The sequence below is a fragment of the Oculina patagonica genome, chromosome 7, assembly GCF_052425735.1.
Source record: "Oculina patagonica isolate OP01 chromosome 7, crgOcupat, whole genome shotgun sequence".
NCBI classification, from domain to species: Eukaryota; Metazoa; Cnidaria; class Anthozoa; order Scleractinia; family Oculinidae; genus Oculina; species Oculina patagonica.
Genome location: NC_135764.1, coordinates 8,977,161 through 9,121,339, shown reverse-complemented (window position 1 = coordinate 9,121,339; position 144,179 = coordinate 8,977,161). Strand labels below are relative to the sequence as shown.

The window sequence follows — 144,179 nt, the reverse complement described above, 5'->3', positions numbered from 1 at the left end:
AACATGTCAAGTGCAAGGTCTTATGTGATTACATTCAGCTTTACAGATTAGTTCGGAGGTTCGTAAATATTAAGTTCTATCACCTTAATGATAAATCAATAACTGCGTTTACCTCAGTCCTTTCAATGAAGAGCTCGGAGTTCTCCATGCGTTCAATGGTAGCTTGGAGGGATTTTTCGACACAGTCGGCGTCAGTGTTATCAACAATAATTTCCCACGTACATGGGATTACTGCACCTCCACCTTTTTTACTATGCATCACCCATTTCTGGGATTTTGGGGGCTTTTTGCTGGCTGTAGGGTTTCCTTCGATGATTCTGTAAACAAATTGATGTTAGGCATGCAGGTAAACAGCGATTGCAAATTGCTTATTAATGCATGTACAGTAAGAGCTACGTAGTAATATCAGTCAGATATCTGTATATTTGCACAAAAACCGGGATAATAACAGTCACATATAAACATAAAATGCATCGTAATTACCCTTTTACTGACTGCACCATGCCATTCTTCATCAGTTCCACAAATGCTTCGTTGAGAAAATACTGAACGCGTCCGATCGGTTTCCCAACCACATCTCGCACCATGTAACTCTTTTTAGATGATCGGCTGTACATGGTTTGATTGTCAAATGAGGTGCCCAGATCATCTGGAACAAAGCAAAGTATTCCATTCGGGTCTTTTCCTCCAAGTTCTATTTCTGTGCGGACGTATGCACCCACGGGCAGTTTAATTCCATATTCGTGGTATCTATCGATAGCGAACAAAAACATTTCTTAATTGGAAAATACTACCGGGAACTATCTGTAGTCTTTAGAAAACAGCTTACCCTTTAATGCAGCCATTTCTGACCAAGATCGTTGTATGTTGGTTGTCCCCTGAACCTTGAAGACAATGACAGCATGTTTTTATTATCTGGTCCGAAACACAATTTACGACGATCAACCCTGGCGATCAACGCTTCGTAAATCAACACTATTGGACAAAGTTAGTGGACCTATTCCAGCATCTGAAGTCTTACCTCGTTTTGCCATTATCAGAATTGATAACATCGATCAGTGTATTTCACTCTCAAGAAAGATCACCTTTTTATGACTCGCTTTTCAAAGTGACAAGGAACCATGTAGCGCAAATTCTTCTTACGATTGTGTACTATAAGTGTTGTTATGGATCTGGAAGTGTTTTAATTGGCGCGGGATACCGCCAAAAATTGTCAACATTATGCATCTTGCGCGTGCCACATATTATTTCACCAATGTGCATATTATGTCTGTCCTTGAATTACATCCAGCGTCTGGATCGTAACGCGGTTGAAAGTGGATGATAGAGTTTTCACAAAAAAAGAAACAGCGCTTTATGATGGAAAGACACGCTGCGAGGTGACAAGAAACCATGCAGCGCAAATTCTTCCTTTTACCAGTTAATGTGGATCCGGAAGTGCATTAATTGGCGCGGGATACCGCCAAAAACACATACATCACGTTCCACCAAAAAGCAAATACATCTTATAAACATTTTTCTTCCCTAAATAGCATGTGCACTTCAACGCAACTCAGTTGTACGCCGATAGCAGTAGAGTTACGCCCGTTTTGAAAAACAGAATAGCAATTTTTAATGAAAGGTGCAAACAAAGGAAAAAGGGTTGCCCAAAACGCGCTCACGTTGCAGATAGCTGTCAAAATTTGGCAGGGTGATAAGATTGCCTAACCCATGTTACTTTCGAAATACATTTGTCATTAGAAAACCTTTTGAGAGTCTGAATGGCCTCTACTTCAGAAAATATGCTATCTTCAACAGAAGATGTGCGAGAAATTGAAATTGATGTTCTCTCAGAACAGACACCCCAAGAAGGTAGTTCCCTCGCGACTGCTGAAACAAGGTTAGTTTTCTACGAAAGATCGTTAATATTTTGATTCTAAGATATCAACAATTAAATTCACTTCGATATATCGTTTTAAAAACGTCAGAAAGCCTACTTAAGGTTCGAAATTTTTATTAAGAAAACTTATTTATTTTGATAGTGCTAGTGGTGTTCACATTGAGGCCAAAAAGAAAAGGGTTACCAAGCCAAGACCTAAAGAGTCTTTAAAATACATCGAAAATCAAGCGAGACGCAGTAGCACCCTATGCAAACGTAAAAATACACTTCTTGCCAATGCCTTCAAGCTTCACGTTATGACTGGGGTGGAAGTGCTAGTAATAGTACAATCAAAAAGAGAAAGAAAAATCTGGGCATCTGAACTGTTAAAGAAGGAGTACGAAGATGGAAGGTTGGCTCTTAAAGGGAAGGGTGAATTTGCTGATGTTGCAAGTACGGTTCAAGCTGAAGAGGATGAAAGTTTGGGAGTGGCGCCCCTCGAAAGCACTCCTGATAAACTTCCGTTAGACAAAAACCTATCGGAATTATTTGGGCACGACATTCAAGGTGCAGGAGTTAGTCCGAATATCCCACCGAGTTTGCGTGAAGTTCTTGTCAGGAGGCCTTTACCACATCTGACAACACAAGAACAAGCCCTTCGCTTACCACAGCCGGGACCACAGCAAACAGGACCACAGCACCCAGGAATCAGCTTTATTTCAGATGATTCAATCACTTTGTTGGTAAATGCACGTAAATTGTAACGAAAAATCTTGAATTTCTATCAGAAACGATAAAGGACGTGGACTGCATCAATGTTTGCCTACTTCAATCCACGCTCGACCAACGCCTAGTGATATTGACACTAAAAACTATTGTTTCGTTTCAGAGCCATGCTTTAACAAGATAATTACATGTAGCCTTGTGGCAGTGACACTCAAAGTACATGTTTTCGTTCAGTTTTTCCGACAGACCTAATTAACATATAATTTGAATAGATATGCAGCTGTTATATATATTGCATTGCAATGTTAAGTTATAATATTAGCCGTCTTTAAATTCCATTGACCTTTGCATAGAACATGAACAGATAGATTAAACATGATTAGAAACATGCAACTTGAAACAGTAAAAAATTATAACACCTTTGCTTGCGACTCCACAAAACATCCACACTCCCCCTCCCCTCCTCTCTCCAGAAGGAAGAGAAGGGGGGGGGGGGGGGAGAGGGGGTTCTTTAGACCGAAATGTTACATCATTGTTCTTTAGTGAATTATAATAAAGTTTTTTAATTGACAATACTGGGCATCAAACTTCCCATATGATTAGTTTCGGTTGGAGTTATTGTAATGATATTCAATATTTCTGTGAAAAATATTTTTTGTTAAAACCTGACGGAGCAAAGCAATTTCTGAAAATTTTAATAACACCTTAGTGAAATGATGAGATGTTCCTTAAAATTTAGTAAAGCATTTAAAAGGACCTCAACTAATGTTATATGTCACTGTTTCCTGGTCTTCTTCACATTCAATCACAAATGCTTCCATTTCCTGGTCTTCCTGGAGAGCTATTTCAGAACAAATTTCCTGATAGAACTCAATTAAATGTTCCTTTTTAACTTTGCTGTCATTCTTCATGGGTGACCACTTCACTTGCAGAAGTTCTCTTGCCTCACCGTTACACAAAGACGACAACTTTTCTTCTATTCGCACAACGATTTCTGCTTTGGTTGCATTGTTGATGTCTTCATCCTTCTTTCGGTCTTCTGGGGTTATGTACACATTTTCAATTTTGACTTCACTTCTGCTCTTTCCTTCTATCACAATGTTGTGAAGACACTTCTGCCTATTAGCTGACAACTTGGTGTGGAATTCTGCAAGTTTGTGGTCCAGCGGTTTTCCCTCTACAGACACATGTGGCCGTTCGTCCATTGGGCTGCTTAAATACCTATTAATAAAACAATACAAGTTTATGAAAAATATTTTTAGTCGAGAATTCTATGAACAATGATGTCTCAGTAAAAGTAAAGTGAACTCAGTACTTTTTCAACTAATCAAATGGAATTCTTATAATGTAAATTTGATTAATAATTATTTTGTTATTGTGGTTCAAACTATAACAAACATTCACATTGGTAGGAAACTTCAATAAGGGAAGGGGCATCAAGAAAAATACTGGAAATGGCTTTGCTTGAATTAAATAAATTAATAATTGTTAACAGTTGCCTCTGGTGTTGTGGATTTTAAAGTATTGTTATGTACATACCGTTCTTTTCTAATCTTTATCCTCCACGCCAAAATTTCAGATTCAAGATTGTACTTCCTCCTTGAAACTACTGCATCTTCTTTTGGGTCTTTTAGTCCAGCAATTTCAAACAACCATGCTCGCAACTAAAAGGAAAAAAATACAATTTGTAAGTTTTCAGAGTCATGTGACTTTCTTAATGTACATAAATACTGCATCAAAATCATAATCATTATGCAAAATCAATTAAAATGCCATCATTATTATACCAGCACTGATTGCAACCACTATTATATGTTTGTTGAGGTTCAGTTTTACCCTTGATATAATCTGGTATTGTCCTTTGTATTATATTCATTTTCATATATCTACATACCATAGCAAAAAGGGCTTATTGTATGTATCAATGGTAAAGTTAAACCTTGTTCATTAGCCTTCGTCTGTCGGGGAAGGTGAGAGTCATGCGCTCTTGGGTTTTTTCATTGACAACTCATCCTCTCCCTCTGGAAATAGTGATTCCCAGTTTATGCCTCCCCTCCTCAATTCCCCCTCCAGTTGAGGAGGGAAGACATAAAAACTGAAAAAGGCAACTTCTTGCCCTTTTGAATTTGCGAGATGCTTTTTTGTAAATATAAATAAAAATTATACAGCCCACTGGGGTAATTGAACATTAATACTTAGAAAGAGGCCATGAGGCATAGTGTGCCCTCTACAAGGCCACCCTTATAGATGCAGGTGATTTGTTTATCTGCAGCCAACCTTCACTTTCTCTTTCAATTTGAGGTCTGTCCTGGACTTCATTTAGTTCAAAAATACTTCTTTACTTCATAAACTGAAGTAAAAAGCACCACAAGAAAATGTGTTTACTTTGTAAAGGTCAGTCGATTTGTGACTCTAATCACATCAGAGACATTTTGTAAAGAAAGGTTGTAGCAGTAAGTTTTAGTATATATTCAATGGGAAGTAACCTTCCCTGGTACATGTAGGATCTTGCAAAGATCTTTCATGTCCATGCAAAAATCTTTCAAAAGTACCTTTGATCCGTTCAAGAATGATATTTTTAATTAAAATATCGATTTTTCACCAACCTTTGCCTGCTGCATTGATGAAGGGTCCAGAATTAAGCCAAGTTCCATTTTCTTTTGATTCAGTTCTCTAATGTTTGCCTGCCGCATTTTTTCATAGTCACAGAGTTTACCAGTTTGTACCTGTACTAATTAGTTAAGAAAATTTTAAATACATCACATCTACATCAATTAGTGAAATTTGACAAAAAGAGAGAAAATATATTCTAGAACTTCAAAGGAAATAAGTATATTAACAGAAATATATATTTTTCTATAGATAGTACAGTGGAACCTCGATTATTTATTTTATTATTAGTAAAGTATTGATGCATGTTTAGATCTTAGTATAAAAAAGTGATAGGTGTACCTTGAAAATAACAACAGGACACCTCATTACTGTGAGAGTAATTGAGGTAAAACATTTCACACTTTCCGCAGGAATTTCTAACAACTTTGAAGAATTTTGGATTTGTACATGTATGTTCATAGGTTAACGTAAAGTCAGGGTTGGAGATTCCTTGTCTCAACATGTCGATGTTTCCATCTTTCCAAAAGGCATACATCTTTTCCAGAGTATTGCAAAAGGGTTGGACGTCTACATTGTTGTACCAGAGAAGGAAATCTCTGAATGTTTGCATGCTGTTTTTTAGACCACACTTGCTGGAAATACTGGTACTCTAGCCCTGTGATGTTCTCGTTTTTTCAGAGTAGAGAAGAGAGATTCGTGAGGAGCAAGAGATTAATCCCCTATCTTGTCGAGAAAATCCATCCATTTGTACAGAAAGAAACCCTTGGTTTGATGACATTCGTAAGCTTTTAGAAACATATCATAACTAAAGCTAGGAGCAAGGAAGTTTGTGACATCAAGGAAACGGAGATGGTCAATCTTAAAGAAATAGTAGACTGAACTTCCTCATTCTGGACCAGGAGTGGGAAAAGGAATTCTTTTACTGCATTCAAGTGGTATATTCCCGAGTTGAATCCTAGGACAGGTAGCTCTTCCAGGTATTTATGGAATCTCTTTCTTAGTGTCTTTAAGGGTGGTATTTTTTCTTCTGAAGTTCAGGGCTGTTAACGTTTGTTTTACCATCTACATCCTGACCTTTTTAAAGCACAGCAAAACAAGGCATCTTCCTCAGTTTCCACTTTATCATCTACGAAAGCACAATCTTCTTCTGTCTCAGATTCTATGTCTCCTTCCTCTTTATCTGTTTCTATAAGATCTCCTGCCTCATCATCGACGTCTTCTTGGACGTGAACGTTTTAATCACTTTCGTTGCAAGGTTGTTCTCGACTTCTGTTCTATTTCTTTTAGCTTTTGGTCTATAATTAGTCTCTCTTCTTTCCTTACAACGTTCTCATGGCATTGCACATCTCCGACTTCCATTCCACTGGAGGGTTAGTTTTGATACCATTTGGTCCATAGTAAGTGGCATACAAAATGCGATCTTGCAGCTTTTTTGCTTGAATGATCTCGGCGAATGTATCCAGTTCAAGAGAAGTGTTAGATACATGCTTGTCCAAAGAACTTGGGCTGCCAGTGAAGAGATCGATTTACTAAATATGTTCATTTAATTTATCTCATCAGGTTACTTATATACCCTTAGATATTTTGTCAATGTCATTAACAAACATAAAAACTGAAGATGGCAACTGATTGCCATCTTGAATTTGCAAGATGCGTTTTTTGTAAGTATAAATAAACAAACAGTTCCAATCTATTTTATCAACAGATTTTGAAAGCTCATCTGCTTTAATGGCAGCACGTGAACCTTAAGCTTAATGTGCTTTTAGTAACAGGGAATACTTCCTTTTAAATTAAGTTTCCATTGCCCTTTTGAGCTCTTCCTCTGTAACGTTCTACTATTTCAACTACATTAGCCGCAAGCTTGTTGAGGGTATTATTTTCATCAAACACTGACTTCTTGACACATCCATCCTCTCCACTTACTTCCTTCTCCTTTACTTGAATGGGGCCAACCTTTTTTACAGCCCCTTCGAATTTTGCCCTAGGGCAAAACTCATCAATATTTCTTTCCTTTTCTGGAGTATCTGAAAACAGATCTGGGTTTGTATAATGAAACCCAGGCCTGTCTCCTTCATAACTAGTTGCATCCAAGGGTAGACAGATGAACATCAAAGCATCCATAACGAATTCCTTCAATGGCACCATCATGTACAATATAATGGTCTTTTACAAACTGCACCTTCTTAAAGGGGCTAGGTCACGATATTTTAGGTAATTCTATTTATTTTAAATCGTCAGAGCAAAAAAGTCTTTTATTTTGCTTTAAAGAAACTAACAATTGCCTCTCATAGCTCATAACTGACCCATGCATATATAGATATCACGACTTGATAGAAATTACTTAAATAGAGATTTGACTGTAGTAAGCCAAAAATACTACTATAAGTTGTGCATTTACTTAAGTAGTAATGTACTACACTCTGAGGCAAAAATTTTTGCCACAGAGATTTAGTACATACTACTTCCAGTGCTGAATTTTTGCGCTTGATCTAAAACTGAATTTTTGCGCTGGATTACAAGCGGGGCGTTTCATAGTATTTTATTTATAAAATGCATGAAACTTGTGATCAAATATAATAAAATATTATATTTGCTCCTTATCTTAACAACTGACACAAGCCTGAAAAACCAACCCTAACTCAACCCTAGGTTCAAAATAAAAAAAACTTCTTATACTCTTTTTCAAACTTTTTTTATACTGAGCGGGGCGTTTCATAGTATTTTATTTATAAAATGCATGAAACTTATGATCAAATATAATAAAATATTATATTTGCTCCTTATCTTAACAACTGACACAAGCCTGTAAAACCAAGCCTAACTCAACCCTAGGTTCAAAATAAAAAAAACTTCTTATACTATTTTTTAAAAATCTTGCATCTTAGTGCGTTTAATTATTCCTTTTATCAAGTTGGATTCTAGTGCGTTTAAAATGAACGTCTTATATTACATTTTCAATATAATATTTTTGTATTTTTATCAGATTTTTGAACATGTTTTTATGTAGGATCATATTTGATATAATACCGAGATCAGTACAAATGTTAACTAATCTATTTGATTGTTCCTTTTCACTTAATTGTAAGAAAAGTGTATTGTCTTTAATGCAATGTTTTTCTATGATATTCATCATCTCAACGAATTTTTCTTTGATGTAATTTGATGTCATTATAATATTTATTATACATTATTTTTTATATCTCTTTTATAGTGCGTTTAAACTTGCTTTGATTTCATTACTGAATTTTCCGTTTTTTTCAACCTTCTTTTTCATCTCTTTCTTCATCCTCTTTTTCTCGCTTCTTAATACGTTCCATTAGCTCGTAATATTCTTTATAAATCTGTTCTCTTTCTCTTATTTCAGCTAGTGTTGTGTGAAAAATACATTTTCGCCATCTCTCCTTTTTTTCTGTTTCTGTTTCTAAATCCATACTTATATATATACATTATATAATTTACAGTTCCATCAGCCAAAGAGTGTAGTTGTTATGGATGGTGGTGCTAACCCATGGGCTGATTATATTGAAGCATATTTTGATAATTATAAAGATACTAATTACGTAATATCAAATTTGTTTAATTTAGATATTGTCGAAATGCTTTTTGATAACGGCTGTAGTATTATAAATATTGATACCTTTTTTTATAATGAAGATCAATTGGATGAAAAATTAGTTGTTGATAAATTCAATGTTTTTTTAAAATGAATGTATGTCCTAAAATATTTTTTGTAATCAAATACTGATTTATAAAAATATTATACTTAATATTTTTATTTGCATGTGTAATACTTGATAATTGATTTTAAGGCACTCTTAACATATACTCCATAAATAAAATTAAAAATTGTTTAAATATGTTGTAAATCCTTGATTGGTATCCAACTATTAAATTCATCACTATAACCTTTCCACTTCACTAAAGCTTGTTTCTTCTTATAGTTCCGCCGAATTACTTTATCAATACGAAATACTTCTTGTTTTGCTTTCAATAGTTCGGACTCGTAAAAGCTACCTTGTATTTCTTCATTATTCAAATCTTTTAATTTATAAGTTATTGGATTAGTGTATTGGATCTTATCAACGATGAATATCTCTTCTGACCAATTAGGAGTATAGCCTTTGTCGAACACCTTTCGTTTATATTTAGATATTCGGACCTTATCACCAACCTTAAATTTGGGTTTTGCTGATAATGGCTCCATATCACCGTATAGGTTAAGATATACAATTCCTTGATTCTTTTCCTTTGAAGCTTCTGTTGGTGTCATCTTTATTGAACTGTGTTTTGTATTATTGTATTCTTTTACCAGTATGGGTAGCATTTCAAGATACTGTGTGTTACCTTGAATAGTAAACTGTTTGTACATTTTATTTTTCAAAGTTCTATTAAATCTCTCAATAACAACAGCTTTACCTTCATTAAAAGTGGAATACATCTTGATATCATTCTGCTTTAGCCATTCCTTGAATGTTTTGTTATAAAATTCAGATCCCTTATCAACCCAGAGATATTCAGGTTTACGCTTGTCATTAATGATAATATTGTTGAAAGCGCTAGTTATTGATGCACCTTTCTTATCTTTCAATTGTATAGCCCAAGCGAATTTACTGAATACGTCAATTATAGTCAATAGATATTTATAACCTTTATTCCATTTTGAAAGTTTATCCATAAAAACTAAATCAGCAGACCATATCTCGTCAATTCCATTTGATATTACTCTTCTAGTTTTAAATTTTCGTCTGATTGGTTTATGTAACTCATCGGCTAATTGTTGAGACCAATCATTTTTACTCAACGCCGTTTTCCGTTTTTTGGCTTCTTTTTTTTTATACCCAATCCGATTTTTCTTTTACTAGCGATTAAAGCTTGTACCCCTGTTGTTCCCCACGGACGGTCTTTAAATGGTATTTTTGATATTCTCTTAAGCATAAGATCATCTGCCTTATGTTTATCAGCTAGTGATTTTGAATTACTATATGCGATGTCGTGCATTTGACATATGCTATCAAGATTGTTTATTGGATCTCTATATTTAGGATCGTTAGAAGCTAATCTTTCTTCTAATTTAGTACCGGGTCCACAATAATTGTACTTTTTTCCTGTAGGTGTTCTCATATGTAATTCTCCAAGTTTTGATAAGTGTTTTTGAATATCAATGCCAGAACCTCTCATGTCATATTCAATAGCAGAAGGGGGCTTACGCTTTGAAATAGCACCTCCTTTAATAAATTTACTCTTATTCTTCCTGCATATTTGACAAACTGATTTTTCCATAAGCCGACCATTTTTAGCTTTTACCTTTTTAGAGTTTAATGATTTGGTTTGTTTTTTACATGATAGACAATACGATTGGCACATTATATATATATTGATTAGATATTTAATCGCAATAATGATTTATCCATTTTCCATTTTTATACTCACTGAAATTGCATTTTGGGTCGAGATTTTCATTTTTATATGCTCCAGCGGGCTTCCAAAAATTAGATGTCTGAATCCCGCTTTTTTTATTAAATATACCTTTAGCAAAGTCACCGCGCCAATATTTTTTAAATAGATCTTTATCAGCCCCCGTAACTGCCATGATAGCCGACGCCATGTCTTGAGCCTGTTGAAACCCTGGAATTTTATCACCAATCTTTTTGTTAATGGTTTGTCCAACTCCTCGTCCTTTTTTCTCACTGACAAATTTGGTTTTAATGATTTTGCATTCTAAGCAAACGCAACGCAACATAAGTCTTCCGTTCTTTGATCTTACATATTGTTCAGAATTAGGTACGCAATTTGTTATTTTTCTTTGTTTCACACAATACGATTTCATATATAATATGATTACATATTTTTGAAATAATTGCTTATAAAACGTTCATTGTACATTGTGTCAGTCATTGATAATTGCATTAATATATCATGATACTCTCTATCATAAACCAATGCTTGATGCAAGAAATAAATACAATAATAGCCACAAAGTACTGATTTGATATTCTGATATTGTGTGTTATTATACAAAACTTGTTTTATCCCATCTTTCTCAGCTCTCATTTTAAATTCATTTGGGTATGGCATTCCGAAGCTATCAAAGTACCACAATATGTCTTTTTTAACACTAGAAACACAGGCAACCCAGTGGCTACCAACACCTTCATAGCTGTCTAAATTAATGATACATGGGCTATGTTTTTTAGGCATGTGTTCATCTCTGCTGTATATCCCTGTGATATTAATATTTAAATACTTACACCATCTCATTAGATCATTGTTACTTAGAGCTTTTTTGATAAATGTAGGTTTTTTTACTTTTTTTTTGGTTTCAAGATCTTTTTTTTTGGAAGCACCAATCCACCTGTTCTAAGAAATTTATCATATTCACCCCAAGAACCGATGAATGGTGGCGGTCTGTAAGATAATGCATTTCTCTTATTTGGTAGTTTAATTTTGCCACCGTTTTTTGATCTTTGTTTCCTAATGATTTGTGGTGAATAATATGGGTATTCTATTTGCATACCGGACCCTCCTTTATCAGGAGTGACTTGTATTCCTTTTCCAATTACCTTTCGAATTTTACTTATTTGTGTTTTAGATAAAATCAATGTAATGCCTTTACCCTCACTTTTTACTTTATTATGCCGTGTTATTTGTCTTTTTGTAAGGTATAACTCAGTATTACCCTTCTTTTTGATCTGATGCTTATCAATCAATAAACTCACTTCACTTGAATTTTTGATTGCTCTGGCTAGCTTTTTCATTTGGCCTTCTGTTAAAGGAATATATGTTGAAATATATTTTGTGCTCATAGTCTTGCTCTATATATAATAGTGTTAGATTAAATATTACATAAAAATAAGTTCATTTCCAATTTTGTCAATTACAATTTTTTCTTCATAAAGAACTACAGCGTATATCATATAATCGTCAGTAGCTTGTACATTCAATCTGTAATGAAACAATAACTGTTTTGGATCATCAGTAACCGATTCCTTATGATTTCGTAAATCAAAATATATTATCGGAAATAATTCAGAGTAATTCTGTAAATTTAACTGCACTCCTGTATTATAGTCAGAGGTTCTGTATGCATATTCAAGAATGTCATTATACAATCTTGGTTTGTAATCACAATCATACTCTAGTTCTGGAGTAAAAAACGAAGTACCAAGTTGCAAACGGCAAGTGGAAAGTTTACATGCATCATCACCCGCATTTATTTTAAAAGTATCAAAAATAAAGGGATTTTGTAATTCATTATTTGACTTGTTTCTTTGCAGATAAACAAAAACATGCTTTGGATTTTTAATAGCAGGAGTAATTTGATATATTCCGGATATTGCTGTTGTTGGTGATGAATGCTTAATAAACTCTCTTAAATATGTCCATTTTGTTGCTGTTAAAAAACTACTATTCACTAATTTTTGTCCTGCTGATGTAAAATTCAAACGTGGTAACCATAACTGAAAATCTAAAACAACATATCGTGTTTCATCACCCCCAACTCTGTAAATAAACTCTCTATCATCATTTAGTGTTATGTTTAGTTCGATTTGCATAGGTGGTATCATTTTATCTCGTAGTTCTTGAAAAATGGAAAACCTATTCAACGGAATACAAGCATATACGTCTTTTGATTCTGCGCACAATTCAGCTCTTTTAATTGCTCCTACTTTTGGGGCTGTTGTCAAATTGCCCACTAATGCAGCTCTATCGTCAAGATACCAATTAAAATTGCTAGCTACTGTACGACTATAGTCATCAGAAAATTCAAGCAATCCTTTTATGAAACAGATTTTATGCAGGTCATTACCATCGTAAGGTTTTTTACCTCCTGAAGTTATCATAATGTGATTTATAATACTGGAACTATCATTTATCGTTGAGGTTAAAATAGGGGTAGCTAAAACATTGGCGATAATATTTGCTCCATCTTCTTTTTTCTGAAGTTTGTATTTGACGATAAAGTATCCGTTATACCAATCGAACCATGAAGAGCGATCGGTCATATTGAATATATACCCTGTTTTTTCCTGATATAAGCCATTTGCCGGCTGAATAATAGGTGTTTGCAGATTGAATCTGAGATAATCAACTTTTTCAACATTTTCTATGCTTCTGAAACTCATTTATATTATTAGATTATATAATTTACTTCAATTGTGCTAATCGTTTCAAAATAAGATCCCCAGCTTTTTCACTTCTATTTAACACGGTTTTTAAACTTTTCTTTTGTGCTTTGATTATTGGTGATTTATTGATATCTTTTATCATTTTTTTAGAATATTGTCCGATATTTGATAAATCATTAGTTATTAAACCTGATCCTTTATGGCGATATTGATATAAACCTTTTTTAGGGTTATAAAATTTTGACCATTCGTATACTCGATTCATTTTATATTATTAGTTTAGATTAATTCACCTCTTTGATAACGATATGAAACGCCGTATCGATTTCATTTAAATCAATGGGACGATTATACGAATCGGTTATATATAGTCTGATTGAATCAATACTATTTTTATTAATTGGTGAAAATTTCAGTCGTCTTGGTTCAAGAGTGAAAGGGAATGATCTACGGATTCCTTGTGCTATTATACTAAAACAAAATAATACATCTCTTGATTCATCTGTTAAGGATCTACTGGTTAAATCAGTATGGATGCATATCATATCAACGCTCCTCGTCAAATCGGGTATATGGTCACTGATGTTGCTTCCAGCTGATAAAATTTTCTTATCAAAACCCAGTATCAAATTAAAGTCTGAAACAGATAGATCCAACTCATAATTTGGTGCTATGGTTATTATTGCTTTGAATAATGATAAATCAAACTTGACTTCAAATATATAATTATCATCATCGTATTTACCCACTGCATTTTTTAAAAAAGTATCGATGTCACTATATGAATACATACCATCTCGAAAAACGATATCTTTAAAGCTTGTATCACTACCTGTTGTTTTTCGATATCTTATTTTATTGTTACCGAATGATGCTGTCACGTTATACCAACTATACGTCATACTGATTATTTCGTCCAACGCCATTTCATAATTTTTGTTTGGATCAAGGAATAAAGGCTGGTCAAGATAAATTGTAAAATCATGTGCTTTCTGATTATAATTATTGGCTTGTCTTTTCGCCCTGAATGAACTAAGTATTAAATGCTTCTCCATTATATATATTTAAATTAGATAAAATAGTTGTTATAAATTTTTTCATATAGACGCTTTGTAATTCTTTTCACTCTTAACAGTTCATCCAATATTGTAATACCTTGGTTTTTTAATTCATAACTCGTATTCCCAGCGTTAATGCTTCCGCAAATTACATCCAGTTTTTCAATAAGTTTTTCAGGGTCTCTGTAATAAATAGCCTTATAATTATTGGCTAGACCACCACCTTCCCATTCATCGTCTTCTCTATCAGAATCAGGCGCTGTGTCCCTTCTCATAGCATCTATCTTATCAAATAATGATTCCTCTATAGTTGGTTTTTTTTTATATTTAGTTTTTTTGGGGGTCTTTTTCAATTTTTTTGATTTTTCCTGTAAATCCGAAGCTGAGAAAGGAACCCGTTTGTACTCCATACGTTGTATTTTATGCTTAGTTAATAACAACTGGTTTTCAATTCTATCAATTTGGTTTGTAAAATCTTCATCTATTTCCAACAGGTCATTATATGATTTTCCTTTGTATTTACCAGATTTGATCATATTTTTACCACTTTTCTTCAGTTTGCCTAATAAAACACTAACCTGACGCCTTTCTTCGGCGAGAGATTCCCTTTGACGATCTAACTCCTTTTGATTAGCACTTGTGTCCCATTTTTTTCTCTTCTGTTCTATTGAGGGTGGTGGATCAAAATCGGGCATTTCATCTTCATCTTCTGTTTGAGCTTCATCAATGGGTGGCGGTGGATCAAAATCGGGCATTTCATATTCATCTTCTGTTTGAGCTTCATCAATGGGTGTCGGGGGTGGATAATTTGGCATTTCATCTTCATCCTCATCTTCATCAATTGGAAATTCTGGAAGAGGGTCAAGCTCTTTTAACCCTTTATTATTCAACTTTTTAGTTGCTTCAATTTGTGTATCGAGACGAGATGTTACTGGTTTAAACATTTTTGTGAATTTGATTTGGCCTAATTCATCTGCCAATTTTGAAGACATTATTTGATTATTAATATTCTTGATTTGATTTTCAACTTCTTCTTTTTGATCAGCAATTTTTTGCCAAGCTAATAGACTCATTTATATATATTAGTGTAGATTATTATCAGTCTTTCATCAGTCTTCCAGAAGTCTTTCATCAGTCTTTCATCGGTCTTCCAGAAGTCTTTCATCGGTCTTTCATCAGTCTTTCAGGCGTCTTTCATATTATATAACTGATATATATAATATGAAAATACCAAATTATGACACTGAAGACGATATAGTCTCGAACTTTAAACAAGTATACGATTTCATGCCAAATCAATGTTTTCGTATGCTACTTTGTGCTCCGAGTAATATGGGAAAGACTAATACTTTAATGCATATGATTTACAATTTATTATATTTCGATAAAATATATTTATATGCAAAAAATTTAGATCAGTCTAAATACCAGAATCTTATCAATGTGTTCCAACCAATAAGCGATGAAGCTGGTTATAACATTATTGAAGCTAGTAACGACCAAATAATTCCTGTTTCTAAACTAAATGATGATAATCAAAAGCTCGTGATATTTGACGATTATGTTTGTGATAAAAATCAAAAACCATTAATCGATTATTTTATACAAGGGAGACATAAAAACTGTAGCGTGATATATTTGTCTCAAAGCTATTTTAAAACGAAAAAAGACATAAGACTTAACTGTTCGCATTTCTGTATTTACGAATTCCCAAGTGCTAATGAGAGGGCACTGATATGCCGTGAAAACAGTATTCCAAAAGAGCTATACGAGCAAGCAACTAAAGACCCATTCAGCTTTTTATATATTGATAAACCACGTAAATTCATAACAAAAAATTTCGATGAGAAGATTTAATCTAACATATTAACATAAAATGGGTTACATTAATGACGAAAATGATTTTATGCATACCAAATATTCTCAAAGTGCAAAACCTGCAATTGGTTTTAAACAACTGGGAGCTGATTTCGATATGGATAACAAAAAGATATTCAGGTTAAAGACTCAATCCGATGTAGCCATCGACGCCGATTACGATTCGTATGCTCTTGATTTGTCTTCAGGTGTCAACAAAGGATATCTTAAATTGAATTGTTTGACAAAAGATGTTGCTGGAAACGATTTCGATGCCAACCAAGCAACGATAAACAACAGTGCACCGTACTATGACGGATTGTACCAAAAAACAAGTCTAGTATCGAAAGAATACGTTGATTTAATGGACACCAACCTTGAACAAAAAATAGATAGTAAAATACAAAATAAAGCCGATCTTAGTATCAATAACGAACAAACGTTTAACAGCATAATAAATGTTCCGAATTTTGATCAAGGATACAGCAATATGTCAAACGTAATGAATAAAGAATATATTGACTCTAGAGACGCGCTTAAAGCCGATAAAACATATGCCGACAATACTTTTCTAACGAAGAAAACAGGTGCTATTTTAGCTAATACCCTTCAGAGCAAGGCTTCCAAAATATATGCCGACAGTACTTTTTTAACGAAGGTTGTTGGTAATGGTTTAGCTCAAAACATACAAAATAGGCTCAATATTCACGGTAGTAACATGATGCAGGCAAATCTCGATATGGGTGGGTATAATATAACACATCTAAAAGACCCAAGCAATGATACAGACGCTGTAAACAAAAAATACATGCTTGATTATGTTGGTGAAAGTCATGTTCAATCAGCTAATGGTGAAAATAAATTCAAATATATAATGGATGATCCCAATGCACAAGTGAGTCAAGAAGATGATGTCGAATTGGGGAATGTTGTAACCTTTCAAAATTCACCACATAAGGTAAATAAAAAGGTTGTTGACATGAAATTATTGCTTGACAATTCTAAAGGCTATTACAGTTCAAGAATTGGACTAAATCTGTATTTATTGACCAATGATCAATATACTGCTGTTCTTGAGATTATGTGGGTTAGTGATGATATTGACCCTGACAGTTTGGAAATATATGGCACATCATCCATAGAAACTATTCATAACGTTAGCAGAAAAACGTTTAAAACACAAAAGTATATCAGGTTAATAAGTCAATTCACAAAAAGTCAAAACATTGGGAATAATTACCTATATATTGATATAGTCATGAAAAATATGCCTGGAAGCTCTTATGATCAAAAACTACAAACATATTTTACTGTTTATGGTATATCTGGCCATCAATCCAATGTCGAACCAAGTATTTATGATCAAATATATTATATAGCTAATGACCAAATTAATTTCAACACAGCCATCAATATGGATAATAAAGCTATTTATGGCGTTTTAGAGGGAAATAGTGATAGCCAAGCCGTCAATTATAAACAACTGAATAGCTTCAATGATAATCTTAAGGCCTATCTTGAAACAAAAATATTATCACTCCAACCCAAAAGTTATTATAATGAGGTGTTTGAATACTTTTTTGATTTATTAGATCCATCAAATTTCATCATGTCAGATAGCAACGGAGCTGTATTGTCTGGATTAAATGATAATCTTGTCTTTAATCCCACAAAATTGTTAGCAGATTTTGATCCGAAGAATGGTTTTTTTGGTGTTTTTAAAATTAATTTAAATACAAATATCACTCACGCTGATAACTGGACTTTTTATATGGGATTTAAATATGACTATAAGCCCAGTGATAATAAAAGGATTAAAATTGAATTTATCGATGGTGATAGCTTTAGTTTTCCGTGGGTTAAAGTGGAGCATAATAAGCTATTCCTCGATTATGATCTAGATTCATATACAGAGCAAATTAGAGATGGTTATATAGGTAAATATATGAATCTCTGGTATACAAAGATACAGGATCAATTTAGAATCGCTGTTTGCAATAATGTTATGAGTATTGATCAAACATTTTCTGGGTTTAATATCAATACATCTAGCATTAAAATTTCTTCAGATTACTTTGTACAAAGAATCGGTTTTAGTAAAAATATATACCCGATAAATGGGCCCATCTATCATAAAATTCAATTTTCAGATAAAACATACGATGTATTCTTTGAATAAATCGATTTAATCTAATTCACTTATATGAAAACAGTGAAATTGGTTAGCAATATTATTGATTCTATTGAGAGATTAATTCAAAACATTAGGAAGCTGTATTACACAATAAAGAACAAGCGCAATGCTAAAATGACAAAATGATAAAACAAAAAAATCATATATAACTAATATATATGACTAAACATCGAAAATGCATATTTACATGGAACCATATATCAAGCGAACTGACTGAAGACCAAATTATAGAATTGAAAGCTTATTATCAAACATATCATCGAAAATGTTGGGCTTACAAGCAGGCTGTTAAACGTTTCAAAAAATGGAAATTATTAGGGAATTCATTGTCTATCATATTTGCATCAAGCGGATTCGCCTCCTCTATAGCGACTGGTGGTATTGCTTTGATCACAATATCAACAATTTCATTATTGATTCAGGCTTTGATGATACATAAGAATCTCGAACTAAAAATTCATAACTCCATATATGCTTACCAAAGCTATCAACACCTTTTGAACTCTATTAAAGGCGCTATGAGAAGTGGCGATTATAATCCGTCTAGCATCCTAAATACAATGAAAAGCATTGACGATTATATATGCGATACCGGTCCAATAATCGATCGGTATCTGCTCAAGTATGATGATAAATTTACCAAATAATCCGTGCGATCTGGGACGATTTTAATGCTAAAATATTTGCCCAATATCGATTATAAAATTCAAGCGTTTTTATCGATTTTGAAACCTTTATAAACTCAAAAGGAAGATCAAGCAATTTAAATAACTGCCTGAGGATATATTTAGTGCTTATCATTCGTCTTCGGAGTTTATTTATAGATGGAAGAATACTATCAATCTCATGAAATATTTTATAAATTTTATCGCGATTATCATGAGACAATTGAACTCCATTTTTAATACATAAATCGTTTAAAACATTCTCAATGTGGTATTTACGATTATAGATGCTTTTACGCCATATCTTATTTCTGTTCTTGTAAAAATCAATGAACTCATTGTAATAAATAGAACCATGAACCAAACCGCAATTAATACAAACATTTATACCGTTTTGATTTGACATATCCTGCTTACTACAGCATGGCTCAGCATCCTTGTTACCTTCTATCAATAGTTGATCGCATAAATGGCATATAGGTTCTTTTAAAATTTTTAAATCATAGTGGATTTCAGAATTACAAACCATTATATATATAACACACATAACTTCACGGCACAGCTGTTTTTGGCAGTAAATTTCAGAATAAACTTTTTGAGTAAACTTTTGAGTAAACTTTTGTGTAACCTTTTTGAGTAAAATTTGTTGAAATATGATTGGTCAATAGAAATCACACCAGATTAAAATACCTGCTGACGCGTCAGCAGGTATTTTCGGTCAATGGTTTAGTCATTAATCATTTATAACTTATGGCTAAAACCGTAAACTGAATAATTATTTATTTAATGTTGATCTTTACGAGGTCTTCCACGTCGTCTTTTCTGGTCTTCATTTGATATTTCAGATCTGCTATTCAGGTCTGAAGATAGCATTTTAATAATACAAATATTTGTTTTAAGGATGCTCTGAATACAATACATTTTATTAATGAAGGCTATATCATTCGAGCTTTGATCAGCTTCTAGTAGGTGTTTGATATTTAATGTTATATCAGTCATTCTATATATATTAATAAAGAAAATAATTATCTGTTTATATCTAAACGCACTATAAAAAACATATAAAGAAATATATATATAGTATATAATAAATGGGACGAAATAAAAAATACGATAATGAAGAAGACAGACAAAACGCTATTAAGGAAAGCAAGACCAGATATATGCTAAACAAATCATGGATATGTGATGCATGTCAACATGACTACACGCTCGCTGGAAAGCACTCGCACATGAGGACAAAGAAGCATATTAAAAATACTGTTATCAAGGCTATTGAAGACCAATACAACATAATACCAGTTGAAAACATATAAAGCAATATTATATAATTATATATTGTATAGCACAGTATATATGAATTGCTGTTATCTGTCGCCTTAGGTGACCAAAAATATATTTATTTCTGGTTATCTTTTAAACGCACCAAAAAAATCTCAAAAATAATTTTTACTATAAAAGGACTTAAAGGTTTGGTGATTTTATATAGTACACAAAAATGGATAAAAATATCTCATATATTAATATGAATGAATTAGATCTAGAAAAATTATCTAAAACTGAACTCATAAAACTTGTATTATCACTAAAAGCAAACCAACCAAGAGTTTACAAGCCGAGACCCCCAATCCCAACTCCTCGTAAGAGTGTAAAACAGAGGGTTCAGGATTATGAAGACAACATAATTCTTCCACCATTAGAATTTAGGGATGATTACAAGCCTGTGCCATTGCCAAGAAGTAAAAAGCCTGTTCCATTGCCTAGAACTAAGGTCTCAAATGAATTTAATTTCGATGACAGCATTTTTGATTCAACATCCAATGACCAACCTCTATTCAAAATAACTGAAATCGGAAATACGGTAAATAAAAAGTACAATGCTTACACAAATGAATTTAAAATAATTGTACGCAAAAATTTCATAGGTAATAAAAATGACGTTTTCAGTGTCTTTGAAAAAATGGTTAAAATGACAATAAAGAAAAGACAGTTAAAACCAAATGATAGGTTCAGATTGGTAATTTCAAATAATGAATTAACACATCCGATTTCAACAAAATTGTTAAAAGTTTCTGATTTCAAGTTAAATCAACTTTTAGATGTAATCAATACGTTGGAGTATAAAGAAATAAATTTAGAAAATTGCAAAATAATTATTCAATCTGTTAAAATACCTTCAGGTAAAGGGCGGTTATATTTATCAAAACAAACAGTGAATAGAAAACAATGTATTATTACGATAAAAAATAATGATACATTATGCTTAGCAAGAGCCATTGTAACAGCTTATGCTAATTTACACCCTGAGAATTACACCACAACTCAGTTGAAAGATGGATTCAATAAAAGTCGAAAACTACAACAAATTCAAGCCAAAGAACTTCATAATAATGCTAATGTTGAAATTAATGATTATGGAAATTCTTTAGAAGATGTAAATAGCTTTGCATCACATTTAGATATTGAGATTAACATTATCGATTCTGAGCAGTTCAATGAAATCATATATACATCCAATAATGGTAAAACAGACAAAATTTATTTATACAAAACACGGAATCATTTTGATGTCATAAAATCAATGACAGCTTTTTTAGATGTAGCATATTACTGCCATTCTTGTAAAAAAGCTTATACGAGACGTGATAAACACAAATGCCCCCAAAAATGTCTATCTTGTTTCAAATATTTTCCAGATGGAAATAAATGTAATGGTAAAGACGTTACATGTAATCAATGCAATCGTGTTTTTCATGGTAATACTTGCTTCAAAAACCATACTAGTAACCGATCGAAAAAAGATAGTGATGATTCAGTATGTAGCAGTGTAGCAAAATGTTTAAAATGCAATCAAATCATACTAAAACCATATATTAAAATACATAAATGCGGTTTCAAAATGTGTAATAATTGTAATAAATATTGTGAAAGCAAACATGAATGTTTCATGAAAAAGATAAAAGTTATGGGTGGAAATTGCATCAAAAATAGCAAAAAACCATGCCGATTAAATAAAAACATTCTCAAAAAAGATTATTGCTACTCATGTAAAACGTATAATGAAAAATATTTATTTTTTGATTTCGAATGTACACAAAACACTGGAATACACGACGTCAATTTAGCTATCTGTCATGATTTCAATGGTAATGAATCAATCTTCAATGATATTAATAGTTTTTGTAGTGGTATTCTTAATGAAAAATATAAAGAATACACACTTCTGGCTCACAATTCCAAAGGGTACGACTCCCATTTTATTCTTAAATGGTGTATTGATAATGGTTTTAAACCTTACTGTATTTACAATGGTGCAAAAATTATGATGATGGAAATTTCACAATTAAGAATCAAAATAATCGACAGTTTAAATTTTATTCAACAACCCTTATCATCGTTTCCAAAAACGTTTGGCTTAGATGAGCTGAAAAAAGGATATTTCCCACATTATTTCAACAAAATTTGTAATCAAAACTATATAGGAGAAATACCTTCTAAAAAGCATTATGGGTATAATCAAATGAAAACCCACGATAGACAAAAATTTTTACAATGGTATGATGAACGTGTAAAGGAAAATTATGTTTTCGATTTCAAAAAAGAAATAATTGAATACTGTAGGTCAGATGTTGATATATTAAGAAGGTGTATGTTAAAATTCAGACAAGATTTCATGATCCAAGAAAATATCGATCCACTAAAATACATCACAATTGCTGGGGTGTGCATGGCTATTTACAGAGGTAATTATATGCCAAAAGATACTATAGCTGTGGTTGATAATGTTGTTCAAACAGAAAACCATAGTGCAGTCAGTATTGCATGGCTTGATTACATAAGCAAGAAAAATAATATTAAGATCCAGCATGCTTTGGCAGGAGGTGAAAAACTCATCAATAACAAATTAAAAGTTGATGGTTTTTGTAAGGAAACAAATACTGTTTATGAATTTCAAGGTTGTTTCTGGCATGGTTGTCCAGATTGTTACAAACCTGATGTTATCAATAATAAGAATCAATGCGATATGGGCACTTTGTATAATAAAACACAAGCTAAAAATAACAAAATAACATCTGCTGGTTACAATCTTATTGAAATGTGGGAATGTAAATTAAAAAATGATAAATGTTTCCAAAAATATTATAAAAATGATTGGAATAGAGAAGTGATTGCCCCACTAAACCCGAGAGATGCTTTCTATGGTGGACGAACAAATGCTGTAAAACTGCTGTATAAATTCAAAGAAGGTGAATGTGGTAAATATGTTGATTTTTGTTCCCTGTATCCATCAGTTCAGTTCTACAAAAAATATCCCATAGGTCATCCTGAAAAAATTATATCGCCAGAAAAATACGATAAGAAATGGTATGGATTCATAAAATGCAAAATTTTACCCCCAAGAGAATTATACCATCCTGTTTTACCTCAGAGAATCAAATGTGAAAAGGCTGAAAAGCTAATGTTCCCTCTGTGTATATCATGTGCTAAATCAAAACAACAAGAAAGATGCCAACATAGTGAAAATGAACGAGCATTTGTAGGCACATGGACAACAGATGAGGTCAATAAGGCCATTGAAAAAGGCTATAAAATTATAAAAATATATGAGGTTTGGCATTTTGAGAAGTCATCCGATGATCTATTCAAAGGTTATATAAAAAAATTCCTGAAGTTAAAACTCGAATCAACAAAATACAATTTTAAAAATGACAAAGAAGAAATGATATTCAGAAATAAAGTCAAAACGAATTTAGACATTGAATTAGGTAAATTAAATGAAAATTCAGGTTTACGAGCTATTGCAAAAATGTGTTTAAACTCACTTTGGGGTAAATTTGGACAGAGAACCAACATGAATCAATGTAAATATGTAACTGATATAAATGAATTTTATCAAGTAGTTCTCGACGATACCATTGATAATTTAAACATGAATTTCATAAATGAAGAAATGGTACAGATGAGTTATACTTATAAAGATCAGTTTGTTGATAATAGCTATAATACAAATATCTATGTAGCATGTTTTACGACTAGCAGTGCACGGCTAATGTTGTATGAAAAACTAGACTATTTAGATAAACAGGTATTATATTTTGATACAGATAGTATTGTGTATATCGAATCCAAAAATGGTAAGACAATAGAAACAGGTGATATGTTAGGTGATTTAACAGATGAGTTAGACAGTGAGGTTATAAAAGGTACCTTTGTAAGCGGTGGCCCTAAAAACTACAGTTTCATATATGGCGATAATAAACAGAAATGTGTTATTAAAGGTTTTTCCCTTAATCATGAAAATTCACAAATACTAAATCACACAAATATGATTAAGATGGTTAAGGGCGATATCAAAGAACTCACATTAGTAAATGAAAATAAGATAACCAGACAGAGTAAACAAATTTTTAACAAATATGAGGAAAAAGTATACAGCTTTGGATATGACAAACGCACAATAAAATACATATCGGATAGCTGTATAGAAACATATCCTTATGGATATTAAAGACAAACTCATCTGTTTATCCTAGGTTTTGATTTTCATTATGTCAACGAGGTTTGTTTTAAACGCACTAAGATGCAAGATTTTTAAAAAATAGTATAAGAAGTTTTTTTTATTTTGAACCTAGGGTTGAGTTAGGCTTGGTTTTACAGGCTTGTGTCAGTTGTTAAGATAAGGAGCAAATATAATATTTTATTATATTTGATCATAAGTTTCATGCATTTTATAAATAAAATACTATGAAACGCCCCGCTCAGTATAAAAAAAGTTTGAAAAAGAGTATAAGAAGTTTTTTTTATTTTGAACCTAGGGTTGAGTTAGGGTTGGTTTTTCAGGCTTGTGTCAGTTGTTAAGATAAGGAGCAAATATAATATTTTATTATATTTGATCACAAGTTTCATGCATTTTATAAATAAAATACTATGAAACGCCCCGCTTGTAATCCAGCGCAAAAATTCAGTTTTAGATCAAGCGCAAAAATTCAGCACTGGAAGTAGTATGTACTAAATCTCTGTGGCAAAAATTTTTGCCTCAGAGTGTAGTACATTACTACTTACTTACTACTAACTTAAGTATTTTTTCTGGGGTCACAGAACTACTAAACTGAGCTTTGACCTCCTCCCATGTTGTGGCTTTGAAGAAACTGACGATCGCCTCTTGGACAGGCTTTAGTGATTGGATCTCTCCTGCAGCAGATTTGAGTTCCTACAGACTCATCTCACATTTTGCCACCAAAAAACTAAAAAAATATTTAACATCAATTTCAAGCGTTAATGCCTTTGTAAGTTTTTGCTATTTAAATAACGATAATGATGGTGATGATGATGTTCATGATGATGATTACACATGAAACCAGAAAAACAATATATTATTTTATTATCTTTTTTTAACAGGGAGAGTAAGTACAAGTCCAGATATTTGGTTTGTGTATCAGACTGTGTTCTTTAATATAGTATGTACTTTTTATACAGTCTGGAGACATTGGGTAATGGAAACACACCTTCAGAAGCTTTCACTGTTGATTTATTGCCAATGAAGGTGACACCTGCACCTGCTGTGCCATAAACGTTAAGGCTATTACCATCACCGTGCCTATTTTTCATGATGATGATGACATCACAGTTGTGCCTCACATTTAGGATATCTGCCTGATGTGAAATTTAAATTTGTATAAAAAGCCATTTTGCCCAGTATCAAGGGCTCATGCACGTAACTAAAATATACTGACATGTAAAACATAATTCAGTTCCTTCTTAATAGAGATAAGGGGGTGTGGATCTCCCCCATCTGAGTTTAACTCATTTGTTTAACAACAAAACAATCACAATTGAATAAAACAAAAATTTAAATGCGTGAAGCAGCTGCACACGATCACTAATGCTTCAAAAGTAACAGCGACAGTAATCTTATGGCCTAGTATAGAGCTTTGATGGACGGCCGAAGTGACCTAGTTTGCATAAATGGAAGTGAAAAAAAAAAAAACAGAAATACCGGTAGAATGTCCGAAATCATTTTATTTTCAAATCCTAAATGTAGACAATGCAGGACGTGTGCCTCTGGTCCTAATGACCGGTGTCTGACTTAAGGAAAAAAAATTGAATAGAGTGTGTTTTGTAACGGGATTACAAGTGGTACAAGATTTGTAACATCTCTTCATCTTTGGGATCCCGTTCAAGGAAACCGTACGGGTGCGTGTTCACTGTTTGTATCAATCATGCATTTGCTTAAGACCATCTGATACTTTTTGGTCTGTGGCACTGTTTCGATGGCGTACTGCTTGGCATTGCGTGCTATGTGATACGGTTTCATGACATCAGTTTGACTGAATCCGCTCTCCAGGGGGTGTAGGATGTCGCTGCGCACCTTCTGACGCAACGCGTGGTAAATGAGCTGTTTGACGCCTTCACTGTTGAGGGAGATGCCTCTCACCTTACATTCTTCCTTTCCATTCTTGCTCAAGTACCCGTAGTTCTTGGGTCCACCGGAGGCAAACTCGACCATGTGGTGATCCACACTGAGTTCATCTTTGAAGTCTCCCAGATAATCTACGAGGCTTGGATTCCCTTCTCCTGGTCGACTGAGGAAAATGACACTGTAGGCGTCGAAGTACAACACCCGGTCTTGCAGGAGGTCGAGGTTTTCGTACAAACGTTAGTGAGCCCAACTAGTGGTGAAACGTGCCACAAAGATGTTGAGATTGGGAAAACAGGATCATCTTCGAGTTTGTGTCTGAAGTGGATCTCCAATCGCTTTTCTGTCAACACGCTCACATAGCGAATATCCTACTTGTCGCTCTCGTAGAACTCACTGAAGGCTACTGGATCATCAAACTCTCGTACTTGGGTCTTGCTGGGTTTCTGCCCGAATTTTACCCACATAGAGCTCAACATCATTTTGGCTAGGACTCTTAGACCGGGATTCTTTTTGACGTTGGCTGGGTAGAGACGAATTTCCTCTCTGGTGTAGTAGTCCTCCACGTACTGGCGCTGCAGTACAGTTATTGGTTCTTTCTTTGGTTGGCGTATGGCTTGACTCGTTCTGTGGCTCATCATCAGGCTGGTGGCCAGGGTCATCCGGAACTCTCTTGTCATTAACTTTTGTGTATTAGTTGGAATAGCTTTGTATAACTGGAAGGCATTATTGATGGATGTATCCATCCATGGGGGCCAACACTTGCAATTCCTACTAGAACTGTAGTACCGGTTGTTCTGGTCTGCCCAGTCAATACCACACATGTACTTGTTATAGTCCTTGAGCACAGTTAGGCATGGAACCAGGACTACTCCTTAATTGCTTCTCCTTATGTCTTCCTTGGTAACCTGTGGTGTACTGGGGAATGCAAAGGCTTATGAATGGTACTCAAGAAATACATTGGTTTGTGGTCATACCAGGAAACATCAAGAAGTCTACCACAGGTTCTCCAGGAACTAGATCCCGACATTGCTTTAGGTTTTTTAGGAAAACAGGTTCCTTTGGTAAACCTTTGTGGTTGCTTTAACAGTGCCAAGGCTGTTAATTCCTTTTTGAAGTAACTTCTGGGTTAGGGTGGGGCTGGTATAGAAATTATCGGTCACAATTATATATCCTTGATTATCATATCCTTGGGTAAAGTCAAAAACAGCTCTGGTGCCTAAGCCAACTTCTGGCATTCTTTGCTCAACATTCTTTCCAGTGTAGATTTGTTGCTACCAAATGTAACCATTGGTTGCATCAGGCATTGCCCACACCTTTATTCCAAACCTCTTGGGCATGTAAGCAACAAAAAATTCGGGAACTTTGTGAATGTAGGTTAAAAACGTTCAATCTCATTGTCAACTACAAAGGTATAGATGAAAAAACAACACCTTACAAAGCGGACTTAATTGTATTCTTACATATCCCTAGAGATTCTTTGTGAAAATCTGGCTCAAAAGTTCACGACCCTCACCCTCCCCAAAATGCATTTTAAAAATTAATGGCCTCCCCAAAACAGCGCCCAAAAAATCATGGCCCTAACAAGGAGAGGCCTTACGTGCCACATTAGGCATAACAAGGATGAGCGTTTCAATAATCCTTTGAATGCAAATAATGGACTCAAGGCTAGTATACACTGTTACCAATCAATGAAGCTTGCATTTCCATTTTCTCCTTCTCAATGGACGGAATAATACCATCTTTGTAAAAAGAAATGAATGAATTCATCTCTCTCTTGATCAGCGGTAGCTCCTCTTTCAATCTATTTATTTCCATTTGTTTTTCCACCGCTGCTCTCTTGGTACTCATGGAAACTACAAAGTAAGGTGATAATATCACATCATTTATTGTACCAAACCATACAAAAACAACTAAACTGACGGACACCGAATAAAAGCAATTTGAGTCAATAAAAAAATGAACATCTTGTTACCATTAATCCGGCTACTGCTACCAATAAAAATTTATCATCATTTTTATACAGTTCTCTTGAAATATTGCAACATACCAATAGGCATCTATCAGCAATAGCTATAGCTTAACGACTACTCTAGACACAATAAATAGGCACTTTAAAACAATGTGACAAACAATATTACTTGTACCACTGTCATTCAAAGAACCATCAGTTACATGCCATGGGAACTCTCCATTCTCAATGTTTTCTAGGACAACTTTGCTACTTTCTCCAACAAGTTCATTGTAATTTGATACGGCCTTTTTTAAGGAATCTTTCTCAAGAGACACCTTTCTCCGAATCCTTTTCCTCTGCTTACTGGAGTCTTAAATATACAAACAAAGATGATAAGTACAGTTGTAATGGCTTAACTGAAACATACAGTAGAATGCACAGGCTTTGTACGTGTTAAGTCTGTTAACTGTAAAAATGTAATGGATAGTATTTAACACTCTTGCCCGATGTACCAAGATAATCAAACATAAACATCCTATTTGGACAAAATCAACAACCAAAGACTCGACAAAGTATTTAAAGACTGACTAATGAGAAGAGTTCACCAACATGGCAACATTTTCCACAAGGAAAAATGTCAGACATTACAACAGCAGAAGTTGCTAACATTATTAATCAGGTATAACCTCCTAGCTTTCCCATGTTGTAGACCATCTGAGAAATGGAGAAGTAGCACCGTTCCATCTGTTTTTGGAAATGGGAAATGGCCTTTTCCAGCAAAAGTTTTTCGCCATCACCAACATCCACTTCAGAATTTGAAACAGCAGATGTTGAAACTACTTGACCAGACAACTGCTTGGCGGCTTCAAACAGCACTTTATCCTTTGTTGTCATATGTTCGCGTTGTGTAGTTTTCAGCAAAAACTCTTTCTCTTTCTGTCAAATGGCAACTTTTTTGGTGGTTTGAGAGTTCTGCTCCTCTGAAATATAGCAGTGGAAAGAAATGAACTATTTGCAATAATGAAGAATTCTAGAATACCAGGTCATGTCATTATGATAACAAGAAAATACATGTGGACAACTATACTAGGCATTTGAGCGATGCTCATTTAGCACCGCCAAAAATCTTACTCTGAGCAGCATGATATAAATCTTCCTTCCAGCAAGTCAACACATCAGCTGAAACATGAAGCCCTTCTAGCTGTTCTGAAAGATCCTTTTCTGCATTTGAAAGTTGCATCTTTGTCTGTGTAAGCAAAATTGATGTTTTGAGTTGACACTGAATAAACTGTCATTTTCTCAACAAAAAGAAAAGTCCATTGATTTTCCTTCCTCTGTATTGTTTTGACAGACCGGTAATGTTAAAAGCAAGGCTGACATTAGTGGCATCAATGCATAAAAACATCAACAAACAACAAATTTACAAAAGGAGCTATCCTCAAAAACGTAATACATGACAAAGTACCAGACTGAGTGCACATGTTAAAACATATTTATTTGTAACATTCGACTACCATATTTTAGGTTAAGAACAACTTCTAGACCATGTCATTTTTCCAATCACCTGAAAACGACACCTACCTTTGAATACCTTTTTGCTAGAATCTGAGGCAACCTCTCTACCTTTTTACGATTCCACTGAAGAGCATTCTCTGTAAGCAATTCTTCACGTCCTGTTTATTAAAAATGCAAATTCAAATTAATATCTATTTTAACCAAGCCACTTCCATATACTATAACTGTGGCACAAAACAAGGTATTGATCATAACAGCTATTATAATTAAGTCCCCAGGGGACTTATTTAATTTCAGGCCCCAAGAAGCTTACCTAGGGTAAAATTCACTGTTAATTTTTTCACTTTTAATTCTTAAAACTTTACTATTACACCACTAACTTAATCAGAACCGACAAACATTTAGAGATCAGTTAGTGAAAGGCCTAAAGTTCCAAGGTGAAGAGGAACTCAATGGCGCAGCTAGTCAGCTGTCTACCACAGTTTAACAAAGGGGCATTGACAGAGTTGTTATTTATCACTATAACAGTAGATGCTTTAACTGCAAGAATTTTAATGTTTCTCGTTAAACATGAAGAAAACCAATACATTAAAAGACTTTAAATTCAGTGTATTACATGTACCTTCAGGAAGCATATGCTTAGTACTGATACCAAGCCGAGAGAAATGGCTATTGATTTGTTCCACTTCCTCTCCAGTAGTTGCAGAAGCACCATTCTGCCACCTTCCACCCCAGATAACCTGCAAAATAAATATAACATAAGTTTTATCACAAATAAAAAATATATTGATCATAGATGTTATGTAACTACTATCCTGCTGTTTGTGCAGGATGATTGTAATTTTTTTTATGGCCTGAGTGCCTCCCATTCACACAATACTGTACAATACTGTTGCTGCTCATGATGTTCTTGCCATTTATATCCCTGTGCCTGTCATGTATGAAAACAAGTGCAAGGGCTCCTTCTCCTACTCTTTTACTGGCGACGAGTGAAATTAAGAATTAATTATTGCAACCATGATAGAATAGGTATAACAAATATCAACAGCCACCTCTCATAAGCAACAGTTACTATGGAGTGTCCAATTTTTCATAACTTAATTATTCCTTTTTTCTAGACAGTGCAATTATCACATCTGAGCTGAGAGAACCAATTCAAATAGACTAACACTTTTTCAGAATTTGAGGTAAATGGAAGCTTTTCATGAGAAACCTACCTGACAAGACCACGAATGAGCTTTGGCATGCATTACAGATAATGCTGGCTTCATATTCTTTGCTGATTCACTGTTACATGTGGGGCAGACCAAACTTGCATGTGATGATGGTAACAAGCGATCTAAAAGAATATGTCTTTAATGTATAATGCCCCAATATATACACCAAAGTATTTGACACAATTTAGACACAGCAACACAGTATATAACTTAGCACAATGATAATACAATACAAACACTTAATACAAACACAACAGGCTCTTCTTATGTTTTAGTTGAGGCTAATGTCAAAATTAGGTTTATAGCGAGTTAAAAAAGTGAGAACGCTTCGATTTCATTTTGACATATAAATTGTGTAGCAACAAATCAGATGCGAGATGGAACCGCAAGGAAAGCAAACAAATGGTACGTCTCCATCAGTCACAAAACCATATCAAGCATAAAGACTGTTATTAGATCAGAAACAAGTGTGTCTTCTACACCAGCGAGCCACAACCCAATATACTTTCTAAACAACAAGCGAGCTTGTATGTAAACGTTTGCTTTGTTGGTTTTCCTCAGTTGCCCTGAGGAAGGTTTGTTAATAAAGCCGAAATTTGACACGTCTAAAATCCAGTTTTTTAAATATAATTACGGTTTCTCTAGAAGGAGACATGTCCAATGATGTTTTTTGTATTCTTCTAAACAACAAGCAATACACTTAAGAGTATACATGGGAGCATACATTACATACCAACAGAAATCCATTGTCCATCACAGTCCAATGAAACTATTGGTGGGATAGGCTTCCAAAATCCACCAGTTGAACCATCACGATCGTGAAATGGTTGCATTTCATGGATCAACTGATGACAATGCCCACACAATCTTGTGTGTATGTGACAGTCATAACAGCGGACAACAGCCACATGCTCTGAGCATTTCATGCAGCTTGTCTCATTCACTGCATATCCAGATACAGTGGTGTTCATCAGCGTTTCACGTAGAGATACCCAGCTTTCATTCAAGATGGTACTCCGCTGCCCCCAGTTCTGCTTTGGTGCCTTGGATGCCCGCCACTCTAATAAGAGTTCATTGGCTGCTTCCAAAACACTAGCCAAATCAGCTGGAATAAAAATATGAATAATATTTTTAAAATAATAATAACTATAATAAAAATAGATATTATTTGTGCTATTACACAAAATTATTTTGGAGCATTTATGAGATTTTTTCTGTATACACAACTGTTTGCTGCTTTATAATCTGCCTCTTCATCAGTTTTTGAAATATATATATAAAAAATACCTACATGTAAAACTAATTAAAAGTTTTCAGCAGTTTATTAACAGTTAAGATCGACTTGGCATGGTGTATAATCTCCGTGGGCAGCTCATTCCATAGCATGGGGCTGGCGATCCAATATCACACATATATAAATATATCAGTACCGTACTGTCAAACCTTGTAACTAATTATATATAAATTACCATTATGATAGAAACTTTGTGGCTGTAGTATGTTATCCGTAATGGAAAAATAAAAATGTTGACAGTCATAATTTATGAGTGCCATGTTTATTTTTCTTAATCCTTGTGAATGCATTATTACATAAGCAATGAAAACCGGTACACGGTATAATCATGGTATACAGTAGAATTAGTGAAAAAAAAGTTCATACTTGTTTCAGCTGAGGATGATGGTTGGTCCAAACCAGTAGCAGTAGCTAGCAGTGCAGTAATCAATATCTAAATGTAAAACAGCTTGTTAGCTTTTGCAATTAAATTACCACATTAAATCAAATAATTGTTTTGAAGTGATGGGTTTACGTGTATATAAACTCCCTCAGGAAGTCTGTAACATTGCATAGAAGAGGAATAAAAGTTTACCACCAAAAGTTATTGCAGTGCTGCTTCCTAGCATGAGCCTTTTAAAATTATCAATTATCCAATATTATTGGATTCAAATGATTGAACATATGAATATTTAGGCGTGGGTGGGGGTGTGCCGCTGGGCTATAAAAACCCTTACCCTGTACCAGAGCATAAATATGGAAAAAGATACCCTATTCCAGAGTAAATATGAAAAAACGATACCCTGCTGGTGGGGAAATAAATGTTCCACTGAAGATCAAAGTGCAAATGAAGAGTATGAAAGCCAAGGAATTAATGCGAACATTAAATCAACTTGGCGTACACAACGCATTAAAAGAAGCCAGTTAAGTAATTTCCTGCCCGGGTTTCCGGTCGTCTGCAACGTTGTATTTTTTTTAGCGGAGCTCCTCAGCGCGCGCCAGCGCGCGGAGCGGAGCACCATGGGTAATGCGGGTACGAGAGAATTGATGTAAACCCAGGAGGCCGAAAAAATTTGGTGCGTACGCCCGCCGCGCCTACAGACTCTCGGGGAGGGGGAGGGGAGTCCCAAGGCAACCCAAGCAGAGGGGGGAGGGGAGACAATCTTCTGCCTCCTTCGTTAACCAGAAATGAGTGAGGTAATCGACTAAGATCTTTGATATTGGACATCCATTTTATGGTCAATTGACAGCTGTCAAAACAACGTATCCGCTGACCAGTATCACATGACCATATCGCGGGCTCAGGTTTAGCACTGGTCAAGGTCGCGTGTTTTTGTGAAGTTGACCGCTGACCAAGTGATAGCATTGCTATTGGTCCGCGGGCGCAAGTACTTTTCCATGGTCAGTCCATTTAGATTTACATGAAGGACAAAGTGAACAACCCGGTCAGTTTGAAAGCTGAACGAAGCACAAGGAGAAACCGAGCAGGAAAAAGAAATGTCTACGTAAATATTTCTCGGTCTACCCCGTCTAAAGGCTTTACACATCATGTTAGTTATGGCAAACGATAAGGGCTTACGGGGAGATCCGAAAAAATGGCACAGGTGGAGAGCGAGCGAGTTTCTACCGTTTCGGCGGCTGACCAGCTCTAGTAATTGAGCTAAACGCAATTAACTGAAGTGAAGGAAAAAAGAAGTGTCAATAGATACACGGATGGAAAAGGCTGAAATAGACCTTCGCAGATAATTAAAAGGTCGGTGGTGCTGGAGTAAGTTATAATTTATAGCTTACACATGTACTACGCGGTTGGATAATAATACGAAAAACTGCGGCCGCTTCGCCTCCGATTAATTCATGAGCTGGTTGAAAGCTTTGCCCTGCTGAATTGCTGTGAATTGACAAGCATTCTCCGACTTCAAATATGAGGTAACAAACTTTGACTTTACTGAATACACTAAGTCCATGTTTTTTGTGAAAATCTGTAATTATATGCTTACACATGTACTACGCGGTTGGATAATAATACGAAAAACTGCGGCCGCTTTGCCTCCGATTAATTCATGAGCTGTTAAAGTGCTACTACGATCAAATTTTCGTTTTCCATTTTTTTACATTTTCGTGTACAATTTGACTTTCTTACTTACCTTGCCAATTTTTAATCCATTACGAACATCAGAAGTCGTTTTATTTTAACGTTTATTTCTGATAATTTACGGCCGCCATTAAAAAACCTTGTTCCAAGGCTTGGTTGCGAATAGGGAGAAAATGACGTCAAAGACTCCAAATACCTCACGGGTTGAAATTATAATAACAATCAGCATAGAACATTGCACGAAAAATAAGCCCAAACTTTTTGTTGCTTTTCGCGTGATTTTCACTACATATTGTTATTATAATTTCAACCCGTGAGGTATTTGGAGCCTTGACGTCATTTTCTCCCTATTCGCAACCAAGCCTTGGAACAAGGTTTTTTAATGGCGGCCGTAAATTATCGGAAATAAACATTAAAATAAAACGACTTCTGATGTTCGTAATGGATTGAAAATTGGCAAGGTGAGTAAGAAAGTCTTCTTGTACACGAAAATGTAAAAAAATGGAAATCGAAAATTTGATCGTAGTAGCACTTTAATGACTTAATGTTTTTATTTAAACTCCCAGCTAAACTTAGTGTTTTAGTTTTTTAATTCATCTATTTATTCTTATTTACTCGCTGTTGGAATTCGTTTGAACGAACTATTTTAGGGTCGTGGACGAATACGCTAAGAGATCGTTACGTTGCGAATTTCTTGCGTTGACACGTTTTTACCACACCTTAGCAGAAACAAAAAAAAACTCAGTTTATTTCCACATAAAACTATCTTAGTTAATTATTTTGAGTAATTTTATAAAACACAATTGTTCGCTCTACTAGTAATTCATGCCATTTTAGACACTGTATGCAGCTGTGTATGCAAACTTACATTGACTATCACTATGACAGTGTTTAATGTGTATCTTTGCAATGGCAATGTTTTTTCTATACTTGTAAGTAAGTTAACAAGAAATCTCCAAGTAGAAAAGCTAAATATCCCATTGTAGGAAGGAAGGGTCACTACACTGAGTGTATAAACGAAAGAGGCTAATATTATTATATTTGATGAGATCCATTATTAAAATAAGACAGAATTTTTAATAAATTCTTTTTATAAACAGGGCCATTAATTAGAGCTAGTGTGGTGTTTTTTAATAGATTATTATGTCAATCCTTCTTTTAGGTAGTGTTATATTCTGCCATTAAGCCGCAATGAATGAAGAATACCTACTGGCTACAGTCAAGTTTTGTTGAACTTGGTATAGAATGCTCTGTGCAAAGTGGACAACAGCAAAGTAAATCAGGTATCTAGTTTATATTAGTTATAATTGAAATATGTTTTTATTCAGTTTCGTTCTTTTTTTACCCAGCTGCTTTAATCTGCATTTGGTTGTTGCTGATCTTCTTACTTTGTGAAATATTTGCATTCATTATTCAACTCCTCAATGGATGTTGCCTATTCACCGAGTTAGGATTTTGAGTTGGATTTCGAGTTAGGATTTTGAGTTGGATTTACGAGTTCGATTTTCCAGTTGGATTTCGAGTTGGATTTCGAGTTAAAATTTCGAGTTGGATTTCAAGTTAGGATTTCGAGTTGGATTTTCGAGTTGGATTTTGGAGTTGGATTTCGAGTTAGATTTCGAGTTGGATTTTCAAGTTGCTTACCGTACTAAGCACTCCGGTTAGCCTACTATACACGCCAGTTAGCTTACTATGCACTCCGGTTAGCCTACTACACACTCCTGTTAGCCTACTATTCACTTTGGTTAGCCTACTATGCACTCCAGTTAGCCTGTTTATGGTTAGCTTTCAATAATTGTAATGGGTTTTGCTTTGTCAAAAAAAATCCAACTCGAAATCCTAACTCGAAAATCCAACTCGAAAATCCAACTCGAAATCCAACACGAAATCCTTACTCGAAATCCAACTCGAAAATCCAACTCGTAATCCTAACTCAAAAATCCAACTCGAAAATCCAACCCGAAAATCCAACTTGTAATCCTAACTCAGAAATCCAACTCGAAAATCCAACTCAAAAATCCAACTCGAAATCCTAACTCGAAATCCTAACTCGGGAGTTAGTTTGTCTCTCTTCAATGACATTCAAAACAACTACAATCTATTAGTAGACAATTTAAATAATTAATATTTCACTAAAAGTATGTTTTCATGAAATGCCTAGATCTTGTACCAGAAAATATCTATACCCTATCCTCACTGTGGAAGGTTAAATGGTTTGAATGTCACCTCCCCTCACAAACTCCTCACAAATTCCAATGTGTGGTTATGGCAGAAATCCATGGCCAGCTCATCCTCAGTGTATGAACCAGTGAAACAAGGCATCAAAGAGCCTCAAAACAACATGGAGCAGGAAAACAATAGCTTCAAAACAGACATTTTTCACAGGTTCTTATACCAAGGAAAACCCAAATATTCAGATCCATCCCATGTAAGGTCAATGGAAGTTCTAAAAGGGCTAGCGGGAGGGAGAGGGGGAGGGGGTTGATTAAAGTCCAAACCTTTTAATTACCGGTAAGAGGGGGTGTTAGGGTTTGCAGTGATGCTTTGAGTTTATTAAAATATTTAGTTGACTTTGCAGTTATCAGTAAAAAAAATAGTCTGTGCTGATCCATCTCTGTTAAATATCTAATGGATCCTTTTGCATCCAGTGGTTTGGCTTCAGTTAAACAAGCTCAAGTTAAGTGTTTTGTTTTATAAACTATTGATATTGATGACAATTAATCAATTTTAATTTAATCTGTGGCATTTGACTTTTTCAGGGTTAACATGAGTTGCAGAGTTTGCAGTGCCACAGACACAAAAACAGACAAGGACAAGGACATAAATAGAAAACAGGAAAGATTAAATCCAGCTCGATGTTTGGGTGTCGTCATGATGCTATTTTTAAGAGACTAGTAAATTACATGTAAATTAAAATCAAGAAAAGCTGCAAATAAGCAAAATTTAGATTTTAAATGTTAACCTATTTAGATTTTAAATGTTAACCTATATAACTTATTTTTAAAATAAGTGAAATATTCTAAAGCCAGATAAAATTTGCAGTATCCATAAGGTACCATGTAGCAACCAAATTGTGACTCACTTGCTTACTTTGTGAACTCCATGACAAATGGGCAACATGACTCCATAAAGATGTGGACAATAATACAAACAAATTTTTAAAAGAGTAGTCAAAGTATTGATGTTATATTTTTTCTTGCATAGTTTTATACACAAGCAGACATGATTCTGTTTTTTTCTGGGTAATCAAATAACAAAACTGAGTTTGAGACTCACAAACAATATTCTAGCTTCCCAGAATTTTTGCTTTTTTCTGTAAGTGAAGTGAAACCCCTTAAGAGGAAGGGGAGTCAAAAGACATGTAAAAGTGAACAAGGTGCTATCTTCTTCTTCTTTTTTTTTTTTTTTTTTTTTTGGGGGGGGGGGGGGTTGGGGATGGGGTGACCCTGTTCGGTGGAATGACAGAATGTCACTTCTTTGTTTCCGGAGTTAGGTTCACCCCTGTTTGCTCGCAGTTAGCTTTATTCATCTGGTTTGCTTGCGGTTAGCTTTCACTCTAGTTTGCTTGTGGTTAGCTTTCACTCCGGTTTGCTTGGAGTTAGCTTGGTTTGGGCAACATGCTCAACGGCACACCCCCATAGTAAATTTTAGGGAGTACCCCCCCCCCCCCACCCCGGACACGGTAAAAAAGAAATAAGGAAAAATATTAATTATTATTTATTAAAAAAATAAAACGAATATAAAATTCTTAGCCTTAAAGTTTTACAATGGCCAGAATTCAGAGTTCAATAAAGTGCAAAATAATTAACTGGGGAGCTCCGCTTTTAGGCTTGCCTAAATTTATATATTATGTCTCAGTTCGCATTTTTGTAAACCACAAGTTGTCAAGAAGTATTAAAAGTAATTTCCATATTACTTAGTGACCTATTATTTCTGTAAATGTATACCCTATTCCAGAGTAAAATAACTGATCTTCGCGCCAACTTCCAGAAAACGATACCCTGTTCCAGACCGAAAGAGGCCTTTTGTTATCCAAAGTAAAATGCTCAAAAACCATATCCTGTCCAGCGGCACGTACCTATATAGCGTATATAAGGGAGTGCAGGCACATATCTTACTTTATGCATGTACGAAGTTATGGGGACCACTAGTTTAAAACTGTGGTACCCAAAATAGTAATAGAGGACATTACAAGGTACAGGTGAGGGTGTCAATGGGGTTAACTGCTTAGCGTATAAAGGACTTTTTTCGCTATCGTAAGCGTATAAATTATATAGAAAATATTAACTGACAAGCGTATAAAATCATGTGATTTTTAAGCGTATATGGAGCAAAGCCGACCAATAAAAGTTAGAAATTGATAAAAAGAAATAAGATTTTTTGAGAATAACAAGACTGTTGTGAAATAAAAAAGAAAGAAATGTTTCTTGTCAAGCTTGTAACCCCTTTGGACTGTACGGTTGAATTCCATACCTTGTATTGTTTGTTTGTTGTTTGTTATATTGTTTGTCACAATATATACATAATGATGTACCGGCATATCAAACATTCGCTCAAAATCACTCCAAATCGCTCAAAACCCCTTCTAAATAACATAGGCAGCGACCACACACAAACACAATTAACAAATAAAACTTTATTTTCAGTTTATTTATTTTTGTCAACTGTTTATTGAATTTTCAGCTTTATAATATAGACTCATATAGCGCTTGGGTCACCTGTGTTGGTACCTCACAAAGTAGACATATCAGTCGAGATTATGTATATAAGTTAATTTGGTGTCAAATACCAATTATCGATATCAGATAATTTCCTCTCGAGGACATGTTGGATCGAAGACAAGATAGCCTGTTCCAGGCTCTCGCCCGCTTATTTTTCTCACTCCCTAGACCGAGAGCCTGGAACAGGCTAGAGATGAGAAAGCTGTCCAACTGGAGTCACATTACTTTCGTATTGTCGTCACGCACTTCTTAAAGCGTCTTGAACAGAATGGCGTTGTTTGGAATACAAGGGGCTCTGCTTACTTTTGTTGTTCTGAAAATAGTATTTTCTATATCGGAGGAAACTTGCAAGAAGATCGATACATGTTCCTGTATGCTGAGGAATGGTTCAGTGGTCAGTTTAAAGGCCGTGGATGGAGGCTCGAAACCAAGGTAACAAAACCTTCCGACGTTTCTTCCATTTGTATCTTTGTATGGTTACTTGACGTTTTATTTTTACTGGGAGATGAAATGTCGCTTAATTTCTTAGTGGAAAACCTTGCCTTTTGAGGGATCTTTAGAAGAGGCCTTGGCAAACGTGGACACATTGTTGGGACACAAATGTTTCCCTGTTTACCCCAACCTCGTCCCCAGGGCGCAATGAGGTTGTGTTTACCCCCGCGCGCAACATCTGTGGTGGACACACAAATTTGTGTCCGAGACAAAAAGATGCTCCTGTTTTTTCTAGAAACAGTTTGCGTCCGCAAGAAATGTTTCCTGGTTTGCGCAGCAACAATATGTCCTCGTTTGTCACGGAATTAAATTGTAAAACTTCGGTGTACGTGATCATGACGAACGGTAAGCTGATACCTCACAGGTTAAATAAAAATACTCAAAAACGTTAAATAAAAATAATTGTTTCATACGAATTCGAACACTCCATTGTTCGAGTGCTAGTTTTGGCGGGCTTTTAACTAAATACAGACCGGAGAGGATCTGTTTCATTCGCGTGAGCGAAACCTCAAAGATGAGAATTTTCACTTTCCATTACTTAGCAAAACAAGGCAGAAGGTGAAAGGTTATGATTATCAGAACATCAATCGATATGAGATAGACTTGAGTTTTTTTTCTAGCATCTTCAAACTATCACGGGACTTAGATTATTCTATTTATCAACCACACTTTTATCCACATGGCCATATTTCTTTACTGAATGAATAGCTCGCGAAAAGTCTGAATCTTGGAGTTCACTTAGAGAGAATTTTACCGGTGATTAGCTGTCAAGTCTGAATCTTGGAGTTCACTTAGAGAGAATTTTACCGGTGATTAGCTATCAAGGGAGCTTTTAAGCGTGGACTCGCAATTTTAAATTCTGTTGTATTGTACTGCGTGAATTGTTGACAATGGCTTTAGACCCAACAAATGCAGTTTGAGCTCTCATCTAGAAAAAATGCCAGACAACGCGTTCTGAACTCAGTCTTGACTTTGAAATAACTTTCTACGGCCTTTCTGGCTTGCTTGTGCGAAGCACATAGGATTATCTTCACGGAAAAAAATAGGATTACAATCAGTAGTATGATGAAACCGAGTTAAAAATGGATGTTTTTTTTGGTTTCCCTTGGCATTATAGTTCGTACTAAGCGATTCCGTTTTACATATTTAAGAATAACCAGGTTTTTTTTTTTAAAGTGCTCATACCGACCGGTTTTCCACAATTAGTTTCGGTCTAATACAGTATTGTTGTATTATGATAGGAAACATCTTGACAAATCTATCGAAATCATCAATGCATCAATCCAAAATAGAACAGGCAACAAACTGATTCTGCAAATAGCAATAACGCAAACAGGCAAAACGCTAAAAGGCATCACGCAAAGAGGAATAACGCGAACAGGCATAACGCAAATAAGCATAACGCAAACAGGCCTAACGCAAAGAGGCATAACGCAAGTACGCAAATTTTATTTTAAATACTCAGTATGAAATTTTGTCATAGATGTAGCTCCATACAGATGGCCAAGAAGAAAAGAGTATCTCCATTGAACTGGAGTGAGACTATATCACAGATGTTTTTAAGTGGCGCTGTTTGTATAGGTAATCACATGATTTCGAGTGCAATTTGGGATAAATAAGCACAAGTAAATTTTTCAAAGGCGTTCAAAACAAGGTCAAAGCCCAAACAACGTACAGGTTCTTCGATGTTTTAAAAGTTTTTTAGTCGAATAATCTGGCTAAACAGTCAAACGAATTGTCTGAATAAAAGATTCTGGGTTTTACCTCTTCCAGATCGAGATTTTCTTCTGCTCATTCTACTTGTCGAGCTTTGCTTGAGCACTTTCAATTCGACGGCCAGCCAAGTGAAGCTGTTTCGCTTTTCATTTCAACACTTCCTTGGCTAAAACAATCCTCTGTCTCGTACAGTAGAAAGCCTATAAGTTCTGTTCTCTAAGTACAGTGTCTTTCAAGCGATGTTAGCATATTTTTGAGGCTATCTGGTCCATAATCTTCGAAAATGTGTTGTTGTTTTTGAATTCGGCGAATTCGGCGTTGTGAAGCTTAGTCAGCTTGTACTTTCGATTTCGTCGGCAATTTCCTTCTTAGGAAACCAGTTATTCCAAAACGAGAATGAAAAACCAGTGCTTTTCAGTGCTATGGTATTGACAGCTATCTTCTGGTCCTCTACTGTGCTCAAAACGCCAGCCATTTTTTTCACTCGCATCTCGAATTAGATCCAAACTTCGCGCCATTCAAATCGCGTGGACGCGTTTGATTGGTTCCCTGTGGCTGCCTTTGTCTATTAACCAATCAGGATGTCGCGTTTGTGTTTTGTTTTTTGTTTTTTGCACTGAATTTCGTCATTTCTGCATCGAATTTCCTAAAAACTGCAATTCTCTAAGCCAATCAGATTCGAGAAATGTTTTGATGTATATTATTAAATATATCAATATATGTAACCTCCCAAAAGTAAACATCTGTTTATCAGTCTCTCGTGTAATTTAATGCGGATGGATCCGGCCAGGCTTAAACAGCATTACCCTTAAATAAGGGAATAAAATGACTTTTTGAGGGAATATTGTTTATTTGCGCCCGCGTAGTGTCATTTGTGGCCCGAGCGCGAAGCGCAAGGGCCACAAATGACACTACAAGGGAGCAAATAAACAATATTCTCGAAAAAAAAGTCATTTTATTATCATTATTATCAATAAACAAGGCCAAATGACATCCAGATAGGTAACACATTCAGTTTAATGAAGTTAGCATCATGATTTTCAATTCAAATATAAACACAAGTACTTCGTCGCCATGAAAATTATACGCGATGCTACTGAGGCTTATGTCTTGTTGTGTAGTTGTAGTATAAAAGAGCTACTGCAGTGTCTCTGAAAATAATGAGGAATGGAATGATTCATGGATAATAATACTTTGCAAACTTACATTTTCCGATTGAACTTCGGCGTAAAATTCCTGCAACTGTTTTCGCTAAATTAGGTCGACCGGAGATACACAATTCAAGTAAGCGAAGTTTCGTTTCTCGCAAGACAACAAGGAGTTGCTCTCTTTGTCTCTTCGCCTTGTGCATTTGCTTCTAAAATCGGATTTCTTGGCTGTATTTTGTCTCATTTACAACAAATGGACTACCGAACACAATTGGCTTGTCGAAAAACTGTTCGAGACTCTTGCTGTACGCGTACGCACCTGAATGGTTTTCCCGCGTCAGCGACGCTGATTGGTTAAAGTTAATCGGATGATGAACTGAGAACCAATCAGCTGCAGGGCCGTTAATGCATTAACAGCCCGCTAGGAGTCATTTGCGGCCCGCAAAGCGCGTGTTTTCAATAGGGCGGTTTTCAATTTGGCCGCGTGTATTGATAATAATAACCAATAGAGCCCCAGCTAAAAAATACTCTTCATAATTCACATTTGTAGCTTTACTGGCATACAAGGATCTAATGGATCGGGACGCACATTTTACTGGAACCCATGTACACCTTTCAGTACGGTATCTGGGTGTGACAATGTAATGGTGAGTTGAAAATAATGTCAACTGATTTATTCGATTTCTGAACCTCACTTAAAACTTGTTTAAAGGACCTACGTCACGGGGATTTCGCAGATTATTGGTCCAAACTGTTCTGAAATTAGTGGTATACAACTTAACCCATAAATAACACTACCTTTGAACATCTTAAGGAAGGTATAACCTTAATTTGCGGATAGAAATCAAGCTACGACTATAAATATCGTTTTTTTAAGACGCGCGGAAACAACTTGAAAAAGTGAGCCTTACTTTTTCCAGTTGCAATCCGTTTTCATCCGAACCATTCGCAGCTCAAGATGCTCGTTAACAGTTTCAATGATTTTTAATAAAAATGGACTATTATTTTTAGATTTCCTGCGTCACAAATTTACAATTAGGCTGTTCAAAAATTTGGTAAAATCCGTGACAAACTGAAAGTTCTTTAATCTAAAAGACAAGCATAAAGTTGGCATGAATTATGTAAACATTTTGTAAATCGTACCTATGTTTTATCTTTGTTCAGGTTTGTCAAGTTCTTACTTATGGATTTAACCCTGCTGGATCACAGAGCACCAGTTTTAGTGTGGACAGTGATGGCAATGTTGTCATTGCATATGGAAGTATAACAGGTGGTTCACCTTCTTATTCAAGGTATTCAGTTGTAGCGTTACAGTGTGCTGCTTTTTGGTTTTATTTTAATTTTGTACAACAAAACCATCCTACATCTCTGAGGCAGTTCTTTCACAACATCATTTCGATTTCTTTATCTTTAAACTCTAGCATGCCAGGTAGCACATAGGTCTCCCAAACCTCTTAAATTTCATTCAGCTCTGTCCTTGGATGAGCCACATCTAAGCAGCATCCTTAAATGCCGTTTCCAGGCTTCTTTGACAGGTGTTTCTTTTCCTCCCTCGTTTTCTTCTTCCCTGAGGGTTTCTTTTGAGCACTTTATTGTATTAGCCCTAATTAATCAGTCCAAAATGTCACTTGTGAAAGTGGCTCATGGCATTTTGCAAATTTAGTGCTTGTACTCATCAACAATTTTCACTTAAGTTATACTTACACCCCTTCTACCAGAACTGAATAGAGGATAAATGTAAGATCGTTATTGACATTGATATTGAAAGAACTTAATTTCACCACGGTTGAAACATTAGTAAAAAATAATAAAATATCTATAATTATACTGTTTTATGGTTTTTGTCGTGTGGATGCCCGTTGAGGAGTAAAAGTCATTGATTCCCTTTCTAAAGCTTGCGAGGGTTAATGGCTTACGTAATGGCAGTCCATTCCAATGAAAGAACAGCCCCAGAATAACCAAAACTGAGCTTACCTTACGTGAAATTATTGTGACAATCCACAAATGAGTGGTGAAAAAATGGTGTTACAAAAAAATTATAGTTCCTTATAATTATATTCGAAAAAAAATCGGTTGAACAAATTCTCAAAATACACTGTTACTTATTCTTTTTTGTGTGAATGGAACGCAATTTGGTGTCCAGGTTTTAAGCCACAATCTTGGGCAAAACGTTTTGAAACAAACGACGCACTTTTCACAAATTTATGTCCTGACTTGCAAGCGGGTAAAAAACTTTTTATCCCCCTCTCCCCTCCCCCTACTCAATGCTGTTTCTTGGGGTTTGCGGTTCGCCAGGCTTTGTTTTCACAACACCACAGTATTGACAACATTGAAATGGGAGTGGGGGGGGGGGGGGGGTGGGGGTAAAACTGAACTGTGATACCTAAATTAGTGGAAATTTGCCAAGTGTTTCAACAGTTTTGTCCTAAGACTAAAGGCTGGTAGTTGAAAGCTTGTTTTCATCAAACTTCTAACCAGAGATCGCTTTTGAATTTTTTACCAAATGTGTTACCGTGGTTTCTCGTCTATTTCAAAAGATTGTCTAAATGACATTTTGGCTAATAAGTAGAAAACGCGTTAAAGTTTTGCCATAAAACGCTTTGACCTTTTTTGTACTCTTTAAGTTGTTTAAGTTGTTTCTTCTCCTTTGCCGCAACAAACCTCTATTAATCTTTGGAATCATCAATTACAATGGTTTTCGGACGCTCGTTACCAATCGAGGCGGCTCAACTGTCATAGATTCTACTGAGACAAAGTCTGTCTAGGAATCGAATAGGAAATAACTTTAATGAAGGCAGTTGAAATATGAATTATTTCATATACTACACGTCATTCTATCCTTTCACTGGAAAATAAGAACTCACAATTGACATTGCTCCCAAAGTGTGGCTTAATAGCTCAGTTGGTAGACAATCGCACCGGTATCGCAAAAGGTGACCGGTTCGACTCCCGTTGAAGCCCTATATTTTTTTCAGTTTTTTTTTTTCTGTCGTGGCACAATAGAGTACACTAACTTCGCTTCTCGAGAATCAATTCCTGATACCAGGCGGCGAATACTTTTGACACTTAATTGCAGGTTTTGCCGCTTCCAAAGACAATCTGATTCGACAACAACGTATGCAATTCAAAACTGTGTATCTATAGTAGTGCGCGGGTGCTGTGCGAGCCTAAAGCTTTTTTGCTATTTATTCGCTTTTGCTTTTTCCATTTTCATTTACAATCGACTGATGCATGTTTGCTTGTTTCTTTCTTAGGGGATCAAAGATTACTCTAAAGTGTGATCCAAAAGCATCAGGAAAAGGATCTGTATCACGCTTTACAGAGACACAACAATCCGTCACAAGTTCAATATATGTAAATACCTACACTTTGCAATAAATGTTTGGAACAGGTGTTGATCCTCATCCCTTCTACAATGAAATGTTTTCCAAGACCTAAAAAGACATGTTTGTTTCAACGTCCTTTACTTTTACTTTAAGGAACTTAAGCAACAGAAGTTTTGTACGAGGCGACGGCAACCGGAATACATATAATCGGCTGTTGATACTTGAGTCTTTTGTTGGCATCATAAACTGATACGTTCCAAACGATGGAGGGAGGTAGAGCGGGAGGGGGGGGGGGGGGGGGGGAGCATCGGGGGAGGGTGTGAGACCCACCCCAGGTGGCGGATAATTACCAATAGATCGTTTTCACGTGATATCATCAAGTCCTAAAATCGAAAACTTACAGACACCAAAGTTTGTATCCACGTCAGGCAGAAGAGGTACTCAACGTATGTCTGTTACAACGTTTCAGCTCAATAGCGTCCTTCATTTGGAAACATAAAAACAAGCGCTTTTTGAATTTCAGAAAAATAACGGTGCATGACATAAAGTTACAATCATGTTTGTCAAAAGTATATATTTATCTCGTGATTTTAAGCCATATGAGAAGTTAAAGTAGCAGGAAAAGTGTTCATGTAAATGTTTGCCTGTCGAGTACTGATAATCAGTGGCCTAGTTGACCAAAGTAGTTTCCAGATGTTTTGTACCACGGAGGTACACCAATATGGCGGCTCCATAATGGACTCTGTAAATTTGTGCAAAACGTTTCGGCGAATATCTTAAGTTTTTGGGGTAACGCACAGTGCTAAAACTTGGAGAAACGACTTCTTTTTTTTATCTTCAATAATATCCCGTTTTCTTGACTTCATCCACTGAATGGTTTTTCGATTTTTTCATTGCGTGACAGTGAAAACGATCTATCCCTAAGTGATTTTTGTTTGTAATTAGGGGTTGTGTTTAGTAATTTTCAACCCACTATCCGTCAGGCACTATTGAGCCATGAGTAAGGTCAGTAAGGGGTTTATCACATTGTTTACAACCGCCACTTTTCCACTGGCCCAGTTTACCAGTCATAAATGTAACTGGAATTCTTCACGAATATAACCAATAATTAAAACGCTAATTTCGCGTATATTTCTCTTTCAGAGTGCAACATTTGCTTCACAGTACGCCTGTGCAAAAGGAGGTGTACAAATAGTGCTCAATTTGAGGAGTGCTTCAGTTCTCGCCGTCATCATTTTTGCAACGTATTTCAACATTCCCACATAATTGTTTTCAGTAAAATTTATCGAATTTTGAAATGATCACTTGTTCTAAAGTTAAGAATTAGTTACGTGCACTTGCGCTGTGATGCGATGCCAAGTTGCCTTAAATGGGAATTCCATTTTGCTCTTTTAATAGGTTACTCAATAATGTATCTAGTGCATATCGTTTCGACTTTTCTTGGACAAGCATTTCTTGGGTAGGAAATAGTAAAAATGAATTTAATGCCAGGCTTGCATTAATTAGGTTGATACAGAGCTCTGTATAAAGGAAAAGCTCTGCATAAAAGGAATATGCTTTAAAACTAAGTATTGGAATAAATTGTTAATAAAGACGATATTTGTTTCTATTCAGCTGAGTGAGGTTATTATATTTGAGTTCGTTTATCTGCTGAAACTATTTTTATCCTGACTGTCACTTCATAACTTTTTATAATTTTCTGCTGTGTGATGTATTGAAAGTCTGAGAGGATTTTTAATTAAAATTAACGTATTCACAAAGCAACCCCCTTTAGAAACTTTAACTTATGCCCTCTCTGTACTGTTTATTGACTCTACGTCTAACATGAGGTTTTATCGAAGTGTTATGTTCCTTTTTGTAAAGAGACACGGGCTCTCGCCCGTTTATTTTGCCGACCCCAAAAACCGAGAGCCTGGAGCAGACTAGAGACGAGAAAATGTCCAACTGGAGTCGCATTACTGACTTCCGTATTGTCGTCACGCACTTCTTTAAGTGTCTTGAACAAGATGGCTTTGTTTGGAATACGAGGGGCTCTGCTAACTTTTGTTATTCTGAAAATAGTGTTTTCTATCTCGGAGGAAACATGCGAGAAGATCGATACATGTTCGTGTAAGCTGAGGAATGGTTTGGTGGTCAGTTTAAAGGCCGTGGATGGAGGCTCGAAACCAAGGTAACTTAACCTTCCGACGTTTCTTCCATTTGTATCTTCGTATGGTTACTTGACGTTTTACTCTTACTGGGAGATGAATGTCGCTTAATTTCTTAGTCGAAAACCTTGCCTTTTGAGGGATCTTTTAGAAGAGGGTTTGGCAAACGAGAAAGCATTGTTGGGACACAAGTGTTTCTCTGTTTACCCCAACCTCGTTCCCAGGGCGCAAAGAGGTTGTGTTTACCCCTGCGTGCAACATCTGAGGCGGACACAAAAATTTGTGTCCGAGACAAAAAGAGGCTCCTGTTTTTTTCCAGAAGCATTTTGTGTGCGTAACCAATGTTTCCTGGTTTGCGCAGCAACAATGTGTCCTCGTTTGCCACGGAATTAAATTGTAAAACTTTGGTGTACGTGATCTTGACGAACGGTAAGCTGATACCTCTCAGGTTTTATAAAAAGACTCAGAAACGTTAAATAAAAATAATTGTTTCCTACGAATTCGAACACTCCAGGCTGGCAGGCCTTCAACTAAATACAGACCAGAGAGCGATCTGTTTTATTCGCGTGAGCGAAACCTCAAAGATGAAAATTTGCACTTTCCATTACGTAGCAAAACAAGGCAGAAGGTGAAAGGTTATGATTATCACAACATCAATCAATATCAGATAGTCTTGAGTATTTTCAAATTTTCTAGATGCAGCCATCTTCAAACTTTCACGACTTTCATACTCCTTGGTGAACGAGTTGCCTACAAACAAGTCTTAGAGTAAGCAAAGAGAGAATTTTACCGGTGATTAGCTCTCAAGCAAGGTTTCAAGCGTAGACTTCGCAATTCTAAATACTGCGTCATTTTTTTACAATGGCTTTAGACCCCCCAAAAATGCAGTTTGAGTAACTCATCTAGAAGAAATGTCAGACAACGTATTCACCATTTGAACTTGATCTCGACTTTCAAATCCCTTTCTTTAGTTGTGCCAAGCACTTAAGATTACCATCAGTAGTGGGAACTGTATTGATTGATTGATTGATGATTGGTTGATTAACGCATTTGCGTGCTTATAGCTTTACATATTGCGACCTATTGAAGAAAGACCCGAATTATCATTTATTCTTTAACCTCGATAAAAGAAGTACGGTCATATTGGCCTGTTTTAGCACCAATTTTACACCAAAAACTGATGACGGTTTTTTTCGATTTTCTCTGTCGGAATGCAGTCAATACCTAAGATGGAAAGTCCTGTGGAAAGATCTATCCAACCTTTATTACCGTAATGATTCGATTTAGCGCCCGAGGCGCTTATTTACTTTTGGCACCTTAAGGGAGGGCGCTTATTCGGGACAGGGCGCTTATTTAATTTTTTGCGAAACAACCAAATGTTCAAAACAAAACTTTAATATATATTAAAATAACTAACAATAACATTAACTGTAACAATAACAAATTGTGGAAAGTTCAGTTACTTTAACAAGAATTGTTCATTTTATACAAACTGAGTGTAAATGTGACATATGCAGCTAGCCGATATACATTTTTAAATATTAAATTTTTAATTCTTAAGGTGGCTCGATCGGATTTTTGAGTGACGATACCTTTCATCTTTTATCTGTCTCCATTGTCTCAAGCCGCGTGCATTTGTAAATTCCAGTAGATTATAAATCATTAATTATTTATTACTGGAGATTTTTATGACAATTCTGCCTTGGCCTTGAAACTATTAGGAAACTGAAGATAATACAAGTGCTTTACTAGCCTATTCCTCGTTGTTATTGTATTTTGGCTTGTTAAATTAGCTTGTTTTTGTGCAGTTTTCGGAAAACAAGCAGCTGTTATACATATTCAAGATGTGCTGAAATTTACAAATGCACGGGGCACGACACAATAGAGACTTATAATGAGGCAGCGATCCGATGTAGGGTGAAAAACAGCGCAATGTTTACCTGAATTAAGGCTTTAAATTAATTGCCTAAGAATGTTTCAATTATTTTGAAAATCAGAAATTTCATTACAAACTTATTTTCTTTTTGACTGCCTAGTTTAAAAAAATTTTATCGAGCGCTTTTTATTTTGCGATCATTTTAGTAAGAGAAGGCCCTTTTTCGATAAAAGAGCGAAATAACACTTCATACCAGTTCATATTCAAGCCGATGTTTCAAAAAATCAAATGAAACGATTTCTCTGAGATTTTCTCCCAAGGTAATTGGATAGTACAAGATTCACTTAAGGCCAAAATGTTACTTGATCGGGCCTTGTGAACGTTTTCTCAATAATGTTTTAAGACTGCTTTGTTTTTGTTGTATTTTAGCACCTGAAAACTTCATCCAAAATTTTCTCGAAAACGCTCTCATAGAAATTCTTCAAATTTCGCAGACCTTGAGAAAACTATGTCAAGTCCAAGATCTAGAAGCCTTTTTTCAAAATTATCCCTCTATTACAAGAAAATCGGTCTCGTGTAAAATGGGTGGTGACGTCATTATGTTGCTATGGTTACTCCGATTTCGATGAAACTTATCTCATTCGAAACTTTCATCTTTCTTAAGTACAGCTATACTGATCGATTTTTAGTGGGATTGTTTACGGTGGCGTACAAGTTGCTTAAAGTTGAAAGGTATCGTCACTCAAAAATCCGATCGAGCCACCTTAACTGCAATTTTTATCTTTCACCTACTTTTATTATTTTATTTATCTATGTAGTACGGTTCTTTTTTTTTTCTTAGAATTTAAGTGTAAATATTTTAACTTTAAATAGCTTAGATATATAATAATGTAAATAGTGTCCACAATTAGTTTTTTTTTTAAGCTAAATACCTCAGACACTTTAATTTCATTCATTTCAAATATATACATTTACGTTACGGTGAATGTTCATGAGTTTATCTTTTTGACGTCGACGACTTCAGTAGGGGCAGTTAGCCACAATAGGAGCGCTTTTTAGAATGGGGGCGCTTATTAACAAAAACACATTCGAAGGGGGGCACTTATTGTAAGGAGGGCGCTAAATCGAATCATTACGGTAGTTGCACATCACAAAAATCTGCTGACGTGTAAATTGGTGACGTCATAAGTGGTCGATTGGCCATTTCTCCAAATCCCGAAAAAATCCGTTTTTAGCATATAAAAGGTTAAGTAACAGTCAACCTAGGACTTGTGGGAAACTGCTCTACGTGTCTTTAAACCTGAGCAACAATCAATCAGAGACGGGACCCAGTTCTCGTTTTCAATCTCCGCTAGTGGCTATGGGTAAAAGATATATTTTATAGATGAACTATTGATATATAATTTTAGTATATGCTAAAACAGTGGATAGCGTTTTTGGCGCGCGTTGATTAGCTACTTAAACTCCAAATATCCTTTGTTATTAAATTCTCAACCTCGGATATTGCATTTCTAGCTTTCTGATTGGTTCACTGAATCCCGGTTACCAGCTCGTATACCTATGTTTGACCTTATATGGGAAATGAGTGCGGCAAGTGCGGCTCAGCGTAAAATTTTTCTGCGGAAGCGACAGTTCCATCAGAAAAATGGTCGAAAACAGCAAATTTGGCCAGCTATATGAACAAGAAATAATCAGCGGTGCCTACAAAAACCACAGAAATGCCATAGTAAAATTAACTACGCAAAACAAAAGGATTGATGCGTAAAGTTAAATTAATAATACTTGTAAACACACAACAACAAAAGCGAGTGAATAAAGTAGAAAAGCAGCAAATATAAATTAACGAAAGAACGGCAAACTGACACAGTTTCATTCAGTGTACGTCATAAAACTAGGCTCAGCACTTTAGTAAAGTTTGTAACCTTACAATCTTGGTTTTGTCCTTTTATACTTCAATAAACCTGTTCCACTTTGAGCTTAAATTCGCTTCAAATAATATAGCAGTCTTGATGACAGCCGTGGAGCCGTAAAGAAGTACAATGTAAACACTTGCTTCGTTCGACTTGCACAAGACTTGTAGTTTCCAGAAAAGCTTTTGGTTCGGATCTTCTCGTAAATCTTAACTGTTGTCACAATTTCCAGGATATTTAGACGACTTTAGAGGAGATTGTTCGAGGAAAATATTGGGAAGTAAACTCTCTCGCTTTCCTCGTATGTTTCATTCAACTCAAGAAGTGTACACCGCGTCAGAAATTTTCGCGCCTTCTCATACTATCACTTCGTTTACATCAAAATGAAATGTCCAGTCGATTTAAACTTGAGAAGAATTTAATAAAACAATTATTCCATTCGCCCTTGTTGGATACGAGTCGTTATAGCCAACTGGGCGCTTCGCGCCTCGTTGGCTATTTACCACCTCGTATCCAACGCGGGCTCATGGAATAATTGTTAACTATTCACCTCCGAGCAAAGCGGGCGAGAAAATTGTTATATCTTTGAAGGGAATAAACTTGTCAAAAATCATACTTTCGGCCTATATTATCTCACTTTTTTGGTATATACTAAAACAACTATTCAACTGTTGGTGGCTAGTGGTGGATATCCACCACTAGACACCTCCACTTCGGTAAATAGTTGTTAAATATCATGCAAGTAAAATAATCTAAGTCGAGGTTCATTAGGTGTACAGGGAATATATTCTATATAAAGGGAGGTTTTTTTTCATTTGTAATTTGTTTGTGGTATCCATATAGATGATATTTTGGCTACAATTCTTGTTACTCTGTTTACCTCTAGCTTTACTGACATACCAATGGCAGGCTCAAGATACACATTTGACTGGAATCCATGTACACCATTCAGTGTATTTGGGTGTGGCAATGTAACGGTGAGTGCAGTTAAGTCTAGGTGGAAGAGGGGAAGGGACTGGGTTATTCTGCGTCTCTTAATAAGTCTTAAATTTTAAGCCGTTTTGACTCAGTATTCCATAGTTGCCTTTTTACAACCTCTGTCAGGAATTCACGTCGTCTGTTGGAACTTGGCAAGAACCGTATGTTTCTTTTGGCATGTTTTTAAATGATCTCAGTGCAATGAAAAACTGACAAAGGTATTAATTTGTGGCTTCAAGGCATTAATTTGTGACAAGACGAAAGAAATTGTTATCGGTAATCAATTTGTTAAAATCAAAAGCATATCAGGTGATATGCTTCAGGTTAAATATACCGAAACAGCTAGCGCGTGCCTCACGCGCTAGCTGTGAAAAAAACCTTCAAAAATTCAGTTATCAACAAAACGAAAACATATTGATAAAATTGAAACGCGCTCTCAGCTGGTTTTCTCTGTTTTTCAATTATAAGCTTTCCTCTACCAGTCTACAGCCTTTGACAAATGATAAAATGATGTGCTTGTTTGAATATATATGAAGTAAACAGAATGAAAAATTGTGTACAGAAAATGAAAAAAAAAAAAAAAAAACGAGAAAGAAATTTGCTTATAAAGGGCTTAATTGTGCAAGAAAGGTAGCGGCTTAGGGTTTTTTCGCTTCATTTGTCATTGCAATATGCCATGATCCGACAGTTTCTTCGCACCCGATAATCGGCCGGCTTTATCAATCGCGGGTGTATTTCAAAGTCTTTTAGGTAGTCTTTCCCGCTCATGATTTAAAACATTCGATCGTTTGTTAAAATTCTTAATACTTTTGATATTTTCTTTTTTCCGCGACTGGAGGCATCTTCCAGTTGCTATGGTATAACTCCAAGAGCAGTCACCACAAGGAATCTCGTAAACAACGTTTTTCACATTTTCGGCGCTTTCATAAAAAAAGAAAACGGCTTGCGTAGTTAACAAGTCAAGTTATCTTGCACGTTTTTCAAACTATACTTAACAAGAAGCTTAAAGAAGCTTAAAACTGGGCGGGAAATGACGTCCACATTAGAGATATCACATTGTTTGTGTTGAAATGAATTGACCTTTCAGTGTATCGGTTTAAGACACTTTGAAAGATAATTGTAAAGGTATAATTGTGATTTTTCTGAATGCTTTCGTGTTCGTCCTGTGGCGAAATTTTGATGATATTAGTTATCTTCAGTCTGAAAAGGCGATTCTTTTTGGACCTAAGTCATTTCGTATATTTTTGTATAGAAAGGACGTTTCGGTTGCCGGTAAGGTGCGGTTAGAGAAAGTTTGAAAAACTGTTTTAAATTTTCTAAGTCATTTTCATCGACGCTTTGTCAAGTTATTTATGACGTCGTAAAGTTCTTAGTGTATTATACAGGTCTATATATACATGTATGTCGGTACAACGTGAAAATGGGGGTTTTTTGGCCGTGGTTATTCTGTATATTCGATTGATATAAGGAGTTGTTTCAAAGGAGAAGACGGTTGTGCAAGTCATACAGAAGAAATGGAAAAGTTACTTTTGGTTTGCTTGATGGTTCGTGTGGTTGCGAGCTTTATGTAGGTAATCGTTGGCTGGTTTAGACGAAGGACAAAACGTGCGGTTGTGTGACTTGCTGGGAGAGAGACGGTTTTTTTTAGGTTTGTAAAAAATTTATGGGGAAGATGGATTATTATCATGGATTGTTGTCAGGCACAGTTAATGGCTAGAGTGTGAAATATTATGGAAATAGCAATATATAAGTAATATATTATATACAGAGTACAATCATTGCTTTTCATTGTAATCACCAGCTGTGAGTACAGTTCATTGAGATTTATTCATTTTAAATAAATAAAAAGTGTATTTCATTATGTAAGTCGAGTGACGTTTGGGCCGTGACGTTGTTAGACAAATTACATGGCTCTAGTTAACTTCAAGTGAGTAGCAGAATTTACAAACTGAAGACTTTTATCCCTGAAACAGAAGTACGCGATTGCGTATAGTTCGTGTGTCGATTAAGAACATTTTTATTTTAAAGCAGAAGGCAAATGGACTGAAGCAAGAAGTGTAATTCCTCTACAGATGTGAAGTATTAATAACTGCACGGCAGTTTGTTCTTTGGCTTTTTGTTTACTTTGTTTTATATTTTAGTTGCTTCGCGAGTGTGATGCATTACTCTGTAGAGGTGAAACGTCAGATCAGCTGATAAAGTTGAGTCAGAATCCATTGGTTTTGTTTGAACTATAATCCTTCTTGATAATTGTGAGATGGTTCTTTCTTGTGGATCCATTTCGTTAGTTGTTGCCTTTAATTCTTGTGTACTTGACTTGTTGTGAACCATGTATTTTCTTGCTCTGCAACTGAATAAAATGAGAGAAAGATCCTTTTAAGTTTTAGAACGAAGATAAGAAGATAAGTTGAGTTTGTAGGAGGCTAGTAAATTTCTTTAAGATGAAACTGGCTGAAATTTAATATTTTGGTTATCAAGGACTGGATAGCAAATTGATTTTGTTAACAATAGTTAAGTGTCTGAGAATTATGTTGGAGATATAGAGACCTAGAGTTAAGGAATGGAATGGTGTTGTTGAAGGATAACTGCGTTAGAGTATTCCAAATATGTGAGGCAGCGGGGTATGCGAGGCGAGGCAGTGAGGCATGGGAGGCGTGTAATCCCAATAAAAGGTACAGTAAAATAGAATAAAAAAGGGGACCAACACAAAAATGTGGCGCTTATTAAAAAATTGGATGCGCTATCTGTATGGAAATTTTTTGGTGTCACCATTTGTCTACTCCCGGCACTTCCACAAAATGCCACTAAAATTGTAAGTAAGGCCTTCACAATGGAACTATGTATTGCAAGAATTCTGAATAGAGACCTTAAGGTAATTCCCTTGAAATAGAACTGCTCATAGATTTCCAACCAAACTTTGCCAGTTGGTTGTTTACCTGAAGGGAAGTTAAATTTTGAAATAAATCAAAGATCTCTTCGAGATATCGACTTTTTTGCATGAAGTTAGTATGAGTAGAAGGTTTATCCTGGGCATTGTTGTTCAAACATATCATGGAAGAATGCAAACGTCTTTCAGTTCAAGCATTTTTTTTTTATTTTCGCGGAGGAAATGCTGTATTTGTCAGTCGCGACGGCTGGGCACTTTGCAACTTTGGCTTGGTTAATAACCGGCATGCAATGCATGCTAAGGCGATGACTTTCCAGTATAGCAAGTCAGTAAGTTTGAATCAAGCCCAGTCGGAGGACTAAGAATAGACCTTTTGAGCTTTGTTTGTTGTCCCATTTCAGACCTATATGTGATGTTACCCTTGAAAATTTCTTCTTTCAAATTAAAACAAATTCATGATATTATGTAATGCAAGCTTTTTCTAGGTCCAAAATATTGTTGTCATTTGGAGGTAATACACAACTACAGTACAAGTGGAGTCCAAGAAGTAAATGTGATACAGTGGTGAGCCAGTGATGACTTGAAGAATCCTAACATGCAGAGCAATCGCAGAGCAATTAAATTCAACTTTTGTGTATTTCATTTTTTTATTTTGCTTAAATCACAAAACAATTTTGCAAATACATTACATGCATACAATGTGATGCAATAAGTAAAAGTACTGACCTTCGTCAAACACAAAGGCCTAGGATTAATTTCCATACCATTGGTGAGTCGATACACAGGCGATACATGTCAGAAGATTGTGTGACATTTTCGTGTGTAAGGGTCACAGAAGGCATCCTGTAAATTAGTCTGAGTCAAATTAACAGCACTTAATTTGAAGCAAATATTATCAGTGCATGTTCAAGCAAAACAAGGACTTCAGATAGTCCACCTTTTCAATCTTTTTCAAGGAACTGCAATCGATTGACCTTTTGGTACAGGCTTCTACGGAATTAAAAGTTACGAACTTAACTTATCGTCGATGGTGTACAATAATTACGAATACGTTAGAACTGACGTACTGCATGACTCGTGCGAACTCAGATTTATCTGCTACCTGATAAAGTACGGCACTCACTACAGGCCTTAAACCTCTGTTCAACAGCTGATGTTATAGCAGAAGAAGTAACAGAAAATCCTTACTTGTACTCGCCACAACTCAAGATGGCGAGTCGTGTTGGAAAGAAGCAAATAAATAAGCTCAAATATTATCGATAAAAATGCACGCTCAATCAAACAAAGATTTTAGATAGCTCACCCTTTCAAATGTAATCTGATCAAGAAACTGCTATCGGTTGGCGCACTCAGTTACACTCAAAAAGTTACGACACTTCTAAACGGCCTTCTCCACTTCTCAAATTCAAGCTTGAGTCAGTTATCGCGTATTAAAAACTCAAGTACCGGACGTGAGGTCAAATTTATCCGATGTATGGTCTTTCCTGACCCAAAATCTCAGTCCAACTGCTAGAAATTAAACGCGCCCGTGTTTTGCCGATGCTCATTGCAGACTGCTGCGAAACACAATCAAACATGGCGGAACGAAAAATAAACAATGCTTTTAGTGCTTAGTTACCAATCCTCTCTGGTTCGATTAATTATTAACTAAGTAACCCTCACCCGAATCTTCCATCGTTCCCTGGCATATAGGCGACGTCATCGCCTAAAAATGGTAAACTGACGTTTGCCTTTAATCGAAATAGCCTTTGGGGATATACAAACAAGAGGAAAACATAACTGGCAACACGTGAACAAAAGCAGATTTTAGCGAACAGATGAAATGCTTCCACACACAACAAGAAAAATTTTGTTCGAAACAACACAATGTGCTGCCGCCCTCCCCTCCATGGGTGGCCCCCATAGTAACAAAAATATCAATAACTTCGAGTCCAAATCAACATAACTTGATCTATTTATCATGCTGGAAAACACGGTGCAAAAATGTATTTTTCTTGGCGTTTACTGTCTTTTTATACCACAGCTCTGTGCATAACTTAATTAAAATTGCAGATTTTAGGAATGAGAAACTCCGTTAGCCTATAGCCTTCTCAGCCAGCAATCACTACCAAAGAGCTTTATCAATTTCAAGTCTGAAGCAGCTTAACATAAGATTCCAAACAAACCTACAACAAAAATCGCACTTGACATCAGCTTCATACATGTACCTGAAACTTTTCGATATTAGTATTTACTCTGATGCTCTACCATTATCAAAATTATCAAGGGATGCAAAATTATCAATGTTGGTTCAGTGGTATCTAAAAGCATCATACAGTACTGCATTGGTAAGACCAGGTTCCAACTTTAAATCCCATCTCGAGCCTAATCCTTTTAACTTACTATTAAAAGGCTAACTTTATAGAATCACTGCAAGTACCCACAATTACTTATACAAATTTTACTCAACATAATGTTCGCTAAGACGTATTTTTTTAAAAAAAGGTTAAAAGGCTATAATATGTACAAATAAAAACCGAACGTTTTTTACTATAACGTCTGTTTTCCACTTTTCTTTATTAAAGGAATTTTTTGTAACATTATTATTAATCCGGCATTAAGTGAGAAAAAAAGATACAAAATCAAAAGTTCTTTACAGTATTTTATTGTTGTAGAAGTTGCACCACATCATCCCCGATGTTTGTTGTTGATAATTCATGATTGAGACAAAAAAATCCCTTCTATTACCCCACCAGAGACAACAGGAAACCAAGTGATCTTTGGGGAATGGGAAAGGGACACTGTGTGCATCTTTAGTTCTCAAAGGGCCAATTACCTCAGCACCTACATGTACCCTTCAACGGAGTTTACACCCCACCTTACCCACCCCTACACATGGTCTAACAAAGAATTCAAACAATTGTTATCGCTTTTTGCTTGAACATCATATTGTTTCCAGCAGTTGGAAATATTGACATCTGACGCCCTATTTTTTTTTTATCAGAAAATAATATTTTGCTTAACTGAAGAAAAATGATCCATAACTCCCTCACAGAAGGAATTTTTCCTAAGACCCCCCCCCCCCTCACCCCCAACCTGAGGGAACCCTCCGGAAATCCAATTTAGCTTCATACTTTTCCTTACCGTTTTGGCCTTTGAGACCCCTCCCATCACCAGGAATTCCCAATCCCTTCTGTGGAGGAAGTATTGACATTTTCTGTAAACACAATTGAGAAATAAATTATAACATAAAACAGCCTTGCAATTAAATTCGGCACATGTGACCGGGCAAAAATGCAACAGTTCACGCTGATATACTGCTAAATAATAGAGTGAGTAAAGCACTTTCTCTATGCAACATTTTGGTGTATTAGTTTAGTTCCACACTTCCAGTGGCAGTGAAAAAGCCAAACAATATTGGTTACCGTAATGATTCGATTTAGCGCCCTCCTTCTAATAAGCGCCCCCTTCCGAATAAGCGCCCCCCTTTGAATGTGCTTTTGTCAATAAGCGCCCCTATTCCAATAAGAGCCTCTACTCTAATAAGTGCCCCATTGTTATGAGCCTCTATTCTAATAAACCCCCCCCCCCCCCCTATTGTGGATAACCACCCCTATTGAAGTCATCGATGCATTCTCGTTCCCAAAAGGATTGCGGCCTCTGGGGACGAAAATGTCATCAATGTCTAATAGATAAACTCACGAACATTCACCGTACCAAACATGTATATATTTACTGCTAAAATAAACAATTCTTTTAAAAGTAACTGAACTTTCAACAATTTGTTACTGACAGTTTCTGTTATTGTTAGTTATTTTCATATATATTTAAGTTTTGTTTTGAGCGTTTGGTTTTTTCTCAAAAAATTAAATAAGTGCCCTGTCTCAATAAGCGCCCTTCCATGAGGTGCCAAAAGTAAATAAGCCCCCCGGGTGCTAAATCGAATCATTTCAGAAATACTATTAGCTGTGCACTTATGAGTTATGCAGGTGCACTGACATAAAAAGTGTATGCCAAAGCATCAACCAATTCATATCTAACCATAAGTACTGCCGTCAATCTGTAGAAATTGTCCAACAGTTCATCGGCTTATTTGAACATAATACATATGGAAAATCTGCCATATAAATGCATTTATTAATCATTATTAGCTGTTTTGATGTTATCTGCTCACTCGCAAGAATTGTGATAGCTGTCATTTGCATACTGTAGTGAAGCAAGTAATTAACTAAGACACCTTTCAATACTAGTAGATCAGAGAGGCTAATTTCTGTATTCTGAAGCTTGAATATCAAGTTTATAAATCATTTTACCTGTGCTGTAAAGCCAAAATCTCTGTAAGCCATTGCCAACCCCATCGCCTTTATCTTCACATAAAAAGCAACCTTTTTCTCCCTTCATGTGAGCTAATACAGCCTTTCCAGATTTAGGTATGCAGATGATAGCAGCAGTGTTCCTTGCACCACTTTGTTCCCATCAGTTGTTGAAACTATTATAACTCCTTAAATAAACAAAAACAAAATTGAGTTATTGAAAAAACTTTTCAGTAATTTTTAGTAATAATAATGGGCCAAGTCCATTACCACCACCCCATTAATACAATCACCTAAAGCCCCTTCAAGTTGACCTGAGCAAATGCTCAGTACCAGTCATTTTCTTGTTTAAAGAACACCTAGCTTTAATACTGTCACCTTGTGGCTCATTGGTGGCCACATGAATGGAATTACAATGTATTTATGATGAATGAGATGACTACATTGAATATATCAAACTCAATTGACAACACTTCACCGTGTTGATTCTGTTCTTATCTAAGACAGCTAATTAATATATCTTTTTTGCCTGATCATGTGGAATTACCACTTCAGATAATATGCGTAGAGACCTAGAATTTAAGATGGGATTCCAGCTGAGATCCTGCCTAGAACTAGTTGAGATTCCAGGTGGGATCCCCCCTGGGATCAATGCACAGCTAAAATTCCATGTGGAATTAGCAGCAGGTATCTCGAGTGGGATCCCACCTGGAGTAATTAGCAGGATCCTAGGTGACACCCCACCCAGGTCATTTTAGAATCCTTTAGGCAGCATCCCACGTGGGATGAACATACAGCAACCCAAGAAGGACTCACACAATCTCACCTTGCATTTTTACATGAGTTCACCTGTCAAATATTCTTTTTAAATTTTCACAAGTCCAAATAACACTTTAAAAAAAACAAACGACTAAGTATAGTAAATATCTTGAAAGCACCACAATCGAGAAGGTAAGATAAAGAATTCATTTTACAGCTACCAACAATGTTATCATCCCTTATCCAGGGCTGTCATTAAGGGCTGTAACCCGTAACACCTGTTACGGCTGATCATGAGCTCACTCAATGTTACAGGTAAACATTTTGATTGGTGTTACTTTACAAGTTGCATTCAGAATGAAATGCTACGGGTGATAACTGCAATGTTTGGCTGTATAAAAACTTAATGACAGTCCTGCAAGTTATCGTCATCCACCTTTACACTTGATTGGTATAAGTATTTTACAAAGGAGTTCCATGGTGGGAGAACATAAGAGGCAGGGGATTCCCCCCACTCACTTTTCTCCCAGGTACCTGGGATTTTACTTTCTTTCACTTGCATAACAAGTGAACGGCCTGCTAATGGTTGAGGGGAAGGGAGGAAAAAAAATCACTGGTCACAGTGCATACAAACAAAACAACACTAAACAAGAAACCCACTAAATGCAGTGAATTTTTCCACACACGAGTACTATGTATACACATGAACACAACACCAAAAAACCTTGCTGTAGTGATCTACAATTTACAGTTCTGTTATACCCATATTTTGAACGACGACTTCCACCGGGTTAGTAAAGACAGTCTATTATAAGGGGTCATACAACAGGTCCTCACAAAAGTGCGAGGCAGCAAGGTGTGCGATCCATTCTATTAAGCCAGCTAAATAGCAGATCAGTTAGCTTAAATATAGCACTCTGATTAACATTTTAATTTGGAGTAGGGATTTTTGCCTCATATACCTCGCTGCCATGCCTCACACGCCTTGCTGCTTGCACATGAGGGCCTGTTTACATATAGTTCCAGAATGACTTATATTTCGGAACAAGTTCACAATGAAGTTCGTTGACTGCATACATTCCACATGACATAATCGACCAGCTCAACCAAAGTCGTTTTCACGTGCGTAGTTTTCACTCAAGATCACAAGTAACTCATTCGGGAATGACTTGACTTTTGTCTTGGTATCATGTAAACAGATAAAGTGAAATATATCGGGATGGGATTAACTTGTTCCGGAATGAGTCATTCATGAATCATGTAAACAGGCCCTAAAACTCTCCCACAGCAGCAAACCGCCAGGTTTTTTCTTTTTAAAGAACAAATTGCTTGTATCGGTGTATGACCAATATTCAATAGGCTATTCGATTTTAAACAACTTCATTCCATTTCGTAGCAGATCTATATGTAGCGACTATAATGGGAGCATGCACCAACATGAACTTAGGCAACTATTTTTAGCCATGCAATATCAGCTTCATGCAGTTTCAAAAATTATTTCCGTTTTGTAGCAAGTTCCCCGAGCTTATAAACAGATTTGAAGCAAACGGATATCGGTAACAATTTAAACCCTCTTTATCTTTATATCACCTTCAATGTTGCACACAGTAGCCAAAATAACTTTGCCTCCAAAAAGCGAACAAAGGGTAAAAGAAATATGTTACTGAAGCTTATTTCAGTAATTTTCTGGCCAAACAAAACCAGATCTAACACAGCCAAAAACGTAAACCACGCATTTCTTCCAAAAATATACATAATGCAATGCCGATAAAATGCTCTTAAAGAACCAAAAACAATAACCCGATCAACGACCATTGCTTTGAGTATTCTTACTTCACTAAACAGTTCAAGTTGTTTTAATCGGATCGCCGGTCCAAAATCAAAGCGAAAGCTGGCAATAAAGGTCAATAAACATAGGAACGCGCAAACTACATTCTATTATAAACACATGTCATACCTGAACTCGTCTCTCATAACCGTCTGCCTTCAGTGCACAGCCTAATTCAACCTCCTCTCACAAGAAATTCTTCTTGTCATCCTTACAAAATTCCTTTTCGGTTCATTTGGATTCCAAACGCACATTCAGGCTGCGACTCGCCATTCTCGTCCCCAGAGTCCACGATTCCTCTAGTCTTCACCGGTCAAATATGTCCGCTATTATTCAAAATGGCGTTTTTTGAACAACTTTTTCAATCTTTTCGTCCCGAAAACTTCGCATTCACCTGCTTCCTCCCCTGTCATCCAACTCATTCCTAGCGTTCCTCCTAATTCTACACAACATAACATGACGTCTCTCCTTTTCCTTCAAAATATACGCAAGAAACAAAACCCTCATTAACGAAACAACATGGAGAATGAGGTATAAATTGTATAATGAGCTACCGAATCTATGAACTGGACTAAACGCCCAGTTAATAATGAAATCATTATCCCATAGCTTGGCGCTCAAATGTGATTTTAGCGCACATAGTTCACTATTTCGACGAGCTGATTTTACAAGAAACGGCATTGTTTCAATGTTTGCCCCCTGGCAGATGACGTGGCTTATTTGCATTACAATATGAAAACTCTTCATGGCGGCTATCGTGAATATCGCCTATTGGGGGCCTTTCGCATTTTCAGGGCAAGCATATTATTTGTGGATCATGTCTGAACTTTGTCCTCGAGAATTTTATCAGTTAAGACAATGTTAAGCGAGACCGTGGTTTCTGAAAATCACAAAGAATAACAACCTAAGCGATCTGCACATTGTATGATGACTTGGTGCAGGCGCTGTGCCATCTCATGAAACGTCCATAACCCCGGTCACGAGATAAAATCGGGATTTTACTTGATATTAGTCGTCACTGCCCGTTCTATTAACTGAAATTTGGTAAAATAAAACATTAGTTTAACTTTGTCTATACTTAACTTTGTAGTAAGTAATGATGTTTCAGGTTTGTCAAGTTGTTCCTGGTGGAGGTTACCCTGTTGGATCACAAAACACCAGTTTTAGTGTGGACAGTGATGGCAATGTTGTCATATCATATGGAAGTATAATAGGCCCTGATGACTATGCAAGGTATTTTTACACCAGTCTTTTGCGACTGTGCAATAAAGGGAAATGGAGAAGGCATTGTTATAAATAAGGGTTTACCTAGACCCTCTCAATACAACCCTCCTCTCCTTCATACCTTTAATTAAAAGGACCCACACATGCGCTACAAAACAAGAAAGAAATGGAAACGATTTTTAAATAATTTCCACCAATCCAACAATCGTCTCTTAAAGCAATATGTTTTTTTAAAAGCCGTCGTCCAGCAATTGTCTCCGCAAATTACCTCTCCTGGGATGGCATAAAGAGGAGTGCTGTTCAATTGATTGAAGATTTTGAAGTAAGCTTATGATTCTGGCACTTATTAGTGTCCTTTCTTACGAAAATGATCTATTGCAAACGGGTGACACCACTCACCAAAATTTAATTCTGACGGTCTGCACAAAAAAACTGTCTTGGCATTAAACGAGCGCTACTTAATAGCGAAGTGCGTGAGGTCTAAGAATAGAATGCAAATGAATATAACCGCCACGAGGCTCAAAAAACTAAGCGTGTTCTGAGAGAAATAGAAGGAATCTAGGCGAAGTTTTCGTCTTATGAAAGTGTTTTAGAAACACCGGCTGCTTTAGAAAGTGTTTAAGGAAAATCCTTCTCAATTTCGGTTTGTTTGTCTGGGTCGTGTCTGAGTCGTGACGTCACTCGCGCGCTTCGCTATTGATGAAGATTTTGAAGTAAGCTCGTTATTTTGGCACTAAGAGTACCCTTTCTTACATTTTCATGATAAATAAATTATGCTCTGTTCTCACAGAAACAGAAACATAATTGAATGTGTATATACATATTGTTTGCACAGGGGGTCAAGAATAACACTGAAGTGTGATCCAAATCAGCCAGGAAAAGGAATCATGCCGAACTTTACCGAGTCAAGACCGTCTGCAGGAGCTTCAATATATGTAAATATCTAAATTATTATTGTTTTTAAAATAGTTGTCGCATAAGAACTACCCTTAACTAGTAATACCCCAGGGACAAGAAAAATGTGTCCACTTTATGAGAGGTAAAATTTTAGTGTTTGTATCTAAGTACTCCATGAATTTCTGTCCAGTGAGGACTCCCTTATGAAAGAGACCGCGATGTTCTCCAAAAAATTTTAATAAACCTTTAAGGAGACAAATCTAGGCGTTGCTCATGCTTTTTTGACACCGAAAAGATTCCATTTTGCGTGACAAAAAGTTGTTCTGTTATCATGTAAACACCTCCTAACAATCCTTACAGATCCAATGACTAAAATTTCTCACACGGTTGGAAGACAGGACTCTCTACCAACTATGGCACAGATTTAAAAACTAATATTTGTCGCACAGACGTAAAAACAAACTTTGGCCCCCATGCACATAAGTGAACTAAATTCGTCACGCGGACGTGGACACTCAGGTGTGTTAGGTGCTAGAAGGGAGAAGATTTGTCCCGTGATTGCATAGTTTTATGGCGGAGATAAATACATACTGAAATGCAAGTCTTTTGTAGTCAGTATAAATTGATAGATTTCAAAACTTGTGGGGTAAGGTGGTGAAGACCCACCCAATCAGGGTGGGTCATATAGCCGCCACTTTTCCAAATACCCCAGTTTACCGGTCAGAAAATTAAATGAAATTCTTCACGTATATAACAGCCAATTATTGGAAAGCTTATGTCACATATATTTCTCTTTCAGGGTGCAACATTTACTTCGAAGTACGCCTGTGCAACTGAAGGTGACAGTTTTGAAACGGTGTACCAATAGCACTCAATTTCAGGAGTGCTTCAGTTCTAGTTATCGTTTTACAACGTATTTCCACATTCCCACATAATTGTTTTCAGTCAAATTTATCGCATTTTGAAATGATTACTTGTTTCAACATACAATATGTTGAAAATAAGTTGGTAAATAGGACGCGATAGCCTGTTCCAGGCTCTCGCCCGCTTATTTTGCTCACTCCTAGAACCGAGAGCCTGGGACAGACTTGAGACGAGAACGCTGTCCAACTGGAGTCGCATTAGTGACTTCCGTATTGTGGTCACGCACTGCTTTAAGTGTCTTGAACAAAATGGCGTTGTTTGGAATACGAGGGGCTCTGTTAACTTTTTCTATTTTGAAAATAGTATTTTCTTTCTCAGAGGAAACATGCGAAAAGATCGATACCTGTTCGTGTAAGCTGAGGAACGGCTCGGTGGTCAGTTTAAAGGCCGTGGATGGAGGCTCGAAACCAAGGTAACTTAACCTTCCGACGTTTCTTCCATTTGTATCTTCGTATGGTTACTTGACGTTTTACTCTTACTGGGAGATGAATGTCGCTTAATTTCTTAGTCGAAAACCTTGCCTTTTGAGGGATCTTTTAGAAGAGGGTTTGGCAAACGAGAAAGCATTGTTGGGACACAAGTGTTTCTCTGTTTACCCCAACCTCGTTCCCAGGGCGCAAAGAGGTTGTGTTTACCCCTGCGTGCAACATCTGAGGCGGACACAAAAATTTGTGTCCGAGACAAAAAGAGGCTCCTGTTTTTTTCCAGAAACATTTTGCGTCCGTAACCAATGTTTCCTGGTTTGCGCAGCAACAATATGTCCTCGTTTGCCATGGAATTAAATTGTAAAACTTTGGTGTACGTGATCATGACGAACGGTAAGCTGATACCTCACAGGTTATATAAAAAAAAAACTCAAAAAGGTTAAGTGAAAAAATGACAGTTCTCTTCGAATTCGAACACGCAGTTGTTTGATTGCTAGTTTTGGCAGGATTTTAGCTAAATACAGACTAGAGAGCGATCTGTTTCATTCGCGTGAGCTTAACCACAGAGATGAGAATTTTCACTTTCCATTACGTAGCAAAACAAGGCAGAAGGTGAAAGGTTATGATTATCATAACATCAATCGATATCAGATAGTCCTGAGTTCTTTCGATTTTGTAGATGCAGCCATCTTCAAACTTTCACGAGACCAACTGGTAGATTGTTCATTTTCCAACCACAGTTTAATCCAGATGGCCATACTCCTTGCAGTTATGGCCTACGAACTGCCTACAAATAAGCCTGAATCTTAGGCCCGGTTCAAACGTCGCGCTATCGTCGTGTCGAACTCAACTGTATTAAGTTCGACTTCAGCGCGATTGCAGCACGACAGTTGATTAAAACGTCGCATTTAATAGCTGCTGACTGGTTCAAACGTCGCGCTGTTGTCGTGTCGAACTCATTTGTACTGATTAAAAAATGTACACGTATCAAGAGTCTTGACAGAGCTGTAAAGCTGGCGGAACCTTTCGCCGAGGTTCTTCACTTTTTAAAACCGTTGCAATTTTGATTACAGTCGCCGTTTATCTGGTTAGAGCGGCTTTCCTGCATTCAGCAACACATGCCCGTGTCTGAAATTTGTTCCTTATTTCCCGCCATACGGCCTTCTTTCTCGCCTTTCGTGAAGAGTAGTATTCGATTTTGCTGACAATACGCTTGAACATTCTGATAATTCCGACTCAGTACTGATTTCGAGTTGCTCAGACAATAGGTCTTCATCTTCGCACACTGAATCTAAGCATTCGTTGCCATTCAAATTGACATCGCAATGAGCACAGTTATTTCTCCAAACCATTTTTCAAATTCTGAAACTTATATTTAGGCACAACGTAACCACGCTGTGAAAGTGTTCGGGACTACATTATCATAATGTATGCATTAGGTTTCGCTTCAATTTTGCACGACGTTTGAATCAAACGTCGTGCCAACATCGAACTTAATATTCTTTAAGTTCGACTTTAGCGCGACTGTAACTCGACGTTTGAATCAACGTCGCGCCAGAGTCGGGTAGCGCGACTTAGCTCGTCGCGCTACCCGACTCTGGCGCGACGTTGATTCAAACGTCGAGCTACAGTTGCGCTAAGTGTCGAACTTAATTCATTTAATTGAGTTTGACACGACGATAGCGCGACGTTTGAACCGGGCCTTAGAGTAAGCTAAGAGAGAATTTTACCAGTGATTAGCTATCAAGCGAGGTTTTAAGCGTAGACTTCGCAATTCTAAATAATGTTGTATTGTACTGCGTAATTTGTTTACAATGGCTTTAGACCCCCCAAAAATGCAGTTTGAATAACTCATCCAGAAGAAATGTCAGACAACGCATTCACTATTTCAACTTTATCTCGACTTTCAAATCCCTTTCTTAAGTCTTTCTGACGTGCTTGTGCCAAGCACTTAAGATTACCATCAGTAGTGGGATGATTGGTTGATTAACGCATTTGCGTGCTCATAGCTTTACATATTGAAGAAAGACCCGAATTATTATTTATTCTTTAACCTCGATAAAAGAAGTACGGGTATATTGGCTTGTTTTAGCACCAATTTTACACCAAAAACTGATGACGGATTTTTCGATTTGCTCTGTCGGAATGCAGTCAATATTCAAGATGGACAGTCTGTGGAAAGATCTATCCAACCTCGCACATCGCAAAAATCTGCTGACGTGTAAATTGGTGACGTCATAAATGGTTGAATGGCCATTCCTCCGAATCCCGGGAAAATCCGTTTTTAGCACAATATTTATTAAGGGTTGAGAAACAGCCAATCAGGACGTGTGGGAAACTGCTCGACGTGTCTTTAAACCTGAGCAACAATCAATCAGAGACGGGATACGGATCTCGTGTCCAATCTCGGCTATTGGCCATGGGTATAAAATATATTTTATAGATGAATTATTGTTGTTATTCGCCTCCGAGCATAGGGCACGAGACAATTTTTAGCTTTGAAGGGAATAAACTTGTCATAATTCGTTCTTTAGGGCTATACTAACTCACTGTTTTAGCATTTACCGTACACAAATTCGCAAGTAGCCAATCAGAAGCGCGATCTACTGTCCTGATATTCTACGATATCAAGTCACTGACCTGATATGCCACCATATCATGGAAACTTTCAAGAAAAGCAGTGTTACCGTACGATGAATTGAAAAGAGGTTTTACCAATAAAGCAGAACCTCGTAATTTAAGATTAGCTAGTGTTTACCGGTCGTAAAAGAAGTAAAAACTTTCCCGCCAAAACTAAACTTGAGCGCGCCCGCCAACTGCGCGATGTTTGCAGACGAGCACTGAAACATTCAGACTGAAACAATGGAGTCGGAGTCGAGTTCCCAAAAGTTTCGCTGAATTCTGAATTTGGGTACGGTAAATACCTAGTCGTACCTATTTGGTACGCTTCGACGGCATATCAGGCTTGTTTGGTCTTGCCATGGGTATTTTGGCTCGACTGCGTCTCGCCAATATACGAACCACGGCTCGACCAAACTCGCCTGATATGCCGCCGAAGCGAACCAAAAAGGTACGATTAGGTATAAATACTAAATTCGCGGCTTGGTAAATATCCACCTCCACTTCGGTTAATATAGTTGTTAAATATCATCCAAGTAAAATAATTTCGATCGAGGTTCATTAGGTGTACAGGGAATATATTCTATATATAAAACGAGGCTTTTCCATTTGTAATTTGTTTGTGGTATTCATATGGATGATATTTTGGCTACAATTCTTGTTACTCTGTTTACCTCTAGCTTTACTGACATACCAGGAGCAGCAGGATCAGGACGCACATTTGATTGGAACCCATGTACACCTTTCAGTGTATTTGGGTGTGACAATGTAACGGTGAGTGCAGTTAAATCTAGGTGAAAGAGGGGAAGGGATTGGGTTTTTCTGCGTCACTTAATAAGTCTTAAATTGTTAGCCGTTTTGACTCAGTATTCCATAGTTCCCTTTTTACAGCCTCTGTCAGGAATTGACGTCGTCTGTTGGAACTTGGCAAGAACTGTCTTTCTTTTGGCATGTTGTTAAACTCAGTGAATTCAGTGCCACGAAAAACTGACAAGGTATTAACCCTTTTAATCCCGAATTTTCTGGATAAAACGAGTGCTTTTAACCGTTAAACTGATTTTTTGGTGCTGTGATCCTGAATTTCCCAAAACTTTGCTAGAAAAGCATTTTTTTCACACTGCAACAACTTCAGTTTTGATAAAGATTCTATGTAAAAATGTACAAAATTCTACTTTGTGCATGCCCATAAGCCAAAATTTGGACTTATCTTGCTTCCTTTCCTTCCGTTTTTTCGGCTTTCTTATTCTCGTTACTTTCCACTCTTCACATCCTTTCTTCTGGCGAAAATGTTTTGACGTTATCATTGGAAAACCCTGAAAAGGGGACCTTGATCAATTAATTACAGGTGTATTGGCCTGTTAAAACACCGATTTTGCACCAAAAAACGGATCTTGTGTTTCTTTGATTAGCTTTTTCAGAATGCAACCGATATACAAAATGAACAGTCCAGTGGAAAGGTCAATCATAGCTGTATCAGCTGCTTATCACAAAAATCCACTGACGTGCAAATTGATGACGTCACAACAGGTTCAATGAGATCGCTTATCGAGCAAACTTTTGCTAGTTTCAGATTGCTTTTGGTCCATAAATCAGATTTATATAGAAAAAAGCATATATAGAAGGAAATTGTCTTTTTCAAGTAATTTGTGGCTTTGACAGACGAAAGAAATTGTTATCGGTTACCATTTTGTTAAATTTAACAAAACAGCTAGCGTGTGACGCACGCACCATCGATGACATACCATCAAAAATTCAGTTGTAAACAAAACGAAAACATGTTGCAAAAATTGAAACGCGCTCTCTGGTTTAAAATTTGATACAATTATAAGCTTTCGGCCTGTATTCTTTAGCCTTTGACGAATGATAAAAATGGTGTGATTGTTTAAAAGTCAACAAAAACTAAAAAGAAACGTCACAGACTGAAACATTTGTCAACCGAAAGTGAAAAAAAAAACGACAAGAATTTGGCTTATGAAAGACACTATTTTCAAGAGTAAAACACTGCCCATGCAGCTAACGGCTTAGCATTATTTTCGCTTCATTTGTTATGGCAGTAATGCCATGATCCAACAGTTTTTTCGCACCCGATAATCGTCTTTATCAATCACGGGTGCATTTCAAAGTCTATTAGTCTTTTTTTCACTTATGATTTAAAACATTCGATCGTTTGTTAAAATTCTTGATACTTTTGATATGTTTTTTCCGCGACTGGAAGCATCTTCCAGTTGCTATGGTATTACTCCAAGAGCAGTCACCGCAAGGAATCTTGTAAACAACGTTTTTCGCATTTTCGGCGCTTTCATAAAAAAATACGGCTTGCGTAGTTAACAAGTCAAGTTATCTAGCACATTTTTCAAACTAAACTTACTAATGAAATCATTATCACGTAACTTGGCTCTCAAATGTGATTTTAGCGCAGATAGTTCACGACTGCACTTAGCCGATTTTCCGAGAAATGGCAACATTTCAATGTTTGCCCCCTTGCAAAAACGTGGCTAATTTGCATTACAATATGAAATCTCTTCATGGCGGCTATCGTGAATATGGCCTATTGGTTCCATATTATTGGCTTTACCTGCGGCATGCGCAGCCCTTTTGCATTTTTAAGGCAAGCATATTATTCGTGGATTATGTCTGAACTGTGGAAGGTGAGCGTAAAGACCTGGGCTGGACCTAGCTGGAATGAGGTGGAACAGCGAGCAAAAGACCGTGAAGGATGGAGGACGTTTCTGGGTAGCCTTATGCTCCAGTGAGAGGAGCGAAGAGGATGAGTGAGTGAGTGATGTCTGAACTTTGTCCTCGAGAATTTATCTGTTAAGACAATACTTGGCGAGACCGTCGTTTCTGAAAATCACAAAGAATAACAACCTTCTTAGTGATTTGCAAACTGTTTGACGACTTGGTGTATACGTTTTGTCATTTAATGGAACCCCCATGACTTCGGTCACGTGATAGAATCGGGCTTGTACTTATTAGCCGTCACTGGTTTTCATTTACTAAAACATGATGATCGATATGTAGAAGAATGTTAACTTTTTTAACTTTGTAGTAAATAATGATTTTTCAGGTTTGTCAAGTTGTTTCTGGTGGAGGTTACCCTGCTGGATCACAAAACACCAGTTTTAGTGTGGATAACAGTGGCAACGTTGTCATATCATATGGAAGTATAATAGGCCCTCCTGATGACTATGCAAGGTATTTTTTACGCCAGTCTTTTGCGTCCGTGTAATAATTACTAGGGGAAAAGGATGGGAACTGGAGAAGGCATTGTTATAAATAAGGGTTAACCTAGCCCTCCCAATACAACCCTCCTCTTCTTCATACCTTGAATTAAAAGGACCCACCCATGCGCCACAAAAAATACTTGTGGCCAACAAACTAAAGAAAAAGGTGGAAACGATTTTTAAATACTTTCCACCAATCCAACAATCGCCTCTTAAAACAACACGTTTTAAGCCGTCCAACAATCGCCTCTTAAAACAACAAGTTTTAAGCCGTCCAACAATCGCCTCTTAAAAAAGACGATTGTTGGACGTGGTGATGGTCGTGTTAAGTGGGAGGACGGAAAGCTGCAAACGGGTCTCATCACGCACCACAACTTTTAGTCTAACGCTGTGCGAAAATTATCTGTCCTGTCATAAAGAAGAGTGCTGCTCGATTGATTGAATATTTTGAAGTAAGCTTATGATTCTGGCACTTTTTAGTGCCCTTTCTTACGAAAATGATCTATTGCAAACGGCTGACACAACTCACCAAAATTTTTATTCCGACGGTCCGCACAAAATAATTGCCCTGGCGAAGCGCGTGAGGTCTAAGAATAGAATGCAAATGAATATAACTGCCGCGAGGATCAAAAAACATCAGCGTGTTCTGAGAGAAATAGAATGAATCTAGGCGAAGTTCTCGTTTTATGAAAGTGTTTTAGGAACACCGGCTGCTTTAGAATGTGTTTTAGGAAAATTGTCCGCAATTCGGTTTGTTTGTCTGAGTCGTGTCTGAGTCGTGACGTCACTCTCGCGCTTCGCTATTGATGAAGATTTTGAAGTAAGCTCGTTATTTTGGCACTAAGAGTACCCTTTCTTACATTTTTCATGATAAATAAATTATGCTCTGTTCTTACAGAAACAGAAATGTAATTGTGTATATACATATTGTTTGCACAGGGGGTCAAGAATAACACTGAAGTGTGATCCAAATCAGGCAGGAAAAGGAATCATACCAAACTTTACCGAGTCAAGACCGTCTGCAACAGCTTCAATATATGTAAATATCTAAATTATTATTGTTATTAAAATAGTTGCCGCATAAGAACTACCCTTAAGTTAATACCCCAGGGACAAGAAAAACGTGTCCACTTTATGGGAAGTAAAAGTTTAGTGTTTGTATGTAAGTACTCCATGACTTTCTGTCCAGTGAGGACTCTCTTATGAAAGGTACCGCGATTTTCTCCGAAAATTGAAATAAACCTTTAAGAAGACATATCTAGGCGTTGCTCATGCTTTTTTGACACCAAAAAGATTCCATTTTGCGTGACTGAAACACCCCCTAAAAATCCTTTCACATCCAAGGACTAAAATTTCTCACACTGTTGGAAGACAGGACTCTCTACTAACTATGGCACAGATTTAAAAACTAATATTTGTCGCACAGACGTAAAATCAAACTTTGGCCCCATGCACATAAGTGAACTAAATTCGCCACGCGGACGTGAACACTCAGGTGTGTTAGGTGCTAGAAGGGAGGGGGTTTGTCCCGTGATTGCTTAGTTTTATTGCGGAGATAAATACATACTGAAATGCGAGTCTTTTGTAGTTAGTATAAATTGATAGATTTCATAACTTGTGGGGTAAGGTTGTGAAGACCCACCCAATCAGGGTGGGTCATATAGCCGCCACTTTTCCAAATACCCCAGTTTACCGGTCAGAAAATTAAATGAAATTCTTCACGTATATAACAGCCAATTATTGGAAAGCTAATGTCGCCTACATTTCTCTTTCAGAGTGCAACATTTACTTCGAAGTACGCCTGTGCAACTGGAGGTGACAGTTTTGAAACGGTGTACCAATAGCACTCAATTTCAGGAGTGCTTCAGTTCTAGTTATCGTTTTACAACGTATTTCCACATTCCCACATAATTGTTTTCAGTCAAATTTATCGCATTTTGAAATGATTACTTGTTTCAACATACAATATGTTGAAAATAAGTTGGTAAATAGGACGCGATAGCCTGTTCCAGGCTCTCGCCCGCTTATTTTGCTCACTCCTAGAACCGAGAGCCTGGGACAGACTTGAGACGAGAACGCTGTCCAACTGGAGTCGCATTAGTGACTTCCGTATTGTGGTCACGCACTGCTTTAAGTGTCTTGAACAAAATGGCGTTGTTTGGAATACGAGGGGCTCTGTTAACTTTTTCTATTTTGAAAATAGTATTTTCTTTCTCAGAGGAAACATGCGAAAAGATCGATACCTGTTCGTGTAAGCTGAGGAACGGCTCGGTGGTCAGTTTAAAGGCCGTGGATGGAGGCTCGAAACCAAGGTAACTTAACCTTCCGACGTTTCTTCCATTTGTATCTTCGTATGGTTACTTGACGTTTTACTCTTACTGGGAGATGAATGTCGCTTAATTTCTTAGTCGAAAACCTTGCTTTTTTAGGGATCTTTTAGAAGAGGCCTTGGCAAAAGAGGAGACATTGTTGGGAAACAAATGTTTCCCTGTTTACCCCAACCTCGTCCCCAGGGCGCAAAGAGGTTGTGTTTCAAATCCCTTTCTAAAGTCTTTCTGACGTGCTCGTGCCAAGCACATAAGATTGCCATCACAGACAAAATAGGATTACAATCAGTAGTGGGTCTGGTGGAACTGGGTTAAGGATGGCTGTATTGATTGATTGTTTGATTGATTGATGATTGATTGATTCATTGACGCATTCGCGTGCTTATAGTTCGAAAGCGGTCCCTTTTTACATATTGAAGAATGACCCGAATTATTGTTTATTCTTTAACCTCAATATCGTAGCTCCCGTGTTCAGACCAGACAGATGTCCCACTTACTTTATTACACAGAAACGATTTGTGGAAAAAGCAACAGACTTAAAACTTAAAAAGTACTTGTACCATGACGTTTTTCTACGGTCCTCAATTTCCCTCAACTTTGCCGGCTAGAAATGCACTTTTGATGAAATTTCCATGTAAACATTTTACTTTGGTGCATGCGCATAAGCCAAAATTCCTTGCTCCTTTACTTTTCGTTTTTCTCTGCTTTCTTATTCTCTCTATTTTTTACTCTGTGCACCCCTTCTACTGCCCTGAAAAGTTTTGATCTTAATCAATGGAAAACCCTGGAAAGGAGACCTTGATCAAGTACGGGTATATTGGCCTGTTTTAGCGCCAATTTTACACCAAAAATGGGTGACGGTTTTTTCGATTTGCTCTGTCGGAATGCGGTCAATATCTAAGATGGACAGTCCTGTGGAAAGATCTATCCAACCGTTATTAGTTGACATCACAAAAGTCTGCTGACGTGTAAATTGGTGACATCATAAGTGGTTGAATGGCCATTCCTCCAAATCCCGAAAAAAATCCGTTTTTAGCATATTAAAAGTTAAGTAACAGCCAACCAGGACTTGAGGGAAACTGCTTGACGTGTCTTTAAACCTGAGCAACAACCAATCAGAAACGTGACACGGATCTCGTGTCCAATCTCCGCTATTGACTATGGGTATACGATATATATTTTATAGATGAATTATTGATATATAATTTTAGTATAAACTAAAACAGTGGATAGTGTTTTTGGCGCGCGCTGATTGGCTACTCAAACTCTGAATATCCTTTGCTATTCACCTCCGAGCATTGGGCACAAGAAAATTGTTATCTTTGAATGGAATTAACTTGTCATAAATCGTTCTTTAGGGCTATACTATCTCACTGTTTTAGTATATACTAAATTCGCGGCTCGGTAAATATCCACCACTAGCCACCTCCACTTCGGTGAATAGTTGTTGGTTATAATCAAAGTATAATACTCTCGGTCGAGGTTCATTAGGTGTACAGGGAATATATATTTTATATACAAATAATCTTTTTTCCGCGACTGGAGGCATCTTCCAGTTGCCTCGGTATTACTCCAAGAGCAGTCACCACAAGGAATCTTGTAAACAACATTTTTCGCATTTTCGGCGCTTTCATAAAAAAAGAAAACGGCTCGCGTAGTTAACGAGTCAAAATGTCGAGCAAGTTTTTCAAACTAACCTTAATAATGAAATCATTATCCCGTAACTTGGCTCTCAAATGTGATTTTAGCGCAGATATTTCCCTTTTTCGACGAGCCGATTTTACAAGAAACGGCATTGTTTCAATGTTTGCCCCCTGGCAGTTGACGTGGCTTATTTGCATTACAATATGGAAACCATCATGACAGCTGAAGTGAATATGGTCTAATAAAAACAAACGTTCACTGGCTAAAAATATTAAAAACAATGAGCTTTCGGCTGTCGCTCTACAGCCTTCGACGGATAAAAAATTGAATACAAAATGGATAAAATATATACAAGAAAGGTGTGATAAAAAGAAAATAATGAAAAACAAAAGCGAAGTAAAAATGTGCTAATTAAGAGGCTATTTTTTAAAAAGAATACAATATTGGCTTGGAATGGGCTTTGAGTTATTGTCAGCATGCTTAGTAGCAGAGGTGTGCCAAGCTTCCAAAGTTTTCTAGTTTTTAGCCAGTGAACGTTTGTTTTTATTATGTCTAATCCTGGCTGCGCTTTAATCTTTAATTGAATATGGTCTATTGGCTCCAAATGTGATTTAAGCGCAGATAGTTCACTATTTCGACGAGCCCATTTTCTATTTACTGAAATTTGGTAAAATAAAACATTTCAAATTTGTTCAAATGAGGGATATATGTTTAACTTTGTCGATATTTAACTTTGTAGTAAATAATAATTTTTCAGGTTTGTCAAGTTTTGCCTGGTGGAGGTTACCCTGCTGGATCACAAGACACCAGTTTTAGTGTGGACAGTGCTGGCAATGTTGTCATATCATATGGAAGTATAATAGGCCCTTATGGCTATGCAAGGTATTTTTACGCCAGTCTTTTGCGACTGTGCAATAATAAATTGGGGGAAAGGATGGGAACTGGAGGAGGCATCGTTATAAATATATAAGGGTTAACCTAGCCCTCCCAATACAACCCTCCTCTCCTTCATACCTTGAATTAAAAGGACCCACCCATGCGCCACAAAAATGTTTGTGGCCAACAAACTTAAAAAAAAGTTTGAAACGATTTTTAAATGGTTTCTCCCAATCCAACAATCGTCTCTTAAAACAAAAAGTTTTAAGCCGTTCAACAATCGCCTCGGTGATGGTCTTAAGCGGGAGGACGAAATGCTGCAAAGTTTAACTACCTTAACTCTTAGAGCCTAAAGCTTTCTTGCCTTTTTTTTACTACACAGGGGATCAAAGATTACTCTAAAGTGCGATTCAGAAGCACCAGGAAAAGGATCTGTATCAAGCTTTACAGAGTCAAATCCAACTTCAACAAGTTCAATATATGTAAATATCTACACTTTGCCACATGTGTTTTGGAACAGGTGTTGATCCTCGTCCCCTCTGCAATGCAATGTTCCCTAACTACTGATTCTACATCCTTAACTTGAACATTAAAAAGAATTACGGAGCGTTCTCAAAGCCACAAATTTTTGAAAATTTAAGGTGGCTCTTAAACCGCTCCGCATAATAACTACTGATTCTACATCCTTAACTTGAACATTAAAAAGAATTACGGAGCGTTCTCAAAGCCACAAATTTTTGAAAATTTAAGGTGGCTCTTAAACCGCTCCGCATAATAACTACTGATTCTACATCCTTAACTTGAACATTTAAAAGAATTACGGAGCGTTCTCAAAGCCACAAATTTTTGAAAATTTAAGGTGGCTCTTAAACCGCTCCGCATAATTTTTTTTAACTTTGCAAATAGTTGTATCTTTACTTGCTGATCTTTAATAAGCACTTAAGGCGAAAACTTCGAGCGTTTTTAATAGATTATACTGTTGTTATGGCAGCCAGCGATGTCATAAAAATATGTAACCGCACCTTTTTAAGCAATGATTGGACATTAGTATTATATCTCTATTGTAGCAGCAAGTGATTAAAGTTTGTAGTACTGACCCATCAAAGTATAAGCGCTGGAAAGTGCTGGAAACCGTTGTGAGCCTCCTTATTAAGCACCAGTTCTTTTCAACGCGGCGACGGAAACCAAAACCTTTTACTTCCGATTCATGTTTCTCGCGGAAATGTTCAGCCGTTGCGCCGACGTTACTTTGCCTAGTTTGACGTCGTCTGTAAAACGCAAGTTTTGAAAGATTTTCGTAGTTTTGTGTCATTTTGCCCTTAAATGTTTACACGTAGGTATCCAATGCTTAAATTGCTATTCTATTGGAAATTTTCAGTTTGTTCCCAGTCTTGCGTTAGCTCTTCCACTAAACTAAGAATTCTTCCTCCGAAAATGTTTTAAAGAACCAGCTTCGCTAAGACATTTTCACAGAGGTTTTCTTGTGGTTTTAGGCCAGGTTTTCATAAGTTGCCGTCGCGTAAACCTTTCTTGCTTAAAACTTTGTAACTTATCGGCAACGACGGCGCCCTCTACGCCAGGTTCCCTCGGTTACAGTCATCGCCCATGAAACGTCGGTGCTTAAGTTGCCTATTCTACGAGGGGACGGGAGAAGGCAGGAGGCAGAATCTCTATTTTAAAGCACTCGCCACTGCTTCAAATGTAACTGTTCGTTGAGAATGTAACAATCAACTGTTCTATCACATTTTCATGGCTATGAAAGTGGCCTATGGATTTGATCGACGATTGTGCATAGTATATATCTTACATCCTTTTAACATTAAATATTAATAATTCAGTCACCTCGGAGCCATGAGAAAGGGGTTTGCCACAATGTTTACAGTTTTCCAAATGCCCCAGTCATAAGAAAAAAAAAATAAATAAGAAAATTCACTGGAATTCTTCACATATGTAACAATCAGTTATTTTAACTCTAATTTCCCCTATCTTTCTTTTTCAGAGTGCGACGTTTACTTCAAAGTACGCCTGTGCAACTGAAGGTGACAGTTTTGAAACGGTGTACCAATAGTGCTCAATTCAGGAGTGCTTCAGTTCTGGTCATCATTTTACAACAAAGTTCCACATTCTGACATAATTGTTTTCAGTCGAATTTATCAATGATTGAAGTGATTGCCTGTTTCGACATAAAACGTGTAGAAAATGGGTTGAAATACATGATTCATATAGCCCCACGATGCCCTGGACCAGGGTGGGACCAGGACCGTAGCTAGCAAGAGGCAATGCAAGAATAATCATAATTATAATCATAATAATCATAATAATCATAATTCTTCCTACTTTTTAAGACAGTCAGAGTTTTCCACACCAAGTTTCAATACGGTTACCTATGGTAAACATTCTTTGCGATATCTTGGACCAAAATTGTGGGGAAAATTATCCCCAGACATAAGATCAGCTGAAACTTTAAATATTTTTAGGAAACAGATACGCAAATACGATATTACTCTGCTCATAGATGATGGCTGCAAGGGGTGTTCCCTCTGCTCCTCATAATTATTTTATACAGTTTTAAGGATTTTTAATTCTCTTTTTACATATTTTTTATATCTGCTCGTTATAATTATCTTTATATAGCTTTAAGTATTTTAAATTCGCTTTTTACATATTTTTTAATACCTATTAATTGTGTCCCCAAATTAGTATGGGATTTTCCCAGGCTATGTGGCCTTGACACATTAATAAAGTTTATCTATCTATCTATCTATCTATCTATCTATCTATCTATCTATCTATCTATCTATCTATCTACCTACCTACCTACCTACCTACCTACCTACCTACCTACCTACCTACCTACCTACCTACCTACCTACCTACCTACCTACCTACCTACCTACCTACCTACCTACCTACCTACCTACCTACCTACCTACCTACCTACCTACCTACCTACCTACCTACCTACCTATCTATCTATCTATCTATCTATCTATCTATCTATCTATCTATCTATCTATCTATCTATCTATCTATCTATCTATCTATCTATCTATCTATCTATCTATCTATCTATCTATCTATCTATCTATCTATCTATCTATCTTCCTATCTATCTACGAGGCACTTGCCTCGTCTAGATTTAAACACAAATTAATAACAAACAAACAAAAACAACAAAAAAACGTTTTGTTTGAAAAATAGTACTCAGTTGAACGAAAAAGTTGAAGCTGTAAAAGTACCTTATGCAAAATGCTGAAAACAACGTTTGAGAGCTTCTCGATTTAAAAATTTTCTGCGGGGGGTGGGGGGATGCCCCCCAGACCCCCAGAACCCCAGACCCCCAGACCCCCTGGTGGCTCGAGCCTTTGGCGATCGCAGGTCTTGCCTCCTCTATGCCAAACGTCTGGCAACGGCCCTGCTCCCTGCTGGTGTTTGAATGTACTTCTAAGATAATATAACTTGTACTGCGCTGTGCACGTGTTTGATTCCTAGTTAGTTTGATATACTGACATTTTACCCATAATATGTTCAGCACATATAGTGCCTACATTTCTAGGTAAAAGCACTTTTTGGTTAAGAAAAAAGTTAATTGAAGTTTATTAGCAGTTAGTATGGTTGATATAGCGTTTTTCAGGAAGAAATTAAAATATGCTATTAAAAATATTGTATTACATTTACAATAATGGTGCTATATTTTCTATCAAAAAAAGTGAGGTAATTATATATGAGTATAAATGTAAAGTGAAATGGCAACTTGGATAAAGTGAAAGTAAATGAAGTTGAGAACGCTTCTTCATATATATGAGTACCTTTGTTTGTTTTCTTTTGGAACTATTTTCATCCTGACAGCAACTTTTGCAACTTGTTTTATTAATAAACAGTGTGATGCATTGTAAGTCTCACCGAAAGTAATTACAGTGTAACTTAAGTCACAAAGCATGAATTCCTTTTAAACTTTAGTTAATCTCATCTTCTTACGGTTTATCGACGACGCGTATAATAATATAATATGAAGTTTTATCGACGAGTTATGTTCTTTTCTGTAAGAGACACAACAGGCTCAGTGCATTTCACGACTTCGGCTTCTCGTCTACGCGCAGTTCCATTTGCCAATGGTGCCTTCACATGACTGTTTTTATCTGGGTTTTCTTTTAATTTATTTTTCTGCCATTTCAAGTTTGCGCTTCACAAACGAGGCTTGGCGAATGAATTTCGCTGGTCTGCTGTAGAAATTATAAACAGGGATTTCTCACTTTTTTGCAAATGTCATCATAGTTAATAGAAGGAAATGGTTTGGAAGCCCAGCAAAGTTCTAAGTTGTATGTTTTTGTTCGCTATTTTGGGGGTTGACTCTGCACAAAACCTGACAAAACACCCGGTTATGTGTGTTCATGCAACTAACCAATAGAAACATTGCAATTAGGTAACCCATGTATAATGTGCGAGCGCAACACAAAAGATATGCAGGGTCGTGCACCTTCCAACATAAGTCTTGGCTTTGTTATTTTCTCCTTTGACGTGTGCCGGGCTTCTTAACCAGTTCCCTCTATTAACCATGATGGCGTTTATTACTTTCTACAAGTAATTTTAGTCTATACATCTTATGTAGAAAACCATCTCAATTGATTTGACAAAACTCACTCGCCCGGATCCAGACTTAAAGGCGGAAGCAGTCAGTCGTTTGCTATAGGGGTGGAGGAAAGTCAGTTGTTGTCTTTCCATAAAGACTTCCTTGAAGAACAGTGCAAACACTTCGTAGCAAACCAACCGAGAGTTGCAATGCAAGAAACTTAATCTCTGCTGCTACTTGCTTTTTATTATTGACAGCTGACCTAACCTGTTTTGATGTCTGCGATAGGTTAGCTATGATTGGAGGCTGTCCACCAGCGCCCCCCTTTCCCCTCCACCTCCCTTCCTCCCTCTCCCCCCCCCCCCCCCCCGCCTCCCCTCCTCGGTGGAGACGAAAGAAGAAGAAATGGTATTTTACCTTTTTCAGTATGACCGGAAATGTCCCGTATTTAGCGAACCATGAATATTATTTACTTTCGTTCTTGCTGTACATTTGCATAGCCTTTGCATCGGGGCTCTGTTATGAATATTCACCCGCTGCAGTATTTATTGCCGGTTTCTAAAGCTTGGTTTGTTTGAAACAAGAAAAAGTAAGAATATCAAAGAGAGATATTAATACGAACACGAAAGGAAATATTATGAGCAATGAAGCTGAAGTTTTTTTTTTTTTAATTATAACTGAGGTATTGAAGACAATGAAGGGTACCTTACGTCATATATTGTAGGTTAATTTTAGTAGCCGGGAATTTCCCTTTTTAGCGAACCTTGGATACGGTTCACTTTCACTTTTACTTTACATATTAATACGTAGCCTTAGGACAATAATCAGTACTAGCGCAGGAGTTTTCATCCGCGGCATATCTTGTGAACTTCTCTTAAATTCCAAAACAACTACCACTGTAAAAGATTCCTCAGCGATACGGTTCACCCATGATTTCGTTGGCCAACGCTTTCTTCGGTATATTTACCGTTTTGGCGTTCTTAGTTCTGGTGGGCGGAAGTAGGAACTACCACCCAAGTACTAAAGGCCCGGTGCTGATTTATAAACAGCATTCTCCAGAGATTGTTCAAGGATGCTATCATCAACACAAAAGCCTCGCTTTGTGCTTCGACATACAAGCCTCGTTTATCGAGTTAAGCAGCGGTGACAACAGCACGCTTGTCCGATTTAGCGATCTACCGCATGAGATGTTTGTCTTTCAAATACTAGACGATGCTTTTGTCGGGTAAGTGTAACTTCTTCTCAATGCATGCAGTACATGCATGTGTTTCCAAATATTGTTTTTATTTAGTGCTGGAAATAATCTTTGAAAAGGAATTAGGAAAATTACTTGGTGTTTTGCAAGTCTTTGAAAATATGTCCAGCTGTGAACTGTCAGTGTTGTTATGGTTGCTTGGTTTATCTCAAAGAAATGCCTAAATACAGCAAATAGACCACAGGTTTTCATAGCTTTTGATACGAAAGCCAAATTCAATAAAATCAACCTGGATTTTATTGTCTTTATGATATTTTAAGCACATTTTAAACTTCTCGACGTCGTTGAAAACGAGACTCGAGATACTTAACCCTATTCAGACCGGGCTTTTTTTGACCCTCTCAAAAAAAAAAGATGTAACGTCCAAAATATTTAAGCAATCACCATGAAACTTATAGGATGTATTGCATGTCCGAAACTCTTTCTTTTGGTATACGTAACGTGGGATGGTGACGTCACATCACGTGACAATTACATCATGATGTCAAAACAGCCGCCATCTTGGATCCGCCATCTTGGATTTCAAAATTTTTCCAAAATGCCAGAAAACCACCCAAAATTACTGCAAAGTACTCAAAATCAATAAAAATGTGCTTTAAACCCGTAAAAATGTAAAAATAATTCCATTTAAGTTGATTTTTATTAACAGAAACACGCAAAATTACAAATTTGGGAAAACATGCCTGTCAAAATGCCGTTGCCATGGTGATGTCAAGTTCCTGAGACATCATACAACCCTACCAAAATGTTGCCAGATAAATTTTAGGAAAACTCAGAAAGTTTGGCAGCGGTTGGTTAAATCTTAAAAAAGTTATAAAAGTTCAAAGTCAGCGCGGGTCTCAAATGCCCCCCCCCCCGGTCTGAATAGGGTTAAACAGCCACTACAATTGCAATATGTCGTGATGCGTGACGTGATGATCGTGATTTGAGATTATAGTAACTGCCTTTTGAGCGCGAAAACTGTGAAAGAAGCGGAGTAGGGGGTAGCAGAGGTGGGGGGAGGAGGACCACCCCAAAGGGAAACAAATTAAGCACAGTCGACATGAAAAATTCGTTTTAAAATAGATGACGGTAACTTTGTTCATTCTGGCAATGCAAATGTTCGTTCACTTTCAAGTGAGTTTGTTCTTTTCCATTTTAACCATCTGTTCTTAAAAACTGTTGCACACGATATCACTAATTTTTTATTTTTTTTTTCTGAAAATCGCTAAAATAAATATTCGCTAAATCTTGCTCTGAAAAAATCGCTAAAATTAGTAGCTGCTGAAAATAGCTTTGAACTACCCGGCCCTGGCTACCGCATTATCCACTAATAGAAAAGATTTATGAGTAACGTAAGATGCAAAAAATGTGGCAAAATAACAAGTCCTGGCTGAAACTGAGCTTGATATAACTATTAAGTAAAACTAGTGGTAACCACAGGTTAGAAGTGCGGGCCTTGACGCACTTAGAAAAGGTTTTGGTAGACAGTGTCGATAAATAAATGATAAAATGGACAAAAGACAATTATTCCGAGTATCGCGTCACGCAAGGAATGCATGTTTTCATCGTTTTCTATTGCCGCGAACCGATCAAAGTTGTTTTTTGATTGACGGTTTTGGGAAGTGTAATCGAGCACGCGGTGTGAATTGAGATGTGATTTTTCCTCATTCTTTAAACTCGCTATGTTGTCAGTGTTATAACGAATTTCTCGACAATAACCGTTGTTGGAATCATTCGCTTTGCCTTGGTTTATCTGTGATACAATCACAGCAAATTTTCTCAAAAGTAATACCTATAAAACAACGTCTTTCATCGATTCTTCCATGTGACAGAAGCTTGTTGTAGATCTTATTTGACAAACTGATGAGAGATTGACTCAATTTATGCATTCTTATCGTTTTTGGAGAACAGATTTTTCTCTTCCGGTCTTACGACAAACTGTCGTGATTGACACGGTTTTCGCATTCCGATCGTTTTTAGTGGAAGAACAAAATTTTCAACTTCCGCTTTCTGTTCGCTCTTTATTAACGAGGCGCGCACGCGTAAAACGCAATCCGCTGGTCACTGTCAGGATTAGGGTTGCGGGCCTCTCTTGGGCCTGCAATTAACTAAATGGCTGTTTTTGTGTGTTTCAACAGCTACAGATCGTCTAAAGTTCCTATGCATCTTCAAGATCTCCCAAGAAAACACAACGACCTTCATAATCAAGACTGGAAGAGGATGTTTGACACAGAACACAATCCTGACATGGCAAATCGAGACGCATTTGCTGCAAAATTTAATTCAGCGCTGACGCGGCTTCGAAACACCAGGGAGATCACGTTGTTGCACGCTCTTTCGACTGCCTTGAAAGAAAACGCAAGCAATCACGTGATTACGATGCGATTTCACGTGCTTTGTATGACGTTATTCCCAGAAAACGGCCCTAGAGAAACCGCTGTCCCAAAAGGTCGTTGGAGCAAGAAAGTTTTCGGTTACACCACAGACAAGAAGGGTAGCGGTTCAATGGAATTTCAGGAAGTTGGAGTCATTCCTACGCGAAAAAAAAGAAACATTTTTAGAAGCAAGCGCAGTGATAATTGTCGCGATTTAAGGTTTAATCCTAACGATAATGATTGCTTAGGTATGTGTGGACCCGGATGTTCGTGCTGGTCTTTTGTTTGTGGGAACTGCTGTTATAATCAGCTATGCTTTGAACACGACAAGTGTTGTCGTCACGAAATGTTTTCATTGAGTTGCCTACTTCCGGTTATTTATTACCTGAGTTGTGAAAACGGGTTCGGCGGTTATCCCAGCTGCTTAATTTAAGAAAACCCTTGCTTTTGATAGTGCAACTTCGTCGCACGCGACAAGGTTACGGCACTAATTGTTTCGTGTGAGGAAATCACGCCTACAACAGGAAAAAAATATCGTAGGGTTTTGAAACAAGTTTTATAACCTAACGATAATCGCAGCGAATGATGATGTTATATGATGGAAGTTGTGTAAATTTTAAATTTTTGGATGACGTGTGCAGAATTCGTTACAAAAGTCGCATGCGACAAACTTTGTGAGGTGGTTGTACCGTGTAAATACATATGGCATTGTGAGTATCTATTAAGATAATTTCTCACTTTGATCGTTTTAGCTGGTGTTGTACTGAGAATCAAGACCAACAGTCACAATTGCCAACAACGATGGGAGTACTGTAATATAATTTATAATAATCCCAGTTTCCTGTAGTTTATATCTTAACTTTATAGTATCTAAAAACAGCAATTACGCGCCTGATTTAGCTATGTAATTTTGCAATCTTGTATTTTGTGTATGTACAGTTAATGGAGAAAAAAAACAGCAACAATAGGAGTACAGTGTATGTAGTAGGTGAGCCTATTTAATTCCTGACGGGTTCTCGAAAATAGAACTGGCATGTTTCTTGCAATTTAAGAGTGCCTTTTTTAGAAAAAGTCAAAGTGATGTAACAATTTTGCTTTCAATTATTAATAAACCAAGCTTGGTAACAAACCACCATCATCTTTGAATTTCTTTCTAGTGTCTCCCATTTTAGTTGGAGATAATTAATAACACACGATCTCTGAATTTACCCCAACCAGTGAGGCTGTCAGTTATATTTTCGCTTCTGTAATTGTAAGGCGAAGGAAACCAACTGACATCGGAGAATCGGCCAGAGATCTGTAAGTGCATGTGCTTAATATGCTTTTCAAAATACGAAATTTTTATTGGCTGTTGTAAAACACCATTTGGTTCTTGCGAAATCATTGTCCTTTTAACTGCAAGTGTCTGCCGCGTCCTCAGGAGACGTTGCATTTCATCGGTGAAGGGCGGGATACAGGGGGCGGTGGAGGAGGGGGGAGGGTGGGCGGGGATTGACAGTGGATTAGCAGCGAAACAAGGAGAGAAGGATAGCATCCACTTTGGAGGGAAATGAATAGGGGTACGGTAATCTGCCGATCACTGCTGCTTTTTGGCCCAATCCGTCAATACGCCATTATTTTTGTTCAAATTCGGATCCGCGTTACCTGAAAACTCAAGTCAATAGAAATGTTTGAAAAAATACATTCCAAACATATATGTAAATATTTCTTTTTTTAGCTTTCGAAAAACAAAGGCCCTCCGAATCGCAGCAACAAACAAAATGAATCGATTTTCAGTTATAATCACAGCTCACCAGGGGTTGGCTTCCCGTTGAGTTTGGCTAAATTAAATTTTAAAACTTGACCACTTCTTATTTGTCTTCTTTTCCTTTTTAATTTACAGCGCGACGCGCCTTACCGTGGCCACCCAACAAACTTTTTTACAAGTGTCATCTTGTAATATTTAACGTTTTCACTGCCTTTTTTTGCTAAGTACGTTGTAACAAGTATCCATTTGATCGTATTCAACTTTGCAGGAGGCGTGTTCGTCAAACAGCTAATAACATTACGAGAATACAGTTGTAAAAAGTTTGTTGGGTGGTCACGGTAAGGCGCGTCGCACTGTAACTCACTTGGAATTTTAGTCTGCATGATTGAAGTTAAATTGCTAAAGTTAAAAGTGACTTGGCTAAAAAAACAAACCAAGACAAAAACCAAAAAAAGTATAAAATCTTGCAAACGTAGTGACGGAAATTGTTTCCCTGCCTAAATCACGCAATATGCTGTTGCGAAAAAAATTCTGTGTGAGCTGACAGTTAGTCTCCTTTGCAGCCGTTGTCAGGCACGTCACACAACGCTCCCTCCGCCCCGTTGCGTGACGAGCAAAACAACGTCTGTAAAGGGGACAGCTGACAGGCGAACCTCGATTTAATGACCTTTTGTATAACGGAGTCCTCGGTATAACGAAAGGTATTATTCGCCCCAGTAATAGCAACATATACAGCAAAGAACCCCGAGGTTTAATCGACGAGTTATGTCCTTTTTTCGACTTTTTTTTGCTTGTTTACAAGCAAAAAAGAGGAGAATAGCGTTTAGTGGACTCAAATCTGAACCGGAAGGGATCGCATTCTTGTTAACTCTCAAGGGAATACTTTCCGCTGTGGGTGGTCAAAGCGCGTGACTTGTAAGTGTCACTCTATAGTTGTGCTTCAGCACTTCCGTTCTTGTAGAAAAAACGTGACTTGTCAAATTTACAAACATTATATAAGAATCAAAAACGTGAGTAGCCCAAATCTTACGTCACATAACCAATTAAGAATGTAAGCGGTTCAACGCTCAAAGGCAGTGAAGTTTAGGACGATTAAGAACGCAATTTTTACTAGTACAAGTCTTTAGGCGCTAATATTAATTTAACCTAAAACGATTAACAACGCAAATTTGTACTCGTACAAGTCTTTCACACATTAAAACGTTGCCAATAGTTAACCAAAGGGAACTCATTTCGTGACAATTGATTATTTCTGCTGAGTTGCACAATTGTGCTTCAGCACTTCCGTTCTTGTAGAAAAAACGTGACTTGTCAAATTTACAAACATTATATAAGAATCAAAAACGTGAGTAGCCCAAATCTTACGTCACATAACCAATTAAGAATGTAAGCGGTTCAGCGCTCGAAGACAGTGAAGTTTAAAACGATTAAGAACGCAATTTTTACTAGTACAAGTCTTTAGGCGCAAAAATTAATTTAACCCAAAACGATTAACAACGCAAATTTGTACTCGTACAAGTCTTTCACACACTAAAACGTTGCTAATAGTTAACCAAAGGGATCTCATTTCGTGACAATTGATTATTTCTGCTGAGTTGCACAATTTAGAATTGCAACATCATCTAGCGAAGCGCACTATTACTAAAAATAGATCTCGCCACATGATACCCCCCCCCCCCCCCCCCCCCCCCCCCCCCCCCCTCTGCGTGAGTCGGACAACAATTTTAGTTTGGGCAAAGGCTTTGTATGGAGGGGACCGACACAATGTGAGGCCGAGATGATAGATTCCAAACATTTTTGCTTTAGTAAGTGAAAACAGATTGAAGGTATCCAAAAAATGGCCCAAAATTGAATTTATTAGTCGAAGATCCGGCAATAACACCTTGATTCCCAGTGCAAAATTATTCAGGCTGCCGAGAAATTTAAGCGGCGGATAGCGAATTACTATCGAATTATATAATTGCGAAGGATTGCTTTATTTAGGCACCGGAAAGATCGTCGGTTGCAAGAAATTCAGAATTCTTCCCGAATTTGACGGCACTGATCGCCGGTCATCCGATCTGTTTCGACACATGATAGATAGAGGGCGAAAATATTATGCTATTCAAACGCCTTTCTAATGGAATTGACGGCGGGTTTGATTTTAATAAAGCTGTTATTTATCCCCATTACTATTACAGACTGCAGCTACAGCTGCCGAGCTCGATCAGTGTATATTAAATAGTATTTGCCGCGACAATTGTGTAACGAAATTGACCTCTTAAAATATTCGGGTCAGGCAAGGGGACCGATCGGACGAGCGTTTCTTTGTGTAATTTTGTGGTGGCATAAATCTGAGGTTAGCTCTGTTGTGTTGGAAAATGTGCCACTAAGAACAGTGTAAACGTTTTGCATTTCTCATAAAAATAAATGTTTTCTTTCAGCAAATCCCGGCAGCAAATCGGGCCTTTATAATCCATTCAATAACTGAGAGTAAAACATTTTACACATTTATTGAATAATCGCTCTGTTTGACAAACCTTTTGTTTCAAACCACGGTTTGAGCTTTCTACGTTGCACAGGTAAGGCTTTCTCTCGAAATCCGAGCCAATCCTGCCAATCTGGCCATGGTTTTGTGAAACAATCGCTAAATATGCCTCCAAAGTGCCCGCCAACCATACATTGCTCTTACAGAGAGCGGTTTGTTTGTTTGAATTTTGACTCACACCGGGGGTCAAATTCTGTGACGTCATTAGTGCGCTTCGCTAATTGCAACATCATTAAATGTGTTAAGTGATATTTATAAGTGTTTTTGTAGCCTGTTGTGAAATTACTTCCGGTGGAAGTAGTAAGTAAACGTTAAACGTTTCTTCTGTTCAGAAGTAAATGCATCGATCGCAATTAGAAAAATAACAGCAACTGTTTTGCTGGAAATGTAGTCGTTAGAAATGGCATGTGTAGCTGTAAGGTAAAGAATAACGCGAGGAGAAGCGGCTTTTGGTAATATCCAAACGAAAATTTACTTTGCTCAGTGTGGGGTTAAGATTGCGTGACGAGACAAAAGGTAACTCTGTCGTGCGTAACCTAACCTGCGATCAGGCGTTATTTTTCTGCATTAGGCCGAGTAGAAATCTTTCTAACTCGAAAGGAAACGACTATTTCGATTAAACATGTTAAAGGCAAACGTCAAAGTTTACCTTTTTTAACCAAGCCAAAGTATATGAGTCGCAAAGCACCCAGTCGTCGCGACTGACAAATACAGCATTTACTCCGCGAAAATAAAAAATACTTGAACTGAAAGACGTTTGAATTCTTCCATGATATGTTCGAACAACAATGCCCAGGATAAACCTTCTACTCATACTAACCTCATGCAAAAAAAGTCGATATCTCGAAGAGATCTTTGATTTGTAAAGAGACACTTCACTAACTTAACCTGGTTTTGTCAAGGCTTTCCCTCGACGTTGGTCCCCGATGATATCACAATATTTTTTTTAATATTCCTTCTACATAATTTAGAATAGAGTTCGGTAATTTTTGCAGACCGAGAAAATCTCTGCAACTGAGATCTGGATAACAGGAAAGATTAAATGTTGATATTGTACCGTGTACAAAATGCAAGTGTAACGTTCGCTTAGAGCCCCTGCAGTTACCGAACGTACCCTGGCAGTATCAACAGCAAACTTAAATTCACGCATCCGTTCCTGCGGATTATCGTCTTGAGAAATGTGGTATCAGCACGACCAGTTTTCAAATCGCCAACTCCCGGTCCCATGTCTGATCATGATCTCATAGCAAGGCAACATAACCAAAGGCTCACAAATCATCCTCACAGTGCAAAATTCGTAGCCCCGTTGGCCCAGCTCCGACTTACTTGCTGCATTAAAGTTGGTGATCTTGTCTACATTTATTCTGACATGAACAAATCAAGGGTGAGGGACCGCTCCCTCGTTACCAAAGTAGAAGGCGCCTTCAGTCATGTAAGGATGTTCACCGGTTGACCACTCGCAGCACCTCCTACCGCGTAAGAAACTCCGAGTGCTTCGAAGTTCCTGGAGAACTGTCGGAAACACGTCTGCGACCCCAGGACGACTTCCGGCTGGCGATGAAGAGGTTCCCATTCAATCAGCCAACCCTCCCCCTCCACCAGATATCCCGGAGGCAATCTCGTATCTGGCAGATGAATATGTACCACAGGCAGAAGAAAGTAAATTCTCCCCAAGGCCAACTGCTTGCAGCTCTGGGGATTCCCCTCCCGACCAAGCTGAAGAAATGCAATTAATTTGATACCGCTGAAGAAGCTCTCCAGCCAAAACGATTAACGCGCCACCGTCGGCGCCTAACACGTTATGATGATTATGTTATAGACTTCTAAGACAAGTTGATCATAATAAGATCAGTTGAGGCATCGATCTGAACTTAATACCTGTGTTTGTTACTTGGCTAGTCTGATCATGAAGGGACAGACATTATGTTCATGTTCGTATGACTAGAGACACTCCTTAATCAGGGACGGCGGAACATTTTTCCAATTTGCGGAGCGGGAGGGGGGGGGGGTTGGCCATGGGTGGGTGGGTGAGTAGTGACTTGAAGTGATGGTGCTTAAAGACTCTTCTCTTAGTAAGTCTTTATTTTTTTGGAAATACTGAGGGAGGGGAGAGGGGATATATAAACGGCTCCGCCGTCCTTGTTCAATCCGCAAAGGCGCAGACATTTCTCGTTTAAATTCATGTTCATACTATTTGTTTAGAGTATATACAAAGGTCCTTTCTAGTAGGAGAAAAGAGAGGTCGCGCCAGTGCCGGTCAGCGGTACTTAGTTATCATGCGTGCAGTGCCGTCCTCGTGGTCAGCCATCTTGTCGTTGTTTGTATTGCTTGTGTGTTAGATTTGCCTATTAATCTACTGGCGTATATTTTAAAATGCCTCCTTTTTACTTAAATATATGAATATTTTATTCTGGGCCTCTTGTGTTCTCTTTTGTGTTCGTATGTTTTTCCAGCTCGATGTTGTTTACATTCTCAATTACAAACTCTATTTCGATTGGCCTCTTTACCCCACTAAGTAAATAGTTCAGACAGTTCACCCTGAAGCCAATATATATTCGTTCCGTTTCTGATGAAACGAGCCAAAAAGCAAACAAGCTAAGGCAAACGGATTTTTAACTTGGGTCGAAGCCCAAAACATGTAGATGTCGAGTTTTTCTTACTTATTTTTATTTTTACATGACCTGATATGTCTGTGATTGTAACAGCGATGTTCAAAGCCACTATTGGCTTGCTGGTGAATAAAAGAAGAGATAAGGCAGCAGAGGTGCTGAAGGAAGGCGATGTAGCAGATCGAAAAATACGAGACCTGGTCGTGCGTGAAATAGATGATGTCAACTCAAAGCTGCACGGATTAGCAAGAAAGGATCTTTTAACAAGTATCAGCTACTTCAGGCGAGGAGTGGTTCAGCTTTTTGAGCTGCTAAGGAAAGCCAAAAGTGGCAAAGACGGTTCACTCTTAGCAGAAGCCAAGGGAATAGACGCTTCGGAGAAGATTTTAAATTGCGGCTTGCTATTATCAGCAATCGTTGAGGCAGGAAATACGGTTTCTAAAGCTGAGAGTTTCAAAAACACGAAACTCGGGCATTTGGATCATGCAGATACGAGAGTTCTTCTGAATGCAAAAGAAGACTTCAAAATAGCTTGTTTAGAAGCAACAAAAGCTTTCAATAATGACATTTTAAGTATAACTGATCGTATTCAAGCATTGGTTATTCGTGTTGCGACGACAATACTAGAGAAAATAGATTATCCCGAGGATTCAATGGCAGCGTGTAAGCTGTGCCTTGAAGAGCTACACTCGATGCCTGCTGTACAGAGCTGTTTTGCATGTCGTGGAGTTCAAGAAAGGTCTCTGGTCCTGGTTTAGTGCGGCTGAACGAAGCGAAATTATTTACTCTGTTCATCGGTTAAATCGTGATGTCTACGATGTCACGCAAATGGTTTGCTGTCTCGGTGACAGCAAGAGGATCTCGAATCGGCCTTGTGTTGGTCACGGAGAAGAAAACGTTGACATTTTACGCGACTCGCGAGTCGCCGAAACTCTGCGTAAATTAGGTATGGGCCACTGTTGGGTACCATGGTCATTTGGTCAGGAAGGTGAAGACAAGCTGAAGCTTCCACGTGGTATCGCTACAAATAGTCTAGGACAATTCATTGTAGGAGACTTGTGGGGTGGTAACGTGAAGGTTTTTGACAGAAGAGGTACCTTTCTGTATTCTTTTTGCTCCCGAATTAATGTGGGAGTAACAACGCCAATATTTATTTATGATGTGGCCACAGACAAGAAGGCCAATATCTATGTGTTGGTTTTACTAAACAAGAAGATGTCTGGCGAATGGATGTGTTGTGGATGCGAGGAGTATGTTTTTGGAAAAGTTCTAGAGTTGTATTACAAAATTCCTCTCAGAAAAGAGCTGAGATACTGCTCACTGGCAGTCAACGACAACAAAAAACTGTTTGTGCTGTTGGAACCAAACAGCATCATATCTGAAAGAACAGAAGTAATTGATGTGTACGAGCATGCTGATGGAAATTTTGTTCGATGCTTTGGAGAAAGAACAGTAAAGATGGCAAAAGCTATCACCGCTGCTGATGGTGGGCGTGTTATGGTATTGGATGGAGCTGGTTCCTATGTTCACACTTTCAGTGAACAGGGCGACCACCTTTCTAAGTTTCAGCTAGAAGGACGTTATTATTACCCCAAAATTGCATTTCATTTTGAGAGTAATCATGTCGTCCTCGCTGCTGAACGGAAAGTGCTAATATACACCGTAGATGGCGACCTATTACGTGGCATTGAACACAACGCAGAAGCGATTCAAGGAATAACACTTTTCGAAAGTTTCGTTGCCATCGCTTGCAGTGGTTATAAGGTACTTGTTGTTTTACTCACAGCGTGAAAATGTAATTCAATGTGACGTGGCACAACAGAAATATTTTTAAAGTGCTACATGTACTATGATCAATTTTTCACCCCTTGCTTTTTTTTGGTGTACCATAGAGTATTTGACGAGATTCCGGAGATATTTAAGCTTAAAAAGATCGTAAAATATAATATGCAAATTAGAGGATTGATGACATCATCTACTCAACCCAATTTTATGTCTCGGTCATTTTTGTGCAGAGACCAATGAAACTTGAACTTTCTACGGGGAGAATTTATATTTATAATAAAAAAATTTTTCCGGCACCCCCCTTTCCCCCCCCCAAATTTCTTTTAAAAATTTAGGATTTTTCAGTTTGGTTCACATGCTTGCCAGATCACGCATGTAAAACATTTTTGACAAACAACAAAACATAATGGCAGCATTGGCCAGAAAAGCTTTTAGCATCGGGGGATCTGGAACCTAGTGCGTTGCCATGGTAACCAAATTGTTAAGTTCACATTGTAAAACAAAACTAGCAGAGTGTTACTGCAAAAAATCAGAGACTTCCGATTCAAATTGGCTGAGATATTACTTTCTTCATATTTGGTCAGAATTTGGTTGAGTGTATGACGTCATCACTTTGCTAATTTGCATATTTTAAAAACTTGAATATCGTTTCCTTTTTTCTCTTTCGTCAGTTGTATAATTATTTTCAGCATTGTTTTCTAATAATATGACCATATGCTGGATCCTGTACGTCAGAACAATTCTGATCATCATCATCATCATCATCATCATCATCATCACTTTGTTTACCCTCGGATTTGAAGAGTAGCTTATACAGCTCCTCCTTTATACGCATCCTTGCGTGCCGGCTCAATCAAACTCCTAACCACGACTTGTTTGTCTTATTTTCCTTTGACTTGCTATCCTCGCTAGGAATTTTAATCTGCATGATTGTAATTAAATTGCTTCAATAAAAAGTGGCTTGACTAAAAAAAAAGTAAAAATTCTCGAAAACGCCCCCCAAAAAAAGAAAAATGTTTGAGCTGCACCGTTGCGTGACGAGCTAAACAGCAGCTGCGAAGGAGACAGCTGACAGACCTGGAACCTCGATTTAACGAACCTCTGTATTACGAAGTCCTCGGTTTATTAAACAAAGGATGTTATTTCCCCAGTTATAGTAAAATATACAGAAAAGAACCGCGATATAAAAAGTCCCTTGGCCCTCGTTTTATAGACGCTCTGGCGCGAAGGAATCTGTAAAAAAATGTTTCTATCAGGCGTTCCTGGCAGAGCTTAAGACTGGGAAATAATACTTGCTTCCGGCTCTGCTTGTCGCTTGTCACGGGTCTGTGCAAGAACAACATGGCGTTTTGTGGAGTGAAATGGGCTCTTTTGATTTTAGTTATTCTACAAATGGCATTTTCCACATCGGGAGAAACCTGTAAGAAGACCGGCACATGTTCGTGTACACTGTCGGATGGATCGACGGTTGATTTAAAGGCGGTGGATGGAGGATCAAAACCAAAGTAAGGAAAACTTTCGTTTTCGTAAATGTAAAAATGTCTGTCTGTCCATGTCAGCTGACCAGGAATAAATGCCTGACAAGCTGACATCCTACTCACCAAATGACTGCTAATTGACTCTATGTTCCTTGTTCCCCAGAAAAAATTTCCTTGTGTTCCCTTGTTCCCTGAGAGAATAATTTTGATCCCTGGCCTGTTCCCTAAAATATCAGAAGCACATGCAGCTTTTGTTCCCGTGTTCCCAGCTTATTTTCTTTTTGTTCGGACCTCGTTTTCTTGTTCCCGATTATTTTATGGCCCTGCTCCCTAGTCATGAATGCTGAGCAGAATTTGTTTGTGTATAGGAATGCTGTGTCTATAAAAAAGGGTAATGGTAAGGCCAAGTTTATTTTGACATGCACTCGCAAAAATTTGTCTTCCTGTCATCAGTTGACCAGGCCAAGTACGATCTACTTGTCTCCACATGGACAAAAACTTGTCTATGGAGACAAATCATCAAAGGAACTGTCATCCTACAAAATGTCAATAAATCTGTTGAGAGATCAGCTCTTGCCAAGACAATTCAAATAAAAACCAAGATTGGTATATACATGTATAGGTTACCTGGCAGCCGTTCTTTAGCTGCAATCAGATTACAGTGCGACTACTCAAACCGGAGCTAGCCTGCGAACAGGCTCCCGAGTGGGGTTTCCGCGAGCTAAGCGAGTGGGGTTACGCAAGCGAAGCGAGCGGAAGAGCTGGCCTAAGGGGGAGTACGGGGGTGCGGGAGCCTGTAGACAGTCCTTTGTAACCGCCGATCCATGATACCAGATTCTGGTATCATGATCTGATTGGTCAGACCTCTTATTTTGACAACTGACCGATGAATATTGATAGATGCTGTCAACACAAAATATTGCGCTACAAGTTTGCAAGTTTTCGTAATCGATTATGATTTCCGATTCCTTTGATAACGTTTTCCCCATCCATAGACAATAATAGGTAGCTTTAGCAATAACGCCGGCGCCTGGTGCAAGATAAATTTATATTTTACTTGAGAATCTTGCTTTTATCCAAATGTATTCAGTGTATCTATTGGTTTAAGAACAAACTGGAGCTTGAGAACAAGCTGGAGCTGTCAGAAAGCGTTCATCATCAAATAGAAATTCGAAAATTTAGCCGACATCGTTCACGCTATTTAAAATACGCAGAATTTGGTCATTTGACGTTGTTGTTTTGCAGGGAACGGCCAAGAAATGTACCAGGATATAAAACGCATTTGTCTTTTGTTTTGCCGTCGTGGTTTGCAAAAGCTCCTTTATTTATATTGCTGTGCGAACTTTAGGGATCTCCTAGAAGACTTTCCCGTCACATTCTCTTAATCAATCTTGTTGGCATTTTGCCGAAGGTGTTTCACTACATGTAGTCGGCGATCGTAGCACTGAAGTTCTTTTGTAGCGGCTTGGCGTTACAATAAGAAAGTCAGACAAGTTGTCAAGCACAAGAAAGGCATGACAATTCAGAATAATTTTCTCCACGCTGCAAGCGTTGTCCTGGTTGTCCCAGCTTTTCAATTTCCACAGGTTAAATCACACCTTCTTGGTAAGAAGCCACAAGCAATTTTTTGTTTTTCAGCGTGTTGAATACAAAAACTACTGGCATGATGAATACGATATGAATATGTTGGTGGTCCATATTCATTAGTTATCAAGAAAAAGAACCACAACTTCTCACATGGCTTACTTTGCAGCTGCATTTAATTAACTTCACTGTGTTTACTGGTATTAATTATACATTATTGTATACCGTAAAATTCCGGTTATAAGCCCCCCGCTTATAAGCCCCCCCCCTGGTTATAGGCCCATCTACCTGGAAGCAAAAAAATACATCCGGTTATAAGCCCCCCCCCCCCCCCCCGGATATAAGCCCCCCTCTGCTGAATGACAGTACTGAACAGGGCTAGATGTTGCATTATTATGTGTTTTTATTATATGGCTACAATAGTGTGCGGGCATTATTTTCTTGTAATGACCGGCATTATTAAAAATGGTTCTTGGCTCGACGTTTTTTTGAGTTGTGAGTGAAAGCTACTAGCGAGGGGGGGGGGGGGGGAAAACAACAAAAAATGCCAACAAAATATAAAAATCTTTTCAATAACTGAAAGAAAAATATAAGCATACCGATACTTCTTTAGTATGAGCGACGATGAGAGCCACAGAGAGCGAGTTTTACCTCCAACCAATGTTTTTTCCCTTGATTATACTCTTTTTTTGAATAGTGCTTAAAGGCCATATAATAAATAACTTATTAACCTCGTCCGTTCAGTCATTACAGGGAAATCTCAGACCTCGACCTTAATGTATTGACCTAGCTGTCGCTCGGTCAATACATCAAGGCCTCGGTCTGAGATTACCCTGTAATGACCTCACTCTCGGTTAATAAGTAGTATTTAACGTAAAACTTATTTCGACCAACACTCCCATTGCTCGTTTCGAAACGGGTTTTTTTATTTCGCTTATAAGCTTTCCAAGATATAAGCCCCTACGCTTATAAGACCAACAAAACACCTTACTTAGTTGTATAAGCCCAGGGCTTATAACCGGAATTTTACAGCTCCAGTTAAAGCTACTCTTCTTTTTTCATGTTAAGCTTTCAAAACATTCCAGAGAAGGATAGTGAAGGTCGCACATTTGAGTGGAACCCATGTACACCTTTCAGTAGTGGGACTGGGTGTGACAATGTACTGGTGAGTCTTTTAAATAATGTTGACTGGTTCATTTAATTTCTGACAATCATAAAGTACTGCTGGTTGAGTTTTGCTAAAAAAGGCTTTTAATCCAAACGTAGCCAGCTGGCACACACACTGTAAGTGATTATTGCATTACTCCTCCCTTAATATGCAATCACTTATGATTGTGTGCAGTTTGGCTGAATAAGCTGTTGGGTGAGTAGATCACCCACAAAACTAAAAGAAAAAATAGCTTAGCAAATTGAGAGCCGGCTTGCCCCTGGCTACCTGGTTTAAAAGCTGTAGTGTATGTGGTCGTGATTTTAAGTGAGACATTTTCATGGCACTGTAAATGAGCCAATACGTGATCAAACTGTTGTGTTATCCTTTGTGGTGCAAAGTAGTATGTGGTATCAGTGCCATAACAGGGAACCTTTTAAAAATGTATTGGGGGGGGGGGGTACATTACGAGCACAGGAGGGGCAAGCTTCTAAGGCCAAGGGGGTTCGAGGGCATGCTTCTGGAAGATTTTCAAATCTGGGGTCTCTAATTTAATAGCATTTCCAGCCTTCTGATCTAGCGTTTTCTTGACGGCAAGCACTATATAGGGCTTCTGATATTATGCGATGTTGCGATTTCGCATAATTGACTTCAAATCGCAACTTTTCGCATAATTCATAAAAAATCGCATAATTCGTACAAAATCGCACAATTTGAGAAAGGAAAAGAAAATACTCGCTTTAACTAAATTCTAAGACAATTTCAACATTGTTTCAAGGTGGTTTACCTGTCAAAAAAACCTTGGAACACCTCTGGTGTGGTTTTCAAACGAACAACATTACTTCGAGCAGGCAACTTCCTTTTTCAGCTTTTTCAGTTTCAACTTAGCCATAACAACATTCACACAAATAAATTTGCTTTCTATCGTTGCTTTCTTGTATTGTACTGAAGTTTACAAGACAAAATGGCTGAATTCAGAATGTTTAAATCCCTCCATGAAGTAAAAAACATCGTAGATTGTTCGATCGTTCGACCACTGCACGTTAACATGTGCGCCTTAATCAATTTAGTCAGCGGTATCTTGTCACTTTATATATTATGGCACCAAAAGTCCTCAACATTCTACTACGTCATGTAGTGGTCACGGAAAGCCATTTGATATTGGAATAAACGCAAATGAGGTGAAAATAATCTATTTCATTCAAATACAGATATTTATCTTTTCTTTATGCTCTTATTATTTTTTGAAATGCAAAAAATGGATTTTCATCATGTGAAACCTTGTAAAACAAGCTAAAAATTGCTCAGATAAAATCGCATAATTTGCCGCATAATAATACTTTCTTGCCGCATAATCTGCCCTAAAAATGCCGCATAATTTCTGCTTTTTTGCCGCACCCTATCAGAAGGCCTGGCTATAAGGATAGCACCGGGAAAACACTAATTACGCTAAAAAAATTCCAACAATATCATAATATTAATAATTACTGTTCCACTTTCGAATATTTTTATTTTGTGTTAGCCAAATTTTCGAGGGGCTCTTGAGTCGCTTTTTGACTCACTTTTCTTAGATTTTTTTTTAGTTAAAACTTAAATAAAATATAAGCATGATGTTGGTATGAATAATGTAAACATTTGTCATCATCATTATCTGTCCTTGTAGCGCCATTGGATGCATAAAGCCTCTTTGTAAATTGTGCTTATACGTTTTATCTTTGTTCAGGTTTGTCAAGTTCTTCAAAATGAAAAGAACCCTGCTGGATCTGAAGACACAAGTTTTAGTGTGGACAGTGATGGTAATGTTGTCATAACATATGGAGGCATTCCAAGTGGTTCACCTTCATATACAAGGTATTCAGATGTAGCATTACAGTGTGCTGTTTTTCAATTTCAATTTATTTTGTACAACACCACCATACTACATCTCTGAGGCAGATCTGTCACGGCATCATTGTTTTGATTTCTTTATCTTTAAAACCTAATATGCCAGTTTGCACATAGGAGGCCCACAAGTTCTCTTTCATTTTGCTCTGTCCTGGGTGTTCCTTGCTGGATAGACCCATATATAACCTGCATCATTTAATTTCGTTTTCAGGCTTCTTTGACCAGTGTTTCTTTGCCACCCTCATTTTATCTTGCCCTTTCAGTTTCGTTTGAGCACAAAACTGTGATGTCCCTACTAAACCAGTCCAAAATATCACTTCTTAAAGTTGCTGGTGGCATTCTGCAATTACATTGCTCATACTTTTTACCAATTTCCACTAAAACTATACCAATACCCCTTGTACCAGGACTAAAGAGAACGTAAATGTAAGATCTACTCTTTTAAGTTATGTGATTTTTTTTGACAAATCACAAATAAGTGGTAGAATTTGGTGTTGCAAAAAATGATAGTTGCTCATAATGATACAGTAAACACTCGCATATAAGAACAAGTGGATTAAGAACATCAGGCTATAAGTTAGCCAATAAAGCACCATTCATATTCCAGATGCCAGAATAAGAAAGTAACTCAAAAAGTAATGTTGTGCATACTTATATTAGCCAGCGCCAGTAGCTTGGCGTTCTAGTCAGTCAGGGAGAGCGAGAAATCCTTCTGCCTTCCGCCTTCGCTTTGCTCGCGCGCGCGATTTCTCGCTCTCCCTGACTGACCAGAACGCCAAGCTACACTGGCTATACTTATATTTGTTATAGTATTTATATCTTTAAATTTGTATTTTGGTGTAAGTAATAGAACATTGTATGTTAAATAAATCTCCAGTAATACAACTGTATATAGCATTTCTGAAAGAAATTGTAAGATCATTTTAAGAACATTTCCAGGCTGAAAAATAGTATAGCACATACATGGAGATGCAATTTGTGGATAGCACACATATTTTAACAAGATCCACTAAATCTGCCTCTAACACCTCCAGCAGGTCATGTACATACATTTACGGTATATTTGTCTTGTATAATACCGGTAGCCTATAACTTGTATGTGGTATTTTGTTATTTATAACTGGTCCACACTTTGCTTGGTGTATTTCCCCTAGCATACATTACTAAGCTGTACATGTATGTGCCATAATAATTATTTTTAGAACTGTATCATTTATCTGTTTAAACCTGTCATATCTATCATCTCACCAATAAACAAAACAAAAATAAACAAGCAGATGCATTTTTTGCCATCGCACAGGCACAGTATTTAGAGAAGCTCGCATTATTTGCTCAATGTAAAGCCTGGCCTTTTCTAAACCATCAGCAAGACGTAGAGCGAGGGCATTCACCTGATCTTCTTAGACCTTAAAAGTGCATTATTTCTTAAAGGACATAGAAAACAAATTTTCTAGTTGGTTTAGAATAATATGTAAAAATGTTTATCCAAGAGCACAAAAACTACGACAAAACTCGACGCCGCTTGTAAACGTTTAGTCACAAATGCACACAACATCGGTAAAGGGAAGTTTTAGTTTATTCATCTCTTTGGTGACTTCTTCCAAGAAAAACAGAGAATGATACAATGTCATTCATACCTACCTAAAAACCGTGACCTAGCCCCTTTAATGCGAATTGGTGACCAACTTTTTAGCAAGAATAGCGCATCGAATGAAATGATGATGTGACCTGGTGATAAATCAAAAACTCTTTTGTGCCATGACGGAAGGGAATTTTCAAATGTAAACTGATCGCTAAAAGTTAAAGAGGCTTTCCATTGAATGTCGTAAAACCAAAACAAAGTTATCACTGCCCGGCCAATCACAGAGGACAAAGTAAATACAATGTACATGCAACGGGCGCGAAACTCGAGAAAATGTGTACAAGTGAGTTACGATTGCTTTTGGTTTTACTCTTGATTGGTCGAGAAAGTGGCGTGCGTTTTTTTAACCAATCACCGAGCCTCGGCGAAGTAAGGCAAAACCAAAGCAAGCTCGATTTACTTTCGACCCTCAAAGGAAAACCGCTCTATTTGGCTTCAAAAAGAGTAAAGCTGGATTTTTACTGACGTGAATTTTTTACGTGCGTTTACGTGCGTGAAAAATTTAAAGACAATTTATGAACGACTTGCGCAAGTCGTTCGTACATTGTCTGTAAATTTTTTCACGCACGTAAACGCTCGTAAAAGATTACGCGTCATTGAAAATCCACCTTAAAAATGTGAAATCTCATCTTTGAAACGTGCACTCTTTTTATGAAGGGCGGTTTTCAAAATCGTTGATGAGGGAAACGTATATTTGAAGTGCCTTTAAAATACTGTTTAGGAAACAAAAAAACAAAAGCATTTAGATGTTTCAGGGATAACCCCTTCATTTCTCAAAGGCAAACGCAAACGCTTGAGCTCTACGCAAATTTCTTGCGTGCGCGTGGTTTAAAAGTAAACAAACATTTTTTGTATTGTCTTGAATATTCCGTGTATTGTGAGCTTCTGTCGTCACAATTCATACATAGGTTTAAATAAATTAATACAATGTACTTAGAAGAGCAAGGGTCCTGTGCGAGCCTTAAGCTTTCTTGCTATTTTTGCTATTACTTTTTTTTCATTTTCAATTTTTTAATAGACTGATGCATGTATGCTTGTATTTTACACAGGGGGTCAGAGATTACTTTAAAGTGTGATGCAAAAGTATCAGGAAAAGGAATTGTATCAGATTTTATAGAGGACAAAAAATCTGACACAAGCTCAATATATGTAAATATCTACACTTTGCCACATATGTTTTGAAACAGGTTTTGATCCCCATCCCATCTACAATGAAGTGTTTCCTAAGAACTATAAAACATTGTGATTCTACATCTGTTACTTGAAAGGCAGTCACGACTGTTTCTTATGTAATTGCTCTCAGAAAATGTGCTTATCAAGACTATGAAAATCGCTGATGTACAAAGTACAATGTATTCCACTTATAATTAGGCCCGGTTCAGATGCCGAACGTTTCATGAGCCGAACCTAATACCTTGAATTAAGTACGGGAATAACACCCGTGGACCGGCTATGATTCAGACGCCGAGCTTTTCATGAGCCAAAGGGGCTTTCATTCTCTTAGCATTAGATGTTGATCAATTTTGGCTCTCAAAGGGTTAAAGAGTTAAAACAACTGGGATCCTTTTGACTGTGCTTAAAAGAATTGTAACTTCACGTGAATATCGTTAGAGTAACATCAAATGTATGTCCTTTTCAGAGTGCAACGTATACTTCAAGTCACGCCTGTCCAACAAAAGGCTCCGGATCTTCAGGTGGTCTCAGTGTTGGTAGTATTCTTCTTATCATGTAAGCAGATATTACATTAAGATGTTCTTGTGAAAATGAAATAAAAGCAACCGAGGTTGGTTAATGAAATGCTTAGCTACTTTATTACTTGAAGTAGGTTGAAGTTGATAAAAATAAATTAACCGCCATAACGAATTTAGAAAGTTGACGTTTCGAGCGTAAGTCTTTCCGGTCGGATTTTTCGACGAGAAGCAAACGCTTGTCAAATGTGTTTTAAAAGGTCTTGGTAGACGAATACTACTTATTCGAGAAATCGATTTATCTTCTCCAGACTTGCAAGTGAAATTTTCATGGTAGATTTGAATTCATTTATCTACCAGAAGATGGTTTTTTACATGTTCTATAAGAAAATAATGCAGGCATGAGGTCTAGAAAAGCTGCTAGTGGATGCCCGAGCCGTTAGGCGAGGGCATTCAGCTGCTTTTCTAGACCTCAAAAGTGCATTATTATCTTATAGGACATGCGAAAACCATCCTCTAGTGGGTTTACAATTCTGTGCTCGGGTTTTTTTTTTTAAACGAGCACAGAACTTACAAGACTTGCTGCCGCTTACGGCAGTTACAAATGCACGGAACATAAGTAAAGTGAAAGTTTAGTTTATTTTTTTCTTCGGTGGCTTCTTCGTAAATAAACAAAGATACCATTTCATCCATATTTTAAATTTATAGTCCTTTTCCGACTACCTAACCAGAAGATTCTGTCAAAGCCGACAAACCGAGTTGAAAAATTTACCCATTCAAGTTTGGTCACCTTACTTCAATTTTATTTACAATTTCCATGCGTTCGTTTCCCGGCAAGATTCAAGTTCGCCTCTAATTTCGATTTAAAAAGAACAAAAGCGGAGTGCTCTGTCTTCAGATTGCGGCTAAAAAGAAAGTTTTCTTAACTCAAAGCGTTTCTAGAGTCTTGCTTGTTTTGCTAAATGGTGGCAAAATGGTGGCGTACACAACTCCAAAGACGTTCGCCCAATATGTTCTAATGTGTCCAAAAAGGATGATCAAAGAGTTGCAACATTTCGACCCAAAAATGATATTGGATCAAGAAGTTGTGATCATTTGACCATGGCTTTACAATTTTTTTTTCAGATTTTTCCCTTTGCTTCTTATGTATTTCATCGTTGGAGTGTTGATCAACCGCTTTGGCCGTGGAATAGAGAGCATGCCTGAATTGATACCAAATCATTCGTTCTGGACTGACTTTCCTTTCCTTGTCAAGGTACAGGTCTATTATATGCTTGAACTCTCACTGTTGGTGGATGTTTCGTTATGTATGTGATAAATGTGGGAATTATCGCTCGAAATATGGAAAAAAATGCTATCTCTTTCTAAAACTAATTAGTAAACAGATTACACTTTGATACAATACAGGCTATGGGTTATAATGTGGGGGATGCGTTAGCCTAATGGTTAGAGCGCTAGACTCTCAGCCGAGTGGTCCGGGCACTAGAACTGGATGCTGTCATTGTGTTATGTCCTTGGTAAAAAAAAAAAAGACGCGGTACTTTCATGGTAGCCAGTTTGGGGGGAGGAGGGGAAGGGAGAGGTACTCTCATTTTTTTTTTTTTTTTTTTTTTTTGGGGGGGGGGGGGGGAGGTAGAGATACTCCCAATCGCTTAAAACGAAGTTAAGCTCAGGCGGTATCCCAGGACACTAAACCTGATGTACTAAGCCTGATCTAGGCTTTAACGTTTGAAATTTTGAAACTATTTAAGCTGTTTTGAAAAATTAATTTTCGACTATTGGGTTAGACTGCTAGCCTCTCTGTTTTTTAACAACAAAAAAAAAAAAAGAACGCGAGCGCGAGTACGAGGACGTGGGTGGGATATTTTTTTTTTTTGGGGGGGGGGGGATAGGCAGAAAAACGTTCGAAATGAGCGAAAGGAAATATGCGATTCTTCTCGCGCGTTCATCGATTGAAATAAGTTACAAGAAGGCTTTGGGCTGCGAAGTGCTGTAGAAACATGCAGTAGAAGGTTCGTTAGCAAACAGTCTATGTTTTTAATGTAATGAAAGTCCAGCTTGAACTTTATTGGGGAAATTTGTCAAATTACTTTTTTTGATTTACTTTGCTTTTTCTTTAGGATGGAGCTGTGTTTACCTGTGGTTGTATCAAGTCTGCCTGTTCTTCACTTAAACAGAAGTGCAGTAAAGATGGCTACGCCGAGATTTAACCAAACATTTTTATAACCAATGTCAATACAAGGAATTGATATAATCGCCTTTAGAATTGCGTTCGCTCGATGTTTTAGTGATTAAATTAAAATTCAGGTAGGCATAAACAGTTCACATTACAGTCAACTCTCTCTTAACGGACACCTCTATTATGCGGCACCTCTTGAAGACGGACACCTGGTGATGGTCCCTGCCGTTTTTTAGTCATTTCACTAAACTTAAACTCCCTATAAGACGGACATCTCTCTAAAACGGGCATGTGGAGCCGGTCCTGACGGTGTCCGTTTTAGAGAGGGTTGACTGTAACTTGTAAATGCGTCTGAATGGCTTTGCATCCACAAAAGACGGACTGTTTCAATATTGCTGACAGTTAGTTGTTATTCACAATAACACAATTGATTAACAGGCGATTGTCTCTCGCCAAAAGCGCGTGCGCATCAGTTTTATGTCTGGGCATAAAAAAAACCCAGCCAATCTGATAGTAATTAATTTTTGTATGCAACATTGAAATATGTACCAGTAATCACATGATTTCGAGTGCAATTTAGAATAAATAAGCACGAGTAAATTTTTCAAAGGCTAACAAAATTGCACGAGCCCGCAGGGCAAGTGCAATTTGTAGCCTTTGAAAAATTTACAAGTGCTTATTTATTCCAAATTGCACGAGAAAAATCATGTGATTACTTGTTAATAATATACAAGCGACAATTTCGGTCACGCTTTGATAATTTTCGTGACAACTTTAGAGTAGCGCCTGGCTAAAAATTTTGACGTGTGAATTCATGCGTAAATATTCATTCACTCTCTGGAAGTGCTGCATGAAAAGTTTTCAGAACAGTCTTTTGACTCTTTTCGCCGTTGAATTTGAAGAATGTGAATGACAAAGCAAGGAAAAAATTCCTAAGGTTCTGCTGCTGTTCTTGGCTGAGAGGTATTTTTTTGGTACGTTTTATCCGTGCTGTGTTTGTGTTCGCCCGAACAGAAATCAACCTCAGTTCAACACATGTTGCTCTAGCTGACAAATTAGTCAAACTAGAATACCGAACTGAAATACTGAACTATAAAAATCTTCCGAACGGATTTTCTTAGTACAGATGAGCACTCTGCTACAACTCCGCATTGCTACCTGATTTCACTGGACGTTTTACAGGTTAGATTTGCCTCTTACAGTTGTAAAACTATCTTTTGTGCCTTTTGTTGTTGAGCGAGCTTTTAAATAAACAAGCTTCGGCTATTATTAAACAATCATGAAATGAAATGCTTGCTCCTTCTGTGTTCAAAACTAGGTAACCGGTTCCTTGGAAGTCTGGTCAGTACTTCTTCGCGTTTCGCTTCAGAGAAGTGAAGCAATGTTTCGGCGAGAATTTTAATTTACTATCGGCCGTCGGCCGTGAGCTTATTTCGAGTTTAGTTTATGTCTTGTCCTCTTTGCCTTTTTGATAATTCTACGTCTTTTACAGTAAGTAATGTTTGTTGTTCTTCTGTACTTTGCGTCGTTTTCAAGTCTTTTAATTAAAATTGCGTTATTAAGTTTAAATTTTGTCTCACTTTCGTCCGCCATTTTGTTTGTTCAAGATGAATTTTTCATGAGGCTGTTGTCAATTACACCGTTTTGCACTGCCAATTACACTTTTGCACTGCCAATTACACGTTTTGCACTGCCAATTACACTTTTTGCACTGGTTTGGGATAAATTGACGTGTTCTTAGCCAATCAGAATGGAGAAATTGCTGCTTGTATATTATTAAGTTAGAAATAGGTATGATTGAAATTATCACTTATTTTAAAGATGAATTCCAGTCCGTACTGCGCAATCTCGGCTGCAATGTTTATGTGAGCCCACACGAAGGGAATGTTTACAAGCAAAACTAAAAATTCCGCGACAAACTTACCTTTTTCTTCATTATTAACGCCAGATATCCTTGCAGAACAAATAATAACGAGTAGAAGAACATTGACGCTATTTCAAACCGACGTTTCAGCTCATCGGAAACTCTTGAACGAAACGAACTGTAATGGCGGACTAAAAAACGTCATGTATGCTGTCACCGAAGTGTAACGTTTCAACGAATTCAAAACAAAAACGTAAACAAACCCCGAGTCTGCGCAGTACGGACTGGAAATCAGCTTTAACATGCTGTAAACTCTAACAACGCCACAAGCCACGTCACAATTGCTGTTCATTCATGGGCAGAGCTTATCTGCTCTCTTTCCCGTCAAGCAATTGATAAAACACTATCTCTTGTTTAAAATTTTGAAGGGAGGGATAGAAGAAGTGTATTAAGAATTGTGGCGCGGATTGAAGCTTTTGTGGTAACGGCTGTTCAACAGGCCCAAATGTAGAAAGATAAAATGAAGCATGTCATTAAATACCATCCAAAAATTGGCTATCAGTTTAAATAAGAACTGAGCTTATGTAGCGCGGCGATGTTGCATCACTACTTAGTACGGCCGATAAACTCGAAGCAAAATTTTTATATGAATCAGGGCGATTTCTGTGTCCACTTTGCAAATACACATTTAAATTACTTTTCGAATAAGTCTGTTGTTTGTATTAAACCGATTAAAAATATTTTTTTAACTAATTAATCTTTTTTTTTTTTTAGAAAGGCTACGAGAAAAAATATTTTTGAAAGATGAATTAAAGGACAGTTATTACTCCTGGTTGTTTGCTCGTTGTTGTTGATGTTGATTAAACGCACGATTGATACTTTGGGTCGAGGGAGGGAAATTATTGTTTATGTACTGTTGTAATCCTTACTTTCTATTTTTCTTCCCGCTGTTAAAGATTGTGTACGTGTCCCTTGTTGATAGACAAGAGAAACCTAACTGAATTTTTCCTGTCGATGAAATATATTATAAAGTTCTCAAAGATGCTCCAAGACCTCCGACCATTTCCGAAGGTGATCGGCAAATATTTCCGATAGCTTTCTGAGCACTGCTGAAGAGCATCGATGTATTGATGATCACACTTCGTTTGCCCGTTATGCTGCAATCAGGGAGCAGTGGTCACTTAATATGGTTACTTCGCTGAACTCCGAATCGAGCGGCCTTTTTCAAGCCCAGCTGGCCAGGGTAACTGCGTTATGTTTTTGGGCAAAACACTTTACTCTCACCGGGCGTCTCTGCACCCAGGTGTACAAATGGATACCGGTAAATTTAATATCTGGTGGTAACCCTGCGATGGACTAGCATCCCATTTATTGGGGGGGGGAGGGGAGGGTGGGGGGTGGGTAGAAATACTCCAAGTCGCTTTATGCTACGGAAACAGGGATAAGCTTCAGTCCGATGGGCTACAAGGCTCCAACGTAGACTTTTGCTTACACAGTTGTAATTATGGTATAAATAAGTACGCGCATTTCCGTAAAAGCCGCCGCATCACTATGGAATAACTTTATGCTCCTGTAGCAGGCACTATTGGCCGTAAAGTCCCAAGGAAGATTGTCAAAACGCTTTACACGCCGTTTGCATACACAATTACGCTCTTTTCGCAACTCTACTCAACCAGGAGCCAAGTGTATGCAAGTTTTTCAGCCCTCCTTCCTTTCAGCAACGTTGGCAAATTTTCTATTCTTGTCCAGTCCTTTCGCCCCATTAAAAACATTTCACCCATAACTTATCGACCTTAAGGTATAGATTAAGAAAAAAATTACTGATTAATTTTGTTTAAACACGTGGCCACGGTTAAGCAGTTAGCAGTCAGAATGTCACGATTGGCATTGCAAGTGACAACATCGTGAGACAATAATAATTTTTTCATTATAATTATTTTCTACTTAAAATTTTTACCTTTTCATAGGGCTTTAAAGTCAAACAAGATAATTTTATTTCAAACCGTTGGATAATAATAAATGGTTTCAATATGTGATGTCTGCAAAGGGACCAGGCACTCCTTAAAAGGCATACATCCTGTGTGCATATTGTAGAGGATATACCTGATTGAAGAAACGTTGACCCGTGAAAAGCACAAACCGTGAACGATAAGACCGAATGGGATTCTGGGTACACAGCATTGGTAAGCTTAGTAATGTTCAATTTATTTTATAATGAAGGCATTTTTTTTCTTTGAGAGCGTTGTAAGCATGCATATGATTTATGCAACCTGTCTTATTATTATGTCCATTCTGTCACAGAAGGCGATTACCCTTTTCGATTTCCCAGTAAACATTTGGGTCGCATCGTTTATCGTTTATGCTTTTCACGGGTCAACGTTTCTTTAATCAGGTGTATACGAATTACAAAGTACACATCTTATATTGAAGTTATATATTGATAAATGCTGGGCGTTTGATGTCTGCAGAGGAACCATGCATTCCTTACAAGGTAGACATCTTGTGCGCATAATATAGAGGAAATATGTATCAACTTTTGCTTCATACTATTTGCTAATCTTGTCTTGAGGTTATACATGTATTTTGATAAATCAGGGGTACACCTAATGGCAATAAGATTGTCATAGAAAAAAGGAAAAGCAAAAAGTCAAATAGGAATTAATTAAGGGCATGCATGAAATTTATTCGCACAAATGGCCTCAAAATGCCTCAAAATACGAATAAGTCAATTTATCTTGTTACAGCATAAAAACGTGGACTCAAAGTGTGCAGATAAAAACTCGTGAGTTTTCTGTTAATGCTACCAGTTATGAAACTACGCTAACTAATTCCTATTTACCTATTTTAATTTTAATTTTTTCTTTGACAACGTTATTGTAATTAGGTGTATATGATAACTGTCGTGGAACAAGGCATTCCTTGCAAGCCAGATTTCGATCCTGTATGCATAATATAGGCGCAATATCTAACTACCTATGCTGGATACGTTCCGCTTATCTCATATTGAGGTTACATATTGATAAATGGGGCCATATGATTACTGAAGATGAACTAGGTAGCCCTTATGCAAGGCAGACATCCTGTAGGCATACATATACATAATACATACATGATGATGTAGCCATATATATCTATCTGCCTATGCTTTATTCGATCTGCAGATTTTTTCTTTCAGAAAGACGAATCAGTTAAAATCCATCTAGCAAGTTACCTTATATGTTGTTAAAATTTTCTCAATTTTTTTTAAACCTTATCTAAGGACAACAGATGTGTCAGAAATCAGAATACAACTACCATAAGCCTATATCTGCTGAATAATCTTGGAATTTACAGAAGACTGACGCTCGAAATATCAGATTTTCGAATTTGCCACATGTACAGTGGTTAATTCGTCTCGCCGACTTGAAGTTAAAAATAACTTGATTTTTGCTAATACTTTTTTTCCTTATTATTTGTGTTTTTGTGGTCAATCTACTTTTCAATTGAGATCGCATTAAACAAACGCAACTATGTTTGCGAAAACTTTACCCTCGTAAAAAAATAAGTTTTTTTAGTGGTAGGCAGTCTTGGTAACAAGTGATCACACATCTCTCGTCAAACTTGCACAGTTTAGAATAAGGGCTTGTCCAAAGAAAAAGACCTCAAAAAGACCATCTACAAGGCGCTGATGAATTGAGATTCAGGCCTTGTGTTGGTCTTTTCTTGTACGTCACTGAGCTTCACTTCCTGATTGGCCTGTTTCTCCACTAGGTCTGGTGTTATTAACTTCATCAGACGCTGCCAAGCAAAGAAACAAACAACAAAAATAAGGGCTGTTAATGTGGAGAGATGTTTTTGCACGGAGGGTCTCCGTATTTTTCGAGCAAAAGATGGCGACCTTCTTAGCAGGGAAAACTTTTCTCCGCATGTAAGAAATTGGCCCTCGCGACTCAGACATACCCAAAGTGTTAAGGGTCGCCTTACTGTCAAAGAGAGTGACCCTCCAACCAGAGACAAACGTCCCCCCCCCCCCCTTCTTGCTCCTGATTTGTGTAAAGGCCGATTTACACGGTACGATTTTGTCGCGTGCGACATGCTTGCGACATGCTTACGACAGGCCTACGACACGAATTGTGTCGTGTAAATCGAACCTACAACTCGCTTACGACTGTCGTAGGCGTGTCGTAAGCTTGTCGCATGCGACAAAATCGTACCGTGTAAATCGGCCTTAAAGTATGTAAATAGTTTGCTGCTACTAGAAACAAATGTATAAACGTTCTCTAGCCCGGGGTGGTTAGGTATGGAGGGTGTCCCTCCTACTTGTCACAAATTTTCACGTTAACTGGTTTATTTAACCTAACAACTTTAAGAGTACAAGAAGAAAGTTTCAATTCCATTTTTTTTTCACCTCTGTGCAATTGTTCAATTTCACCAACTTTTACACAACTTGTAGAACATAACGACTATAAGTGGCGTTCGTGGCTTTTTTTCCATGTTACTTAACTACAGGGTCGATTTTTGCCTTTACCTAGTTTATCCGAGTTTTCTGTACGTTATGCCCTGCTCATGCATGTAAACTAATTCTTCTAAAACTTGACTAATTATGTAACATACACCAAAGCTACCTTTTCTACATTTGGCAACCAGCTGTGCGCAAAATACTCACCTCTCTGATTGTGCCAGTAGTCTTCATCAGGTTGTATATCATCACACCGGGAATTAAGGACAATGACGACAACGTCAGCAGCCAGCCAATCGCCTGGCCCCAACCTGGGTACACGTAATCACCATATTTTAATGGTGAATACGTCACAAGGTTAAAGATGAAGATGAACTGCAACAGTAACAGTAACAATTTGATTCAGTATCATTTCAATGTCGATCGAGAAATGTTATCCACCTACTAACTTAAAGTGACGGCACAGGGCTGCGAAGCTGAAGTAAAAATCTTACAATATACAAACACAGTAAGGAAATGTAGTTTCTTAGAGGAATGTTAGCATTGAATATATTTTAAGATTTGTGGTAGTCAATCCAATGCTGTTGGATTCGCACCTTGATGACAGACTCAGCTGTAAAGGGAAACAATAACAGCGGTCGGAAAAGAGGCCTTTCTCCCTGCTGGCTATCGACGAGGTTCGCAAAGAAAATTTTTGTGACAATGCGTCAGAGACCATATTGACTTCAGACGAATACATGTGTCAAAATGTGCACTTCGTCTATCCTCCAATGCTGTACAAAGCGTTTTTTTCTTCTACCACAAGGTGTTTTTAACAAAACTGAAGTGAGACATAAAAAAAATCCCTGGCAATGGGTGAGTTTCTTTGGGATGACCCCACGCAGGATCAATGATCCAAGATTACCTTATTGTTACTTATTTTCGCGGGAACTTAATTTCGCGAAAATGGAAAGGGTATATTTCGCGGGACTTAAATTTCGCGATTTGGCCAAAAAAAAACGTTTAAAGGAACTAAATCTCGCGAAAATTATCAAAATACTGGTCTGCATTAACAAACAGTAAGTCTCAAAATTGGCACAACTGATTTAAATTTTCCACAGCAATAGTTTCCAATGACACTGAACAAAACCATATAACAGAACGAAACCAGCTTAAAACAGTTTGACATGTTCCTTTATAACAAAGTAGAGCTAGTTTGAAGACTGTACCAAGACAATTATGCAGTAAACTGACGGCAACGTTGATTAATCATAACGAATTTTATAGAAGGGTATTAAAGTTCGCGTCGTTATTTTTCGCGAGAACCTTTTTTGCGGGTCTTTAATTTCGCGATTTTTTGAAAATCGCGAAAATCGCGAAAATTAAGTCCCGCGAAAATAAGTAACAATAAGGTAGTCGGATTGGTGCACCAAATTATCCGTTGAATCCTTCCTGCGAGTAAATTCATTCATTCCTTTGATGTACCATGATCCGACTGATCTTGGATCGTTGTTCCTGATCAGGATCATCCCACAAGATTGCATCTAATATTATTTCGTTGCCGACTTTAATTTGGAGTCAACGAGTCACTGCCGGTAACCTCTGAATGTTTGCCGCTGTCATATACTCGGCAGTTCTAGAATTGCTGATTTGTTTTGCAGGGATTTGTGAACAGACTATCATCAACGTGATCTGTTGATATTGCTGCAAAAATTGGTGCTGCATAATGATGGAGTTTATTTTCATAGGATGGATCATTCAGCTACAAGGAAGAAACGGAGAGATACTCGTATTTATACATGACAAGAACTATCCAAAATTAAACTAAGCTCAGTCGTTCTTGGAATGTTTTAATTTGTCCTAACCATGACGTTTAACAGTGAAAATTAAAGATATGCTTACTGATGTTTCTGGACTAAATCACTATAGAAGTGCCAAAATTAATCAATTTGGTTTGGTTTGGATTTCCCTTAGCCTTTCATCTTCGAAGGAAATGTTCTCGACGATTTCCGAAGATATCCCTCGGACCTCCGAAGATGCCAAAGTACCCGAAGCCTTTAGAAGGTTGCAGGATTAAAAACAACTAATCAACTAAATTAACTCACCGAACAAAAAATGGGTGCAAAGAAACACCAGCACCAGCCAATCCATGGATTAATACGAAATCCCAGCATATTTCCATGTCGTCATAGAAACGATGACGACCTGTCAATAGGAATCAATGCTGCAGTGTTAGTAACTTATAATTTTTTTTTATTATAAATTAATAAAGGTTTAAACTGCGATTTTCGATACTTTTGAAAGAAATAAAACATGCACCAAATTGAGCGATTCCATATTTTACGATGTGACAAATTAGCTCTTAATTAGTTCGTCTTCGTCTCCGCCTCGGTCTTCGAGGCGGTTGAGTTGACAATCTCTTTGATTTAACTTGCACATGAGTCCCGGCGCCCAACTACGGTCTCTATAGCATAAAGCAGATAGAAATATTGCTTTCCCCTGGATGGGATGCTAGTCCATGCCAGTGCAGGTTATCCTCTAGAAATCAGGTTGCCCAAACTATTAGCCGGTACCCATTTACACTTCTGGATTTGAGTGAGGCACTGTGACAGTAAAGTGTTTTGCCCAAGAACACAACGCAGTGTCCCGGGTAGTGCTCGAACTCGGACACGGGAACCCGGGCCACTCAATCCGTATAGAACGCACTTACCATTACATCACCGCTCCTGACACAGACATAAAGGAGGATAAATGAAATAGAAATTATTCTCACCATAGAGCCATCCAATGGCCAAACTCTCACAGAACACCACCATCAAAAGAACTGTTCCGCTGCCAGAGTAGGTGTCAAACAACTGCACCACGTACATTCCGCCCTAGGACAAATTAACATTAAATATTCACGCCTTCTCATAATTATATACAACTGTTTTTACGTACGAAAACATCACTGCAGGAGAAGGATGACTACTGGTCTACAAGGAATGAAAAAAAAAATGACATATTGGCTTTCACGCCATGACGATGTCATCGTCAAAAAGTTATGATAACAATTTAAAATACCGTTTTTACAGAGAAATGCTGATTTCTGTAACACCCAGGGGAAATGGAAATTGGTTCGAGAATCGGGAGTTTGAGAATTCCGAAGTAAACTGCAGTGTTCGACTGAACAAAGAAAAACCAAGGGAAACGACCTTTGGTTAATTCGAGAAATCGGAATTCCACTGTAATTAAAACACGGAGAATAGTTTGGTCCGACCAGAATTAGCTGGTGTAGAGTGTTTAGTGTGAGAAGGCTTGGAAGACTGTTGTAGAATAAGATGACGTTTAATATAAATAGAGGAGAGTGAATGAAAGTACCTCAGTAACCATAGACAGCCCAATGAGAAACCAGATGAAACATACAAAGGCGATGAACATTTCCTTGCGGTATCCACGTCTCAGATGATGTGGAAACCAATCAACAATGGCCGTCACAACGCCTTCAATACCTACAAACTGAAACAAATGGACAAGAAGTGAAAAACTTTATAAGTAAATTATTTCAGGACACTAAATAAACATATGTTGTAAGTAAACAGAGCTAGGGAGGATGACCAGTGGACTTCATACAAAGCGTGGAAAAGTTGAATTCAGCACCACCGAAATCTATCCAGTGGTAAGGAGAAGGACTTGTATCAGGGACCTCCAGATTACAAGTCCAGTGTCCTAACCACTAGGCCACGCCACCCCCCAAAGTCGTGTAATTAAACCGCAGTAACTAGCCGGTGTTGGTGCACTCAGTCAGTGTACCTACTTTTCTCGCCTGTCAGTTGAATTGATGGAATCAGAGGCACAGTTGGTTAATACGTTAGTTAATTAGTCAGTCAATTAGCCGATTGTTTTAAATTAATTAATTACTTAATTAGATGGTTGCTGAATATTCAGTGAGTTGGTTGAGTTGATCAGGTGTTAATGCTAGTCAATGTTTAAATTAGAGGTTCAGTCAGTTGACTTATTGATTAAGTCAGTCAGCCAGCAGTCGGTCGGTCGTTCGGTCGGTCAGTTGTTCAGTCAGTTACCTCGCTGTCTAGACCAAGCAAGAGTATCATAAAGAAGAACAGAGCGGACCACAGTGGAGCTAATGGCATCTGAGCTACCGCTTCCGGATAAACTACGAAAGTTAATCCTGCACCTGGAAAAGAAATATACAAAGAAGCTTATATCTGGATCCAAAAAGAAAATACACAACACAAGTGCAATCTAGATATTAGCAAATAAACAGCTCTTCTTGTCTGAGTTAAAAGATAAAAGGTAAAGCCTGCGTCGAGCCAAGTAGCCCATACAGCCGGAGCTCATCCCGGTTCCGTGGCATTAAGCAACTAGAAATATCTCTACTCGCTCCTGGACGGGATGCTAGTCTATCGCAGGGTTACCCCCCAGCATTAAATTCGCCGGTACCCATTTATACACGTGGGCGGAGAGAGGCACTATGAGAGTTAGGTGTTTTGCCCAAGAACACAACACCCCGCTCTGGAGTCCAGCGCGCTAACCATTAGGCAACCGCGCCTCCCATAAAAGAAAGGGAGCATTTCCCCGACTCGGTGCCACTACTAATTATCTTCGCGCATGGCATCCGTAACTGCTGTCCGATTGACGATCACTGACTGAAGTACTCTTCTTACCTGACTTTGCCACGTCTTCCACTTTTACTCCTTGATTTTTTGCCATAAATCCCAAAACAGAGAAGATCAGAAATCCGCCATAGAAACTTGTCCCGCTGTTGAAGAAGGAGAACAATATGGAATCCCTGCAAGGACAGAAAAATGCACTTAAAATCGTAAGCAGAATGCATGGGTATGGTGGGGGTGTTATCAGGGAAGTTTTTATTGAATTGGCGTTTGGATATCTCTCAAACTGAAAATATGTGAAAAGCAAGTAGGAACATGGCTTGACGTGCAGATATATTGGCAGGGCATCTCTTCGTTTGCGCAGAGAAAAAGTAGTTCATGATGATCGAATGATGAGAACAATAATCCCCAACAAACCTTTACGGATTTCCCATCTTGAAAAATTTGACCAACATTTCGCAGTCATGCTTTGCATTAAGCCCGGTTCATTCTTTACCGTTCTGGCACAGGCAGACCACCCTATGTGTTCGTGGTTAATAATCGTTTACACAACAAAAGAAATACGTTGAAATCTATCAGGGTTATGAATGAAGCTCTGAAAATTACATATCTAAATGCATCTCGTTCTAAATATTTCAATAAAGTTAAAAAATGTTTATCTACTCGTGTATGTTTTTTTTTCGCGTTCCTGGGCCGTCTGAATCGTTTTTGTGCTTTATTATATTTGGCTGAAGGCCAGTAAAACATAGGGTGGTCTGACTGTGGTTCTGGCAGTTTCTTGGTGTTGCGGATGGCGCGATCACCAAAATGACGAAAAACAAGGGATCCATAAGATGATAAACAACACCCAAACCACAATACCAACAATATTTTCCGTACCTTGTCATGACTCGCCCTAGTATGTTTTTTTTTTTTTAATTTTTCTTCGACGTTACATCATGCATATACGTCGGTCTTCTTACAGTTCGAATTAACAATTAGACGGAAAATTTGAGGTTCTTATTAGCTGTTCAACTATCATAAAGATAGAAACCGAGAGCAGTCTTATTGTTTCAGTGTAATATTCTGGATGATCTTTGAAACAGTATCGTTAAGTAAACTGATTTATTGAAACATTTGTTAAACGACAGTAGCCATGTATTTACAAGGAAACCGAAGTGTTTACAGCAATTCAGAAAGTTATACCGTACCTGTAAAAATTGTTTTTGAATTTGTTGTAGCTCCCCAGTGCTGTCAAGGCGCCATTCCCGATAGAATATGAGAAAAACACTTGGGTACCGGCATCAATCCAGACCTAAGAAGATATATAGCTTTGGATAAGTTTTATTACACAACATTACAAAGTTTTTAATGCAGTAATGCATTAAAATGCAGTAATACTGACTTGTGCAGTAATACTGACTGAATGCAGTAATACTGACTTATCGTGAAAAAAGTGGACAAAAATGGGTCCTTTGCCATATTCGACCATATGATGCAAAACCAGCCTTTTAAAATTGATGGTTCCGCAAAAGTTGTTTCCATCTTCCAAAACAAAGTATATCGCATCAGTCTATAGCTTAATAAATAATATAATGTTAATGTTTAATAGAAACTCATTGCAGTAATAACTGAATTACAGAGTAAAATACAAGGTATAAATATAAACTATTAATTACAATATATATACAATATAAGGTTCTATTATAAACAAGCTAGTTCGAGATTAACAGCGAGATGTGACGAAGTCCTGTGAACGCTTCGTTCTGCAAGACTTGATGGTGCTACGACTTGTGCCGGATCTTAAATCGTAGTTGTGTACAATCTCCTCACGTCGAGGCAAAAGAAAATGAAGAGGGCTATTTACATCCTGAAGTTTACAGACATACTGCCGGCAAAGATGTTGGCGCCATTCTCTCAATGAAGTGAGACCGAGCAGCCGTAATGCCTCCTTGTAGTCGAGGGAAGGACAAATAATAAACATGGCTCTCTTCTGGACTCTCTCAATATTATTATCTAAAACGTCAGGAATGTTCTGCCAGACAGGGGCGGCATATTCTAAAATAGGACGCACCATTGTAACAAATACTTTGGCTAATGCTACCGGTGTGGCACCGCATTGCTTTAGTATCCTTAGGGAAAAGAGTCTTTTGTTCGCTTTTTTAACAATATAGTCTATGTGGTAGTCCCATTTTAAGACGCTGCTGATGTAAACCCCAAGGAGTTTGTATGTTAAGGTTCGTTCAATTACGTTATTTCCAAGTATAATAGGATTAATTACAAAATTATGGTTACTCATAAAATTGATCAACATTTCGTTGCATTTAGAAAGATTAAGTTTCATCTTGTGCTCGTTTGAAAATTCAAAAATATCGTTGGCAGCAAAGTTAAGCAAGCGTACACTATTTCTAGGGATGATTTCTAAGGCTGTTGTGTCATCGACAAACTTAATTCTGAGGTTCCAAGCACATAGGAGGCTGTTCGTCATAATAGAGAATAGAATTACTCCCAACTTGGTGCCTTGGGGGATACCTCCATTAGGGGTCTTCCAATCAGACAAAGTGTTCCCGATTCTCACAGCCTGGGTTCGATTGCTTAGGCAGGCCTTAATCCAATTCACCAAAACGGGGTGCACGTCCAATTTCTCTAATTCCTTGATGAGAACTTGATGATCGATCATGTCGAACCCTTTAGAGAAATCCGCCATAAATAGCCTTGCGCCGCTGTTCCCAGTGTCGACTGCTTCATACACCGCTTGAAGGAGATAAACCAACGCATCGGTAGTAGACCGGCCAGCGCACGCGTATTGCCGTGGGTCTATCTTATTAGTAACTTGGGAAATCAGACGGGCACGGGTGAAACCCTCCATCACTTTAGCTAACGCGCAGGTGAGAGCGATTGGGCGCAGGTCTTTATCGATTTGTTGTGGAGGGGACATCTTAGGAATCTGGTTTAGTATGGTGGCTTTCAGGGAGTCAGGGAAGTAGCCCTAAACTAGGGAGGAGTTACAAATGTCGAACATACTGAACATTCTGAACATTCCACTGCGTAACTTGCGAACCAGACTAGCGGATTTTGCACCATCTACGTGGGAGGCGCGGTGGCCTAATGGTTAGCGCGCTCGGCTCCGAGTCGAACGGCCCGGGTTCGAGACCTGGCCGAGGCGCTGCGTTGTGTTCTTGGGCAAGACACTTTACTCTCACAGTGCCTCTCTCCACCCAGGTGTATAAATGGGTACCTGCGAACTTACTGCGGGGGGGTAACCCTGCGATGGACTAGCATCCCATCTAGGGGGGAGTAGCAATACTCCTAGTCGCTTAATGCTACAGAAACCGGGATAAGCTCCGGCTGTATGGGCCACTTAGGCTCGGACACAGACGTTACCTTACCTTTTACGTATACTGAACCGTGCAAAGGGACTATGTATCCTTTGTGTAGTCAAGCCTTCAAGGGACTATTCTAATTGGTATTGAACGGCAATGTCCACGATCAGTTTCTTGTTGTAGGGAAGAAAAACTTCTGATCACGTTCATTTTGTATGCAAGGGTAGAAAAATATTAAAAAGGAAAAGATAAAAGATAATTACCTGGCCGTCGCGAAGTCTTGACAGGTCTGGAGTAAGATAAAACTTGATGCCATCAACGGCTCCTGGTAAAGTCACGCCACGGATCAAGATTGCTGTCAGTAACAGGTATGGAGCTGTAGCAGTGAAGTACACCACCTGCAAAAAGATGGTGTCTTGTAAAATCGTGTGTCCGTTTCCATACGTTTATCAAATTTCCCCTGAAAAGATAAGCGTTATTAACCTGATACCGCATTTTCTCGATAAAACGTTTATTTCAAACTTAGCTTGGTGGACCCCGCGTTATCCAGGAAGTTTGGAGAGCACGCAGGAAGCGTAAGAGTTGCTCGAGGCGATGGCCGAGAGCAACTCTAGCCTCTTGAGTGTTCTTCAAACTTCCCAAGTGCAACATAACTCAACAGTGTAGAAACTTTATTGGTTCATGCGTGTACAGCTACACGCATGAACCAATTGTTTTATAACATTGCCGGTGGAAACGTATATCAAACCCGCGGCTTAAGTCATGCGAGAAAAAAAAAATGGCGAAGAGATTTGCTCACACTATCAGTGCACACCATTGGATTATGGTGGACGCTTACGTTGACTGAATTTGACTGCGCGGCGTTGCTATGTTGTAATACTGATTTTTTTTGCCAGCCATATTTCTTGCCATTACATCTAAAGCGTATTACATCTCGAATAAATGCTTGTGGGGCTTATTTACAACTGCATCTTGTAGACCTGGCGCGTGTCATGGAACCGGCGTTTAATTAAGACACTGCCGCGCGTAATTTGGCTGTCAACTTTATGTTTTTGTTACTTGGTACGCTGAAACAGCCATGAAGGAATACTTTACCTTGCCGCTGGACTTGACTCCTTTACACACGCACAGGTAACAAATAATCCAAGCCAACAAAAGGCACAAAGCTAGCTCCCAGTTCACTGGTCCTGGCTCACCCAAACCACCAGAAATCCGCAAAACTCTGTAGCTAATGAAGGAAAGAGTTTATGAAGTTATAAACTTTTGAAGTAACCAAACAAAACTGTGGCAACTAGAGCAGTTAATGCTTTTTTGTTAACTTATTGTTTTGGAACTGAATCTTGTGGTACAAGAACACAGGAATTCTGCTATCAGTTTGATGATCATGTCAAGATGTGCAGGTTACGGATTTGGAATTATGTGTTCTTAAATTCCACTGAGAAAAATATGCAGGATATACTGGCCCCAGAAGATCACAAACAAGGAACTCTTTCCGGCAAAGGGCAGGACAACGGGACATCACCATGGTAATAAAGCAAAGAATATGGAGGTGGCTTGGGCATGTTATCAGGAAAGGTCGAGATAGCATAACACGAACTGCATTAAGATGGACACCGGATAGTGGAAGAAGGAAAAAAGGACGTCCACGAGAGACTTGGAGGAGGACGATCGAGACAGAAATGAAAAAAGCAGGGAAGACGTGGAAAGAACTTGAGAAAGCAGCAATGGAAAGGGAGCAATGGAAATCTCTGGTCTCAGCCTTATGTGCCTCTTAGGCGCGACGAGGATTATATATATATATATATATATATATATATATATAACTTCCACTGTAAGCTGTACATTATTAAAAGGGCCATTAGATCTGGCGTTAACATATAATCCATGCATTTATTTCATTGCAAGTTGGAATAATTCTGTTACATTGTAAGGCAATTTTTACTTGGTATTGAAGAATTGAGGGAAAAGAAAGTAAATTGTCTAAGTTACCGCGGTACTTACTCCCAGTATTCCTGGCTTGCTGACACCTTGGTTGCGTTTGACACTGTTGCATTTGCAAGGCTCGATGCATTTATTATCGGTCTACTCATCCCATGACGAGCTTCCTCTTCACTGTAAACCACACAGTTTGGAGTGTTCCATTCATTTCCACAATGTGACCATGGAAGTTTTGATTGGAATGATGCAAACATGTAATACAGGGCCCAGGCAAGAATCACGGTATAGTAAATGTTAACTAACTGCATGACCAGCACGCCTGCATAGCCAATACCTGGTCAAAACAATAATAAGTAAATGATAAAGATGGTAAATTTTAAGCTCGGTGAAAAAATGAAGATGAATTGCTCAATAATGACACGGGCATGGAACAAAGAAAATATCTGAGTTCCGGACTGAAATCGAACCCAGAACCCGAACCCCAGATACCGGTTGGGCGCTCTAACCAACTGAGCTCCTCGCAGTTATGAACACGACTTCAGCAGTTGCGAAAAGAAAGCCTGAAAAAATCAGGCTTGAGTGGGATTCTACTTCCCCGGGTATATTACGAACCAATTTAATGACCAGTTCCCAGTTGGCTTGTTAGCTCAATTGGTTAGAGGTGCTGCACCGGTATCGCAGAGGTCAGGGTTTGAGTCCCGGCAAGCCTGATTTTTTCAGGCTTTCTTTTCGCAACTACTTAAGCTGTGTTCATACCTGCGATGATCTTATCTTCATTTGCTCGTGTCATTGTTGAACAATTCATCTTCATTAACAATAAATTAATTGTTGATCCCAGTGAGGTATTAAACCCACCCTTAGCTTCGTTTTTTGTTGGATAAAGCTAACACGAGAATGCGTCTCCAAAAAAGGACACAATTTTCATATATGCTAGATGTTTCGGCATTTCTGCTGCAGTGTTGTAAGGTTCTTTGGATCTGTTTGGACGGTTACGTTTTGGGAAAGATCAAGATTGATGGACCTCTTTGCTTATAGCCCAATGCAAATCTGGCTGCCGTTAATTTTCGCCTCCAAGAAGAATCATTTGTCAACAAAATTAAATTACTTTAATTTAAAGATCAGGTCAAAGAAAATAAGTGTATGAAGTTTAAAGGCTATACTTTTATCTAATGGGAAGTTACAGGGACATGTATATGGCCAAAAACATGAAAACGAGGCTTTTAACCAAAAACTCTGAAACTTCAAATTTTAGCATATTATTCCATATATGTGTACTCATGTCACCCTCGGCGTTTTCAGAAACGAACAAGAGAAATAAATGACAACCATTTTTTGCATAAGGTCTATAGCCTACCATTACCGATTCTTACCTTGGAAAAGAGGGCAGATTTTCCATGCTGTGATGGCACCTTGGCTCGTGTACTGTCCCAAAGCAATTTCCAAAACCAAAACCGGAACACCGGCCACTACCAGACAAATCAAGTATGGGATGAGAAAACAACCTGAAAATAACGGGAGTTTGTGTTTAGAATCAATGAGCAGCGCATGTTGTATTCTAAATTGCGAAAGATGTAAGCTTTGCCGTCGCAATGGCGTCTGAGGTCTTCAACATACAATCTCTAGCCATGATAGTTACTATATAGTCATTAAATATTATTTATAGATTTTTTATTGTTATTGTTTCTGGAAAACCATTTTATTGGATTGACAAATAAAGTTTATTACTATTAATCTCGGGCAAAAATGTTAGGGTTGTGAACTGAATTATAAAAAAAAATGCAAAAGTAAATGCCAAACATTTGCTTGATTATAATTAAAACTATGGTAATGGATCAGAGGGACTGGATATGAAGTTGAAAAACTTTTCGAATAATCTGATAAGAGAACAACGTTACAGAGGAATGTTCAGTCCTTTTGCAGATTATATAACCAGTTCCTTTATGAATTATAAACTACAGCAAGGACAACATCAAAATCATCTCCAGAGATGAGGGCGAGTGTTTAGCAACTGGCCTTTTCACCAAAAGAGTCATTCTTATTTTCAACCGATTTGGTTCGTATCGTTCATCAGATTTTGTTCAAAAGAAGAATAATGTCCCAAATACCGAAGTAGGTAACGAAACAGACAGCATTACAATTATACCACAAAAACTAACCTCCGCCATTCTTGAAACACAGGTAGGGAAATCGCCATATGTTTCCAAGGCCAATAGAAAACCCCATCAAGGCGAGAATGAAGTCAAACTTTGCTGTCCAAGTCTCTCGTTCATTGACAGTTCCAGCCATTTTTCCAGTTCTAGTTACTGCAAACTACGTATAGTAAAGAAAAATAAAGTCAAGTTTTTAGACATTGCTTTACGACGCTAGAAGCCTAGCCGAGTTATACTACTCCCTAGTTTTTTTTTTTGTAACATCGAGAACAAAGAAAACCTCTAAAAGACAAAAAAGGAGACAAAACGTATTTACGTTGAGTGATGTTAAGCTCTACAAAAGGATAAAAAGACAAACTACAATCGGTGTGTAAATGAAATCAAAGCAAGTTTTCTTCTTTCTGTACTGACGTCTTGAAAGTGCTTTATTTTGCGTAAATTTCATCCGCCATTGTTAGCTCCCATTGGGCATTTCGAACTTCCTAGATTCCGCAAAAATTTCAACCCGCTAAAACTCACCAAAATGATCTTTTTGGTGAGAAAAAAGAAAATTCGAATTTTCGGGTCTGTCGAGGGATTCTATTTTGTAGCTACAGGCTGTAGCTTCAGGCGGGCAAGGAGTAAACAGTAGATCAGGTAACATCCAAAAAGGTCAAACTGTGACTTATCCTGTGTGCTTGGCAAAATTGTCGCACGCGACGGGAATGTGGACCTTGGAAAATTTCCTCGCAGCCTCGGATTTCGCCACTTGGTTTCGCTGCTAGCGCTCAGTTTCCGCTCAGTTCGTCGCTTGGTTTCACCGCGCTGTTCGCCACTCAGATTCGCCGCTCGTGTTACACGCTTCGCCGTTGAAACAAAATCACTCGCACGCGAAATCCCGCCGGGTACGTGGGCTTACTTCGATTTCTCTGCCTATGTGCTCTCATTGTCCTTATTTATCGGCTGTTTAATTTGTATGTTCGCACATAATAAACGTGATCAAAATAAAGATTAAAGAAGTATCACGTGCAGCACGAGCAACAAATGTTACGTCGTCAGACCTTGTTACTGCCGCTTATCCGAGATGACAGTTGTACCGCGCCGTCCGTCGTCAAATCTTCACGTATCGCGTTTCCTTTGTTTTCTTCTGAAAGCTAGATAGAACTGTCACGAACACGTAAGCTCAACTTTTGCACGAATGCAAGTACGATGGTCACTGGGCAGTGTTGAAAAAAATTCTTGCATTTGTCAGGTCTCTACTAGTGCCGATATAACATAAATTAATACAGAGGAAAGAGCAGGTTTAAACATTAACTTGTGTGTGCGAACAGTCCAGAATGTGAGATGACAATCGACCAATCAAGTTGCATACACCTCAAAGTGTTTAAATAGAATAAAGGTCAAAACGGCAAGTTCAAAACTACATTGTCACGCGGATAAAACAGTTCAATAGATACTCGGTAGATAAAAATACTTTTGTATAATAGTCTCAAAGACTCAGCACTTCATCTCAATTAATTGCCATTCCATTCCATTATAGGGGGTGTAGTATTGAAGGTAAAGTCATTCATGAACACAGTTTTTAAAATAATAGTGATCGAATTGTGTATCTAAAACAGTCGAGTCACCCCACCTCGGACACCCCGCCCCCTGGTCTGGAAAACATAATGGCAACCGTTGCTTCATAATGTTGACTGCATGTGCTTGTATGGGTCTTGTATTTAGTCCAATTTTCCAGAATTGTTTTGCAAAAGGACTACAGTATAGCTAATTAAATACTATAGTGTAGCTGATTAAACACAAGTGGTGTGATAACAGTAGGTATCTTCCCTCGCATGCCATATACTGGCTTCAGGCGGTATCGTAAGTTTTGATATCGCCCAGCGTGTTTTGATTACTTTTGCGTCGCTTTTACAACAACCCGATGCATCCCAATACAAAATCCTTGAAACATTTTTTTGTACATCTATGGGCTTAAAATAAGGGATAGCTGCGGCCAGTGTGTCAGAAAATCGAGCAATAGCTGGAAACATCGTCACGTGTTAGGATCATTCTCGGTTATTGCGCGCGAAACAACAATTGAACACAAAAGGAATCAAACTTATGCAGCTTGTAACAATTCTTACCTGCCTATTTCAGACTCCAAGTAGAAAACTAACTGGGATTGTCTCTTATGGGTCGCCGGCCTTAACGATGTAAACTGACGATACTTGTCGGACTTGTCGAAGTGATGCTAAGTTCAGTAAGTTCGAGAGCCGAACTGAATGGGGACTACGGAAATTGGATACATCAATTTCACCCTTCAGTACTTTATTTTGAATTCAATTTATCTAGTGATCTAATCTGTCAGTTGACCTGAACTTGTCTATCCGTAGGGTCCGACAAAAATCACGGCAGAGACTCAATGCAAAAATCGGCCGCCGTTAATTTTTGTCGCCAGGAGGTAACACTGTCAATTTTAATAATGGAATTTAAAAATTGCTTTACCTTTTTCAAAAAAGTGAATCACTGTATTCTTATCCCTGAATAGAAAGTTACAGGGACATCCACATGGAAACGAGGCTAGGCAGGCCGGGGTGACTTTTTCCATATAAATCTCTTAAATCTGAAGAGTCACAACTTTGCAAGCTCTTAAAGACAAAAACTTCGAAACTTCCGAAAGAAAAGCGTACTGTTTCATTTTAATTGGATTTGGCCGATATTTCGACTAGTAATAGCCATATAAGGAAAACGCGTAAAATACAACGTTGAGGGTGTAGTATTGAATAAAAATAGAAGTAAATAAAAAGAAAAAAATACTGATTTACACACATCGAGTGAGTTCTAGTACATGCATCTCCAGGCTACGTGCAAAGAATTGTGCCATAGTCTTCTTAACGTTGTGCGACCATCTCCATTTAATCATCCCACAATGACAACCATCGTTGCATTAGGTCTATGGGGTTGTGAGTCAGTTTCAATACACTTTTTTCTATGCATAAAAACCTTTTTTATAAGAACGTCGATGCTGAGAAAAGGCCAAAATTTAAGAACATCCTAAGAACGTACTCAAGGCTGAAATTTGGTTAAGAGCAAACTTTATTCTTTCCTATTTCTTGTGAGTGACAAAGATATGTACTAAATAAATCAATTTTTATTCAAATCCAACCTGTAACTAACATTGTCACCGCCTATCAGTTATATGAACATGTAAATATCGATTAGGAATGTACTTATTGCAATATTACTTTCTTTTGAAAATTTAATAAATAAGAACATTTTAAGAACATTTAAGGCTTAAATCTTTGAATAAATTAAAAACGCTCAGTTTCGACCGAAAATTAGACCTTCTTATTAAAACTAGTGTATTTGGACAGTTTTGACCATCTGTTTAATAGAGATGGTCAAAATAGCCTTTCAGTAGTCTATGCAACAGAGCAACCAACCAACCAACCAATCAACCAACCAACCAACAAAGAGAACAATATGGTATAATATATTTAGATAATATAGGTACAAATCTTATTTTGTTTTTCATTTTAAGAAATCAAAATGAAATACTCTTGAATACACGAAAATTTCGATCTTTTTATGTCTATCGGCTATCTAGACTTTAACGGACCGTGAATTTGGCGTTTCTGTCTGCGTACATGAGAAGTTCACAGACGGTGCGATTCATACACGACGAGACTTAACTCAAACAAGTCGAACCATTTTTATTATATATTTTTTTTGTCTGTTGCAGCACTTATTATTAAATAAATTAAAACTCTAAGGCAATATATAAAGCGGTCAATACAGTGGTAATATACAAATACAGTGTTAATATAAAATACTAGCAATATAAAACGGTGATCGGGTGGACAGACTGAGTCGAGTGAAACCGTTGACACACAAATTACCAAAACGTAAGAGGTAAAATAACTGGGCTTATTTTTTTTCTTAGGGACCCTCCCTAATGTGGACAACGTTCACTTAATCTTGGTCCCAGGAAGCAAATTCATATATAAACTTAACCTCTTTAGACGGACACTCCGATGATCAGGTGATGACAGTTTGTGCATGCAATAATACCAGATTAATATACAATCTTCGTTCACTGTCCAAAATCCACGCGCGCAATTGGTTAAAATAGATCACGTGATTTTGCTTTACCTGTCGTCAGCAAACTCCGACAGTGCAGTATTGACAATAATGCACAAAAATCGTGCATTATTGAAAATGTCTTCAGCTTCAAGGCTTGTAGAAGTGGAAGAAAAATATATTCTTCAAATTATCAACGATCCAATACCAAACAAAATCGAAGAGGATAACAACTTGAAGCGCTTTTATGTTCAAAGGTAAACTGCAGCTCAATAAATAGATTTTTGTGTGCGATTGACTTGCTTGTAGTTGCTTGATTGTGAAAGCCATCGACTCGCTTTGAAAAAGCTTCTCGCTGACTGTTTCACTGAACGACCACAGCTGATGAACGACTTTACGAACCATTTTAAGCTTTATTTCTGTACGGGTTATGTGTGAATTTTATATTATTGATGTAATCCCATGTAATTATGTACTACTAGACTTCTTTAATACTTTTAAACATAAAGCTTATTGTTTGAAGTTTGTTAAGTCGATGATCGCTTGCAGTGTACTCAGATTGTATATTAAAAGGGTTAGAGTCTGTCCGTTCGTGTTTTGTTGACAAATACACGCACTTGCTGGCCTCACAATGAACTCGAAATGTTCAATACTGCACTCGGCTACGCCTCGTGCAGTATTGAACATTTCTCGTTCATTGTGCGGCCAGCGCGTGCGTGTATTTGTCAACAAAACACTCACAACAGTCTCTAACCCATAAATATGTAACTAAAGGAAAGAAAAGGGAAAGGGTTTTCGAAATATTATGACTACAGTACAAAGAACGCTTGATTTTACCCTAGATACGGTTTGCTACTCTTGAAAAATATCGAAAGGCGTTTTTAGAATTGTACTATATGTTGCCTTTAACATACAGCATTGCGTTGTAAATGTAGTTCATTCGCTTCAAAACAGGGATTCGTAATTCGTTTACAGTATGTAGCTGAGATGTACAATGTAGTACACTACTGATAGACAGTGTCTCAATGCTGTATATTAATCAATTAAGATGCAGTTACAACACGAGTGTGCAAATTAAATCTGTTTTTAGTGAGGTCATAAGAGTGACGTCATCGTGGTGACCTCTGTAATACGGTCACCTCTCTAATAAGAACACTTTGCTCTGTCCATTCGGTGTGAGAGGTTCAACGGATTTACATCGCGGAGACTGTCGAGCCATCTCTACCGTAACTCTCTTTAGATATCCGCAGGTGAAAGGTGAGCATTGTTTAACTTGATTTATTATCTAACTAAACTTAGTGGAGTACAAATAACACGCGAAATGGGTGCAGTTATATTTTACGATATTGGAACACGACAAGACCGGTTTGGTTGTAAACAGACTTCGTTTAGTCATTGTTTTCTCCGTTCGCGCGGAAGATTTAAATACTAACGGTGGAAATGTCAGGTTTTCGAGATAAGGGTTTCATACGCGACGAGACTATTTTCATGTTTTATGATGCGGCAACAAGGTAAAACTTATAAAGCCACCTGCAATATAAAGCGGCGACCGAGTGGAACAGATTGAGTTGCGTGACGCTAGTGACCAAAATACCTCGGAAAGTAAAACTACTGGGCTTTCCACGTGCGCCGCGAATATCACATGTTCTGTTGCATTTTGCAATATTGTTAAAACAATATAGGGCCCGGACGCACTGGACTGACAAAATGTGTTTGGCTCTACCAAAAGTCTCGACAAATTTTGTCTCTACCAAATTTTGAATTTGGCAATCGTGGACGCACTTGAAAACACCAAATTTTTTGATAACCACAAAGTGTCAATCATGTTAAAACTGTACACCTTCGATAACTTTCCGTTCGATGAAAAGAGTCTTACGTTCCGGCCGATAAGAGCCGTATTTATCGCTTTTAGTACAATTCAATAGTCTTGGCTCGCCGCGCTTTCGTTTTGATCAGCACATTGCAGACAAATATTTTCTGGCAAAGCGACGCGAACATAACATTTCGTTGGAGTGTTTTCCTCCGCCATGAGCTCCGAGTGTAAAATTGACTACATATCGAAAGCGCGAAAATGAGCGGCGTTTTCCTCCAAAAGCCATTACTTGCGAAAAGAAATTTTGACAGCTTGACAGTTAAGCGAACGACTTATAGTAAGTCTAGACAGTTTTGACACCCTGCCGTCTCGGAGAATTTCGCGCCAAAATCACGTCATTTGATGCGTTCTCCTGCAGGGGAAACAAGTCGGGCTCTCGCGTAGACTTTCTAAAAGTCGTTCGCTTTTTCATTTCCGAGCTCAATTGTCGAGAAAAAAATAAAATATTTTGGCAGACAACTGCCTTTAAAAGCGAGATAAAATATACTTGTTTGACGTTTTCTTTAAGATTAAGTCGTGTTAATTGAAAAATCTGTCAGTTTTGACGCTTGACAAAAATTTGTCCTGCTCCGAGGCAGGACGACGGCGCCTTTGAAGTTTGGTAAGGCTTGACAAAATTTGGTAGATCTGAAAATCACCGGGCGCACTTGTCTTACGGAACTGGTGACAGATTTTTTCGCAAAATAAACAAACATTTGCCCAGTGCGTCCGGACCCATAATAATTAATAGCATTACACCGGACATTAGTGGTGGCGAACGGGTAACTGAAAAAATAGTTGGTTTCCAAAACTTTTGATCTGATCTCGAAATTTCGGAAGCCTTTGCGATGAGTCACAAAGTCTCGGTGTGTTCATCGCAAACAGTTGGCCGTAAGGGCTCGAAATTTCGGATCTAGGTTTTATTTAGTAGTTTTAGTGGAAGGGGGGTGTCGGTGGGGGAATCACTTCAAGTTTTCTCACCCCTTGAGTCGTAACTTAACCAAAAGGGAGACAAGTATTAATATTTTTTTTCTATTTACGAATGAATGTTACACTGTAGCGTTCGTTTTTAGCGAGTTAGCATCACACGCCGTAACTGCGAACATTCGATGGTTAAACATGCTCTAGGTATTTGAAATTGCAAAACTTGAAACTAATGTAACCCAAAATTTGCTACCTAAAAACGACATCAATCCATTTGCGTGTTTTTCGAACGATGCAGAGCTTTAAAATATTGGCATGCATCGCAATACTTCAAAGGAACCAGTCGATCGAGAAAGATCGAACGGCGAAACCCCAGCGGCGTTCGTCGATCCACTCCAGTGATCAAGCCAATAGAAACTTAGGTCATGCTGCCTCGAACAGCTAATCAAAACAATTTTAATTGCTAAATATTTTCAAGTGTCTGCGGCGAAAAAATTCCTTCGAACATAATGTGATTTTAATAGTCCGTTTGGCAGATACGGCGACCATATTTATTTTGCCTCCGGGGCATCCTTTAATGCTATTGAAATGATTTATTCTGTTATTGTGATAATTCTGCAATTACCATAATAAAAAAAATCATTTTATTAAATATTCGAATAACGCCGCTTTATTCGATTGACGAAATTTCAGTGGGCATTATTTTTTAAATAAACCCATGAAATAGATAGTGGGAAAGTACACGTTACTTCTTCGTATTACCTTATTATAGGAATATAACGAGGCATTTTAACGACGCGAACAAAATTGACGCGTAATAAAATTAACGCGAATTTAAGAAAAGTTCTGGTTAAATGCTTATAGTAAACGTGTTTATATTAATTAACATCAATAAAATTAACGCGAATTTTTGAAATTCGCGTTAATAACATGTATCGTTAATTTCCTATAATAAGGTAACTCTTATTAGTGTCGTTAGTATATACCACACAAGTGAATAGTGCTGAGCACTGATTGGTTAACTCAGAGGTGATTAGCAAAGTACTAATCACCTCTGAACAGCTAAAGAGAAACAAACTGCCTTTGCGTGTCTCTTTTTTCGACGTTTTTGCTTGTTTACAAGCTAAAATGGTAGAATAGGGGTTATGTAGACAAGATTTGGAACCACATATTTGTAAACTCTCAAGGGACTTTTTTAATTTCTCAAGGGACTGTTTTAATTTCTCAAGGGATTACTTTCCGCTGTGGGTGATCACTTGCGATCTTGTGGAAAAAACGTGACTTGTCACATTTACAAACGTTATATAACAATTTTAAAAGTGACATGTCAGCTTTCTTATCTCAACGCACGTGTGTCTGAAATTAAGGCGATCTATAAAAAGCGTCGCACAAACAATGGATTGCGTAACTAAAACACGAATAAATAATCACTAGCACTTACATCGTTTAAAAATTACAAACGTCAAAAATAAACCATACCAAAAAACTCGCTCTTTTCAAAGATATTATTAAAGTTAAAAGAACTGTAAGAGATGGGGGCTTCTTTTAGCTTTTAGAGACCACGCGTTGAGCCGTTGACAGCAATGTTGCATGAATCGGCTTTACAACATGCGATCGTATCTACGCAGTTCGAGTGGAATTTCAGTCAAAGACAGCAAAATTCTTTCGTATTTCATCTTCAAATATAATTCGAAAGCATTCACTGTATATATGGCTTTTGTTTAATCCTGGGTCTTGATATCCGACCCTCGCAGAGCCTAGACAAAACGCAGCTTGAGTGTAACGATTTGTTTACGCCGCAATTATATGCGCAATGTTTTCTCCGACAGTAGTCGGAAATATCCGTATTTTTTTTCGTGCTTTTTCGTGGAGCAATCGTAACGATACGGCCTTGAACACATTGAACAGCGGTCTACCTATAACAATTCAAATATGGCGTCGCAAAAACAAAGCGTCGAACGCATATTTTGCTGTTTCATTTGCTAATTTCGCTGCCGTAATCGACTGCCTCGAAAGGTCCTTGCAATTTTAAAGTATAGAATTGTCAGATCTCGGTGAAATTTGCACTGTTTATTTGTGTAATGTTAAGGAATATGTGTATAAATACCCGGCGCGGACGAGCCATTTTTGACAAAATTATATGGCTGCATTTCCTCCGCGAAGATAGGAAATTGTTAAACTAAACTACAAAGAAACTGTAATGATAAGTTCGAAGAACAATGCACAGGATAAACCTTCGACTCATACTTCATGCAAAAACGTCGATATCTCGAAGAGACTTTGATTTTTTTTTTTCTAGCATTCTCCTCCACCTGTAGGGTTGCCTTGGAAATCCCCTCCGTCCTTCCCAAGAGTCTGTACGGGTGGGCGGGTACGCATACACTGACGGTAGAACCAAAATTTCTCGTGTTGACGAGTTATGAGCCAGAGCTCCGCTATAAATGGTGGTTACAAATCTGTGAAAAAATAATTAAAGGTCGAAGACAGCAAAGTCAAAACGGACTGTTCACTACGCCGTCAGTAAATTAAAATTTCTTTTTGTACTAAAAATAGCTGTTTAAAGGTGAACGTATCACGATATTGTCATGATATTAAAGAGACATCGACCAAATGACCGCTGGCGACAAAGTCGCTCGGACCAAGATATGTTAAGAATGTTTAGCTTCGTTTTTCGAAAACGTTCAGTGAAACATAAGGTTCAAATTAATGTACCTTTTACTGTGTAGCTTAGAATGTGAAAATGTTGCCGGTTTCGTGCAAATTGCTTAAGAAATGCAATATTAACTAACCGAGAGTGCTTTATATTAATTGAATTGTCAAGGTCAAACTTTACCATATCAAGTGTTTCAAAAATCTCGATGACGTCACAGACGTTCTAGACGCTTTTTTCCCGAGATTGCATTTGGTTTGTTAGTTTATTTACAATTACGTTTTACATCTTAGTGTAGATTGATAAGAAAAGTAATGTAATTATTATTACATTCTTCACAGAGGTTGAATATACTAAAACTGGAAATTCAAAATGGCTGGAGGGTGTACCGTCAATGAACGAGAGACTTGGACTTCAAAGTTTGATTTCATTCTCGCCTTGATGGGGTTTTCTATCGGCCTTGGAAACATATGGCGGTTTCCCTACCTGTGTTTCAAGAATGGCGGAGGTAAGGTTTTGCAATAAGTTCTCAGTTTTGTTTTGAGTTGAGTTACCTTAAAATTCCTGTAATAAGCCCTTCCGCTTATAAGCCCCCCTGGTTATAGGCCCAACTACCTCGAAACAAAAAAATACATCCGGTTATAAGCCCCCCCTCTGCTGGATGACAGTACTGAAGAGGGCTAAATGTTGCTTTATTATGCTTCTTAACCTAAAACCTATTTCGATCGACACTACCGTGGCTCGTTTCGAAACTTTTTTTCATTCCGCTTATAAGCCTCCCCGGATATAAGCCCCTCCGTTTATAAGCCCACCCAAAACCCCCTTACGAAGTTGTATAAGCCCAGGGCTTATAACCGGAATTTTTCGGTATAGTTCGATTCGGAAAGCGTTCTGCGGCGAGGAACTGCAGACTGTGCCTCGAGTAAACAACTTGTGTTTTTACCAATAATAAGCCAATTATTCCCAGATTGTATTTCACTCAAGCTCGGCCGTGGCCAGAACGGCAACAATAACGTCACCAAATATGCTTAACAACGACAACAACCCCTCTTTACTAACCCTTTTAGTTTCTTCTTAAACAAAGCAATGCAGCTTTGAAAAAAAAGAACAAACAAAACGAACAAAGAAGGCTACCGGCATCCCGAATAATTGTCGACAAATAAATATACAATGGCGAAGCGCGAGAGCTCTAAAAATAGAATGCAAATGAATATAACCCCAACGAGGCTCAGAAAACATCAACGTGCTCTGAGAGAAGTAAAAGGAATCTAGGCGAAGTTTTCGTTTTATGAAAGTGTTTTAGGAACACCGCCTTTTTTAAAAAGTGTTTTAGAAAAATCGTCCACCATTTCGGTTTGTTCCTCTGAGTCTTTTCTGAGTCGTGACAATCTCGTCCCAGAGGCCCGCGATCCTTCTGGTCTGCGCCAGAAATCGTTGAGTTTCCTGACTGCTGGTCAAGGAGAACGCAGGCTCTGGGAACGAGATTGGAGTCGTGAGGTCACTCGCGCGCTTCGCAATTGGTTTGCGCGTGCGTTTACTAGTAATAGCTTGGCACATTTCTTTGCCGTCCCCTGAAAAACGCCAATGTCACGTGGAATGACAAAATTATGTGTAGTTTGGAAAACGTGAACCACCGGGTGGCAATTTTTTTCAGATTTTAAGTTTGCACTGAGCTGATTCGTTAACATCCATGGCTAGAGGAAGTACTTGCACGACAAATACACTCATTAGATCTAGATAATCAGGCACAAATCTTAAGTGATATACTCAATAATTGATTTTTTTGTCGATTTGTTACCGATAAGGTTGCTAAAACTCTCTGCCTTCTGTGATTGTTCGTTCCACGACTTACATCTTGACACATCTGCACGTTTTTTTTCTTTTGTTTTTCTTTTTTTTAGATGACTTTGAACACAACGTACCCCCTTTATTTAATTTAATGGGCTTAAACATTTTATTAACGTTATTTTAATTTAATTAACATTTCCAGGTTGTTTCCTCATCCCATACTTGATTTGCCTGGTAGTGGCCGGCGTCCCGGTTTTGGTTATGGAAATTGGTTTGGGACAGTACATGAGTCAAGGTGGAATCACTGCATGGAAAATTTGTCCTCTTTTTCAAGGTACGAATGGGTAAAGATAATAGTATTGTCAGGGCGGGTCAAGAAAATTCAGAAATAGGGAGCCGAAGAAACTGTGGCGAGATCGCAAGATGGGGTGATCTTCTTTGTTGAGGCACTCGAAGAATTTTCGGAATTATTTCATCCAATCAAAACCTTGCGCGAGGGCTTACGAGTAATCCGAAAGCAATCGCGCGTGCAAATACGTCATGTTGCTTAGCAACTTCTGGGACGAAAACCGCGAGCTCAGTCACTTCTTGGAGAAATGATGTCGCCATCAACTGGCACTTGTTCCCCCGACTTGGATGGGGAACCTAAATGGGGAAAAATTACGTCGAATTTATCCCCAGGTCGTTTTAAAGTGTACGAAAATAGGGGTTTCAAGAACCAAGCGAAGCACCCCAACCCAAACCTTTCCAAGTGCCCCCTCCCCTCCCCCCCCCCCCCCCCCCCCGATACGTGGCTTGCTTATCTGCGTTTTTGTATTTTTTCCTTATCAGGTATTGGTTATGCAGGCGTGCTGGTAATGCAGTACATAAATATCTACTATACCGTGATTCTTGGCTGGGCCGTGTATTACATGTTTGCGTCATTCCAGTCAACACTTCCATGGTCACATTGTGGAAATGAATGGAACACTCCAAACTGCGTAGATAACAGTGGCAGTCCTAACGGGATGCAAACAAATCGCTCGGTAACAAATGGCACCATCCTCGCAAACGTGACAGCAAAGGTGTCAGCAAGCCAGGAATACTGGGAGTAAGTAATTTTTAATTGACGATTGAAAGGCGCAGTAAAATAGCTTCATTCACACGCTTCTTTGCTATATCCATTTTTTTATTGGTTAGTTTAAAAGAAAAATGTTTCATTTTTCTTTCTTAAAATAGCTACAGAGTCTTAAGAGTTTCTGGCGGTTTGGATGAACCTGGTGAAGTGAACTGGGACCTAGCTTTGTGCCTTCTGTTCGCTTGGATCATTTGTTACCTGTGCGTGTGCAAAGGAGTCAAGTCCAGCGGCAAGGTGACAGTTGGTGGTGTTTAAAATTATTAATAAGGTGCCTTTAAAACTCATCTGTCTGTCTGTCTATTTATCTGTCTGTCTGTCTGTCTGTCTGTCTGTCTGTCTGTCTGTCTGTCTGTCTGTCTGTCTGGCTGGCTGTCCGTCTTTCTGTGTCATTAACGTCTTCACAGGTTCGTGTGCCATTTGCTTCTCCTTGTGGTGACTCTGTTTTACACATTTTTTCCAGGTAGTGTACTTTACTGCTACAGCTCCTTACTTTTTACTGACGGCAATCTTGATCCGTGGCGTGACTTTGCCAGGAGCCTCTGAAGGAATTAAGTTTTATCTTACTCCTGACCTCTCAAGGCTTTCTGATGGCCAGGTATTCATACCTTCTTTCCACATTTTGAAAAGTACTTTTCAATAAAACTAAAACTCTATTTTTAGGAAACATGTTTGCACTATTCGAAGAAGCCTTTTAACGTACCGATAGTGCGAAACAAACAACAGTAAACGTTTAATTTCCGCTAAAGTGTTTAGTAGAAATTTAGGACCGCTTCGTTAGGCAACGCCTCCACGTAAGGAGCACGGTGTGACCAACTAAGAAGCTAAGAAGCTATTTGTATTTTATTTTATTATATTTTATGTTGCATACGCATCAGCGTACTGCTTTTGCTGAACGTACAGGCTCACTTTTCGCTCGCTGGTTCCCCGCCGCCTCGCTTCGCTCGCCGACTCGTTCAAGCGGCTTCACTGCTCGTGAAGGTGATCCTAGGGTGAGCGTGCTCACAGGCTACTAAACGTTTAGAATACCTGACAGTCAACTGTTGTGGATGAAGTCGGAGGTTAATTCACAGAATTTTGATGATACATTTAGGTATGGATCGATGCCGGTACCCAAGTGTTTTTCTCATATTCCATCGGCATGGGCACCATGACAGCCCTTGGCAGCTACAACAAATTTAAGAACAACTTTTACAGGTATTTAGAATAACAATACGTGCTTTTATACAGTGAAGACGAGAAATAACCAAGTCTCATAACGACTGCATATGCGTATCTGAGGTAATACGAAGATCACCGAAGCTCACCAGAAGACTCCAGAAAATTGCTGAAGACATTCGACATTTGCTGAAGACTCCCACTCGAAGATTTTTAAAAATGTTTGAAGGAAACCCAAACTCTTTTCAAGATTATTGAATGTTGCGGAAGATTTGGAATAAATAAGAAGTAACTTGAATTTTTTGTATGTGCTTATGCATTCCAAATTGCATTTGCATGATGTAATTATGTAGACGAAATTGGATTTGCAAACTCAGACTCTGTCGACTTTAAGCTTAGAGAAGACAACTTTAAAGAACAATTCGATTAAAGATTACTTGATTTCGCCGCAAATCCATATTCTAAGGTGCATTGGTTGAAGTCAATTTGTAACCAATCTTTTCTCTCATCGTAGGGATTCCATATTATTTACACTCTGCAACAGCGGGACGAGTTTCTATGGCGGATTTCTGATCTTTTCAGTGTTGGGATTTATGGCAAAAAATCAAGGTGTAGACGTAAAAGACGTAGCAAAGTCAGGTAAGAAGAACACTTGTCAGTTAACGTCTATCAAACCGCTACAGAAAAACGCCCCTGCTCGTGTAGCCCCAATGGTTATTCCCATATAACAGAAAACCCGACATCTGGGGGTCGCGTAAGTGAGCGTCACTCACTCACTCATGCCCATTACGCCTAAGTGGCATGTAGGGCAGAAACGTGCTCCCTCCACATCTGGCGGTCCCTTGCCATGAACTTGATGCCCTCCCAGGTCTTCCCCATCTCCTTTATTTCCTTATCAACCGTCCGTCACCATGTGATCTTTGGGCGACCTCTCTTTCGTTTCCCTTCTGGCGTCCAGTGTAGGGCGTTTTTTGCAATGGAGCTATCCTGGCGAGCGACGTGGCCAATCCACATATCCAGCGTCTCCTCATCAAGATGGTAGCCATTGCTTCTACCGGTCCTCCAGGTTTGGGGGTTTTGCACAGGGCTAACAACCCTGTCATGTAAAAAGCCTTTGTTACGGAAAAAGCAACGTGTAAGTGGGCGTACATACCTATATAACCTTTAGGTAGCGACAGTATATCCAGGTGAAGGTGTGTGCCATTGGACAAAGTTTCAAGGTTTTTTTTTCCAGTAACACAAATGATTCTCTCACAGGTCCAGGACTTGCTTTCATCGTTTATCCAGAAGCGGTTGCTCAAATGCCTTTAGCTCCACTGTGGTCTGCTTTGTTTTTCTTTATGCTGATCCTGCTTGGTCTTGACAGTGAGGTGAATAGCAAACATGATTCCACAAAACGCATCAAAGAACAGGGAAAACTTAGAAGGTTGCAGTAAAAAAAGTTTTGTATCAAGAGACACATGGCATATCGAGGTTTCGGAAGGAGGGAGGAGGGGGAAGGGTATAAATCCAATTTCCCAGCCTATATTTTGCCCCGAATCCCAGTCCCATACCAATTTTTCGATTTGTGATTCCCAGTTCCAGTGACATAAATCCCATTTTCTCAGTGGCGAATTGAAAAATAGGCAAATCCCAGTTCCCATTTTACCCTTAAGGCGCCTCCATATAGGCAGTCAACTGTACTAGTCTGATCGAAAAGTATGTTCTCATGCATAATAGCCTTACATTGTTTCCTTTATTTTATGATATTGATTTTTATTTCTTTGTGCATCAAGTTTGTAGGTATCGAAGGCGTTGTGACAGGCGTTGTTGATCTGTTTCCACATCATCTGAGACGTGGATACCGCAAGGAAATGTTCACCGCCTTTGTCTGTGCCATCTGGTTCCTCATTGGGTTGTCAATGGTTACTGAGGTACAAAACTTTCCATGCTTTGCATTTACAACAGGATTGGATTACAGTTGACTTGATTTCACTTCACATTCTATCCGAAGTTCTGTTTTATTTGTTATTTGTCATTTTTCTTCCTTACACGGGGGTATTAGTATGCGGTCGAGCCAAGTGGTCCATTTGGCCGGAGCTTATCCCGGTTTCCATAGCATAAAGCGACTAGGAACATATCTACTCCCCCTTGAATGGGATGCTAGTCCATCACAGAGTTACCTCCAGCAGTAAATTCGCCGGTACTCATTTATACACCTGGTTGGAGCTGGGTGAAGAGAGGCACTATAAGAGCAACGCGTCTTGCTCGAGAACACAACGCAGTTCCCTGGCCAGGGCTCGAACCCGGACCGCTCGATCCTAAGTCCAGCGCACTAACCATTAGGCCACTGCGCCTCTCATACACGGGGGCATATAAACTCACCGACTCACAATTGACCTGTATTCCTATGTACGTTGCTCATAGCTTAGTAAGCAAAGCACTGTTTTTTTTTTTTCACCTTCTTTACAATTGTTAAAATGGCAAACACAAGTGTGAGTATCATTTCTTCGATCACATTCAAAATAGCGTCTACTAAAGGCTGAGAACTTCGTCTGAAACAAAATGCCGAGCCTCGTGTGATTGGAGATTTCCGAGGTTCTTTCCAAACAATACTGATAAGAAAAGAAAGAAAAGTCGTTTCGAAGCGCAGGCTAGTAACCCAGGACGCAACAGCTAAACTGTTGAGGAATTGCTCAGGAATATTGCTGGTCCACTTGTATAGATAGTAAATCCAAGACTGGTTACTTCCCGAACATTTTGCTAGGTCACCCCAATGATTTGTCGGTATAGTTTTAATAAACAACTGGTTGGGGAAAAAGATACTGTTAGAGTACTAAAAAACGCAACACAACGGCGCATCAAAGCAGGCCAACAAAGCAGACTACGGTTTCTCTTGCTAGGAACGAATAAACGAAAGAACAAAAACAGACAGACTGACATACAGACATGGTTAACGTCTACAAGAGAAAGACTGCGTTAATAGCCCTTAATAGCCCTATGCATGTTTACGTCATACCGCTTAGTTTCACGACCAAGCTTCGCTTCTGAAGTGCAAACGTGTAATTTCTATCATGAACGAATTCCCAAAGCAGAAAAGATGAAAAGAATACGTATTACGTATACCCACGTGAAAACTGCATAAAGGTGGCGGAAAGTTAGAAATAATTCGCGCAAACGAGGCTTGATGGTCAATTTTGAACATATGACCTTTTATATCATAGATACTGAGATTTTCTCACGAACAAACGATTGCGTACAAATGATACGTAAATGCATTAGCCAATAGGAAAGACGAACGATGAAAACTCACTATTGAAAAAACGTCGTTCGTCCAATCACAAGCGCGAACGGCGAAAACTCACTTGTGAACAACACCGTATCACCATTTTGATTCTTGTCGTAAACACAGGCGACATGGCGGAGACACGTTCAAGGTTTGTTTGTGTCTTTAACGGCTCCACTGAGTCGTTTATAATGCAGAACAGGAAAACCAAAACACTATAAAGAAAACGAAACAAGACGGCCTTGTTGTCACAACGTTTCTTCAAGCAAAAAGAGAAACACGAATCGAGATAATCGAAATTCCTCCTGCCGAGTTAAAATAAACCTTTGAGTAAATTCGCACAAAGGAAGGACAAGAATACGGGCCGTCTTCACTCCGAGGGATTGAAGCGAGTTTTGATTCAGATGATGACTAAGACACTGCAGGTTTGTCCTTGGTTTTGGCAGACTGTTTTCTTGATTTAATTTGTAAAAGTTCGCTCGAGTTCGCGTTGAGTTATTCAGCGTTTACCGCTGTTTTGTTCTGGTAAAACATTGAACTGGAACTTGCAAGATTTGTACAAGTCTTAGTCAGGTTTTCTATCAAAAGTTTTTTCTGTAAAAGTTGTGAGAGTATAAACTGACATCTCATTTCTTGTGCTACTTCATTAAAGATGTGATTTTGAAAGACAAACATGTTTTAGCTATTTTAGTTTATGGCAGATGAATGGGTTTCCTAAACACGCGCGTACTTGATAAAAAGTCGAGCGATTTAATTTGCTTTTCAAAAACCTCAGTATCTATAAAATAAACAAATTACACCATGGAAAATGCTTTGTACGATTTTTATTCACTCGTAGAGATGTATCACAAAACTCACTCGTTCGCTACGCTCACTCGTTCGTTTTTTTCTGATACTACTCAACTCGTGAATAAAAATCGTACGCGCGCATTTTCCATGGAGTAATCTCTATATCATGCATAAGACCTATTACCATTGTAATGACATACTTTTCGTTGTAGGGTGGAATGTACGTCTTCCAATTGTTTGACAGCTACTCTGGAAGCGGATCGGTTCTTTTGTTGGTGGTAATCTGCGAATGTTTGGCTATGGGATGGCTTTATGGTGAGAAAGAGGCGAAGCTATAACAGTCAGTTCTTTTTTTGTCAGTTTTTTATAGCTTACCTCTTATCACGCTTTTTTATTGTTGTAATTTAGATCAAAGATTTTAGTGCAAAGTCTTTTGTTCTAATTTCCAGGGCCTTATTGATAACAGTTCCTTAACACTGATGAGGTCAACCTGGTAAAATGACAATTTTATTAATCTTGATATCAACGATGGCTATAGGTAAAGATTAAATCTTACTTGGCTATTGCTTTGTCAAGAAGGCAATTGTACTATCCGTGCCGGATAAGCTCAGCTTGCAGGGCTTTTAAACCTTTTTCTCGTGTTTTATTTTCAACCATTAAATCCATTATTTTGAGGTTCTTTTGGGTGATAATGCTATGCTACAAATCAAATACTAACTTTGAGAACATCAATAACTCGTTTATCGTGGGAGCGGGAGGTGGGGTTTCCAAAAACAAACTAACAAACAACTGAAACAAACAAAAGCAAACTCAAGAATAGAATACCAAGATCAGTCATATCATATCAGATCAGTCGTTAGGCGTAACTGTTGCGGATATACCCTTCCCTATACTAAAACTCATAAAAAGCCCACTCTATATCAATACCGGAGACAAAGGGGCAGCTAACTGGGGCAGCTAGGGTAGCTAGTTGTCCCGCCTATCGGCACTAGCTGCCCGGACTGGCTGACCCTTGGTCTCTCAAGCTGACCTTTTACATAACTCCAGCCTGAAAAAGGTACCCCTTTCGGGCAGAACCTCCCATATAGTCCACTATAGAGATTTCCCATCTCTCCCTGGGGTATATCTTCAAATGCAAGTAGCTACATGCATTGATGTGTGTTGACATATTAACTGCTTTAAACAGGTCGTCATCGTTTCTATGACAACATGGAAAGCATGCTGGGATTTCGTATCAATCCGTGGATTGGATGGTGCTGGTGTTTCTTTGCACCCATTTTTTGCTCGGTGAGTTTATACGTTTAAATTTAAGAATTCTGGCTAGATGCAAGAGTCATAGATCGAAGAATACCTGGCATTACTATGTAAACATTCAAGATTTTCTTTCAAAAGAAAAACAAACTTTCATGAATTCGAAGGAAAAGACACCGATAAGATAATAATGAAGCTAGCCTGCGTGCAGACCGGTTTCCTACTTCGTACTTTTTACCCTAAAGCTCTCGCAGGATTTAACCTTACATGCTTGGAAGATTTTCAAGTTTTGGACCAATTACGCAATTTGCAAGGACCTCCTGATGAATGTGAGAAAAAAAAATCACCCATGTCCAATACACCCAAACTGGATCGATTCGTCAGGAGAACTTGTCGATTCGACACGAGTCGCACGGCGTCGATCCACATTACCGAAAGTCAAGGGAAGCACAAAATGAAAATATGAACTTTCCTCGTTCTTAAAACGTGCCATCGAACTGGATCGATTCGTCATGAGTACTTGTTACTCGTGTGATTCGACACGAGTCACACGCGTCGATCTGTCATTTAGAAAACTAACAGCATTCTGGCCAACAGGGTGGGTTGAAAATGTTGTCGATTCCACTCGATTCGTTCGATTCGTGTCGATTCCTCGGCCTTGATGTCGACCGGAAATACCGGAAGTCGAGTTGCGCGACACTTAGAAACTAACATCATCTTAGCCAACAGGGTGGGCTGAAAATGTTGACGATTCGACTCGATTCGTTCGATTCGTGTCGATTCGACTGCCTGGATGTCGATTCGTCGTGCCGGATGTCGATTAGCGCAACACTTAGAAACTAACATCATCTTGGCTAACAGGGTGGCTTGAAAATTTCGTCGATTCGACTCGATTCGAGACGATTCGTCGGCATTGGCGTCGATCCGAAATACCGGAAGTCGATTTGCAAATTTACTTGCAGAGTGGTACAAGGCGTGATCTGCCTTGCTATACCCATCACTCAAGTTACGTGGAAAATATTTCAAAAAAAGCGTCGTGCAGTCCTTTTTCTTCTTAAATCCTTCCGTGTAAATTCAACACTGTATTTCGTAACAGAAATCTGTGAGTTGTGCTTCCCTTTTTAAAGGTAGAGAATTGACGAAAAACAATTAATCCTCTTGGTATTGTTGAAGCTTGAATTTTATCTTCTCTCCGTTATGCACTACCTTTTGGATACTAAATATATATTAACGTTCAATATTGCAGTTCATCTTCATCTTTAACCTTGTGACGTATTCACCATTGAAGTATGGTGATTACGTGTATCCAGGCTGGGGTCAGGCGATTGGCTGGCTGCTGACGGCGTCTTCACTGACCTTAATTCCCGCGGTGATGATATACAAACTGTTCAAGACTACTGGAACTATCAAAGAGGTGAACATTTTCATTAATTCCCAAGAGTGATAGACATGCATTTTCTCCTGAGGATGTCAGTACACTTTTATATATATTGACGTCCAATTTTGAGTAGAGGCCGATCGACATATTAAGATAAATCATTCCAAAATGCATTCAAACTTACTTGTCCTTGTTCACGTGGCTGCCATGCGATGGCAACGTTGATTGGATTTGACAAAGGTTGATTCACCCTGTAAATGTATTTGTGATTTTGAAAACAAAACGACAAGAATGAATTACAGTTGTAAATTTATTACTCAAATTTCAGTCTTGTGTACTTTCACAGTACGTTTGAAAGGTTCTTCTGTATAAAGAAAATGGTGCACAGTCTCGAGCAGACATTTTAGGTTTGCATAGTGTCTTGATGAAAG

The 144,179-nt window shown here is 37.9% G+C and overlaps 7 protein-coding genes and 2 pseudogenes across 8 annotated transcripts in view; 5 read left to right on the top strand and 4 right to left on the bottom strand.

Moving 5' to 3' along the window:
* Nucleotides 1-1,755, bottom strand: part of LOC144661224 (uncharacterized) — a 3,016-nt gene extending 1,261 nt beyond the window's left edge. The window contains exons 1-2 of the mRNA XM_078521920.1: nt 484-1,755; nt 113-317 (exon numbers count right to left, since the gene is read on the bottom strand). Coding sequence (XP_078378046.1) covers nt 113-317; nt 484-773 — 495 coding nt within the window. The 5' untranslated portion in view covers nt 774-1,755. The remainder of the gene's footprint in view (nt 1-112; nt 318-483) is intronic.
* The window catches only part of LOC144659865 (uncharacterized), a 47,554-nt gene extending 43,329 nt beyond the window's left edge, over nt 1-4,225 (bottom strand). The window contains exon 1 of the mRNA XM_078520387.1: nt 4,124-4,225. The gene's annotated coding sequence lies outside the window, so the exon portion shown is untranslated. The remainder of the gene's footprint in view (nt 1-4,123) is intronic.
* A 25,348-nt stretch (nt 4,226-29,573) lies between these two features.
* On the bottom strand, nt 29,574-33,225 carry LOC144659183 (uncharacterized). The gene is made up of 7 exons (XM_078519620.1): nt 33,211-33,225; nt 32,861-32,927; nt 31,934-32,305; nt 31,201-31,322; nt 30,606-30,723; nt 30,050-30,141; nt 29,574-29,714 (listed from the first exon to the last, which is right to left on the bottom strand). The coding sequence occupies exons 1-7, from the start codon at nt 33,223-33,225 to the stop codon at nt 29,574-29,576; spliced, it is 927 nt and encodes a 308-aa protein (XP_078375746.1).
* Nucleotides 33,226-39,299: 6,074 nt separating this feature from the next.
* On the top strand, nt 39,300-47,577 carry LOC144659867 (uncharacterized). The gene is made up of 5 exons (XM_078520389.1): nt 39,300-39,718; nt 43,193-43,289; nt 43,807-43,934; nt 45,897-45,996; nt 47,112-47,577. Exons 1-5 carry the CDS (start codon nt 39,555-39,557, stop codon nt 47,232-47,234), a joined length of 612 nt encoding a protein of 203 aa, XP_078376515.1. The 5' UTR covers nt 39,300-39,554; the 3' UTR covers nt 47,235-47,577.
* Nucleotides 47,578-47,632: 55 nt separating this feature from the next.
* Nucleotides 47,633-107,949, top strand: LOC144659862 (uncharacterized). Its single transcript, XM_078520385.1, has 17 exons — nt 47,633-48,138; nt 52,788-52,878; nt 63,754-63,878; nt 64,705-64,804; nt 65,566-65,605; nt 66,009-66,102; nt 69,415-69,508; nt 71,802-71,929; nt 72,898-72,997; nt 73,734-73,773; nt 74,177-74,270; nt 97,786-97,882; nt 99,588-99,715; nt 102,440-102,539; nt 103,030-103,118; nt 104,204-104,333; nt 105,199-107,949. The coding sequence occupies exons 1-17, from the start codon at nt 47,975-47,977 to the stop codon at nt 105,286-105,288; spliced, it is 1,704 nt and encodes a 567-aa protein (XP_078376511.1). The 5' UTR covers nt 47,633-47,974; the 3' UTR covers nt 105,289-107,949.
* Nucleotides 82,075-86,110, top strand: LOC144659841 (uncharacterized). Its single transcript, XM_078520371.1, has 2 exons — nt 82,075-82,600; nt 84,751-86,110. The coding sequence occupies exons 1-2, from the start codon at nt 82,305-82,307 to the stop codon at nt 85,418-85,420; spliced, it is 966 nt and encodes a 321-aa protein (XP_078376497.1). The 5' UTR covers nt 82,075-82,304; the 3' UTR covers nt 85,421-86,110.
* LOC144659861 (uncharacterized) lies at nt 91,873-93,899 on the top strand (annotated as a pseudogene).
* Nucleotides 107,950-109,026: 1,077 nt separating the features above from the next.
* Nucleotides 109,027-125,777, bottom strand: LOC144659646 (sodium- and chloride-dependent taurine transporter-like; annotated as a pseudogene). The gene is made up of 14 exons (XR_013571939.1): nt 125,644-125,777; nt 123,545-123,698; nt 122,759-122,890; nt 121,452-121,722; nt 120,546-120,678; nt 119,714-119,848; nt 117,339-117,442; nt 116,203-116,327; nt 115,600-115,712; nt 114,899-115,036; nt 114,312-114,414; nt 113,644-113,743; nt 111,767-111,934; nt 109,027-110,898 (listed from the first exon to the last, which is right to left on the bottom strand). The product of XR_013571939.1 is annotated as a sodium- and chloride-dependent taurine transporter-like (transcript).
* Nucleotides 125,778-128,731: 2,954 nt separating this feature from the next.
* The window catches only part of LOC144659860 (sodium- and chloride-dependent taurine transporter-like), an 18,324-nt gene continuing 2,876 nt past the window's right edge, over nt 128,732-144,179 (top strand). Inside the window, exons 1-13 of the mRNA XM_078520384.1 lie at nt 128,732-128,836; nt 133,347-133,513; nt 134,996-135,127; nt 135,625-135,883; nt 136,012-136,144; nt 136,371-136,505; nt 137,001-137,104; nt 137,580-137,704; nt 138,323-138,435; nt 138,841-138,978; nt 141,332-141,434; nt 142,306-142,406; nt 143,617-143,784. Coding sequence (XP_078376510.1) covers nt 133,378-133,513; nt 134,996-135,127; nt 135,625-135,883; nt 136,012-136,144; nt 136,371-136,505; nt 137,001-137,104; nt 137,580-137,704; nt 138,323-138,435; nt 138,841-138,978; nt 141,332-141,434; nt 142,306-142,406; nt 143,617-143,784 — 1,647 coding nt within the window. The 5' untranslated portion in view covers nt 128,732-128,836; nt 133,347-133,377. The remainder of the gene's footprint in view (nt 128,837-133,346; nt 133,514-134,995; nt 135,128-135,624; nt 135,884-136,011; nt 136,145-136,370; nt 136,506-137,000; nt 137,105-137,579; nt 137,705-138,322; nt 138,436-138,840; nt 138,979-141,331; nt 141,435-142,305; nt 142,407-143,616; nt 143,785-144,179) is intronic.

Coding starts and splice junctions, on each gene's coding strand:
- LOC144659841 (XM_078520371.1), top strand. CDS start 82,305: ATGATTTCGTTGGCCAACGCTTTCTTCGGTATATTTACCGTTTTGGCG. Junction 82,601..84,750: donor CTAGACGATGCTTTTGTCGG/GTAAGTGTAACT, acceptor GTGTTTCAACAG/CTACAGATCGTCTAAAGTTC.
- LOC144659867 (XM_078520389.1), top strand. CDS start 39,555: ATGGCGTTGTTTGGAATACAAGGGGCTCTGCTTACTTTTGTTGTTCTG. Junction 43,290..43,806: donor CTGGGTGTGACAATGTAATG/GTGAGTTGAAAA, acceptor ATCTTTGTTCAG/GTTTGTCAAGTTCTTACTTA. Junction 45,997..47,111: donor CCGTCACAAGTTCAATATAT/GTAAATACCTAC, acceptor TTTCTCTTTCAG/AGTGCAACATTTGCTTCACA.
- LOC144659183 (XM_078519620.1), bottom strand. Junction 31,323..31,933: donor TGGACAATGGATTTCTGTTG/GTATGTAATGTA, acceptor ATATTCTTTTAG/ATCGCTTGTTACCATCATCA. Junction 30,724..31,200: donor CTCATTCGTGGTCTTGTCAG/GTAGGTTTCTCA, acceptor TTTATTTTGCAG/GTTATCTGGGGTGGAAGGTG.
- LOC144659862 (XM_078520385.1), top strand. CDS start 47,975: ATGGCTTTGTTTGGAATACGAGGGGCTCTGCTAACTTTTGTTATTCTG. Junction 73,774..74,176: donor GTACGCCTGTGCAACTGGAG/GTGACAGTTTTG, acceptor TTTCTTTCTCAG/AGGAAACATGCGAAAAGATC. Junction 99,716..102,439: donor GGTTCACCTTCATATACAAG/GTATTCAGATGT, acceptor TATTTTACACAG/GGGGTCAGAGATTACTTTAA.